The sequence below is a fragment of the Cygnus olor genome, chromosome 1, assembly GCF_009769625.2.
Source record: "Cygnus olor isolate bCygOlo1 chromosome 1, bCygOlo1.pri.v2, whole genome shotgun sequence".
Lineage (NCBI taxonomy): Eukaryota > Metazoa > Chordata > Aves > Anseriformes > Anatidae > Cygnus > Cygnus olor.
The window spans coordinates 111179788-111323966 of NC_049169.1; the positions used below are offsets into that span (position 1 = coordinate 111179788).

At 40.0% G+C, this 144179-nt stretch overlaps 4 protein-coding genes across 4 annotated transcripts; all 4 read right to left on the reverse strand.

The window, feature by feature from the left end:
- Nucleotides 1-7830: 7830 nt before the first annotated feature.
- On the reverse strand, nucleotides 7831-16809 carry CFAP298 (cilia and flagella associated protein 298). Its single transcript, XM_040577083.1, has 7 exons — nucleotides 16425-16809; nucleotides 15440-15607; nucleotides 13477-13544; nucleotides 11137-11295; nucleotides 10495-10626; nucleotides 8350-8445; nucleotides 7831-8249 (listed from the first exon to the last, which is right to left on the reverse strand). Exons 1-7 carry the CDS (start codon nucleotides 16561-16563, stop codon nucleotides 8139-8141), a joined length of 873 nt encoding a protein of 290 aa, XP_040433017.1. The 5' UTR covers nucleotides 16564-16809; the 3' UTR covers nucleotides 7831-8138.
- A 54-nt stretch (nucleotides 16810-16863) lies between these two features.
- Nucleotides 16864-80783, reverse strand: SYNJ1 (synaptojanin 1). The gene is given in 34 exon segments (XM_040577073.1): nucleotides 16864-19970; nucleotides 22082-22102; nucleotides 24449-24669; nucleotides 25488-25596; nucleotides 27136-27206; nucleotides 27301-27339; nucleotides 28979-29026; nucleotides 34541-34579; nucleotides 35201-35329; nucleotides 35779-35985; nucleotides 39186-39348; nucleotides 40357-40435; nucleotides 41202-41417; nucleotides 41533-41650; nucleotides 41986-42142; nucleotides 44155-44313; nucleotides 45685-45877; nucleotides 46304-46444; nucleotides 47658-47742; nucleotides 47882-48073; nucleotides 52309-52332; nucleotides 54023-54179; nucleotides 57364-57516; nucleotides 58139-58220; nucleotides 60758-60789; nucleotides 60791-60928; nucleotides 62216-62312; nucleotides 62909-62970; nucleotides 63734-63817; nucleotides 65059-65284; nucleotides 67505-67772; nucleotides 68173-68259; nucleotides 79078-79223; nucleotides 80281-80783. Coding segments are annotated over 33 exon segments (4773 nt in total). The 5' UTR covers nucleotides 79202-79223; nucleotides 80281-80783; the 3' UTR covers nucleotides 16864-19118.
- A 4358-nt stretch (nucleotides 80784-85141) lies between these two features.
- Nucleotides 85142-113253, reverse strand: PAXBP1 (PAX3 and PAX7 binding protein 1). Its single transcript, XM_040577089.1, is given in 20 exon segments — nucleotides 85142-86662; nucleotides 88779-88896; nucleotides 88899-88932; nucleotides 89236-89382; nucleotides 90970-91036; nucleotides 91302-91378; nucleotides 92180-92301; nucleotides 92477-92621; nucleotides 94623-94822; nucleotides 97125-97240; nucleotides 97686-97785; nucleotides 100079-100202; nucleotides 104640-104829; nucleotides 105797-106017; nucleotides 106759-106862; nucleotides 107470-107691; nucleotides 109570-109746; nucleotides 111359-111487; nucleotides 112774-112929; nucleotides 112932-113253. Coding segments are annotated over 20 exon segments (2889 nt in total). The 3' UTR covers nucleotides 85142-86544.
- Nucleotides 113254-122161: 8908 nt separating this feature from the next.
- Nucleotides 122162-123000, reverse strand: C1H21orf62 (chromosome 1 C21orf62 homolog). The gene has a single exon (XM_040577101.1). It carries the CDS (start codon nucleotides 122920-122922, stop codon nucleotides 122245-122247), a length of 678 nt encoding a protein of 225 aa, XP_040433035.1. The 5' UTR covers nucleotides 122923-123000; the 3' UTR covers nucleotides 122162-122244.
- Nucleotides 123001-144179: the final 21179 nt, after the last annotated feature.

A 144179-nucleotide genomic window follows, 5' to 3' on the forward strand; every position in this document is an offset into this window, starting at 1 on the left:
GCTTGGCTTTCCCCCTCACAGATAGAGAGGTGTTGCCGTCCACGTCCCTGCACAACGGTCCTGAATAGATTTGAGTCTGAAAAGAATTGGCTTTTGTCCTATGGGTGGAGGAACCGGGGTTTTACTTCTGGTCGGCCCCGTGAGTAGGTGTGAGACAGCTGCACCAGGAGGTGACGCCGTCCTCCCGACCCATGAGGCAGGTTGGTTGCCTGTTCAGGTTGGTTGTTAGGAAAATTTCTTCACTGGAGGAGCTGTGAGGCATTGGAGCAGGCTGCCCAGGGAAGTGGCTGAGTCATCATCCCTGGAGGTCTTCAAAAGACATGTAGATGTGGTGCTTATGGACATGGTCTGGTGGTAGACTTGGCAGCGCTAGGTTACTGGTTGGTCCCCGCTGTCCCATTCTCGTCACCCAGACACATCCTCCAAGTGATGGTGCTGCTCTGGGGGTCCCTGCAGCCCAGCTGAAAGCAGAGGCGACCCTTCCTGGTGATGAACAGTTCAGGTGGCAGCAGGTTGGTAGAAGCCAGTCTCTAGCTTAAAGCCTGGTCCCTTACTTGGGGCAAAGCTGCAAAACGCCTTGCTTTTCCAAGCTCCCAGTTCTCTGACCTCCTTTCACAACCCTGGAGGAAATAGGTTTATTATATTAAACTAAGATACGTCACTCATTTTTTCTGTTACCTTTGTGCATTTGCCTGTTAATGACAGTGAGGCATGCAGGAGCATCCCCCACCATCCTGGATGTGCCCTGACCAGAGTGAAGCTGAGCCAAGTGTCCTCACTGGCCATGTCACACCCTGTCCTTCCCTGCCCACTGCCCCAGCCTCTACCAAGCACCCTCTGGTATCTCCCCTGGCTTCCAGACCACCTCCACCAAAGGCTCCCTGCTCCTGCCACCTTCCCACCAGCCGCCTGCATCCCATGTGTGTCATGTCCCACACCTCCCACCATGGCACCTCAGGAGCCCCAAAACCCGGAGAGCATTCTCCATGCAAGGCCACGACTCAGAGGCCTAGGGTGGTTAGCTGGCTCCTCTTGAAGTGGCCATGGGGCAGCAAGGCAGGGCTGGGGCTGCACCACCCTGCTCCCCGCTGTGGAAATAAGGAAAAGAGCCAGGGAAGAGGCTGCTTCTCAGTGTAGAGCCCATCACAGCTGCTGGAGATCTGTGGGGAGGAAAAAAATGTGCTTAGCAATGTGTGCCTGCTTGGATGTATTCCTGTCGTACCGCATCTTCAAGCCTGGTGACAAAGTCCTGTCGTGGGAGAGCACCAGGAGCACCTCGGCAGGGCCAGGGAAGCAGCTTTTGCTCCAGCGCAGTAGGGTGAGATTCACTCAGGGTTCGTTCCCCTGACTAAATTGTTTATACTCTGAGCCCGGGTTGCTGTTTCATTCTTTCTGTGGAAAACTTTCCAAGTCTAATTGGGGAAAGCTATCAATTAGTGCTTCATCTCGTTCCCAAATGTTCACTGCTCACAGCGGTATGGAAGTCAGAGTGAAAACAAACATGAACAAAACTCAGGAACAGGCACTAAATTATTTCAATCTCTCTGAAATGACACCTTCTGCAGAAAAAAACATCCAGCATGGAAAACAGAGAACTAAAGGGCAACCTATTTACCTGACCTGACCACACAAATTTTATTTTATGGGAAAGCACGGGGTATGCCAATTAAAGACAAGCAGTGCGTACAGTGAGCCATGTTGTTTTCAGTGCTGGGTCTGTTTTACTGCAGTGGCATCAGTGGTAAGAAGCAATTGGATTTTGCCAGCTATTAGTGGGATGCACAAATGGGAAAAAAAAAAAAAAAAAAAAAAAAAAAGCAGCAGAAATACAATAGCCAGCATCTATTTCATTTCCAGGCTAAGGGTAGAAATATAACTGAACGAGGTGCCACAGGTCAGCAACAACACCTTGGGGAGGGCATTTCACAGCTAGCAAAAAGATGACCTCTCAGCCACAAAATCCTTGTGAGTGCCCAGAAAAGCAGCCTAGGGATATTACAGGGGAGATTTTGCAGGCTGTGTGGCTGGCTCGGCATGAAAGTAGCTATTAGACTTAGGCTACAGACATGGCTGTGGGAATGACATGCATTCGAAAATGACATGAGCCAGCATCAGCACCGAATAACCCAGGCAAGGGATCTCACATCGCTTCTGAAATCATCCACGGTGGGGTTCCTCAGGTTCACAGAGGAAACCTGTCCATCCAGACCTTGCTGAAGTAAGCAGAAGTCCTGCCAGTGAGTGCTGGAGACAGCCCTGCAGAGAGCCACTGGGGCAACAGTGGTGTTCTCCTCAGAGAGCTGAACTCCAGCTGGGAGCAGAAGAGCAACGTGAAGACCCTGCCAAGGTACGTGGCACAGTCCTGTTGTACTGCTTGGGTCTGTGCTCACAACTTCCCCTGTGGTGCACATCCCCCTGCGGTCTCTGCGGTGCTGGGGATGGGTTTGTGAGCACCCAGGAGCAATTCCTCAGCAGGATCACCCACACTCCTGTAAGGGGGAGCCCTGCCCCAGCCTTATAAAACTCCCCATCCATTTCTGCACCCGGCATTTCCCCTTGTTAAGGAGGCAGCGCTCCTAAGGAAGGGGCCCTGAAGACGTGAGGGTGATACCCGGTTGCTCTGTTCCTGGGGGAGCGAGAGGTCTGGAAGGCCTCAGTCAGAGCTCAGGCCTTCAATATGCAGACAGGTCAATCAGCCATGAGAACCTTTGTTAGGCTCAGAGACAACAGAGCTGCCTGGTTTGGGTTTGTTTTTTAATTCTTGAAACATCTGGACACAGCAACATGGTCGGGTTTTGGAGCTGGGCCTTGTTCAGAGCTGGGCCCTTCTCCAGGTAGGTGGTGGGACCAGCAGGCCTCAGGAGGTCCTCCCAGCCTACATTATTTTGTGAGCCACTGACCAGCTCTAACCCCAACATTTGGAGTAGCGATGACAGCAGTGTCAAGTCTTTTGGTTGTCTGGCTTGTCCACTACTGTTCCTGTCCACCCTAAGCAAAAATTTAAAATGGAATAGCTAAAAATATCCCTCGTCAGGAAAGAGGCGAAATGTCCTTTTCTGAACGAGCCCGCAGGGTGCTGTTGAGGGAGAGGCAGGAAGAAGCAGAGCTCCAAAACTGTGACCAGCCTCTGCACTGTGGAAAATTATGGGTTGGAGCCTAAATCTGCACAAACTGTTGCTTTGGTATGAAAAAAAGAGGTGGCGGTATGAAGCAGCACACCATGTGCACAGCCGTGCCCACAGCCCCCTGAGTGGCAATGTGAGTCGCAGCTGTGTGCTGGTTCCTGGAAAAAATATCCCTACACAAGAGTTTTTAACCACAGCATTATAAATATTTAATCTTGCTTGGCTGCATTACTCAGCCTTTATTAAGAGCTGCTCTCACAGCCATAATCTTTGGAATAAAATAATAATTGCCTTTTTTTTTTTTTCTTTTTCTTCCTTAAGGAAGTGCCAAATTTCCTATTTTTGCTATAAACTTCCTCGTTCAGAAGGCAGCCCTGCCACGGCCGCTGCACAGGACGTACTCCCTGAGGCACAATGTGGGACGGGTGCCGTCCTTGACACCGTGGGCAGGTGGCTTTGGCGTGGGGCCTGCTGTCCTGATGGCCTGACGGGGCTGTCCCCATCACCCAGCGTGCCCAGAGCATGGTGAGGGGGGGCGAGGACGGAGGACAGGTTGTACTGAGTAGGAGCTGTGGGGTGCAGGAGGGGGAATATGGAGGGAAAACAGATCAATTTTAAATGCACCATGTGTGTGAGGCTCACCCTGCTCTAAGGCTTTCCAGTGCAGCAGCCAAACCCCTGCTCCCTGGTGATTTTCATCCATGACCCTCCTGCAGTAAAACGAAGCAAGGAAGACGTGCTTGCAGGAGTCCCAGCATCCCGCTGGAGGAGTGAAAAATGGATGACTGTGAGGACCTGCCGCGTCTTCCGAGGCACAGAGGGCTCTGCAGAGCAGCACCCACCCCACGCCCAGGGGCTGACCATGCATGGGGAAGCCGTGGAAGAGCAATGCCCCTGCCCCGAGGCAGATAAATGCTTTCACAAACTTGCAAACCTAAGTGCAACTTTCACATCTCATAATTCTCAAATTCCTAAGAGCAGATATTTAAATATCTATAGTCCTGTGCTTTGTTCTAGCACGCTTTCAGCTTTTTCCAGTAACTTTATTCTATTTCAGTCATAACGAATGAGTCCAGCAGCTCTGTGGATGCTAGCACGAGTTCTCAGAAGAGCATTGATCCGATGGACTTTCTTCTCAGCTGAAGAAGGAAGCAGTGCCAACTACAACAGCGTTGTGCAAGAGCACTAACAAGGGAGAACAGTCGTCAAAGGTATTTAGAATAAAATGTAGTTTCTTCCATGTTAATTATTTCCTATGCCTAGTTTTTCCTCACCTAGGAAGGAAGTGACAACATTGTAAGCGACATGATCAAAGGTCCTGTTCAAATGTCACCCCTCAGAGATCAGATCCTCCATCTAATGGCAGCTGAAAAGGGTCTTTTTCACTGAAACAATGACTCGCAACAAGTCTTGGAAATATAACAAGAGTCCTCAGGCTCCTTTGATACGTGTGCCAGTCGCACAGAGAGCTCTGCTGGGAGGAAGGCGCTGGCAACGTCCTGTAACTTTGCCATGGACAACCACTTACTTGCAGTTGTGGATGTGCACTGTGGTTTAACAAGTGAAATCCAGGGAATATAGATACTTAACTATGTTTCTTTCATGTTGCTTCCTCTGCTATTGAACACTTTCCTGGTATCAAGGGCATTGAAATGCCCTTGGTGGCCAACAGCCAGCAGTGACTTCAGTTATTTACAGGACTGGGAGCGCGCAGAACAAGCTCCTCAGAATAATACTAATCTAAGATGAAAGCTCTGTTTGCAAGAGGGATTCGGTTGGGTATTTTCAACTGATTATAACTGATCCAAAACATCTGGGAAGCTTCCTGCCAAGGACACTAATCTCAGCACAGTTATGACAAAGTAACTAAAAAAAGCTGTTTTCTAACGAGGAGGAGCAGGAAAGTAAAGAGTGCTGGGGTGCGTAGACACCGATAAATAATTGCCACCAGGTATGGTCACGTCACAAGCCCAGATCCCAGGCAGCCACTGCAGCAATCTGTCTGTCTTACGGAAATCTACCCTTCAGGTCGGCACTGCAGCACCCTGCAGCAGGGCCTTGGCACGGCACCGCTGGCTCTGCTCAGCCTGCTTATTAAGCAGAAAAGATTAGATTTTGGGGAAGTGTTGTCACAAGCAGCGCAAGAAACAAAGTGATCCTCAGAGGAATGAAGACTGGGAGCCTCCAGACTGTAACTCTCTACTGGATGCAACGTGTGCCAGGCCACTAACCAACTTGCTTTAAAAAGTTATAAAAAGGGCTACTTTTTATATTTGCAACAACTCGGAGTCATTAGCCTATAAATAGCCATTTATTTTAAGCATATATAAAAAACTGCCCAAACAAAATAATCACTTTCAAGGCAAAACCTGCTTTCCTCGGACAACATTCACACAGCTCTGCGTGAAACCCACGAAGGAGAGCATTGCAGGAGAGAGGGGAGAAGAGGGAGAGGGTTTGTGTATGTGTAAGCTCCCTTAGAAGTCACAGTGGTCCCACCGGCCACCAGGACCTCCTGCAACCAGTAGGAGTGATCAGGAGTTGGAGCTAGGTGCCTACCAACTTTTGTAATAAATCAATCATTTTCATAATTTTATAATGACGTCACTGAGTGCTGCCAATCCTAGCTATGGATCAAGAACACTCATCATACCACTGTGGGTTGCAATGCCTATGATATTAATAAATGAAGTATTTCCAGGTTTTCTTCACTCGACAATTTGATAACAGCAAAGGAGCACATTAGGAAGAAAGCCTTGAGCTGTGTGAGTAGTTAAACGCCTCCAAAGAATTGCACAGGACTCTGATTTTCATCTGAGGAAGCGGTAGAAACAGGGATTCTTTTAAAACCTGCTCTATTTCCTTGCCACATGGAAATGAATTCCAAGTAGCTTTAATACGCAAAGATAAAATATTGACATACTGACTTTTTTCTTGAAAACATGTTACTGCAAAACTGATACTCAAGAAAAACCACCAGACAGCAACTTTCTTAAAATAATCAGATTGAAGAAAAAAAAAATCAAGTTTATTAAGTGACATTATTTATCTTTTCTATATTCAATCTTCCAGCTACAAGTTCAACTAAGCGCTTCAATTTAGCTTGATCAATCTCTCTTCAACCATACCAATACGTAAAGAAAATTACGATTGCTTTGCAGTAATGGAAAAACAGTTAGCAACACACCTTCTCTTTGTTGTTCTACAATGACTCAAACAAGCAGAGAGACAAACAAGCCAGCAGCACTGAGATTTGAAAGTCTGGAGAGCCACATGCAGGCATTTTTACTGGACAGACAGCGACCACAGAATTTATTTCCATCTTGTTGCCCTGGCAGGTTTGGCACAGCTGGAAGTTTCTAGTTAATATCTCAGACATTTGTGTTTTCCAGTGTACCTATGACTAAGCCCTTGTGACAAGAGGATTAGGGCATGAATAAGACTTAAAAAATATATATATATATAAATAAAATCTACCAGTGAAAAATGTCAAATGCAGGTGTAAGTTCAGACAGCAAATAACCAGATTGTTAGAGCTGCTGAGTCACCCTAGCACTACACTACCAAAACGTGGCACCTGCATAAAGATGTTTCACATTAAAATTTAATGTAAATTATGTGCCAATGAGCAACTGCCTGTTCTTGAGACTGGGGTAGTTTGTGAACATGATCTCGTTTGGCTGAGGTGGAGAGCAATGTGCAGGGGCAACTTGTTACCTGGAGCGTGCTGCAAACTACACTACCAACTTGCTTCCTTCATTGGCTTGCCTTTCGGCACTGCAGAATGGAAAAGGAGAACTGCTTTGGGGTGTGAATGCAGACATCGTTCTAGTTGCTGGCTGTGAGTGACCACAGCGAAGTATGAGTTCACCTCCCTTTAAAAGACCAAGTCGATCCTCATGCAGAATTTTCACAGCCCGGCTCTGCACTGCGCAACTGACAAGGAGACATACCCACCTCTGTAGAAAAGCATCTCCTCTGAGCACACAGAAGCCTACACACATAAAACTTGAGCAATGTTTTTTTAGAGACTTCTTATTCACCTGGATAATTCTAGAGATTTAATTTTCCATTAGTAGCACAGAATCCCAACTCAAAATCCTCCCTTCAAACACAAACACAACATTCAAGTCTACTGTATTTCCTTTGTTAGTCCTGAACCCAGAACTGAAACACTCTCCAATAAATTTCATTTTTCATTTTAAAATGTTGATGTTATAAACAAAATACTTCTAAAGTCATAATCTTAAAGTTATTTCTGTGGTAAAGATCTTACCCTATCAAGCTTGTTTTTATTGTATCCAATCCATTTGCAAGTGATGCTTATTTCAGTAAACAGATTTCTGTCAGTCTCTGTCTGATAGCATGACAACTAACAGCTTGTTACACTGAGTGAGCTCAGTCGAGTGCCTTCCAATGCCAAAGAAAAATAAAAGATGAAAATCTTTCTAGAATGCTTCATTTTCAATGTTATTGGTGTTTATACAAAAAAAAATAACTTCCTTAAATAATTTTTAAGAGGTCAATTCCTTTAAAAATAAGCTTAAGATCAGCTATGTCAAAATGCAAACAGGCATATAGAGATCACTGAACTTTTACTGGATTAGCCTGGGAAATTTTATTTATTTTTATAAAAAATTAACTTATACAGACTGTACGAGCTAAAAGAAGTGCAGGAATCAAGAATTATAAAGAGCACTCAAAACAAAATCCAAGTACACATTTATTAGATATATTCTCTCTGAAATAGGTTAATATTTCAATATTCAAATTACAAGTTTCTAATAGAACAATCAACACGAACAGGATTGATTCCAATCTTTGCAGAGACAAGTGCTGCTACCGTTGCATAGAAATGTAAACATTTATCGAAAACCTAAGGCTGAAAGAGGCATCTGCTATGGAAGAGACAACTTCAGCTTTTCTCAGAAGAATCTAACACGCAACACCCCTCTTAGCAAACAAGCGTATCAACCAAACAGCAGAAAGAGGCAAAAAGGTGTTTGTAGAGCTTCATCTTGGCCCCCACTTGATGTCTTTTACACCATGGAATTGCCTTTTCAAAGCATGGCTGTCTGCCCACTCAGCATTTAGAAATGAGTCGTCGTCGTCCTCTTCTAGTTTCTGTGAAGAGAACGGAGAGGTGAAGGCAGCAGCAGTGAATGCAACCCGCGCTCGGTGTCTACTGCAGCGTAGCTCACGTAGAGCTAAAAGACACCGCTACCTTAAGCTCCTCCTGCTTTTTGTAGTAATACAGCATCATCTGTTTTTGCTCTTCATGACTAATCAGAGGTTCACGCCCTGGAGCTCCTTGTCCTTTCTGAAAGGGAAACCACAAATTTAGTTCACAATGGCATTTGTGATACAAAAAAGAACAGGAGAAACTGCTATGCAAAGATAGCAGAATCTTTCTTCAGACAGTAAGATTTCTCATGTTCAACAAGGTCCTCAGGGCCGGAAAATAAACATTAAGGAACTCCTGCTGCGTTCAGGTGAGACTTATTCTTTCATCTTGGCATCTTAATCACACTGTCAATTTTATGAACATCAATGGAAGCTGCAAACAAGGTTACTGACTCTGTTTTACTTAAACTTCTGCCCTAAAAAACATGAGAAATCTCTCAGCTTTCAGGCCATTCCAAATGTCTCAGGAGGGGCCCATCCACCTTTAGTTTCCCTGCTAACACAGACTCAAGATGGCTTATGACTTGGTAAAGCAGGGAAGGAAGATACTTACAAAACACTACAAATAAAATAAATTCTACTTGTTACTACAAATATTTTTTTCCAGGCAACTGTCCTCATGGAAGAAGTGATGCACGCAGCAGAAAATAGCTGATGACAGCTATCGGCAACAATAGCAAACAGAAGAGTTTAAATGGAGATGGCGAATCCTTTCTGGAACAAAAAGGGTCTGGCATGGTTTAAATTAGCTCTCCAACCCAAGAATGCGGGCATCCACTGTCAGATAAGAAAACCACCGTACTACTTTGCATTCTCTGAAGAGGTCCAGCAACTAATTAAACAGTAAGACAACTTTCCCAGGAGCCTGTCCTTCAATGGCTGTTGAGTTGTCACACCATTTTTCAGCCACCCTGACAGAAAAGAGAAAGCAGTTCTGGGCTTCTAAATTACAAACATGTAAGTCACTTATCTTCGAAGAGTTCTATTACAGACACCTGCAGACGATAAGATCTGCCATAGCCATTTTGCTTTTCAAGGCAGAGAAGCTCTGACTGCCAGGGAAGTGAAAAGCAGCACCAGAATAATTCTGACCTATGGATTAGTACCCTCTCCGAGGCATTTGACATTCACAAATGCATCCTCTGAATGTGGTGCTATACACACACAAACAGGCTAAGCATGCTCTGACAAAGTTCTGAAAGTGCACTGAAAGCACAAACGTTCTTCCCTGAAGTATGGCCTTCTCACCTGAGGCGAACAGAACTGCACAGGTAGTTGGTCACTTTGTCCAGAAAATAACGACCAGCCCCAATAACTCGGTACTTAATTCTCACACTGTAAGAACAGTGCAACAGATGCCAGTACACACTTAACCACGGGCTTTTACTATAAACTGCGGAGCAGCAGGAGACCTTTGCCTCTTTTTTGCTCACTGCTCCAGAGCAGAGCTATGTTCACAAGCCTCATGTGCTTCGCCACACCTGACTGGAAAGTCTCATTTCTTTTAAGAAGTTCAGCCGCGAGCTTTAGGTGAGCTGCAGCTGACAGCACAGCTGGGTGGTGCAGGCACAACAGCTTGTCTTTCCTTCTAGCACTCAGCAAGTTGAAATTGAAGACTTCAGGAGAGCTCAAATTTGGGCTCTTTCACAACCTGCGTCCTCAAAAGAGACACAAGTCCACATTCCCAAGGCAACTGAGGCAGTTTGAAGACCTGCCATCAAGAAACTGAGGGCCCCCAGAGTCAGGAAGTTACCGAGTTGCAGAAACCCTCTTTCAAAGAAAGACTTCGAAGGCGATGAGGGGCATCCACACCACATATAACTGTGTGTACTGAATGAATGGGTCTGTCCAGTGCTCCACACAGAGATGGAACTGAGAGCGAGTTGGTTTTGTGTGTGTGATTTTCAGCTTTTCAGGTTACGTTTAATCTAGTTTTAAGTAGCTCTTTGGTGTATTCTTATAAAGCAGGTAATAGCAACTACAGTAATTCCTTTGCCTATCAGCTAAATACTAAGAAGTACTTAGGATAAAATAAACTAAAAGCTCAAAATAGATTGAGTAGTTTTAAGACACTTAAACTGGACCTAATCTAATCCATTTTATATGCCTAATACCATTTATCTTCGACAAAGAATTAGACTGCCAAGGATAAACAACATGTAAAAAATCTTCCCGTGACACTTACTTTCTGTATCTTTACAATGATGGTTGTTTTCTCATTTTTGCCTACATAGTCAGAAAGCAACTTGGTTTCTTTCAACTCTTTTCCTGCCCACCATAATTGTGCTTCAGATTCTTCTATAACTTCAAGTCCAGCCTGTGACAAATAAACAAACAAGGTGAAGAGCATGTGGGAGAATTTACTGGGGTGCTGTTTTTATTTTTTTTGCCTTTTTTTTTTTGTCAAAAATGAATTATTTTCTTTCCCCCGGAAAATCTTTTTGGAATTAAGTGCAATTCAGCTGATTTTACACTACACACCTGTTTCACTGCTCTCTTCACAGTAATGTGCAGCATCTTGGTCTATATTCCATTCGGTTTTGATCTAACAGCAACACTTTGGGCATTAAATTCTCAATACTGACCACAAGCTATTTAAATTGGGTCTCACACTTACCTGAACTCAGCTTTGTACGTAACATTTTAAATATACTTCATTCATTTTATTTCTAGGTAAGCTATTGGTGTGCTTTTTGTAAAGTGTCAGACAAAAATATTAAACAAAATATCTCAGGTACATGAAAACAAGCAACCTTCACTGATAAAGTGGAAACCAGCACAAATTTAGCCCAGACACTACATATAATACAAAAACATTACTGCATACGTGAGTCCCCGCCAAGTCTTCTTTATCTTCCAGCTCCATCCTCACTGGATCATGTGGAGGCAATCCCATTGGATATACAATCATCACAGCCCCTCGGAGCTGGTCCAGTGCATCTTTCACCATCTCCATATTAACACACACGTTGGCCTGAACTTGTTTCTGAAATACAGGCAGGGATCATTAATAAGTTACATTCTATAGAGAACTGTAAAATAGCTACATATATATATATATATATATATATGGAGATTTTACATATACATATGTGTGCGTGCATGAAAAATACTTTGTTTTGTAGTCACTTTAAAGGTTCATTGCTGGGATATTTGAGCAAACCTAACCATCAAAAATAAGAGGAGTGCAAGTTTTCTCATTGGAGTATTGATTTCCATGCGCATCACTAGCACCCTCTCTGCTTACCTTGCTTACAATGGCAAAAAATAAGAGATCTCAAACATCCACTGAACTGTGCAGGAGGCATTTAGTAACAAACGTCTGTGGAATATAGGCATTCAGATAATACATATCACTGCAGAAACTCGATGTGAAGGCTAAGCACTTGTGATTCACAAACAAGATTAAAACAGTAGAATTAAAGTGTGGGCTAGAGAAAGGGTCTAAAACCTGAGGCTTGAGTAAAAAACAGAGCACAGGAGCAAAGGAGTAAAGTTTGGCATGGTTCAGGCAGAGATCTGTAAGATCAAATACCTGAGATCATTCCAAACCCAACTGCAACAGACAGAGGGAAAAACAAACAGAAAACAAAATAAGATGCATCTGGAAGAGAAGAACTGAATTTTTTGCTTAAGGATTTAAATGTTCCAGGTTTATTAAAAAAATAGAGTAAGAGAATGCTGCCTCCTTGTGGATATTATTAAACTAGTTAACTGGCAAGTACAATTGGTTTCTCAGCCTCAGATTATTAACTTTTTCTCCTTTTTTGTTTTTTGAATATACAAACATATTTATTTTCATCACTATGAAGTGATGAACCTGCCAAAATACTTCACAAACTATCTTTTAACTTAATTCACCAGTGAATGACAGTAATTCCTGGAGTAAGAAAGTATTCAGTGCAGTAATTTTGCAATTTCTTATTGTAAATGATGACAAGGTAGATAGTTGGAAGTTCCACCCAGGAAGAACTGCAGAGCGGAGATGAGATCTGCAGATTTTTTTTCCCTCTCAAGACGTAAAGCCAAATATTATTGGTTTCCTAGACATTTGAAAATAGAGTTGATCAGTTGTAATCCAAGAGAAAGTGTCCACCCAGAGGAAATCTTTAAAGTAAAGCAAAGGCTTTAACTTAAACATCTCTCATTTCGTATGGATTTTGTTATGACTTGAAACAGTTTGGCTGAAACCCTCCCTAAATTCAGGACAGGTTTGCTGCAACTCAGCACACTAGAGGCACTGTCAAGCAACACAGTAGCTCCTCTGCTTGCCTCCAACAGATCCACGAGGCCGTTGGGAACACTGAGCTGCTCACTCCAGGTGACTGATATGACACCATTATCAGCAGCGGGACTGTCAAGAAGGCCAATTTAAGTGCACAGGCAACGTTAAAGAATTATTAACTTTATCTATATGTGTAACTGGTTTAAAGCTGTTTTCAAGTGCCACACCTGCTAATTCCCAGATTATGGGGGTGGGGAGAAGAAAATGGCCTGCAAACATTCACAAAAAACAATCTGATAATAAATATGATTTAATTAGTGCTTCAAAGTCATATGAAAGCTCAGACACTATACAGAATATCTCAGTATTTGGTAAAGGGAAGGTGAATAACTGAGTCTGTAGTCCCATCGGGGCATACCCTCTCGCTTATCTTTACGCACACAAACTCATTGAGACCTAGCTTGCATCCAAGTACTTGTAAAACCAGGGCCTAATCTAAGAGATTAAAACATATTTTTCAATTAATTATATGTAGAGCCAAATGACTACGTTAATGAGCAAAAGGTATTTTATTCCAGAAACATCACAGAATGAAGTTAATTTTTCACCAGAAAACATGACAAGCATCCACCTAAAGAATGCATCAATAGCAAATTAAGAGCATGTGGATAAAATTAAATGCAATTTAATCATTCATGTGGTCCAGGCTGCCAGCATTCACTTGGTGTTTAATATCTGATTCCTTAACTTGTTGAACCAGCTTGCCAAAAGCCATTAGGAAAATCATTAACAGAAATGTCCGTTTCTGTCAGATTATTCACATCACCGCAGGATATTATTCAAAAATCGTTAGCCCTTGCACTGAAAAAGGCCCATTTTTAATTAAGCCGTGCAACAACACAGCACCTATTAAGACAGTTCACCCTACTTCAGAAAACTTACCTTAGAGATTAATGCCTTGGCTTCCTCTATTGTCTTTTTTATTACTTGCTGCATTTTTTCATTTGGAGCTAAAAATAAGAGATACGTACTTAATAATTTATATTTACCATATACAACCAAACTAAACAAGAGCAAAACAAGAAACGCAACCAACCACCACCACCACCACCAACAACCCACAACAAGAAAAGGACCTGCCCTAGTTATTTTCTACTGTAAGCAAATGAGACATTGTTAAAGCACAAAGCAAGATATATATATATACACTACTAAATTGTAGTCTATTTACCACGTAGATAGGTCATTGTCACACTTCTTAGTAACTTGAAAAACAAACCAGCATCTCTCACGGGAGAGTCAAACTTACATTTCCATAACGACATTTGGCTGGTACAGGAAACTTCACTTGAGACAAAAATACTGAGTAAAAACCAACAGCCATAATCTCATACTCACCCCAACCTAAAGCATGACTCTTTCCCATGCTGTACCTATAACTGTTGTGGGCTCTACAAGCAGATGTGCTTTAATCGGGAACAACAGCTTGGAGTTTTCTGATTTTTTTTTTCTAATTAAAACTTCATCCTAATAGTAAATGCAGTTTTGCAAATACAATGTATGTTTCATACCATAATTACGTATTTTAACTGTTATAAAACCCCTCTCCTCAAAGCAAAACACAATTAAATCATACTCATTTCCAGCTGAGTATAAATGCATCATTTAGTTGTATCTAATTTGGCCCACATTTGCACACTGTTCAGTATTATAGCTTTGTTGATATAAAAAAGCTGTCTACCTGCTAACACATAAATGCCCAACTATGACTACAAGTAAGAGCGGTACTACCCTTATGCTAGATTTGCTTGTAAATTTTTAGTATAAGGCCTGACACTGCTCACAACCATGCCAAACTCTGAAGCAAAATGCCCCAAGGTGTGCAAGAGAGACTTGACCACTTGTGAGAACACAGGCAGGAGGGAAAACATTTAGGTATATTGTAAGCTCTTAATGAAGCTCAGCACGAGCTTAAGCTTGATTGGACAGTGTGTTGCATTAGAAGAATTATTTTCCCCAAAACAAAACATTTAGAATAAGCTGCTTGTGTATGCCACGTTAAGGCTAAATTATTCCAAGATTCCTCCGTAACTGAACTGCCTGTAATCAGCATCTAAAGGGCTGCCGGCCTGGCAGGGGCTGTTGTGGCGTCGGGGTAACAATAAAGCAGCCAGCTCGAAGATGGTCACAGCCAGCCCTCGTGCCCCTGGCCCTGAGGTGGCAAGAGAGCAGTGCTCGATGCTTGTACCAGGTGCGAAGGCAACAGCACAATTTGCAGAAAGAAAAAGAGATGAGTGAGTTCAGTAAGCCTGAGTCGCAGTGAATACGAGAACTGAGAGATACTAGAAGAACAACCTAACCTATTAACTCAAAGCACCTTGGAGACTCTGGAGAAAAACAATACACAAGTATGCATTTACAAACGGGGAGAATAAATTGAAACAAAATAGTTACTCTCCGTTCTGGCAACTACTTGCTTATTTTGGGAGTTTAACTTTGCAACTGTAATGCTTGGAAGTAAATAGCACCTGTGCCAAAGAGATACAACACCATTTAGGCTTTTAAATCAACGTTACACTAGGTCCTAATCCAGGATTTATGTAAGTAACTGATCGTGTAGCTGATTTATTGTGAAAAAAGGCTCTAAATAGCTACTTACATAACAAATCTACAACTGCCTTTAATATAGTCTGTTCATAGGATGATCATTGTAATTAGCAAAGAAACATTAGATGGCTAACAGGCTGCCTGATATCAAATGCATACTAAGTATTGACTTAGTTTTCTCTTCTTCCAGGACAGTGAGGTAAAAATTAAGCTCAGAATCATGGTTTTCATGTTCTTCATGATATCACAGATTATTTATGCTTACAGGGAAAGAAGCAAACATCTGGGCTCTATTTACCATGTCCATTTCTTCGTCCAATTTCATCCTTCTTGAAGACACTCCCACCACTTGGTATGCACTTTTCTGCCCACTCATCCTTTAACTTCAGTTCTTCAATTTGCTCTTCCGTCAGTCCTTGCATATTAAGCGGCAAGTAAACACCATGCTCTGCCAGCTCCTCCATCTCTTTAAAGCATTTAGAGCACAAGGTTAGAAATGTGTGTTACTGAGAACACAGCATTTAGAAACACCCTTTTGGATTATGTACATGCAGAAAACCTTACTGCTAGGCTTCAGTTTTTAAAGAACTAAGTATACGAAAATAATAATACGTATATATTTATATAAATACATTGTATATATATAAATACGTGTTAAATATAGATATATATTATAAATATGTATACACACACAGTAATTACATTAAAATTCACGTTCTTCACATATACATGAAACAGTAACAAGTGAAACAAGGCTAGGTATGCAAACCTAGATGATACCAGATGATCTTGAAGGTCTTTTCCAACCTTAATGATTCTGTGATTCTCTACTTGCTGGCTGTGAACTTTTTCTTACAGGTATTTCACGAGTCAGCCTTAGCTGACTGCATATTCCTTTTTCCAAATACTTTTGGGAAAGCAACTTCTTTCAGAAGGGGAAAACGTTTTACTGTTACACAGCAGTAAATCTCTTCACACTTGGGAAAATAAGCCGCCTCTGTCTTTGGTACTGGACCAGAACCATGGGGTCTGACTGTCTCCCGGTGTGAACCAAGAAACAAACACAAGTCTCTGCAATCGTTTCTGCCCGATCTAGAGACGCCAGCTCGCAGCAGGCCAAGGTGTTTACCCAGCGGGGTAGCCACTGGTGACCGCCGCCTCCTAGCTGCAGCTCCCTCACCCTCCGCCCTGCCCTGCCCTGCCCTGCCCTGCGGCCCCCGACCCGCAGCCGACAGCCGCCGCTCTCTCTCACAGCGGCAGGAAGGCGGGATAGCGGCCGGTACCTGAGCACAGCCGCTGCACCTTCAGCCTCCCGTTGTAGATGCGGGCGACGAGGGGCGCCAGCTCGGCCAGGCGGGCGCCGCAGGCCGCCTCCAGCAGGAACTGGCTCTCGTCGCCGCGCTTAACGTGCAGCCGCACCATGGCGGCACCCGGCGGCCCCTCACGGCCGCGGCCCCTCACGGCCGGACCGGCGGCGGCCCCTCACGGAGACGGCCCCGGCGCCGCTCTGCGCATGGCCGTCGCCGTTGGCTGTGGCCGTTATGGCGGTCGGGGCGGGGGGAGACAAAATGGCGCCGCCCCCGAGGCGCCTCCTCAGCCGCGTTTCCCCTCAGTCTGGTCCCCGCCGCCCTCCCAAGGAGGGCGAGGGCGATCCCCGCCTCAGGGCAGGGGCTGCACCTGTAAGTGGCTATGTTACAAAGAGAGAGAAGGGTAAGTTGGTAAGGGCAGGTATGTTTATTTTGTTAACGCAACACCGCCTTCCACAGGGTATATACGGCATGGTGTACGCCACTGAGTTTCAATACTGCGGTTCTGTAAAGTATACAGCCATAAATATCGTGTGTCACAAGCAAGAAAACTGTTACATTTAACAGAGCAATTTACCACAGGGAACACAGGAGTCATGAGAAGGTGTTGAGCATCTCTATGCTGAATCCTTAGTCGTCTCACATCTTCTGCTAGTAATTTGTTTCGTTAATACACGTTACGGTGGTTAGCTATATTTACACACACACTCTAGTTTTGGAGCAGTTCTTGTGATCTCTGCAGTATGTTGCTGTCAGTCTCCGTAATCCTGTATAGTGCAGAGGTGCTGTATACCAGGTACAGTTTAGTTTTTAATCACTGTAATTAAATATTCAACAAAGAACATATTTATCACGTAACTCCCACTAGGAAAAAGTTTCCCCCCAAAGTTGTTTTGCTAATGTAAGAATATACCAAAACACCAATCACACAGATGTTTATAGCAACAGTGTAAAACAAGGTAATCCACATACTGAAGCACAAAGATTAGAGTACCACGGCTGTTTAAAATGTGCAAGTACTGTTTAATGAGCTGAACAGAAAAAAGCACAATATAAAACTCACGATAGTCACTTCTCTACCCAGCTGCAGCTCATGGCCAACCAGACAGTGTGAAAGGAAGAGTGGATTATTTTATAAATAATGTTTTGATAGCGTTTGAGAATTTTAAAAAAGTATTGTCGTTCTGTATTTTACTACTATAACGCTAGTATGTTGAGTTTCAGTCAGTGGTTCTGCAGAACCAGTACAGTTTGTTTGCAAGTAAGCCAATGAGCGTAGGCAGGCAGTTGCAGTCCCCCAAGAGATGACAACATCGTGACACGTTCAGCTTTTGGTGAAAGCACACACATCTGCATATGGAAGTTATGTCCCAGGACACTGCAAATTGTAAGGAAATCAGTAATTTTAAATTTCCTCAAGATAATAAAATACTACATTTTATGTAATTTCATGTGAGCTTTAGAAAACATAAAAGCACGGAGTTGTATTTTTATAAAATAATATGTAAAACTGCCTTTTGCTAGCCTCAAAGCAGCACCACACACAGGATGGTCACCGTCTCTGGGGAACAAAGGGTCACATATTTAGTATAACTGCAAAAGCGACTGAATGATAACATTCATCTCAGAGAACTGCTGTTCTCTTTTCTTTGAAGGCGAGATTTTTGACAAATGCAGCAGTAAGTATAGTAGACAGGAAGGATGGTGGGAGGACAGCCCAAACATGTAAGGTGACTTTCTCCTCTGATGTTGCACTATGACTGCTGACTCTTTCACCCGGGGCCTTCTATAGGACAAGAAAGCCCTTCCAACATGTGAAAGAAGACGGTGGGACAAGCTAATGGTAATATGTTGTCTGTAACTGGTAAAAGACTGCTTTATATATATATCAAGATTCAAGGGGATTTTTTTCCAGAGGTTGAGGGAAAACTTATGTCAATTGTTTCCAATTTGTGGGGGGAAAAAAAAGTATATTTAAAATAGTAATGAATAAGTGGATGATATGGAACAATTACTCTGAACTAATGCTAGTCAATATATGTGACAATAATATTTAACAGCTGAAATGTACTGACACAGAAAATTGAAGTCAAGTAGTGAATATATTAATACACAAAACATTGTTTGTATTTTGAAATTAAACTATTTCTGTTGTGCCTCAAATTCAAATATAAGCCTTACAAATCTCCATAGCCTCTGTTATAAATTAAACAACTTCTAAACAATACTTGTCAACATTCAAATCTCAATAAACTTTGGCAGCTCTTTGGTAAATACTTATAAATATCAATTAACAAAACAGTAAAAAGGGAGTGGGAAGGCTACCAGCAGGGAGCCTCTTTTGAAATTCCACAAAGGGGAACAGAAATGAGAGCTCCCTAAGCAAAAACTATTTCCAAGGTTGGTATATTTTATTGAGATTAGTAGCTCATCCTTCTTTTTCTGTCTATTCAAATACTATTACATTGGGATTTTAATAAGTTTCAGACAATTTTTTGTGCTCTACCATATATACATATTCAAAATTTATACACAAATCATAGTGGCTGCTTATGAGTAAAGTTTCAGTGCATTTGACAATTAATTATTGCACACAGAATAATCTCAAATGCCCAATTATTCTACTGGATAAATCTAGCAACAAATATATCCTCTTATATTTTTGAACACCTATCTTTCTGTAAAATCTTGCGTTGGTGACACCTTAGGTGCCGAAGAAGTGAAAGGATCTGCAGGGGATCTGTTGCTGGTTATTCTTGATGGTATAGGAGGTGCAGGTGGTCTTCTTGCTGGCATTGTATAGAAGCAATCAGTAGAACTTTTATTCCAGTCAATATCAAAGTTAAAGTCTGAACCAATAAAAGTATTTTGTTCAGTGCCCAGCAAATCTGGAGATCCAGCTGACTTCCTGGAACTGATTCGCTTAAAATCTGGAACACTTTTAGATGGCTTTAGCTTTACACTGAAATTCTCCTCCTCCTCAAACGTTACCCATCCTTTTGGCTGTACATTTTTTACCATGAGAGAGTTACTTCGCAAGCAAAAACTGTTTTCAGATGCATCAACAGAAAATACAGGCTTGCTCGTATTACGACTGGGGGGATTTAGGGAAGGGAAAGGATTGCAAGCAGCACGTCCTTCCAGTAAATGTGAAGTTAATTCAGATTCTTGGGTTTCTGTTCTAAATGGGTTTCCAGCATTAACGGTTCTTTCAGTGAATGGATTTGTGCAGTTCAGTCCAGTAACAAATGGATTTGGAGAGCTGCGCATATGTTCCTGGGATGCGTTAAAGGTTGGAGTAGGAGGCATTGCTGGCATGCAATTTACAGTATTCAAAATATCATAATTTCTTTGTGTTGCAGAAGGTAACTGCATCAACTCCTTTTGGTTTGAAGTTGGAACAGCTGATGTTCGAACAGATGTCTGCATCTTTGATACAAGCAGCTTAAATGACAGATCTTCAAAAGGGTCACTATTTAACTGTGTTTCGAGTTGAGTGCCGTAGGTTCCATTTGTTTTAATCTGGAAAGAAAACAAAGTGCTTAGTAAGTCACGTGGCTGTCTGTTTTTAATATTACTAACTCCCCATTTCTCAGTTCTATGAGAACAAAAGAAGCTCTTGATATTAAATGAAAACTTCAATTTGGTTACAGTTATTTTACAACAAGTCCATCATGCAAGTTGCTTCTTTTCTGGAAGACAATAACCCTCAGCCTCTTCTCTGAAGTAAAGCTTACTGGCTGTTAAACCCAAGTCCCCTCTCGTCCCCACCCCACCCATGCCATCAGTTCATGCAACTCAGAATCCTGGCCAAAAGCACTAAAACACAAAAGGCATTGTATCAGAAAATCTTTGAGAAGCTTGGGCAATTACGCTATATTCTAAACAAGTGATAACCCAGCACAGACGTGAAATGAAAAGCTCTAGGTCTCACTGTTGGAAAGGTTCTAACACTGATGTTACAAGCAATATTTAAGCATCACAATGAAAGGGAAAATTAGTGTTATTAGTATATGCACATTAGGCATTTCTGTAGGCTTCTCTGGTGTTTCTTGATATGCGAACCTAAAATCAACAGCTTTGTAGGGAGGAGGAAGGACTTTCTTTTAAAAGACACATTATTATTTTAGAAAGGCAAGTTATCATCATTTAGAATAAGACTAAATGGAAAAGCCAGTTTTGTCCGTGCAACTTCTTAAAACCAAAATATTCCTGGTTTTATAAATTTCTTCAAACAACAATGTAACTTTTATACCTTGTTACAACTGTCCAGAAAAGGTAGAATATTATCTACAGTTTGTTCAAGTCATGACACTGACAGAACAAAGTTTGGAGTTCCACCTTACTAAGCAAAAGCAAAGCAATTAAGCTTCTGAGAATTCAAATTTCACAAACAACTTTTGTCATTTTAACACATTGTTTTAAAATACTCAAACATTTATACCTTTAGCATGAAAATTGCTAACTAATGTTTTATTGAAGTAGGATGCTAGCTAAAATTATCAACTAAAATACAATATTATAATAGCCTAACCTCAGCCTTGTTGTTTTTATTGCATTTATTGTCCATAGTCTGAAGCATGTCTCCACACATCCACTTACCAAGGAGCTATGTGAAAATAGCATACTTTAGAGACTCTCAGGACTAATAAAAATATTATAAGTTTTTTCCAATATATCCACCACAGCATTTTTATTTTGTTGTTCAAATTGCAGTTGCATCTTTAATTGGTTGACAGGAGAAACAAAGTACTCTGGCAACACTGCATTTGCTCTGGTGTTTTTATCAGAACAATGCTAGTTACATGCACCCTGATACTCCTAAAAGTCAGGGTTGCTAAAATAGATGAAGCCTATCATTACCAAACCATAAATAGAATAGTTCATCTTCTAAGTATATAGTAAGTGTTTCAGAAACACTTCGGAAATACTATTAAAACAAAGATATCAAGGAACTGAGGGGAGAAATGTAAATATTTGAACTGTAGACTAAATGTAAAACAAATGCAGCTTGGCACAAGTTGATTAAGTCCTATGCTTATTAACCAAGTAATCAAAAAGTACAAAATCCCAAAGAAACTACGAATCCCAATTGCTCTTTATCGTAAGCAAATTTTGGTCTGAATAATTCTGGAGACAAGTGCTTTTAAATTGTCCAAAATATGATGACTTTTTAATTGTAACAAACAGTATATTTTACTTTGGGTAATAGTTCTCTGCTCTTTGAGAAATGTAAAATGTGTTTTATTTTGAAAAAAAACGTCAAGACTGCAATTGCATCAGGATTCATTTGTATTAAAGAGGAATGCTAAGTCCAACACCTACTTGTTTTTTTCCAAGCAGACTGAGACCAGCAGATTCAGTGGTGACTAAACAATATACATAAGGTTTCTAATTGTTCCATAAACGATGGTAAAGCAAAATATTTGCTATGGCACTAGTAAATACAGTTAACACTATCAATTTTTATTGCATTGTGAAAGGGAAAAGCAAACTATGGTATGACAATCAATCCATTAACATGGGCAGGTGATTTTAATGTGGATGAGACTGTAGATGTATGAAAAACAAGATTCATACATCTTTTCTGCTTGAATAGATGGAGACCACATACAAGATCGGTAAATAGATACCTGTTACCCTGATGGTTGCTCCTGCTTGTGAAAGAGAAACAGACATCAAAGGAAAGAAAATTAGGAAGAAAATCCAAGTAACAAACCAACCTTATGTTAAAAATACTTTGTTTTTAACAAAAAAAAAACATTTTTGGAGATACAAACATGAAATAAAAATATTTATTACACAACACTATAGTAAGTTTTAAATTCCTGTTGTATTTTGTTGTAAAATTTATAAGCTTTATCGTTAAGAGTCAAAAAAACCAGCTCTAGCCAGTTCTAATGTTATATTCATTGTGCATCCGACTTGTGCTTGTTTGTGAAAACTGTTTGTAAGTATTTGCCTATGGGTGGTCTAACTATCCTTTAATATTCCATCTGGGAACTGTGTTGATATGATCTCACCCATCTATAATAATAGTTTAACCTGAAAAATTATGACTTTCCATTCTATCAAAAGCCAAAAACTCTTTAATTTGCAATGAATAAATTCTATTTATAATAACTACTTTGCTTTTTTCATATGTTGTGTGGTAATCTATGAAGTCCCAAATATTCACTCTGTATACAAGCAATTATTTTTATAAAGAGAAACTTATATGTTCTTAAATAGCACAGTCAAGCTTTGAATCAAAGGATGGGAATGGAATCCCACTACCTCTCGAAAGCCTTTGTGTTTAAATTCCTTTTCTCAGAAAACTTCATATTTACAAATGGTAATCAAGAAATGAAAGAAACATCATTTAACTAAACTCTTAAAAAATGTGAAAAAGAAAATTTTAAAAAATAAGCTGGAGACAATAAATTAAACACAAGGTGGGCCCTCCTTATGATCGCACCGCCAGTGTTAATCAAAGAAATGTGATTGCAGAGAAAATTACAGCTACTTGAACTAGTTTTAAACTATCTGCTTTCACTGTAACAACAGTATAGCCACAGCATTAGCCAGCTCAAAAACCCGTTTATAGTGTTTCTGAGCATACTTTTGATTGCTGTGTATACACACAGATAAATATAATTTTCATAATAATTTTGACAGAACAGCTTGCTTTCACAAAGCCATCAGTGGTAGAACTACATTTAGAAGGTGTGAGGGCTTTCAAAAGCAACAAAATGCAATCCATTTCTATTCAGAAAATTGGCACGTTCTTAAGTACCTTCTGCCTAGATATATATTTTCTATTGGCAAAACTTCATACTTTCTAACAAACTCTAAAGTCTTGATATTCCACCTGTATATTCAACAAATATCCTCCTTTTTTTTTGGTTGAAGTTTCCAAAATGAAAGGAGTTAACAGGCAGACAGAGGTTTAGCAGAAAAAAAAGAGTATTTAAAAATTTCCCATTAGAATTCAAAATCATCAACTCACTGAGGCTGCTTCACTGTTGTACAAAAGAGATATTACCTACCAGCTTTTTGAAAGTGAACTTCAGATATAGTGATAAGGTAAAATCTAAGATACTGGTGTAAATAAAGCTTACATAGTCATCAATGTCCACAGCTGAGTATGTTAAAAAACAAGCAACAACAACACACCACCAAAGAAAACAACAAGTTCACTCTTGGAATTAAGAAAGCACAAATCTATCCACTTCAAGGAATATGCACCTTTATTCATGTAGTGAATAATATGGGCTAGCACCTGGGACTGTAGAGATTAACGCCACTGGCCTCTAGTGAAGAAGTTTAGCCTTATGCGTATGTAATCAACACTGGAAAACCTACTTCTGCATTTTTTAATTTTATTTTTAAAGTGGTAAGAAACCATAACTCTTCTTAGAAAAAGGTTTTGGTTTTTGAAAGTAACGCTCTCAACGGTCCTACAGAACACAATACCAAAGTTACTGTACTGAATTTTCAAATTATTTTGGTATTTTAATTGAGAATGGGGAACGGGGAAGATAAGTGTATTCTATTATCTATCAATATCATCATCCTGCAATGAATTATCATCTACATAAAGCACCATATCATGAGATCAATAAAAGCTTACACTTTAATAAACAGGAAACAGCATTATGCATGTGTCCTTATAAACTTACATTTTAGATTGTGTATTTTTCCATATAAAACTGCTAAATGACAACATAACTGTAAGAACAAGTTGTTCATACATCTGTCATGAGAAATCTTAAGTTAAATGTTTAGTATGCAAGATATTAGTTATTCACAGACAATACAAAATCAGTTAAGAATATCCAATCAGAACTTGATGATCTTTGGATCCGATCTTTTGACCTTTATTTTTGTTTGCTTGTTTGCTTTAGGAGTTTCTCACAAATCTACAACATGCAGCACAAGCTGTGTTAATATACATAATGAAAGACATATATACAAGGTTGTTGATTTTTTTTTTTGGCTGTGTTTTGTTTTAAACTTACTTGCTGCTGTGAAGGAGCAGATTCAGAAGGCAAACTGTGAGATGATCGGCTACGAGGAGGCGGTTGCGGGGGTGGTTCCAGACTTTGTGGGGCACTTGTCTGAGATGGGTGTGATGCCACTGGTATCAGCGGCTCCTGCATCCTTAGCACAGGCGGTGGCTGAGGGACGGGCTGGGCAGGAGCAGCCTGAGGCTTGAGTGGTTCAGGAAGCAACGGTGAGCCTGCAAGTAGATTTGCAGCATTGTTCACTGTTAAGAATTATTTTAGAAATCTTAAGAATGGCATGAATGAGAATGCAGGGATGTGAAAGCACCGGAGAGAACTGCAGAAGAGCTGCAAGAGCAAGCGTTCATGGCAAGTAGACTGGAAGTCATCAAGAACCCAGCATATCTCCAGTAAAAAAAATATTACTATAGATAGAAAACAGAGCCAGAAACCACACCATTCTTAAACATACTTCAGTTGAATTTAAATATACTTTTGGATATCACCATTATAAAATTAATATTTTGATGTTAATACATAGGGAAAAAAACCTTTATATTTCAATTTAGGAAATGGCTTTTTAGAGTCAAATATAAATCCTATTCCAAATAATAAGATTATGGAGCAATCACTGCAGAGAATGATCCAGTGATCAACACATCTAATGGAAGAGACTGATAAGCCTAGACCAGAACACAGCAATCTGATAAAAGAGTTTCTCTTAATGGAATTAAATCTGTGGGCCTACATTTCCTCTGACTGCTGCCTATTATCTGTAAGGGTTTACAGTAGTGGTTGACCATCAGCACTAACAGAAGCTGTCGGATGTTATTATGCCTGAGAATCTTCATTTGTAGTGAAAAATGAAGACATATGCTGTTAATAGCAATGCATTTGAACCAGAGACAGTACCACAATAGCGACACTTGGATTTAGCTTTTTTAATATATATGTGTGTGTGTGTATAAATATATATATATATATATATATATATACATAAAAATAAAAGTACATAGTACATATATAAACGTACTACAGAAGAAATAAAACTTACCCCTTGGTGGTTCAGCTGGTTTGGTTTGAGGTTCAGGTGCTGGTCTTCCACCAGAGGGACGGACATGGCTTTGTGGTACACTAATAACTCCAGCTCGAGGTGGAACAGTCTGACATGATAATGGGTAGAAAGAAATTATTTTAAATTCTATTTCAGATTTGTAGTCATCTACTGCTAATTGACTCAGGATAATTATGACTCTGAAAAGTAACTTCTATGATAATAGTTGTAGAGCAAATTTTTTATGCATATATACAAGCAAAGAATATATTCTCAAAATACTATGAGTGCTCAAGTCAAAGCAAAGGATTTTTACAACAATATTCCTCTTTACACAACATTTACCAGTGCAACAACATTTACAATATTTACTATTTTGCCAGAATTAGTAACTCAACTTTATTTAAGTCTGTAAAATGTTTTAAGCAACAAAACAAAAGTATTTTATTTTGGGACCTAATAAGTATATACTGATAACCCACTGTCAACGCAGACCATAGATACTGTCTACTTTCTAGGCTATAATTGGCAGCCTGCCATTTGCAAACAGAAGCTACAGCCAATTTTATATACCGAAAGTATGTAAAGGTGCATAAGAGACTATGGTTAGATCTTTAATCTGAAACTGTTTGCTAATTGTAAAGAAGGTACTTCTGCTCCCCAGCAAACAGGATTACTGAAACATACATTCTGCATCAATTCAAGGCTGGAGTCTTCCCAAACTTTTTGGAATATGGGCTTATATGCTGGGAATTGAATTGCTCTCTTAAAACAAAAGGACCTTCATCAGTATTTAAAGAGAAATCAGAAACTAATGCAGATTATAATTGACACAATGAATTATGAACACTTGAAATCTGAATGTAAAGTGTTACAATAAAACCCACTAGATTTCAGAAAAAAATTATCATGAGACAAAATAACTTAAGATTTGTTTCCTCTAGAATTGTGCACATGGTATATTCCCACAAAAAGCGGATAACAATGCATGTTCTTGAAATGGTTTTCAGAGCAAATCTCATCAGACAATTCTCTATGTAAATATGATTTTAAAATATGCAAACAAACTTCACCTCTTAAAAAGAAATATCATCCTTGTTGTTACTTTTATTAGATGTACGTACAGTACTTGGAAGGCTTTGTATAATATCTGATTCCTTATGCTTGGCTGAATCCATTTAACAACTATCTCATGTTTTAAACCACATAACCTCTGAAATATCTGACTTCCCTTTCATTGCCAAGATGCATGTCACTGGGCTTTCTATGTATACTTAGAAAGTAGGCAGAAGGACTGTTGGATTAAATTCCAAAATGCAAACTAAAGATTATACATCAAAACCAAACCAACCAACAGAAACAAAGCCTAAAATACTCCCCAGGACCACTTTGGGGGAAGCAGAGCACATGGTGGTTACTGTCCCTGGTCCTGAAAGCTGAGAAAGGAAATGCTACCCAAAAAACAACCCAAGAGAAAGAAACAATGTCGCGTCAGCTTGAAAATCCAAAAGAGGGTCAAGCTAAGGCTTGAAAGCATATCTTATGAGATATTCCTCAGACCTTACATCTGTTATAACTTAAAAAAACACACCAGCATAATAAACTGTAGAAATTTAGAAGGAAAATTATTTTAAGATAGAATGCCTACCGGTCGAGTAGCAGCATATCCAGCAGCTCCTGCACTTGAAAATCCAGTTGAAGGTGGAGGCTGGCTACGAACTGAAACAGATAGTGGAGATTGCTTACTTAGAATACGTTTCAAATTCAACTTATTTCTGTATTCTAATTAGTACAAAACATGTGTCTGTATTACCTAAGTTATCTTTTCTTTGTGTTCCAGGACTTTTTTGTGCTTTGAAGCATGGAAAAAAATAGATTATCTTTGTTAGATAAGTTATAAACAGGTATTATACAGTAATGGTACATTATCACTAATGGAAATGGGAGTAAGAGACATTAGTGAATTTTTTATTTTTCAAGTTGTTACAGATTAGAGTCTATTCATCAGCTAAACTGTTACACTAGTACTCTTACCCCACAGCACATGAGAAGTAATTCAACCCTTCTAATTACAATTTAAGTCAAATCACCTCCTATTTGTTGCAAGCTAAAGATGCCCACTTGCACAGGTACCCTGTGTTCTGAACCTTGCTAGAGAAAGTTGTTTCCTTTGTCGTATATTCTGTAGATGTTTTAACAGCAGTCTTTAAAACAAAGAAAATTTATGTAACATGCTGATTCAACAAATCATGCGATCAGAAGAGTACATCCATAATTATACATGACTCAGCAATCTACAGGTTCTACACCAAGTTCCTGAACTTATTCTCTTTGTTTATGGGATAAATATATTACAGCACCAACCTCAACATTTTCATGCTGATGCTCATGACAACTTTGTATGCGACATTCAAGTTTTGAAGTGCAAGATATGAAAAAGTTACCTTTACCTCAGGCAAATGCACAATTTCTAACAGGCAAAGAGGTTTAGGATTCTGGCTTGTGTTTCTGTTGCCTATTTCCCAGGAAGGTAAAATCACCATGTCAGTTACAGTAACTGGAAGGAATACTCTGTGGTACATAAGACACTTAGTTTATCAAATCAGCTTCCAGTTGGGAGACAATGCTGCTTTCTTAGAACCAGTTAGAATGGGTTTCTGGGTCCAGTTCTCAGTAGATGCAACTCGTACCCAGAAGAACCTGGCTCTAGCTTGCCCTACCTACTTTGAGCAGGGGATTGGACTAGATGACCACTAGAGGTCCCCTCCAACCTGAACTATGCTATACACAGAGATTTTGCCGATACAGCAAAAGGAACCAGCAACATAGCCAAAATGAATTATAGCATACAGGAGTACATTCTGATTGTGACTACATTTGGACTTTCATTGCCGTACCTATTTTTGCTGCAAAGGGAAGAAAAACAAAACTCTCCTGGCAAAGCTGAAACAGGACCCATTCAGAACCATACATACATAGTCCAACTAGAATAATGCAAGAAAGATGCTTCCCATAAATGTATGTCACATGCATTTAGGCACTAGAATCAAAATACATACTTTATGCTCTTTAAAAAGAGAAAATATTAAATTATAGGGTAAATTATTTGAATATAAATTTCTCCCCTCAGAACATGAGTATGTAGCTTTTCATGAAAAATTAGGCTATCTAGATTCCTGATTTAGCTACAGGTATAGCATTTACTCTAGCAATCAGTCAGTTACATCTTCCTCTGAGAGTCAGCCTTGAAAGTATTCTTCTTGATTACTCCAGTCTATGTCTCTACATCATTTTTTGTAAATGAAGTATGCCTTCTATAATAATTCACACCATCAGAAAGCACCTTGCCTTTCTGAAAACTATGTTAAATAATAAAAAAAGATCCTATACAATAAATTCCTTAATGAAACTGCCTTCAGTGTCACAAGGACAATATCACTCAGGTATTAACATAGAAATCTATTTCTAGAATACAAGAATTGTTATGTTACCTTCTACTTCTCTCTTAGCTACCCCAGGACTGGGAGGAGCTCCAAGACCTTTTCAGAGAAAGAAGAGAAGCTGTACATTGCATAAGAAAAGCAGTAGATTGAGAAAGCAAAAACAGAAAGGACACTGCCACAAGACAGGTCTACGTAACTTAAAAATGTCCTAGCTAGATTGTAGGTACTTATAGGAGATAACTGGAGCAGCATGGGGAAAACAGACCGACAGGAATTATAGATCAACAAGATCATGATTGGAAACATTTTGCATTACAGCTGAAAGATCATTTAATTTCTTAAGTATACACTCTCCACAAACTTTTGTAAGTTCAGAATGATATTAAACGTCAGCCTTGAAACTCTTCGAAGTCAGAGCATGTACCTATACTCCAGCACTTGAAAATATATGTACATCACTTATACCCTACAACATTAGGTCTGCTTCCTGTAATTCAGGAGAATACTATATAGTATGTTTCTGACAAGAGTACATTTGAATAAGCAAGTTTATGGAATAAGTTTCTAATTTTACATAATGCATTGTATCCTACAGAATTGTATCAAGTTATCTACAAGCAGCACTCTACTTGGGAAACCTGTATCGACTGGTGCAGAGAATATCTGCAATAGATGTTACAGTTCAGACTGAGAGAAAGAAGATTTTCAATCATGCATAAGCATGCTGAATTATTTTGATTCTGTAATATGATCAAGCATATACAGGGTCCATAAACCTGTATGGTAAAAACATGGCAGGACATAGATAACACCAGATGGTATGCAAGGAGGAATCCTTAAGGCGTGCGTATAGGAGTAAGTAACAGTAACATCTGGCAACTCTGGAATGGCTTTAGTATAGGTGACGGGAAGGAGCTAGTGTTCAAGAAGCCTACCTTAAAAGCAACTTTTGCCTTAGCAATGACACAGCCCCATGCTTTCTCATCGCGTGCCAATGTGTGGTATCTGCTCAGGAGCTCTCTATGATCTGGAAAGAGTGCTGTGAGTTTTGGCAGTTATGGGTGGAGGTGTTAGAGTGGGAAGAGTAGAGGCTGGTATGTGACATGTCAAATCTCTGAACATCTGGTTTCAAGATGTTCAACAGTGGTATATGTTAGGTATTCTGGGTGAGTTCCAGGCTATGCCAATTAACCTTAGATTTCCACTGACAGTGAAGTTCTGAGAGAAACAGCACTGATGAGGGATGAACAGAGAACATAAGCAGGGGACACAGAAGGAGACCACTGTCAGAACACGTCATTTTCAGGTATTAGCTCTGCCCTCCTCCCATGCAATCCAGAGGAGCACTGGGGAAGAAGAAAAAGTAGTAACCCACAGGCTGTTAGAAGCCTACCTGCTAACTGGAGAAATAAAAAGGAGGTAGAGAGCATTCTCAGAGGATGCCCTTCTGAACCTAACTGTTCATCTCATTACATGGAAATGGACACAGTAAAACCTCTCTAGGAGCAGGGAACTAGCCTGTTCATTTCACAGACCTTCTGCACTTTCCCCTCCCAAAGCTCACCTCAGCCCGTACTTTGAATACATATTTTCAGGGTGATTTTTTTAAGCAAATCCTGTTTTCTGCAAGATGATTAATCAAGTCAACTCCTTTCAAGGAAGGGAATGGAGAGAGTATCTTTGACCATAAGCACATAGACATGTTCTCATGTTGATGCACCACACAAAAGAAGACTTCTGTGCATGAGGATTTTAAAAGGGTTAGCAAAATTTTAAAATATTCATTATATGGGTGAGAAAGGGTATATAGGTCAAATACTCCAAATTTCACTCACTAATAATGCTCTTCAATGGTGACAAAGCAAAGTTATCATGTTGTGATAATGCTATCACAATTGGCATTGTAAGAAGCTTTTCGTGTTAAGGACAGGGAAAAAATGTACACCTCAACCTGAAACAAATTTTTGGATATAATTTTTTACTGTTACCATAGTCTGTATATAGCTTAAAATTTCTAACTGCAGTTTGAAACAGTTTTGCAGGCACAGACACCACATACTTGTTTTACAATAATGTTTTAAGGAAAGGGGTTGGATTTACATGGAAACAAATCTGTAACTTAAGCCCTGACATCTTTTAGACAGAACTGCATGTTTTGCAAAGGTTACATTTACACATTAGCTTAATGGAAGGTAAACTCCAACCTCTCTTGAATTTAAGTGTCTGTGTGTGTGCACATGTATATACATACATAATATGCACACAGGCCCTGTGCCTGGATCAGGACAGTCCCAAGCACAAATACAGGCTGGGTGGAGAATGGATTCAGAGCAGCCCAGAGGAGAAAGACTTCGGGGTGCTGGTTGGTGAAAAACATTGTGAGCCAGAAACTTGTGTTTGCAGCCCAGAAAGCCAATCGTACCCTGGCCTGCATCAGAAGCAGCGTGGCCAGCAGGGTGAGGGAGGTGATTGTCCCCTCTGCTCTGCTCTTCTGAGACCCCACCTGAAGCTCTGCATTCAGTTCTGGGACCCCAGCACAAGAAGGACACCGACATATTAGAACGAGTCCAGAGGAGAACCCCAAGGATGGATCAAGGGGCTGGAGCACCTCTCCTGTGAAGATAGGCTGAGGGAGTTGGGATTGTTCAGCCTGGAGAAGAGAAGGCTCCAGGGCCTGCCACTACCCGAAGGGGGCCTACAGGAAAGCTGGGGAGGGACTCTTTGTCAGGGAGTGCACTGACAGGACAAGGAGTAATGGCTTTAAACTAAAAAGGGAAGATTTAGATTAGATATAAAGAAGTTCCTCATGGTGAGGGTGGTGAGACACTGGCCCAGGCTGCCCAGAGAAGCTGTGGATGCCCCATCCCTGGAGGTGTTCAAGGCCAGGCTGGATGGGGCTTTGGGCAGCCTGGTCTGGTGGGAGGTGTCCCTGCCCATGGCAGGGGGTTGGAACTGGATCGTCTTTAAGATCCCTTCCAACCCAAACCACTCTATGATTCTATATGTATATGTGTGCATATGTATATATGAGAGAAATCTAGGCCATTTCCTAATGTTTGAACAATGCGTTAACTGTTTTAGCATTAAGGCCTTCTGTTTCCTTCGTTACTGAATATTCATTCTTCAGCACAAGAGGAAGAATTGTTTCACCATATTTTTCTTTTTAAACAATAAAAATTAGCTTTTTCAAAATGACTGCCATGTTCTAATGTACTCAACTTTAATTCTGATCTAAATTTCAGTGTAACTATCAACGTACACTAACAAGTACTTGCTGCTTGGGTGCATTTATTTTCGTAGCTTGGCAACCTTGCATTTCTTTTAATATCAATTTTACTACTGCGTTTTCTAGGTTTAAAATATTTATCTAGAGGATAATCACAGTGAAAATTAACACTTTACCCAAATTGTTGCATATACTGAAAATACTGTGTATTCTCTCAGTCTTAACCTCATTTTCAGAATTTAAACCAATGATAAAGACAACTATCAGCCTTTTCTACATGAAACAGGAAAAGTGTGAATACTATTGTTAAAGGGAAAAAAGCAAAACAAATTAAAAAAAAAGAAAACTTTGGGTAATTGACAATAGCCTTTATCATTTCTTAATATTCTGTAAGAATTTACTCTATGATGCAGTATAACATCTTAATTTTGAACTATAATCAACTGAGTGTATAAAATCCTCAAAAGAAATCTTACATATTAGCAGGCAAAATATTTTGCACAGCACTAAAATTAGCACATAGCCTTGTTTCCATTATTCCTTGAATTCTGAATTGATTAAATGTAAAATACGACCAGTCTCTAAAAAAAACCACTTAGATGCCCAAATCTTACTCACTTATTGAAATAATATTGAGCCATGAGAAGAAATACTATGGGCACTGAAGGGAGTGAAGCTCTCAGAATAAAACGTTAGAACACATGGTTGGGGGAGAGGAAATAACATTTAAAATGTACTACGTTTCAAAGATACGATCATTGTCATTTTTCTTGTACTACAGAAGTCTAAAACAAATGTTTCATACACATGCACAGTACACAGGTTTATTTTTCATAGTACTTTCATAGTACAAGAGCTGGTATTCTAGATAAGAGAAACAATGTCATTTACCCAGACATTATGACATTTACACTGCTTCGAGTCTTGTGCTAATTTGCTCAGAGCTGAGCTCAGGTACTGCTGAAAAGCAAAGCATTATGCCTTATAAGTATACTCCATAAGTGGAAAATGAAGCACAAGCAAATGAAGTAGGATGAACTTTAGGTCAGAATTATGAAAAAATATACTACACTTTAAAAATTGCATAAAAAACAAGTTTTATGCAAGTTATATCTCTTTATTCAAAGCTATGTTGGGAAAGAGCGAAAAAGAAAGGCCAGTGTTTATACAATTGAGACTGAAACTAGGCAAACAGGATTGTGTCAACGTGCAGAAAACTATACAGGACTGAAGTAGTATAATAAATCTCACATGTCATGCATTATCTATACACTGACTATATTCTAAAGCTTAAGCATTTTAACTAATTTGAAGTATCACACCTTTGGCATAATGACCTCCTCCACTCAATTGTACCTGAGAGCTATGCACATCTCTGGCCCCACATCAGAGTAAGCTACATTTATATACTCTGTAAAATAGATTACGTATTTTTCTGGGATTGCTGAAAAGTTTAGAATTGTTTTCTCAAATAAATGTTTCTACTGAGTGCCAATGTCTGACAAGCCATTAAGAAAGTATTCGAGACTCACTCCATCTTATGTATTAATGAGCTGATATAAGTCCAAGCAGGACAGCTCAACTATGAATCGTGACAAAAAGGGACAAAATTAGTTTCAAGAAGCACTTCTGAGAATGGGTGAATTGTTATAGCATGCAAAACCAGATCAAGTTAGAAAAAAATAAAGCTAGCCCAAAGAGTTTATGGCCCTCAGCATTATCAAATAAATAATAAAAAAAGAATTAGGGGAGAATTATTTAAGGATTTTGTTATTTTGTAAAGCCTTGTAGCTCTCAAGTGCCTTTAAAGTAACCACATAAATTCCTTTACTAAATTTGTGTTGCTAAATTACATTCTAGTTCCAAGAACTATAAAGCATATTTCATATCTCTAGGACGGGCTTCGGAGCACATTTCAGAGACTTGGAAATAGAAAATAAACTATCTAGATGTCAGCGCACAGCTCAGTGATTTGCAGCTTTTTGCTAACTGGTGATCATCCAGGGGAAATTAGGCCAGACTTCAGCAGTAGTTTCAACGTGAAGAATAAATGGATAATCACTCCAAGTAGCTACAATCACAATCCATTTCACAGTGCTCCATATCATGAACAGTGAGGAAAAAAGTCTATGCTTTTCACAACTGAAAACAAGATAGCTTTCACGGAAGAGTTAGTTACAATATAGGGTATATCGTGACCAGGACAAAGTAATAAAAACCTGGAACAATCTTAATGTATAGCATATCAACTTCTGGAGAAATATTTATTCATAAATATCAACATAATTTCTGTCTCTGGGCATCATTAAATTGAGTATCATCACAAGAGACCACCACAGAATTTTTGCTACATAGTCATATCCGAAAACAATTAAAATCATTACCTCCAACTTCTTTTCTAGCAGGTGCAGGACTCCTACCGCCTTACAGTATTTAAGAAATGAATGCAGCAATAATGAAAAATATCAGTACAGTAAGAGGGAAGAAAAAGAATGAGAAAGTTAAAAATGACAAGGGTCAGTTTGTTAGCTGCTATGCTGCCCATATGCTTCTGAACATCCAGTTTCTCTTAACACTCGATTGTTTATATTTTCAGATGATCCAGATGAACTCTACATTAAAAACTCAGACATGATAACATGCGTATATACTAATGTCAAAACTAAAGGAATAGAAATCAATGAATGCACAAGATTATTTATCTTTTACATAAAAAATGAAGATGCTATACAAAAGCAAAAGTGTTGATAAACACTGCTGTGGGAAGCCCACATTTTTAAGCTGTGAAAATAAGTTTATAAACATTATAAAACTTATTCATTAGGTAAAGAAAATAATATTTGAATGGTGCTGAAAAACGATGTTATTTCAACATCATAATTTTGCTACTAAATGGTTTCAACTAAACATTTTAGTGAAAAACTGTGGTAGGTTGCCTTGAACCCCAAATCAACAATATGCAGTTTGGGTCTGGGACTTCAAAGCTTATCTCACAGAGCTGAAACAAAATGTTCCTGACCTCCTGATATGTGTCACCGCATTACCTGATGGTGGAGGTGGCCTCTGCGGCGGAGCAGGACGTGCGGGAGGAGCAACAGGGCGAGGTGGTGGAGGACGCTTAGGCTCCAAGGTCTGAGAAGACTCTTTCTGCTGGGTACCAAGCTGACTTTCACCTGGAGAACATGACAAAAAACAAAGCAAAAATTAATCACTTGCACAGTCTAATCACAGTAAAGATTTTCTAATAGCAAATTATTTTCACAGACAGGCTGGGCTGGTCAGTCCCCAACACTGGAAACACGATGGTGCAGAAGTAGAATCGAGGTTTTCAGAGAAGGAGAATGAGGAATAAACTAATGGTGAAAACAAGCTGATTTTCTAAACGAAGATTTTTTTCTCATATGCTTAGAAAGTATATACTGATGAAAGAATGAGAGTTGATTTACCCAAGGCAGCCTTGGTAAAGTTCTGTGTAAAATGCATAATGACAAAAATATTTATTCCTTCTTTTATTAATCTAAAAGCACTATTAAAAATACTCTATAAGCTAGTATTCTGCCAGTGGGCCATTCCACTGCCAGGCCGTACAGTAATAGAGGAAGTCAAGCAAGGTAATACACACTGTGTGTGGAAATGGGTGGTCCTGGAGTTTTTGTAGGTGCTCGGCTTGGTCTCACTGGAAGTGCAGGTCCATCTGACAGTGTAGGGGACTGACAGGGACTGGAACGTGGTGAAGAGCTTGGGGAGGTTCCAAGACCAGAGCTTGATGTTGGCTGCAGATGCTGAGGAAGGATTTCTTCTACTTCAGCACTATAGTCATCGATGTCACCTAGATAACAACCACCCCCGAAAAAGAAAAAGCATGTAAAATAAAGGGAGCTATAGTTATTTTAAAAAGTGGGGAAATTACAAACTGATTCTGGGTATGGGATTTTCTGCAAAAAGTCCTTAAATTCAAGGAATTTTCTCAATAACCCAAGTATGATTCTTACATCATAAATTTACATACAAGGAATGTAGATGTATTCAAATCAGCTGAAACACTCCAAATGCACAAGATTTCAGAGTCTTGTAGGATTTGAGGTCATATTTTAAAAGAATCATACTGTTTCCCACGGGATTATTAATAAAAATTTGACCAATAATACAGGCCTCTGAACCTTCAAAGTTCTACTTTCTACAGGAATTAGAAAGAGATGAAGTGTCACGTGACAATGAAAAGCAAATGTAACATTTCATATAGGTTTCCCATACCTGTACCCTTATCAAAACATACCTTCCTTTATGAAATACCCATTCAAAAAAACTTAGTCTACTCTTTCCAGTTATCCTAGAAAAAAGAAGAGTTGCCACCTCTTTTCTTGAAACTTTTGCAGTATGTTTGCTACTAGGAAGCTTGGATAGAAATCCAGAGCAAATGAGCTACTCAATCCTAAGACGACAATAGAAATCAACATGGACATAATGACTACATCTAGCAAGTACATCTGTTCAAGAAAATAATAACAGAAGAAAAACCCAGCACCCTATAAAATACAAAAGAAAATGGAATACACAGAAGAAGTGTCACCGGTTAAGGTGTGGAAGATTTGTTGTTGTTTTGGTTTATATTTGTTTTTAAGCTATTGTTAGAAAAATAGATGTTTTACTTGCTAAGGATGTAAGAAGAATACATTGTAACATAGCAAATAGAATGAATCAGACCTCCTGGAGAAATTTATTTTCTGAACACAGAGGCCAAGCCACAGGACTTGAGCAATACTCAAGAAGATTAAAAAAAACCTACCCACAAATAAACAACAAAACACAAAAAGACAACGAATATATATTCACAACTTAAGCTTTGCAGGTCTGCCTACAAATCCTCCTGCTTTCTTCCCCCAGATATTCTTGAAATGAGACACTAATGAACAAATGAAACAAAGCTGCATATAAATCCAATTCCATTACTCAAAATTCATATTCAATTGCTGTGATAAAACACATAGGCTTACTCCCACACAGTGATTTAAAAATTCTTTGGTAAACTACAGTCAGTACAATACATCAGGAGATGTCTATTGACGTTATTGATTCATGATATCTCTTCAGATCCCATGAAACGAAGGCATAACAGTACCTAGAAACCTTGCATACATTTAAAAATTTCCCTTGACCTTGTGTCTAGAACAGTATCTCAGTCTATCAGGGTTTTTGAAGACATCCACTTTAGTAGACTTTTAGCCATGGCAAAACATTTCTTGAAATACAAGTGTGGCATACAGCCACATGATGAATATCCGGAGAGGCTGTTCCATCAGAAGATGTTGCTGTATTTTTTCCTTAACTGTTCCACTCAAATGAAAAAAAAAATTATACTCCCAGGATGTTTGCAGATCCCTGTGATAACGAATAATTACATATCAAGGAAATAAATTCATTTTAGGACTACCTTGAGAGGCTTAGCATTTTCTTTATCTTCACTCAAGTTGAAAACTGTCTTTACTATACAACTTGATCCACTTTTCAAAATATCTGACAAGAAGCTTAAGGGCCTTCTAAGAATTAGAATTGTGTTTTCAATTGTGTTTACCAATTGTGTTTTCAATAGATGCTGGGAGCCTGCTTTCATTAAATAGCTCTTATTTCTATCCTCTAGAACTACCTTTGAGCAATATTGAACAAAGTCCCTCAAGATAGGGGGTTGACTTTCTGTGATCAAGGGCCTAGTTTTGACGTAGCACAGCTGTGTGTCCTTGGCATACATTTACTGCAAGAACTGTGACAAAGTACATAGATTAGAAACATGAAGAAAAGCAGAGGTGCAATTGCTGCAATGGTGACACTTAGCAGCTCAAGGAATCAATTAAAAAAGCAGTGACAAACACAAAACAGGAAAATGGAAAAAAAAAAAGCAACTGAATGCTGAAGATCACCCTGTTGCAAGGAGCTACAGAGGATGAAGCCTTCTTCATCCAACTGACATTTTCCTGCCCCTCAAAGGTTCATCAGGTGTTTTTTTGGGGATAGGACTAATAAGCTTCCATGGTATTACATGTATTGGCCAAAAAAGTAACTGTTTTGTACTCTGAAACTTGTATATAGAATCACACAATGGTTTGGATTGGAAAAGACCTTAAAGGTCACCGAGTTCCACCCCCCCCCGCCATGGGCAGGGCACCTCCCACCAGACCAGGTTGCCCAAGGCCCCATCCAGCCTGGCTGTGAACACCTCCAGGGACGGGGCATCCACAGCTTCTCTGGGCAGCCTGGGCCAGTGTCTCACCACCCTCTGAGTGAAGAATTTCCTCTTAATATCTAATCTTACTCTACCTTTTTTAGTTTAAAACCATTACTCCTTGTCCTATCCCTGCACTCCCTGACAAAGAGTCCCTCCCCAGTGTTCCTGCAGGCCCCCTTTAGGTACTGGAAGGCCGCTGTAAGGTCTCCCTGGAGCCTTCTCTTCTGAACAACCCCAACTCCCTCAGCCTGTCTTCACAGGAGAGGTGCTCCAGCCCTTTGGTCATCCCCGTGGCACTCCTATGGATTCATTCTAACAGGTCCATGTCCTTCTTGTGCTGGGGGTCCCAGAGCAGAACATGGTGCTCCAGGTGTGGTCTCATAAGAGCAGAGCAGAGGGGGGAATCACCTCCCCCGATGCTTCTTTTGACGCAGCCCAGGATACTGTTGGCTTTCTGGGCTGCAGATATCCTGCTTATAGTGTCTCCATAAATAGTAAAAGCTGCCTGAACGAAGCAACCTTTGAGACATCACAGAACGAGATGAAAATGATGAGCAAATTAGTAAAACGTGCAATTAGCAAAATGTGAGCAAATTAGTAAAGCCTAGGCATACAGTGCAAACTGACAACAAAGCTGACACAGCTCAAAAAGTTGTCAAGATATTGTTGCAAATTACCAGATTTTCAATTTACCTGTTTCAGCAAGGCACATGCTTTTTAAATTGTACTATCAGTATATATATTAACTAGATTAATTAGAACTATAAGCACTTCAAAAACATCACTTTAACATTTTTTTTCCAACAAACCTTCCATATCATAGTCTGCAGTAACCTCAGCATCTTCACAAAGCAAAGTGGAGCTTGTTGATGAAGGCAGCCCAACATTCATCTTCTCTAGATTCATTTCATCTTCCAAACTTCTGATCCAGTCTGGATTTTTCAAGCTTATGTTTATAATCCTTCCTAGTAGCTGAACAGTCAAAAAGGGATGCACAAAACAAATTGTTAAAAATAGCAAAATTGTAATTCAGCATTCTAGATTAATAAAGCAAAAAATTAAAATTACTGAAAATATCACAAGTAAGGTTATTAGAATTTATGGAACCAAACAATGACAGTGACTCGTCACAGAAAATAATATGGTCGCTTCATTTTGGTAATTAGGTATATTTATGTAGTTTAAACCATTAACTGCAACTACTTTATAACTTTCTACAGAAAAACAGACATGTCTAACAAGATTTTTCTTTCCAGTTAATAAAGTTTCTGGTTTCTTTGTTCTGACACAGATGCTACTCTTTGTAAAGGAAAACAGACTTGCCTATGAACTACATTAATAAGTCATTATTAGAGACTGATAAAACAACAGGCCTTCATTCTGCAGGCTGACACATGACACTGAGCCCCTATCATGCATGGACTGTCAGTGAAACTCTCAACAGGTACGAGGATCCACCTGCAAATATCACCTTACAGAATCTAAGTCTTAACAGGTCTATAGCTCAAGTAAAAAGTTGAGTATGAAACCTGATTTTTTTTTTTTAACAGATGAAATACTGGCCCTACAGAAATCAATGACAGAGTTGCAATCACTTAGAAACGTGAAAATTTCAATACGGGAATGATGAACTCTTAATAGTATCAGGCTATAAAAGTGATGAACTAGTTCATACTACAAACTCAAGTTAAAAACTATGCCATATAATTAAAATAATCCTTTATTTGATGAAGATCCCCCTCAACTTGGAATCTTCATTTCTCTTACCAGTCTCTCTCCTAAAAAGAAATTTATTTTGGTACTTCCTTCAGCTGGTTTTTGAAAGAGAACATAAAGGCTATGAGGCTATCAAAAGCAGAAAAAAAAGACTAAATGCAGTCTAGGATGGAACACAGAAACCTTGTAAAAATCAAAACAAAGTATTGCTTAAAAATTTGGATCTTCCCTTGCTATTCAGAAGTTCAGTAATTTTTACATTACCTCAGTACCATTCAAATTCAGGACATTCAAAGCAGAGCTTCCTTCCAAAAAGGTTACCCACATCTTGTCTGCCACAAACCTGTAAAGTCCATTGATAAGTAGTTTGCAAATGATAATTAAAATACTTTATCCTACCTCCTATCCTTTGAATCTTCTTATCTTAAAAGATTTTCAATGATTCGCTTGATGGAAAGGCTTTTTAAGTTCATTAGCATACATAAAAAAATAGCTAATAAGCTTTAGCTGAATGCATCCTTGGGAAAAAAAAAGGCAAAAGAACTAGGCAAACAGCACACAGAAATCACTGTCCTCTCAAAAATTTTGCAGCTACAGTTACACATTCAATATTAATTGAGTAGCTACAAGTTATATATCAGTATTAGGTGTTCCACATTAGATGTAACTATGTGCTTCGGACTACGCTCTTAGCTTTCTGAAAACAACAACAACAGAAAGCACACACCACTTTTTATTCCATTAACAGCTTTGTGAAAACACAACATTCACAGGGATCCTCTTGACTTCAGATCATTTAAAACTACTGAACTAACTTTAGAATACAAATCTGTACAAAAATCATACAACTATTAGATTTAAGTCTGATTTCTGACAAAGTATAATAATCTCTCAAAAATAAAGAAAACATGGGAAAAGTCTGAAAACTGAAACATGTAGGTATATAAAACGCATCTTCAACTGTAATTGTTCAACATTAAAATTAGACTTGAAAACAATGTTAAAAATAAAGCAGAGCAGAACTGAAACACCCACTAAAAAAGTAATTTCAATTAAGAAATAGATGGGAACAATAGAATAGAGATTAATAATAAGAAGTCTTTTTTAACCTTATAAGTATAACTTCACCGTAGCTTGCAAATTTTTGAAGAAGATCATCAATCAAGTTATCATCAAAATAGCTTTCTTCTCCTGAAGAACTTCTGATGGAGACCATTACTGTGCCATCAGGTGGTCCTTGCATTGCGATCACCGCCTTATAAACTTTCTGTCTCTCTTCTGCTTCAATTTCAAATATGTCAATGTCAATCAATGCCACCACAGGCCTTGAAAAACAAATTAAGAAACACCTGTAAGCAAGAATATCTGAGGAACAAAATATAAAAAGCATTAATATTAAATCCTCAATGATGAGGAAGGACTGTATAAAAAAATTGAAACCTATGATCAGACGTTTTCAGCTCCGCTCTTCCGTAGTGCAACAATGTACCAGGATTCCACGTATAAGGGACCTTACTGTCATCGTGAAAACTAGCATTCAGAAGATCCAGGTCTTCAGCTACATTCAGTATTAGAGACAACAAAATGGGAAAGACACAATGATTGTAGGAACATGTTAAAAGAAAAAATCATTTGTAAAAAGAGAAAAAAAAGAAAGTAAGCCAAAACCAAGCATTGTACAGAAAAGAAGGTTTCTTTTGAACTAGTGAAATGTCAGTAACTGCTGTCTGATTCTTGAACCTCCTGTTCAGTGTTGCTTCTATTTATCAAAGACTGTTATAAGCTTTCTGTCTGGGACAGAAGCTCAGAATCACTGGCACTGTGAATGTCACTAAATAGATCCCATAAGCCAGTTAAAAGAATCTTTAAAACAGCTTAAGGAAGCACTCAAACCTGATCGGTCAAAAGGCCATTTCCTTCTTCTCCAAAGAATACGATCTGTCCATGCTGGTGTGCGACATTTTTCACTGGTGTCATAATCATCCGAAAACAGATCATATTTGTACGTAGGAGCAAAATTAATTTTCCCCTCTAAAAATCCCCTAAAAATCTGTAAGAAATAAAGCAATTATATGTCATGCCAGAAGACAGAAACAGATGGGAAACAGCTTGAAACTAATCAGAACTCTCTTTTAACTGTGATAATTGTATACACATCTCCAAAAAAGAGTCATTTGATAGTATGAATCCTTTTCCAAATTTTATCTGCTGGAAGCATTCTACATTTGCCACTATGACTAAACAACAACCCAGACAGATCATCATTAAATAGAAATATGTCAACATTTATGTCTTTAAACCCAGACTCCTGAGCAACCTATTGTTCTTCCAACGTTATGCAGAACTTTAGGCCATCAAGAAGACAGATGCTGTCCACAACACTTTAATTAGTTGATTAGCTGCTCATTTGTCAGCAAAAGCTGGGAACTGAGGTTTATATTTTATGTACCTGTCTGAACACACATAGCATTCCCAGAAAGGCAAGGTGCCCCACAAGTAAATTAATAGGAGTTAAGAGGAAGAAAAATTTTTTTAAAAAAGTCCTTAAAATCAATACATTTGACATGATCTTCAATATTAAAGAAATACTATCACTCTTTCTTCTCAAGAGGAAAGAAAAACAGAATAAAAAACAGATGTGAAATTATCTGTCAAGAGTACATAGGGAATTTAGAGCAACAGAATCAATTGCAAGTAATCAAAAACTCTGAAGCCCTGTTCGATATTTCCCAGTGTAACAGATACAGCCGGCTGACACAACGCCCTAGAAGGCCAGGAGATTTGCTCGCTCCTGACGTGTTTAAATTAAACATAAGCTAAAATCCTTTAGCTAGCTGAATCAGCTCCAGTCTATAGCTTAATCTTGCACAGGCAGTTTTACTTGGTCAGAAATCTATAAAGTACCAATCTAACTTAGATCTTATAGCCAAGTCCATATCAAACACCAGGTTAGAGTTCTTTTCCAGTTGAAAACATAAATCAAAATCCAGTCAATTTAAACATCACTGTCAAATCGCCCACAACTTCTGAGACAATTTATGAATTCCTTTGCCTTGGGTAATTATTTCACTTCCTACAGTTATTAAGAGAGGTGCTGTGTATATGCCTTTCCTGAACAACAGATACATGGTTGGGTGTGGACGTGGGTCTGTGCGGGTGTTAAGAGTCACACGCAGCAGCAGCAGCAGCACTCCTCTTGACAGCCAGCTGCATCGCCCTGCTGCCCAGCCAGCCACCTCCCAGTAATGGGGTATCAGCCTGAGAGTGCAGTAACAACCCTCCTTTTTCTCCCCAACCAGGAGATGATTTTGAGTCTTTTTCATATCCTGTTATTTTCCACAGTTCTTTCCAGCTTTGTGTGTGTCTTAAGTGCCCCTGCAACCTCTCCCATTTGGATCAAATGAACAGGCAATCATGCTGTCTGTCTGAACCTACATATTTTTTTCTCTAGGAACTAGGCTATAAAAACAATTTTATCAATGTTTTCCCTCCTCTTCTGTTGCACAGGACATGAACATGAATCGAAGAGAATTCTACTTCAGAATAACACTGCTTGTGATCAAAGTGCTGGCAAGCAGACAAAACAAGCACGGGACTGCCTCTCATTTTACCATCTACAGCATTCCCACATAAAGCTTGAAAAATAGATTATACACTTTCGCACAAAATTTGACTCATTACAAATATTCCTTTAACTGCTACATACTGCCTCCCCAAGAAGCCCTAAAAATCTAAATCTGAAGCTTTCTTCAGACTTCATTATTCCACAGTCTTTTTCTTTGTACGTAAAAAGCTATCATTTGGACTACATGTTGTAGTCAAACTACTAGTTGTCATTCCTACAACTAGTCATTGTACTGGTATCGCTACCTCTTTCAGGGCAGTTACAAGTACGTTATGAAATGTTGCTGTGACCCACCCACCCTTCCACACTACTGCCCTGACAGAAGTGATAAAACGTTCTGAGGATCATAGATTTACAGAAGCACCACAGAAACTTGTTTCTCTAAAGCCAAAAAGAAAAACCAAGTATTCTTAAATGCAGTAGCACTTTTAAGATACCTGTCCAGAATTTTTCTGATTGATAAGCTGGTCTCCTGCTATAAGGGAATCCCAGTTTTGTTGTCGTATTAGTTCCTTAACCTCTTCATTAGGAATGTCTATTCGATAATTAAAGTCACCACACCAAAAGATATAGTCATGGGAAAAAAGCATCCTTCCCTGTAAAAGACAAGCACACACTGAAGTTAAAAACAATCAAACGACAGAAATTTACTAGTTACAGGTGCAGTTCAGTTTAGTTTTTTTTGTTTTTGTTTTTTTTGGTTTGTTTTGTATTTTAATTATAAAATATTCATCATTTCTAGCTGATGAGGACAACTGAAGTATGTGTTAGTATTTAGCATTCATATGATTAGAACCACATAGCCAAGGGTATGGTATTCACACATCCACGACATGAAAGAAGAAATAACATTTATGTTGTTTGCATTTCTAAAGAAACATGAATCATCTGAACTGGATTCCAAAAATTCCTCTTCCTTCTGCACCAGTTTTAGAAGTTTGCTCCAAGATGACGACTGCTACCTGTATCACAAATAAGTTACAAAGGAGAATAACAAAACACTATCCTGCGTTTCTCTAGCACAATACCCTGACAAACTGCAAATTAAAGGCTTTATTATTCAGATTTAATTGAAGACTACAGCTACATAAAATTTTCAGTTCATTCAGTTATATAAAATTTTCAAGGCTGGGAAGAGACAGAAGGGCTCTTTTAGTTCAAAGAAAACCTAGGGTTTAAATTGAGAACTTTTACTTTGTTTTGATTTTTCCATTGTCCTTAAGTAGATCTGCCCAGAGCAGATACACTGACAGATTAAAACAACAGCACTTAGGAAACAGTTTCTGGAAACCCTAAAAATAAAACACTTTCAAGAAAAGCTGGAACAGGACCATGGTGAAAAATTTAGAAAAAAGAAACCTTGTAAAATCAGATATCCTGTACAGCGCCACAGGGCTAAGAAAGTACATTTTGACTGTGCAATTTAAGACAGCTTCAAGTCTCAAGCAAGCATTTTGTTGCAGTGTTAAGATCACCAAATATTTATTTGGTTTTTGAAAACCCCTTATGAGAATAAACTACAGAACTGTATGATCTAATTTGATGAAAATGAATTAATGAGAACTTAAGATGAGTTAACAAAAAAAAATCATTCTTATGTACTGAAAGCAGTGCTGTTTCCTATGGTTATTTTTTCCCCCTCATATTTGATTATTATCTACAGAAGTTCTACCATTTGTCGGGAACCTAGAAAGTCTCTTTCCTATGCTAAATCCTTGATGCAAGTGAATTTATGTTTCATCTCTTCTATCAGTCACTGCAATGGAAAGGTCAGTTCTTTTTCCAGTCATCTACTTTAATAAAAATTATGGGAACTTAATTATCTCTGAGACCTCTAACCCAAGGAAATTTAATTTCTGCAGGCATCTGGAGAGGGGAGAAAAATAAATAAAACTTTTGGATGACACTGCTGGAGCTGAAAGGATTTAATCTCTCATTTTTTAAGGAATTTGAACACTGTTGCTTACCATCGGAAAACTGAGCTTGCGAGCTATTTCTGCAAAGTCTTCATTTCTCTCTTTAACTTGTGATTGTCCTGCAGCAAAATGGCTGCAGACAAAGCAAAGACTGGATGTATGAAACAACATCCGAATTGCTACTGCACCTTTATTACCAGTGGCTCCTCCCATGCCAGTCTTTACAGTATCAACAGCGACGTCCCTAAAAGAGTTAAACAACTATTAAACCTTCAAATACATCGGCACAGAAGTCAACAGCTTTAAGTCTGCCTGAGAAGTGCTGTATCACTGAGTGCTTTGTAAAGCAACCATAGGATAACAATATGGCATTATCTTGGGGATATGACATTTTCACATTGTTCATTCAGCAGGAAGGCCACTGAACCATTTTAAAAAGATGCTAACATTTATCAAGCAGGTAACGATATAACACCTCAGCTTTTCAAGCCTTCTAGGCAACTGATACAGCATTTAAAAACTATGATAAAAGAATTTAAGCAACTAGTTCCCCAGAAGACAGAACAGCTGTTTTGGACCCAACCTCCTTCTTAGTACACTTGGATATTATTTTGCAATACCCAGTAATCTGCAGGTGACCCAGCCTGGGCACAGCTGTGCATTCACTGACCTGATAAAAGGAGCGTGCTGGGGTCTGATGAACACAAACAGGCAGACGCCCACTAACTGCTCGGAAGCCAGCAGCACGTACTTGTAATCCCTTGATATAGTCTTCTGCAGTTCAGCAGCCCAGAGCTTCTGATTCGTTGTGCTAGCCGTGGGATTAAAAATGCCAGTTTTAAAATGTAAGAAATTAAGCAGGTATCGAAAAGTGTTGATCTACTTGAATAATCTTCATACAATAACCTTAACCAAACACTGGGGATGTAAGTCAAACCCGAGCTACGAATGACGTACTTCCAAGGCTAAAATAGAGGAGCAAAACTGAAGAACTTTTCTCAGGAGTTACCTCCTGGCCTAGAGCTCAGATAATTTCGGAAAACAGATGTTTGTGGTCTTAGATCAAGAAGAAACTTCCTTGAAGACATAATAGAGTATGGTTTTCAGAACTAGCATTGGATATACATGAAAAATAACAGATCTAGAAGCAGTGCTAACTAGACAGTGTGAAATTAGGGGATGACACAAACTGCCACTTTATCCTCACGACAAAAGCCTGTGCAAAGGCTAAGAGTACAAAAGGCTTTAGATGCTTTTTCCAGTGAGTTAAAGCTTGAGAAACGCCACAAAACATGCAGAACAGGCAGATAAAACAACCGACAAAGTGAATACAATCCCAGGATTACGCACAGACTTCATCATTGGTATTACCCAGCACTGGTAAGAGTGTATTTTCATACCCCACAGAGGGGAAAAAAAATAATATATTACCACTCCGTGGTAATATATACATGTAATGTATGGAATGATAGAGCTAAATACAAACTACAAATAGATCAAATTATGATCAAATTTTATTTCTGCTCTTAATGACAGTGAAAACTGATGGTATGGAAGGATATACTTGTTTTATAAAGATCAGAATCTGATGGAAGACATTACATAAAGGCACACTGACAAAACATGCTTTTGGAAGGAATTTCACAGGACTCACTGTTCTCAGCAGTAGGAAGGCACAGAGACTGCAGAACACTACCATCAGAGAGAAATTCCTTCCAAGTGTTAAGTGAGTGAAAAAGTTGAGGAGCTACTGAAGGTGCAATCCAAAACATAGCCAAGTACTGACTGTTTGGATGCTGGAGATTACATTATAAGTAATGTGAGTGGTCACAGCTTTGCTATGGAAAGCTGAGAAAATGTCTGCAGTCCTGGCAGAGAAACTGGCAGAGAGAACTGGAATACAGTCAAAAAATAATATAGAATAATCCCAACAATTACAATTAAAGAGAGAACAAATAAATAACATTTCACTCAAAAAATGTGGTTACCAGTGGAACTAATTTTGTAGCAATTTTATCACCTACCTTGCATTCACAATGTTTCCTGCATTTAACTCCACCATTTCTTCAAATCCAATGGCAAATATGTCTACAGGCTTGCTTCTTCGATCTGCATTTAAAATATTGAAAAAGCTATTTGTTGTTTACAATTAACTTCAGAACCAAGACCTCATATATATTTTATTGTTCATGACCTAATTAAGAAAATCAAAGTTTTCAAGAAAAAAATGACAGAATACAAATCCTACCTTGGAATTCATGAATACCAGCTATGTTTGGTGCGTCTAGAAGCCAGTCAGTGAGGGTCTGATTTTTAAAGGCAATACTTCGAAACTGCTTCCCCCCATTGACGTTCCATGTCCCAACGCAGACTCTAACTTTTTTCGGTTTTGCATACTTATAAAAGTTTTCACACATACTCTTTAGCACTTTTACAGATGCTGCAAAAACATTTGAAGATATGTTATTTTTTTTATAGGATTCTTTTTTTTTCCAGAAAATCTGGCAATGACATCTTCCCTTAAAAAAAAAAGGCAATAAATCCATGCATAGACATACAGAAAGTTAAACTGTGAAAGCAAGATGGATGCAGCATTTTGCCAGGGAAAGTACGGTTGCAGATGTATTATTTGCCTAAGTAGGATATTGACTGAATGAAAGATGGCAGTAATTTGTTCAAAATATATATATATTTACACACAGTAATATAAATATAGTAATATATATTTTATATATAGTAATATATATAGATATACACATATAAAATTAAAACAAACAGTTTCTGTTTTATAAATATCTACCATTCTCTCACCTATCTGTGATTCTCTATGGAGACTGTTATTTTTAATATACGCCAGCACAGATTTCTATCTCATTTTCACAGATTGCATTTATGAAATTCAATCTCCATTAAAAAAGCACAACAATTTACAGATATTTTAATTTTTAGAAATGTAAAAAAGACTGTAGTAAATACAGTAAATGTAGTAAATGTAGTAAATACATTTACTAAAATAGATAAGGTAAATTACCATATCAGAGTATGTTCTTTTTAAACCACAAATCTGAATTATTTTTTTTAACTCAGTTGAATTCCTGAAGCTCTACACTAATGAAGGAAGTAAGCTAGGATTCAAACCAATTAAACTAATTTCTGTTACACCGGCCTTTCTGTGCCTTGTTTTTATCTGCTAGATGGGAAAAAGGATAATGACCTATTTGTAAATATCTGGGCATTATGAGAAGGAGAAAAAAAAAGATTATTCAATGCTTAGACACTAGAGTTACAAAGATTTTTAAAGACCCTTCACAGATCAGCTGCATAATATTGATATTGGATATTGATATTTCCTCAAGCAAAGAGATCTGAATTTTTTTTTAATTACACTTTTTTCTTTCATCTCAGTGGGAAAAAAATCAATCAGGTGTAAACACTATCATTTGCATTGTCCTTTATCCAGGTAATAGCAATTTACCTACTTTTAAGTCTCCCATGGTTATAATTCTATTAGAATCAGGGAAACTCTATTAGATGTAATTCTTCCCTCCACTGCATGGTGCCTTGCAAATGATTGCAAAATGATTTTCATTCAAATCCCCAAAATAGGATAATTATGAATCTGGGTTTTCATCATCATCTTAGTTATTCTTTTTATATTTACCACCTTTAAACTTGCTCCAGAATCTTGGCTACCCAATTAAAACAAAAATCAGGTATTCTCTAGCCCTAATGGTTTTAAAACAAACTGGAACCAATCGAAGAAAATACAGTGTATTTGTTGTTTGTGAACAATTTCTCTGGTGAACTAATCGTACACCTGTATATCTATATGTGGCAACTGCATACAAAAGCCAATGAATTGACTGGTGTCTTCTTGGGGTACCAAGAAGAATGCTTGGATCACTCCATTAATTTTGTTATCATAATCCAGGCAAATGAAGTCAACAGAGCAGTAAGGATCCAACAGAATACCTTATGCCTGAAGAAGAGAGCCACATACTGAGTATACTACTGGATGTATCTACACACTAAGCAACAGTCAAGTCAACAAGGCTATAAAATGCCAGAAAAAAACTCCGAGAGTCAAAGACAGAAACCACCCCAGCACCTGACCACTGAAGAGAAACCAATCTAAGAAATGTAGCCAGGATGCATGCAAGTACCCAAATCATCCAAAGGATGAGCCGAACCTGAGGAATCCACAATACTATCACAGGCATATTTTAAAGACCTGCACAGATTAGTCTTTGCAGTACTCTCAGGAAATTTAAAAGCAGAGTATTGTACTTTGATTCTGTTCACTTCAGCCCCTCCTCCTTCTGGTAGTAACCTTCAGCTTAAATAGTTGCTCCTAATACTTCATATTTCCTTTCAAGAAGGAATGAATTATTGCTTACTTAACTTCTGTCACTGTAATGAGCCCCTAATGTGAAAAATCTTACCAGAATAGAATCTAACTTTATAAATGACTGGACAACATGCTAATTACAAACATTAAGTTGATACCTTGAAACTACAAAGATTTTCCGAAAACACTCATTTTCCAAAATACTGATTGAGCCAATAGTTTTTAAGAGCTCCTGAACTTCCCACATACGTTATTTTACTACACACTTCTACCAATTCACCTATTTGACAAAAAATTGTCTCACTCTACAACATTACGACCCCAATCAATTGAATTTTGTGTTATTTTGAAACAAATATATTTTAACTGCTGTTCACACTAGGCAGGCAGATATTTGAAAATCATTTCTACAAAGGGAGGTTTAATTTAAAATTCTTGGTGGGAAATTCTATAACACTGAACTTGACTGAACTCTGGCTACAAAATCCAAAATACTGTAGGTAATTTTCAGCATATACAATCTGTATCTGGATGAAGTCCAATGTGAAACGTTACCTCAGTAAGTTAAAAAAAAAAAAAAAGACGTTTGTGACTTAATGAGTTATAAACTAGGTTGATACAGTCTAGATGGTAACACCAAAAATAACAATGTCACTATGTATTTCAACGATCAGCTTTTAATACTGACAAAATGCAAATGAATCAGTTAATTTCAGGTGTTACCTGTGACTTTGATTTCATTATTTAATTACTCAATAAAAGTAGATATAAAAAAAAGAGAGAGAAAGACCAAAGCTGAGATAAATCTAAAGGGAATAAACATTTAATGTTCAAAAATACAGATTGCAGCTGAGTCGGTTCTACAAGTAAAAAAAAAGCTTCAAACACTTCAGATGTATCTGAACAAAAATCTAGTCAACAACAAATCTTAAGAGTTTCTTCCAAGGATCCTCCCCAATCAATCTGCAGTATCTGAGCATACAAGTACAGGGGATACTGTGCAGAACCCCACAATTCCCTTAAAATGGGAGAATAGTCTGAACAACTATTAATAGCTTCCTTTTTTCTTTTTCTTCTCCTCTCCCTTTACGTTCCCAGATATTAAGTATGTAGTTTTTTCCCCTCACCTAGAAACTAAGCATCTGATCCGGTTTCACTAAAACTACTTCTAAAATGCAGTAAAAATGAACCCTATTAAGACAATAGCTCAGAAACCGCTGTTTAAATTTTCTCAACACATAGTAAAATCTGAACATACAATCATCAGGTATATTTTGTTTTAACTAATAGTTTCTGGGAGCAAGGAGATGAAGTGCTGAACAGCTGACAAGTACTCACAGTCTTCCCTAAAAACGTGCAATATGTATAAATCTCCTCAAATGGAGCAACTTCATGTAAACAGCTTAAGTTGCAACAAAAAGGAGAACTTCCACTAAGAATCAGAAACTTCTGAAAACAAAGTTCAAAGGCATAGCATGAGCTAGGAGTCTTCAAACGCTTTTTAAAATGCATAGATCTTTCACGTCATTTTCCTCTATATCTAACTCATCCCTGTGCATTCTTATCATCACTTCTTCATGGTTATGGTATTGCTGAATACCAACGTCTCATTTTAAGCCCAACGTCTGTCTCATTTTGAGCCCATCAAACAGCATTCAAGACATAACCACGTCTCAAAAGATTATAGTTCCCTTCTCCAGGCCCCCTCTTCAGTGAGAATTTTACCTAAATGGATGCTCTAGTACTTCCACGTTGCATGCAGAAGTAACTGTATCTTTGTAGTTTTGACTGTACTTTTGCTCCACAAGAAAACAAGTGTCAGCATATTATTTTAGATCATTCCTGTAAAATTATTACAAAATCAGCCAGTCTCATGCAAGAACAAACGTAAAGCCTTCTAATGGCCAAGTCAATGAAGTTACAAATTGTACTAAAGAAATTTCACCTGATATCCTAAATTAAACATTTTGACGGAACAAAAATACAGAAGCTCCCAAACCAGATTAAAAAAGCAAATTCCTCTACAGCGAGAATAAAGCATTTGCAAAAATAAAAACAAAAACTACAAGAAAGAAAACACAAAGTATTGGCTGTCTCTTCATAATTCACCAAGCATAACTGCAATCTTTTTCACTTCTTGTATTTTCACTTCTCTTGTATTAAAGAACCTGTCTCAGATTAAGGAATTTTGTGGCAGATGAATGCCAGGCCCAAACAGTACCAGGAAAACGCGAGCCCGCAACCAAATATTATGCAACTAGGCACAAGAAAAAAGACAGAGAAGAAGAGCTACTCAGATATTTACAGCTTAATTTTCTATACTATACCTGATTGTAATGATTGCTCTGAAACTACGGATGCAGTAAGAAGGAAACAAGGAAAAGATTAGTCAAATAAGCAATTAAAAAAAAATCAGACAGAACATGCTACAATATACAATTTACTACACGTAACTGTTCAGATCAGTTAAAACACATCATCTATGCTGCAAAATCTAAAGAGTTTCACAACAGTGTTAACAAAGTCCCCTTTCCTGCTCAACTAGTAGTAGATTTAGGTGTGTTGAAGTATTTCTCTGGTTAGTTCCCACCTAGTAGACAACACAAAGACACTACATTCAGTGAAGAGAAACTCATGGTCCTCAGCTGACAAGTGCTGCAAATATGGAAAGGATAGCTTGCGTTCACAGAGAAAGTGAGAATAAACAAGAATGACTTTCAACTAGTTTTGAGGCAAGGTGGATTTAACAGGTTTCAGATACAGGAATAGTTACAATAACACGAAACCTTGTGGTAAAGTGAGAGGAAAACAATCTTCCTGACTCCATGTAGTAATAAATTCATTCCCGCAAGATGAATGCTACAATTGGGCAAGATCTTTTTTTCCTTATGCCACAGATTTGCACTGAAGCTCTAACACATTTTTACCACTCCAGGTTAGAAAGTGTCTAGGAAAAAGGTTAAAAAACTGGAAAAGTCAAGAATGTTATTCATCCCTAAAAACTGCAATAACCCAGCGCTTTGGACATTCTTACCTGGGATCCTGGGAAGAAGATTCAAGCTTAAGCTTCTTCCTTGCTCAAGAACTAGCTCCTTTCTCTCTTACACCCCAGGAGAGTAGTCTAAACACAGCCCTACACTTGGATTAGTTGCTGCTTTCCTGCCTGTCACAGCTCCAGAAGGATGAGACACAACTAGGCACTCCTGGGGACTGTGTAGGCTACGTCTCTGTTTGGAAACACAGGTTTCTGTGGCTCACTGCCCCATTCTGATCAGGTGCGCTAGACCGAGGTAGTCAGACCCTCCAAATCCCACAAGACTGTGCCTAAGCAGAACTCCATATTGAAACCTCTCTCCAATTTAGATGCAGAATTTCACCCACAGCCTGACAAACTTTGGTGGTGCACACATTCCTGGGAAAGGCTTCTTACACAAAAATTAATTTTGTGATGGAAACTCATTTACCAGGAATTTTCTCATAGCTCCTGTTATCTGAAATTTTCTTCCATTAGCTCCTTGGTAGAAGAAACCAGAATGATGACAAACACTAGCCCTCTTGAGCTTGTGAAAAGAATAAATGCTTTGCATCTAGTTTAACACCACAATGAGAAGTTCTTCACTGACATAACAGATCAAGTTAAGGAAAACCTTTATCAAAAAAGACATTTTTAAAATAAACCAGGATATTTTTCCCCCAAAATTCAGCAAGTAATTGTTGTGGTTAACACTTGCTATAAACAGATTTGAAGAACTGAACAAACCATAGCTCACATGCATCTAACTTAAAGTTCAGACAAATACGCTCCACAAATATTTACCTATTACACCACCAGGTATGAACAAAATACAAACAGTAAAGAAATGACTGCAGCATGTTAGTTTGGTAGTATTAGTAAAGCAGAAGTATCTTTTTATCTTTTAATAAGCCAACAGAATATAAAATAGCATTTACACTTTCCAATACTGCTTTGAAAACAGACTCCATACAGCTTTCTTATATTAAATAGTTATGAGACAGATTAAAATCCTGAAAGACACATACCGCGTAAACTGCTGGTGGTTAAGAGAGCCCGTGCTTTATCTGCTAAATCACTATTTAGGGTATTTCCCAATAACAAAACATCAATGGCCTCCTGCTTGGAGCTATCAAAAAAGTTATTTTGAATCGTTCTGGTCACAGAACGAGCACCATCCTTCAGCTTTCCAGCCTGTTAGGGAGGAATACGTATAAAATATTTTATGTTGGACATTGCTCACAGAAACATTGGCAATATTCATTAACATTTTTGTAAACTGCAATAATGATTTTAATATCTAAGGCAATTTCCTTCCTTTGGTGTTAAATAAAAGTCTCCTGAGCTTACTGTACTACATCTGCTTTTTTTCCTCAAATGCTAAACAACATGCTAATACCTTCAAGACATATCTAAGAACCAGATTGTTCCAGTTTAAATTATTTAAATTAAACAAAATACTGCAGGAAGGGGAATAACAGTTTTTCCTAAACCCTTAGTCTTCAAAAATTAAATTGATATAATGCCATGTTTAGACCATGATACAGGATTTTGGGCATTTCCCCAAATAGTGAGATGAAGAAGCACTTGAGTCCAAATGTCATGATACATGAATATGTATGCATATATGCACATACGAGCATATTAGTTCAGAATTCACGTTCTGAAATACCCATGTTACAAAAGGGACAGCTTCAATTTATTAAGACTCCTTAACTTTTTAAAATAACATGCAAGTCTCATGCAGTATCCCAGAAGGAACATATTCACTAATCTATAGCTACGTATGTACCAAGGCACTGTCATTGCACACACTGCACACCAGCGGCACAACAGAACAGTGCTCTGAAAGAGCAGTCTTACAACAGTAGCTCAGCAAGAATCTCCAAGAGATGCCCTGGTACTACAGATAGTCTTGTGGGTCAGACAGCTAGAGAATACCGTAATCAACATGCCATGCAGTCTCCTAATTGATTCAAAAACCTGCAGCGTTAACCTGTGTACAGAGCACTGACAATGACTTCCCAGGCACAAAGACATTTTATTGATTACATGGCTTAGTGTGTCTTATGCACACAAGTTTACTTTGCCTGCAAAGCATACATAAACACATGCTATGGCATGTGCATGAAATGCAGACCATAATCTATCAGGGATGCTGCATGGTATTATATTATTATTAAAAACGCTCTAAGTTTACAGCTTGCATCGTTCATGAAGGTCTCTTAAATGCACATAGGAAAGACGACAAGCTTAAAAAAACTACAAACCCAAGCCATCCATCGTTTATTTCAATTAATTGTACTATATAACAAGAAGAGAAACTACTCTTTTGTCAAGGATAAGTAGTAGCAAATTTGCAGCATGATTTTGTAAGATAATGTGAATGAAGCGTTGGGGAGCATACTATTGCAATAGAATTTTAATAGGATGCTGCTCGCTTTCCGTCAGACAATGTATAACTTAAGACATGATCCAAAAACACACTCACCATTCACATATCAGGCAATTAATTGAAAGGAACCCAGAGAAAGCAAAAGAAAGAGTAGGCAAGCAGTTAGATGTAATTAGTATAATAATTCTTAAAGGACTGTTTTTCAGTATAGAAACGTACATTAACACATTTAAGGTTAAAATATTTTTTCTCCTCTCCTAAATTTCCATATTTTTACTTCTAAGTACTCTTGGACTTTGAAGAATCAAACTGACAAGCAAGAAATGGAAGAACTTCAAACATCAAACTTTGTATTTGAGAAATGAGAATAACAACTTAAAAACCACATTTTAAAATATATTAGGAGAATGCTCTTGAAGATACGAACTAGTGACCTGGTCAAGTTGCACTGGAAGAATACAAGTAATGTATGGCTTTGCAAGTATTAAAGATCCTTTTTGGACACAAAGACTTTTATCAGGGACACTGTGTTTGCATTATGAGATTTGGTACTCATTAACAGTTGTACCAGGGCAAGGATCCCTAGCACAGCAATTGACTATTCTGCATTATTATAAAAACAGCAGAGTAAATATACTCTGCATTTTACACATTAAAAATTTAAGTGTAAATACAATAAATGCAATTTATAAAGTAACAATTTAAAATAGTCTAATGAATGTCAGGAACGTATTAATTCAGGAGAAGAAACAAGTGAGGTTGAATGAGAAAGTCAGGAGAAGAGGAAACACCCCAAAAAATACTTACTGTAGTTTTCTTGAGGGTCTGGGTGACATTTTTGTAAGAAAATAAAACTAAATACTTTTAACTAAATTCCACTCTATACTAAAATAGAAGCAATTACCAAGTGAGAAGGTCTTGTATGCACCAAGTAAGGGCAGAATCAGCAACAAGCTTATTTACTTGTTTTCTTTTTAATGTAGCTTACTGTGATGCCTTGTACTTGGGCAGAGAAGGACCCTGATATGGTTTGAATGAACAAGTGATGGGAAAAAAAATAGCCAACTATGAGTATATAGTACATATACAAATGAAACAGAGATCATGGAATGAGCATTGTATTCTTGAATACAAACAATGGTATGAAAAAAATTCTTGAAGGAACTAAGGGCAAAAACTACTATGGCTCAACATTTGTTTGTCTTGACAGGTATCACCTGATGAGAGAGAGTTATGGAAACAAGAAAAGTGACACTGTTAAAAAGGAAAGTAAGAGGCAGCATTAGGAAATCTGAACCACTCAAGCATCAACATAGACAAAACAAATTGATGAGAAACAGAGCATTACATTTGCAGTATAGTACAGAATTGTTATTGTAATATTAAAAAGGAAGGTAGAAACAGAATTTGGTTGTTTTTCTTCAGCAATTGCAGAACTAAAAAGAAATAGCTGAATGAGCATGCAAAGGAAAAACACCTAACTATAAGTTGTTAAATTTTAGCACTATTAATAAACACTAGAAGCATGATCAACAATGTCCAGGGGTATACATTTTAAAAGAAAGGAGAATTAAAAGGATCTGAATTAAACCGAAACAACAGAAGGCAGAAAAATGAAACTTTTCAAAGAAACTAAAGCTGATTTGAATATACTTTTTTTAAAAAAAAATACATATAGATATGATCTAAAGAAATAAAAGCTTTGAGCCTCATCATTTCCTGCAGAATAGTATTATCTGGGAAGCATTAGTCTGACTAATAAAGGATGTACTGAAACAAGATCTGGTTATCAACATAATCAAACTTTTCTCATTAAACGTTTGTTTGTTTTTTTCCCATTAGTTTGTTTTTTATTACAACAAAAGCACACACAAAAAAAAAGAAAATCTCATCCCTCTTAAATTCATGACAGAATTAAAAAATAACACGCACACATTGAATATTGCTCAAGTTCTAAAATAAAATGTACTCTACCTTAGCTTTTCCTTCAAGGGCTCCAGTTCCAGCATAAATTTTACTGACAGAATCACCATTGACAGACCACATTGATCGGAAAACTTCCTGAAAGCGAGTAACCAGTTGAGGCTTTTCTGCTAATCCTAATACCTCCAGCTGTTTTGTTAGCATCTGCAATAATTGAAAGCAACATTTGCAAGAAGATCTTTGAAATCTTTAAATACTTATTCAAAGATATATCTTTTCAGCGTATACACACCGCCCCAAAAATCTTTGTTTTATATATATAATTCTGAACAAACTGATACCTTGTCATGTTTATAGAGCTGAATTGTACCTGTAACCTTAGCTTCAGCATTTCATTTTCTTTTAAAGATAAGTAGCAGTATAGGAGAAGAATTATGTAGTTGACTTGTAAATATTTTCTTCTAAAAAATCACTAGTTATAAAATGATCTGGTTTTGGTTCTCAAGTCTTTTGACTTAAATAATTTAGAACTAGAACATTTCTTGTTTCCCCCCCAAAAAAAGAGTAATAGAGGTCAACGTGTTTGTTATTATCAAAACACATCAGGAATGGAGCTCAGTGATGAGTGAAATCGCAACGGCTTCTGCAAACTACTAAGAGCTGGCTGCCCACAGAATAAGAAGAGTATCATGCTATAAATTGAACGGCAACCAATGTTACGTTCTAATTCAGCTATCATACAGAACACACAGCTACTTTTACAACCTGATTCCTACAGAAGCACCGGGAGCAACTCTATCTCGAAATCCATGTTAATTTTTCCTACCTCTAAGCCAAAGAAAGCCTGCACGCTGTTTGTTCTATCCAGACAGTCCAAGCAGTTTGTTCTGACAGTACCACTTTGAGATCTGTGCCAAGGACAACGAGAGACAGAGAGAAAACAACTGAAATAACTCATTTAACACACATATCATCACCAAAAGACAGGGACATCAAGATCTGAACCAGAATAGTAAATCAGGGTATTGTCGCTGCATTGTTACTGTCATCTCAAGTACGTTTATAAATGCATCAGCAATAGAGGGTTAGCTAAAATAACAACAGGGAATTTTGCAACGGTGTTCATTACGCAAAAGTAATTTATTTTCTGCAAATAAAATAAGACTGACTTTATTTTTTCTGCCTTTCTCCTTGCTTTCTTGGTTAAGGTATTATGCAAGATGAAGTTTTATTTTCAAAGAATCTAACTAACACGTTTCACAAGAATTTCAGAGGAAAAAGATAATAAATATGAAAACAAAACTAAGAATGTATTAGGACAATTGCTTGATTTCCTTAATTAAACTGAGAGTAACAGGAATTTCAACCTCTCTTTACTTTCTCTTTCCTCCCCAAATAAACATGAAAAAATAAACCCCTTCCCTTCAGCTCAACAGATGCTTGAGGCCTTCAGGGTCCCTGAAGTGCTGTCTTTCTTTGAAAGAAGCCCATCAATCCATGTTAAAAAGCTCTCAGAAGGATCACAATAGGCAATGTCCATGTTCTTGGCTGGCTATGAGGACGAACTTCTGATGGTTCTCCCAGTGATTTACACTTTGTGTCTTTCAACATTCCCACTACATGCTTTGTCCAATTAAGTGAGTAAAGCTTCATCACACTTTACTTGGACATCTACTTTTTTTTTTTTTTAACTCTACTTGAACATCTAATCAGAAAAGTGTTGAAAATTTTGAAAAACCTTCTACAAGATTATTTCATTTCATTACTATCTGTTTGATTTGAAATAGAAACCAGCTTAAGACCAGTATTAGAAGAAAAACTTACATTCTCCAAAGGAGATAGTCCATGAACTCCAAGCAATTCTTAAAGTTATCGTAAGTCACAGCCCATTCCGCTTTCATTTTGTTATCGGATGATATCAGTTGACACTCCAGCAAGACCAAGTAGTACACTCCACAAAGGGATGGGAGTATACCATTTTTATGGTATAAAAAAAAGTTTATAACGCTTTTGGAGAAGCGTTTTGAGGTGGCTATGGGACCTAACTGCCCTCCCACTAAATCTAATCTCATACAGGTCTACTAAACCCTGCCGCTGGGGTTTTTAATCCCACAGCCAGGTCAGAACAGAGTGGCATTGTAACCCTCTTCTTCCCTCCCACAGCACTAGAAGATGGAAGCCAGGACACTGCAGCATCCCCTTGCTCAACAATTCTCCTTTCATGGAAAACCCCGCACAGCAGCTCTGCTCTGGTGTTAATTAAAAGGAGGAAGGGTGTGAAAGGGAGTAGAACAGGAATGTTGCCTATTTCTAACCCTGCCTCTCTTTTCCTGCTGAGATAAGCACAGCCTTTGCTCGAGGAAAAGGGATAGGGAAGTAAGGACAGAAGTACACGTACAGCAGGACTGGGCAGCACAGAGCAGGGGATAAAATGTACATCCCTGCTACCACAGAGGTACAGGCCCCCAGAGCTCTGCTAACAACTACAATTACAGTTACTGCCATGGTAACAGTTTACTGCCCATTGCAATCCTCAACACTTCCACAAGTACTAGAAAGAATTTCTCTATCAGAAGTTAGAGCTAAAAAGAATTTGGTAAAATTGGAAATGCGTGACTTAAAGCAAACATAAGCTGCTAAAAATGTCTCTCTAGACTACCTTTGTCTCCTCTTCCTCAACTAGCTGTATTAGAATAAGTTGTTACTTTGATGATGTATTTTTATATGAACTGCAAAAAGCACAGACTGCTGATCAAAATTAAGTAATACATCTTGTCTTCAAGGTTACTGAACAGCTGCTTGTACATTTTTAAACAAGGACATTTCAATGTATATTTTTTGCACACACCTTGATAAGATACTTTTGTAATTATAATTCTCCCAAGTGGCAAAAACTTTATTTTAAAGCCTCTATAAAGATCTCACAATAAGAAGGTATTATGACTCATTACATTTTAAACTTCTGTGGCTATTGTGAGTTACTCATTTTGTGGAAAATTGAATCTGTCAATAGGGAAAATCCAGACAAACAAATTTTGAGGAAGACTGTACTGAACATAACATTCACAACAAACATAAAGTGGTATGCTCTATTGCTGAAGAAATTATGAATAACGTTATACAGGGAAAAACATTCATTCTTTAATCCTCTATGGGTACACCCAAGAAAAGGGACAATTCCCCATTCTCACCAAAATGATGAAAATTAAGTCGTACACCATCAATGTCTCATTTTCCATCAAGACTTTCAGAGCATATTCAGAACGAGACAAAATTTGAATAAAATAAGCAATTCATACTTTAGCTGTTGAACATCATCTTGTATACAATAAAAATACAACAACATAAATAACTAGAAATATTTTTCCTCTTATCCTCTTGCTACAGGGTAACAAGTACCCTAAAAACATAATTTAATTTGAGTAAAGTTACAAAAAACACAAACCTTTTAACTTCTTTTCCATCAAAATAAAAAAAATCCACACTCTAAGAATTTCTGGACTTGAGGTTTAAGCACACTGTGTAGTTTTTCTGCTTTCCCACCTTTAACCATTTGATGATAGTCAAAGTTCACCATTTTGATATCAGCTGAATGTTCAGATGCTTTCAAGTGGCTCTGATATTTTAAACACAAGAAAAACATAAATATACCAATAAATGAACATAGAACAGCTTAGGCTAAATACGAGGTTAACTAATAGAACTGCCTTAAAAATGTTTATCTATTACATGCTTTCTGTAATGAAAAGAAGAAAACATTATTATTATTATAGTTCAATAAGTCCCTCAGAATTGATTAATATTTTGCCTGTGTTTTTTCTTGCCACAATCAAAGTCAGGTTTTTTGCTTACAATACTAGGGGTCACCAATACAGTATGCATATGAAAGCTGTTTCTTCTGCTAAAATGCTTCAGCTTGCAAAGAGCTGTTTCGGTGGAAGCCCTTTTAGACATGGCTGCCAGCAATGATGACTGACTAAATACTCCATAAACTACAGGAAAAAAAAAAAAGAAATTCAGAGGATTTTCAGGCTGTGGAGGGTGGTTTGAGCAAAACTTCCCCAATTATTCCCTGAAAAATCCTAAAAGTGCTCACAAAATCTTTGTTGGTAGAGCTATAAGCAGTTTTAGGCATTGATACACATATGGGAGCAATAATGTCTCCCGCCAGGATAGCTTGGATACATAAAAGTTGCTAGTAAATTACCTAAAATATTCACCCATTGTAATACAAAGAGAAAAGGAAAAAGGGGAAGGGAAACAACACACGGCTGCTGACATGTTCTCTGGCTTCAAACAGAGCTTCTCAAATTGTCAGCATTTGCGGACTACAGCGTGACAGTTATCTTTAACATACCTAGCAGGAATTCATAGAAGTAGCCAGTTACAGTCAATACCTTCTGAACAAATACTCCTATTTAATCAAAAAGCAGCTTTTAAGTTCAAATTGCAAAACTAATTTGTGATTTTTTTAAAAAAAATATTAAAGTAATATACCCAGAAATGCCGAGATTTTAAAAAGAAATGCCACAGTATGAAATGCCATGAAGTATCAATTGCCAGCATTACTGTGCAAAAAAGATTTCCTTTATAAATAGGCTACTTATAAGCATAAAATATGAAAATAACTGAACATTTTTCAATGTTGTCTGTTTCTGTTACATTTTTTCAGTAACAAATCTGAAGAGAATCAAAAAATAACTGTAAATCTAGCTTTTAAAAAAAATAATTTCATGTTACTTATATTAAGCGGTACTTTTATGATAAATGCAATTTTAATTCCAAGCAGTAGATGCTGCAGGTGATAGCACACCTATTTCATTTTTTCAGAGGTTATATAAAAGCTTCATAACAAGCACGCAAATTTTAAGGATATGCACAGTGCGAGAATGGTTGTACTTACCTGGAAAGCTTTGCTGAGCATGTGCTCCCCTTCTTTTGCCCCAAGTAAATTTACAATAATTTGCTTGCCATATAAATTTTTAAGAGTTCGGAAATGCCTGTTAACAGAAGAAAAATTCCACATATTTTCTGGCATGCTGAAAATTAACATGAACAGGTGGAACCCTGACTGAGACACTACACAAATGTACTGGCTACTCTAATAATTCCTGCAGGCCTTTTATTACATCATGGCCAAACAAGCCAATATCACTGAATGATAGCATCTATCAACTGACTGATGTTTAATTAGGATAACAGCACCAAAAATGTTGTTTAACAAAATACGTTTAGTTAAAACCATAAGGTTGTGAAACTGAACTATCATGACGGGAATAAAATTGAAATACAGATTTCACTTTTATAAAGCAGCTGACAAATATAGATTATTCAATGTAAGCCTATTACAATTTTTGTTCTCAATTTAATAAAGTATTCACACACTTAAATTTTCTTCAAACTTTTCAACAAAGCACTCAGAGGTGCAAACAAACCTGTAGCAGTTTGAAAAACCTACCCAGGCAGTTCACTGCTTTGCTGAATCACAGTATTGTATAAGCAAAGCCTCCTGTTTGAAATAATATATCCATCACACTGATGCATCACTTAGTAATAGCTTGTAGAACATTAACAAAAAGCCAAGACATCACTTTACCTGTCAAAAGCTGGTGCATTCGCCTCAAAACCCCTTGACATTCTGACACGATGGGATCCCACCTATGACATGAAGATTACATTAAATTATTTGTCTTTACACATTTGACCAACTCTTCAAAGACCTCTTAATCCTAAATGTGACCTAAAAATTCATTTCACTACCTAAATTAAATCCCCCAAATTTATTCTACATGCTACACTGTGCATTCTTTTTATTGATTTTTCTTAAGTTCCTCTTATTTTTCTAAGAATAACTTTTTTGATTGAATATATTTAGTCACATCATCTAATTACTTCTTGTTCTGAATAAAAGGTATGTACATATTTTAGTGGTTCTACTTACCATATGTCTAGCTGAAGGAACCTACAGTAACTATGAAGAATGAACTTTTCAGAATCTTCCCTATAAAAATATATCACAACAGTAGTTGCTGATACAATCCCTCTTTCAAGAAAACTGGGATGTAATTATATTGCAGTTACTCTTGATCCATATGACTTCTTGAAAAGGCTCGTACTCGAGAACAATTCAAAAGAAACGAGTCTCTTTGTATGCCCTTAGATAACCTATTTTGAAACAGCAATTTAAATTAAAATAGAAAAACTCAATTTCAGAAACAAAACATCTCAAAGCACTGGATGTTTGTTACATCCAACGGATGCAAAACAGCATTCAAAGACCCGAGAGTAGCAGGCTTCGTGTATTAAACAATAGCACCTACTTGCTCCCAAAGGACAACCTCATCCTGATCAGAAGAGCCTAAACACTACTCTAAGATGCCTAAAAAAACATGAATAATAATTAGAGCCATCTCCTGCTTACCTGCAGGCCTGGCTGCTCCCAAAATAATGGAACAGATCCTCGAATCTGTATGAAAGACGACACAGAATCATCTAAAAATATCACCTGTTGAGAAAAAAATCATAGTATTAATAGGCATTAGGGAGTATAAGAAAGTTTTAGTTTTCTTAGCCTTAGCTACACACACAGAAAATATATTTACACATTTGCCTATTCCACGGTGTAAGCTAAAATACCAGTTGTCTTCCCCACACTTTTTCCTCTCCCTACTCTGAACAATTCATATAGGAAGTTCTGGCAATTCTATACTTCCTGCCAAACCATGATTCAGAAAGTCTAAGCAAATACGTCAAGATTTTATTAATATCGCCTGAATGACTTTTGTACTATGACATTTAAAAAATTGGTAAGAATTTCCTGTATGTTTTCTGCTTCTTACAGCACAAAACCCATAACAGTTGGGATGTAAACCTATGCATAGAAAATAACAATGCACCCTACTCAGAACACCTGCACAGATTTTGTGCATTAGAATTCAAAATACAGCGGTGTGTTGTGTGTAAAGGAAAGAAAACTAAGTAGGATGATATGCCACAGTCATCTAGTGACATTATCTGCCAGGAAACTTGGACAGAGAAACTGTAACGACAGCGTTCTGACTAAGCTCCTAAAATCGGATGTGTATGGACAGAGCCCTATCTAGATAAAATCCTGCTGAAGTCACCCAGGCTTTGCAGGAGTCAGTCAGTCAAAGATACCTACTCACATGAATACAGTTGCAGGAACACCACCTTGATAACTAGGTTATCATAAGAAATAAGCAAAGAAAGTCCAGCAAAGAATGATTCAATAGCTTTGTATATTTCTCTATAATAAGGGCAATCAAATGCAGTGGAATTACAGTGGCTTTAAAGACTACCTTTAGCTGAGCCATATTAAGTAACCATAGGAATGCTTTTATCTTTGCCCAACCACCATATAACACGAATTTGCCCAAATCTCTTTTGCTGATGTTTACAATTAGCTCAAGCTAAAAGTAGTACATGCTCACTCACAGCTCAGGTTAAGAGCAAATATGGCCACCTACAGCAGTTCAGCTGATGTGTAGCAACTTCTTAGGCTACTAAAACTCAGACCCACGCATGCCCTGACCTCAAGCTACACTAAAAACCAAGATCATCGAATTATGTAAGCTACTTAGTTTCCTTATTCAGCAGCAAAGGAGCTATTCCGGTATCTTTGGTTATAAATGACTCACAATCTGTTGAGTTAGGGCAAAAAACTATCCACATGCTTGTTTATATTGAGCTCATCAGGCAAGTGAATGTGCACTGTAACTAACATACCTGCTCTGTTTCAACAAAATTTGCAACGTGACCATCATCATTAGTTCCCCGAACATTAAACCTGGTCCCAGCTCGTTCACAGCTTAGTCGTGAAATGAGACAAGCCTTTGCTTGCTTGTGAGCTGCATAAATTGTCCTTATCTCCACTCCTCCACACATGAGCCGTAACAACCAGTCATCACAATTCACACCATAGTGCTTCAGATGTAGATGAAGTGATTGGTTCCTATCAGGAAAAAAAAAATGGGAAGGAAATAAAACACAGCTCAATTTGTTAAGCCAGCTGCTAACTTCTTAGATCTTATGCCCACTACTACAGATAAGAGAAGAACATCATGTATGACAATTTCATGATATAATTATTATTTAAATATACTTGAAATAGCAAAGGTCCCAAGAGAATTGCTTTGATCGCGGCACTGGAAGAGTATGGGGGTGTAGCCATGAATTGTAATGATCTCAAAAAAAAAAAATAACCAACACTCACAGCCTCTGCTCTTCACCTAGCAAAAAAACCACAAAAGTTCAAGGTTTTTTTTTTTTTTTTTTATATTCCCAAGAATACATTCATAACCAATTGATTCTCAGATTTCTGAAAATACCAGTTTCAGGGTTAAGTGCTGGTACATTATGTATTACATATACCCAACTCTAATACCAATTACTGCTCAAATGAAAGAAAGATCCACAATCTGGATATACCTGCACATTAAGTAGTGACACTGAAGAAAATAAATAAGACTGAAGGTTGGGTTTTGTGAGGGTTTTTGTTTGTTTGTTTAACCTCACTGTACTGGGACTTGGCTTTTGATCTGCTTCAATTGTATAAAAAGGAAGTAAAGTTTTCTGTATAGCAAAGAAAAGCAAACTCTAGTAAGGGAATTGTTTCATCACTGCCCAGAAAATTCTATCATAATTTCAAATAATGTTTGGCTTAATAGTTGAAGCTATTTACTTTAATGTTAGCCTTTTCATTCTAAGTTTCTAATTAAAAAATATATATACTTGCAATTCATCAAACACCTTGGCTGCTTTAAAAATACTCATTAATGAAGATTCAAATCAGATGAATGCATTCATTTCACAGAACGGTACGCAAATGCATTACAATAGAAGACTGAGAAAGTAAACAACATTCTTCCCTGGAAAATGTGAGACTGGAACTTTTGAATAGAAGTCCAAGACAGCTTACTGAAATGCATAAGCAGAACACTGTCTATTATTCACTTTTAGTGTTTACATTTCTAGATCTTGGAATCTGGGACACTACATCTTCCTCCTGTTGAGGCCAATTCTTACTGAAAAAAAAGCCAGGTAACTTAAGAAGTTTTGCAACAGGGGACAAAATGCAAGGCCAATCTGATTTGGATAGGATCAGCAGGTATCGTCACTTCAAGCCTTGAAATACTGACCTATTAAGATGGAGCTCAGTCTTCTTCCAGACATAAATAACTAGGTTCCCATAATTCCTGTATATCTACATTAAGATATAAGTCTCTGAAAACTACAGCTTATTTTCTGTCCTAATACACATATTTGGTCTTACGTAGTAATCAGATCATACTCCTCTATCTGACCAAAACAGTGGCAATGGTGTGCCAGAGGTGTTTTGGTGTCCTGCATAATGAACAAAAGAGGGGGAAGAGGTAGCTTTTCACCTGTTCAACCTACTGCTGAACCTTCAGGACCTTTCCAATGGTTATGGAAACATATTCCATTTTTAACAAAGGCTGAAAATAAGGGATTAGAATTTGTTCTCCTTCCCTAAATGTCAGAATGCATCTCTGGGGTTATTTAAGATAATTATTGGCAGAAACAGGAGTATTCTTTTCCTCAAGAATTTTGTGTCAAAAACTTGGCTTTATTGAAAGATATTCTGTAAAAAGATAGTAAGTTCAGCAGCCAAGCAACGTGCACTGTAGTGTAACGTACCTACTCTGTTTCAACAAAATTAGCGACAACGCTATTATCCGTGTAATAAAATTTTTAAATCCTTTCGATTTGTGGAAACCCATTTGGAAACTACATATAAACTGCACACCATTTTAGAAGCCAGAATACTCAAAAGATGAAAAATTTCTTTAAAGTTCCATGCCCACACTCACTTAAAGAAACTGACAGATTTGATGAAGAATTAAGAGACACCGAAGCTGAAATGTAACACATCACGACCAACTGTTCAGATCAAAGTATAGTATCACAAGCAGTAAAAAGTCTGTCTCTTCCAATTAAGAAATTCCAGGTGGCCATGGAAACATTGCATCATTAAGATAAAAGTTATGTCCTTACAATTAAAATAATGCTGTTCTAGCTCATCAACATTTGTGAGACAAGGGCATACATTTAAGAGCTGATAAAGACAAGGTTAAAAAAACTTGGCACAGGTTAGTCTGAACAGGCATGTGTTATTTTACATAATGTCTGATAAAACACACTATGAACTCACCAGAAAAACCTGTTGTCAGTGGTGTGCTCTTGCATGCTGCGGTGAGCATTAAGACTAAGATCTAAACTGACACCAGTTGCAGACCATGCAAAATAAAAGTTTCCTGAATTCAAAACTTTGCGCACTTCTGAAATACGATCTTCATCTGATGAATCAATTCGTAATGATACAAATTCAGTGGAAGTAACTCGAAAGACTTCAGAATCTTGAATCTTTCCCACAGACATGCATCCTGTTACTAGAACTAAATAATGTAGCAACGTGTCTCCTGTGAAACCAGAAAAGGCAAAGGTAAGAGAATGAATCTTAGTAGACTGTGATGCTGACGTATTTATATTCTTAAATGTGCATAATCTTAACCTGATTTGGCTGAAAAAAATGAAAGCATAACCAACATCAAGAAGCCATTTTCAAGTTCAACAGAATAAAAGGAAACACAAACAGGAGAAACGATGCTGAAAATAACAGGGATTGCAAAAACGGAAGTTATTTTTGTCTACTCCCTCATTTCTGGGAATGCTCCAAACTTGCAAGTTACTCTACAAAGTCAAAAAATAAAAAAAAAAAGCACAGTTCCTGTTCTGGAGATCCTGTGCTGTGCAGTTTTACAGAAGCAGCACAATTTTCTTTCCCAAACGAAAAATTAAGGTTTTAGATAGTTTACTCACCAAGGTTTAATCTTAAAACGCCTAGAAGCCCATATGCATCCATTACTTTGGAGTAGGTATTCTTGATTGTATCTTTTTCTGCAGATGCTGAGGAGAGAAAACACAAGATGTTATGACGGTAAAGACTGTATATGATGATAGGGAGAATGAGTCCACTCTGAACTGAAAATCCAAGAGTACAGCTATAGCGCTTACATGAACTTGCCAGAAAGAAATCAGAACGTATAAGCATATGGCTTTTTATAATGGAAAATGAGTATTTGATTTTATTACAGCGTATGGTCACGCTATGTTTTTAGGCAACAAAAAAGGGAAAATCTTGCAAAATCTCCAAGTGATAATAAAGGAGAATGCTTACACTTTTAATATCACCTCCTAATATGAAAAGCATCTAAAACACGTGAATTATTTCCATGAGAGTGCTGTTCTGTAATTAGTTAAAATTAGAGTAGTGCTAAATGATCTCTAAATAAATAAATTTGTCTCCAAGGATAAAACCATGAAGTGACAGTATTATTTTCAGATAACTAAACTACAGTATCACAAGTGCAGTTTATCTAGTTATAGCTATATTCCAGGGCAATCTAAACTCTTGCTGGGCCACATAACAGTATTTAAAATTCACGTCATACATTAGGAAAACAATTTTTAATAGAAATTTGTGAAAGAAAATCAATTTGTATTATTTTAGAAGAAATTAAAGTATATCTACCACTGTTTACCAGGGAGTTAATTTTAGTGTACACTTTAGAACTCTGATTTGGTCTTGAAAAACCAGGCAAACAAGCTTGATGGCAGATCCAGGTGACAGCAATGCCACAGAGCAGAAAGAGGATCCGGCCAGTCCTGAGCTTCTGCTCTTGACTGAGATTGTACCTGAAGCACAGGGACCAACAATTCCAGCTGTGCCACTGGTCCATGAAGATAGAGATTTCTGGGTCAACAATGATTAGTGCTTTTTCCCTCCTCAGAAATAGTTAATTTTCACTTTGATGCTGGACTAACAGTTTGACATATATTGTAAATCAAAACACCTACTGCTTTGGCACTCTGCAGCGTTCTGCATCACATTAGCTATATTTCCTTCAGAATGGCTATTGTAAGTCTTTCTAGTGAGAATTCCCTAAGCTTAGCCCAGTGCTGTCCATGTACAAGTCTATCCCTTCTGTTCAAACGTCTGCCAGGTCTATTCTTAAAGTGGACCAGAATCTCCAATATAGATGAAACCATTACTTAACACCAGCCTGAAATCTAAGCTCACTCAAGATGTTATTAAATGCACTTAAAAAAAACAACAAACTTTAAAAAAATATATTTATCTGATACGCTGTATTCCTGTAATCTCGAACCTAAGAAAGAGAGAATTATAACAGCATGATTCTTTCCAAAGTCATCATTCATAACAAGTGTTAAAACTCCCAGCTAATCTAAACACATTGCTTACATATAGCGATTTTGTCAGCATCACCAAAATGTATTTTGCTTAACTAGATAACCAACAGGGTGGAAAGAACACCTTCTAAACCTCAAAGTGTGGTTCTTCCAATCTGTTTTTCCAATACACATTTAATGATATTAATACACTCATCTAAACTCAACTTTTGGTAAGCAGAAAACTGCCGTGTTGTTCTTCCACATTTCGAATTATTAATGAAAGATTAGGTTTTGTTTCCATCTAATAGCTTTTTGCAGGGTTTTTCTTGAGGGTGCCCGGCAACATTTAATGACATCTTAAAACAACGGCTTTTCTGTCTTCTGCGGATTTATTCTGCTTTTCCCATTGCACACAACGCCTTTATCCTTTCTAAGCCTTAGTAAATAAATGCCTGAAGTGAATTAAGTAATGTGGGCTTTGCAAATTCAGATCTACAAAGAAAAAAAAAAGGCCACTAATAAAGCAGAATAACATGGCAAAACCAAACAGAAAACAGAAATAGAAAAACTTACTGTAGCCAGTCAATTATTACTCTTTCAACCAAGCTCCCAAGCACCAACCAAAAGCATCTAGGTTTCATTTCATGGTTTTCAGATACAGTATGTATAACACAGTGTGAACCTTCCCACAGTCTGAGCATCCATGAAATCTGAAATAATTTTGAATTGGGGATGACTGATACTAGCCAACAGAGCAAACCAACAAACGGTTTTTAAGTAAGTCTCCTTTCCTGAAGAAATTGAGCTAAAAAGAAGGCAGCCATAAGAAGTACTGACAGCAGAAAAGGGAACAATTAACACTCCTTCAGGGTTAGCTCCACAGCACTGCATCACTTCCCCACCACAGAAGCACCAGGCCCAGGCTACCCAGGGATGTTTTGGATTAGCACTTGCATTTTGCAAAAGCCAAGATGAAATCAGGAAGAAGACACAGCTAAGCCATGCTCCCTCCTGTTTTCTTCCACTCGAGCTGCAGGACCAGCAGCATCCTGGTGGCCGGAAGCCAGCCCCAGGCTCCTGGTGGGACAGGCCATGATGTCAGGCTGCTGCAAGGAGTCAGGATCGGGCCTGGTGAGAGCAACTGTGGTCAGACACAGCTCCGGGATGTCCAGGGACATGGGGACAGGGATTTGGCAAGGTTGGGCTGGGACATCAGTCTGTCTTGGTGGGCCCAGGGCCGGGCAGGGCTGTGGGGAGCTGGAGCCTGGCCCTGCTGAGGCTGATGTGAGGGCCTGGGCCTGTGGGGAGGCCCCAGGGGTGGGCAGGGACAGGCAGGGCTGGTGGGGGCACGAACAAGCTGCAATGTTAATAGAAAAGTGTTTGTACTGGTGGTTTAGACCAGAAATCCACTCAGCCTCCAAACATTTACAGGAAATGTATTTCCCAAACCAGCCTCTCCATCAGTACTAGCCACAGGGATGCCTTTCATTCACGGATGGAAGTAGAAACTCCCAGGCCAGAGCAGATCCAGACAGGAATTATTATTGACTGCCACTGCACGTGGCATTTCCCATTTCTGATAATACCAAAGAAATTTGTGGATTTTCATATCACTCAGCACCAACAGGGTGAGGAACAACGTTAAGTGCTCTGGAACCATTCGGATTCTCCCCGTATCTATTATATTTAATGGATCCTTCCTTGCCAGAGCAGGAAGTTTCATCAAGATCTGCCACCTCTCACTTCATTCAGGATGCACACGGCGTCTTCAGATAAAGGTGAATATGCAAAAGCAGCTGAAATTACAAAAACATGTGGCTAAGACCTCATCTCTATAATACCTTATACCTAGCACACGCAAAGCCAACTTTCAGTTTCCTCCGTGAACAGCTGAAATTACCAGCTGGGTGAACTGCAGCTTAGAAGTTAAACCACAGCAAGGCTAAGGTAATCCTGACAGGAGGAGAGGGCATTTCCAAGAGCATTTCCTCATTTCCTCTGTAACATTCTTTAGGAATGTGAACATCTCTTCATGGAATGGTGGGCTGGCCTGCAGACAGGAGAGCCCTTTTGATTTATGAGCTCTATACCTTGAAAAAGCACAGCTATTATAAATATCCATTCAAAAAAGCATAAACTCATACAAATTAATGAACCTACTTCTCCTTCAAAATTTGACTTTTCTATTTATTTATTTTTAAATAATTGGAGGTAAGCAAATACAATTGAGGCTATTTGAAAAAAAAAAGCTAAACAATTGCTATGAAGTAGGAGTTAAAACACACAACTTGTAAAGACAGAAATTAGCAACTAGAATGACAACTTTCATCCATAACACTGGAGTTAACAGATTGAAATTACAATGTATGGGGCACTAAACAGGAGACTTAATGCAAGCATACACGTGTCTATGTATAAAGATGGACAGAAAATATTATGAGGCCACAATCCTCCATTACTTTGCATGAGTTCAGACAGTAAGTAGAAAAGAAATGAAAAGCACCTTCAACTTAATCCATTACGTTAATTAGATTCAAGTTGATTCATTTCTAAAACAAAGATAACAATTTGCTATTTGGCAGTCCAAATAATAAAAATAAATAAATAAAACACCAACACATTTTTAATGTGGTTTTCAGGTCAAGTTGTAATGTGTTCTGGTTGAAAGCCAGCAAGCCTCATTTGCAGTGTCCAGCAAAAAAAGAATAAAATAATTTTAAGTCAACGTTGATTAAAAATTAATAGGCCATAGTATTTTTAAATGGTAATGTTGCACTTGTTCCAAGTTAAATCACAAGCGTGTATCTGTAATATCACACCTTATCAGTCACTGACTCACTTAAGAAAGGTGACTGATTAAATTATTTTAGAGGGATTATGTCAGCCCTCTTACTGTTATACAAAGGGAACCCCATTAAAAATCCTGTCTTCGCAACAGCTTGGTTCAAAATGTAATCTGTTTAATTCCCAGCTAAAAACGAGTGTTACAATTTTTACATGAATTATAAAGCTATAATCACATTAGAAGTTATCATTTTGGCTTTCTACAGTTGTTTTCTTCTTGGTGGGTTCACAAGGTGGCATCATGACTCAGTATGAGCTGGTAGCAATTCCCAGGTAGAACACGGGACACATCCCAAAATTATGTATAGCTCCTTCAGAGACAAGACTACTCTCATCTAAGTTAGAAGAGAGAAAAAATCATGCTACTGCCACTTCCAAATGTTTAAAATCTGAAAAGTTTTTTGTTTTGTTGTGTTTTACAATTTCTTGAGCTTTTAAGATTGAGGTTTTGAACCTTTTTCTCAAATTAGAACAGTTAAAATTTCGGTATTTAAATGAAAGCTAACACTTGAATATCGCCACATAGGAGAGACAGTAAAGTCAGAGCAAACACTTTCATTTATAAGTTAACCAACTGAAGAACCATTTTGTTACTTTCGATACTTCGTTGACATAAAATAGATGCAAACAAAACTGGAAGAACTCTGATATTTAAAGCTGCCATACTTCATACAATTATTGTTTGGAATTAGTAGTTTTGTTTTTTTTTTCATTTTATTGGCTAGTTCAAATTATTAAGTATATTTATTCACCTCAAATACATGTTTAAATATTACTGTAATCTACAGATATCTTAAGACTGAGGGGAGGAACCACCAAATAACAATTCACCTCTACTCAGCAATAAGAAAAAAAAAAAAAGACATTTCTAGATGTTAGCAACTGTACTTTAAATATAACACACCAAATTAAACACTGTTTGGAACAAAACAAAAAAGTAAAAGATGAGCAGGTAAAATGAATGGTTGCTTTAAAAATCTGTCTCATCACTATGCAAACATACTATTGGTTACTTCAGAAAACGTATCTTTTTAACTAACAATACTGATGAGGGGAAAAAACAAAAACAAATTAAAGCTGCCCTACATAACAGCCTACAAGCACATTTTTATTGCTTTCTGACCCAAGTACATGTTTTTCACTGAAAAAAAAATCTATAGTATTAATAATATACAAAGCTTTTTTCCTAATACCGTTTTAAGTTATTTTACCATATGAATTATGAGTACCAACTTTTTGCCTGTACAAGTTCTATGCAGATTAATTTGTAATATAATTTACAATCACAAAAATTTCAATTTAAATACATGCTAGCATACAGAAAGGCTACCAAATTATCTCAAATATAGAGATGTTAATTGGTTTTTCTAAACAATGTCTGAGTAATTCCAGTATGCAAACTAACCTTCTTAACAGACATTTAATTAGCAAGAGCTATGATTCAATGGGTGCCTAGTAGGGAAAACGCCAAGCCTTTTACTATCACTCCTGTGCTAACATAAAAATGAAAATCTACTGAACTGAGAAGGGAATATTCAGACATAGTTATTTGTTCACAGTAAAATCCCTTCGTAAAATCATGCACAGGGCTGTGGTACAGTTACGGAATGGTCTTCACAATTGCTGTAAAGCTAGCCTACCTGAAAAGCAAAGAGCTTTCAGACTCTATTGCAAGCAACCTTCTTCCTAATATTTCCAGAGCTGTGGACCAAATTTTCATAGCTCCATTATGCCATTCAAACAGGTCATAGTCCTCTCAGGCAAAAGTTACTGCCTCCAAAAATCTCCCAGGAAAATTCTTACGGTAAGGGCTTCTTGAACTTTTCACAGGGTGCTAGGCTAACACATGTTGTCTTTGTTAAATGACGTGATTTTGCTGGAAATGCCTGGAAAGCAACGAGCTGAGCACCTTCCCAGCAGATTTGAAAGGACAGTAAATTCAGAAGGAATTCCGTAAATGGCAGCTGATGACAGGAGGACAGATGACAACCTCCTCCACCAGCATAGTTACACTCAGCATCCACCGTAGCTGGTGCTTCCCTGAGGCTTCCAAAATGTTTTAAGATACTGTTTAATGGGTAGGTGTAGCCCAGAAGATGACACCTAGTCAAAATAGTAATGACCATGGTAGGGTGAATTCACTATGTGCTCTATCCATCCTAGTCCCTTTACATTGGTATATAAGACTGGCTTCATACGAACACAATATTGTATCACAGCACGTTCAAAAACTGTTCCTACCACAGCCCATATTTAACCTTTTTCTGTAATACAGACACTCCTTTCAGAGGATAAATTACTGCTTGAAGAATTTTAATTCTTATTATTACTATATATATATATACACACACATACATTTATGTGTACACTAATATAAAATAGGGAAATATCAATATTTTGCTTATTTTGTAGGATCCCGTTATGAAAAACGGCATGTAGAAATTTCTTTTGAAATATTCTCCTTCCCTAATTTAAGGGATGCGAGTCCACTCAAAATGCTGCATACACATCATTTTGGGAAAAAAAATAAAAGAGGAGAAAAATAGCACAGTAGCAGGTTGTGAGTATACAGAATGTTACCCTCCTTCAAGATTATGCACATATATGTGGTGCTCATATGCTTGTTTTCTGGGTGTCTAAGTTTGCTAAAGCACCGTATCAGCTCCAAGCCTCTTGCAAAATGATTATATGCTATATCTGTCCACACTAGCAGATGGGGTATCTGTTATTTCCTCCGCCCCAGCGATGCAGTATCAAGATTTTCTTTTTAAGAGAATGTATTTACTTAGAAATGGAGCGTGAATGGGTGATGGCGTTGCTAAACAAGACTATGAATACTGGGATGTCTGCTGCACACGTAGGTTATTACGGCTCTTAATTTATCCAGCTCTACAGAAAGCTCAGGGTGGGCACAGTGCCTCTTCCTGTTCACACCTGCTCTCTTGTCAGCTTTGCATACGGCTGAAGTCCAAGGATGCGCACGAAGCTCCAGCTCTGTCTCCACTCGGGGCACAGTATTTTCCCAAATGACAGAACATTCTCCTTTACTCATCACAGGCGACAGGAGTAAAAACAGCTTCCCACTCGTTTCGTTATGACTCACCAGAGAGGCACAGGGAGAGAGAACATCTTCCCGCTCGGTCAATGAAATCTTTGAAGGTAAGATAGCTCAGTAAAGGCCCCTATTTCAGAGAATAAATATACCGCCTATTTCATATGTCAAATAATAATAATAAAAAAAATCCATGACATCCTCCAACTAAATTCTAAACAAAGAAGCAGTCAGGCTGCTGACATTTAAAACCAAATGTCTTACGAGGCCTTGAGAAGCAAGTTGGCAGGATCCCTTCAGACTTCAATACCCTGTGCTAACCCAATACTCGGAACGAGCTGATAAAAGAGGTATTTCATATTTTTATGTAAGGCAAGTGAAGCATTTCTCAGATGTTTTGGTCACAGTAACACTAACTAATCCATGTCACAAGCAGTGCACAGAACACTTCCAGCAGAAGCACGGCTTGGACAGCTTCCACGTTAAGACCGAATGATTACGCAACAACCCTCTGCGAACCGCCCTGTCCACACTCTTCTTTCTTCCGTCCTACTCTGTTGACTTGAATAACACATTCAGCACAAATAAAACACGCACTGAAAAAACACAAAACATACGAATTGTACAGCATTTCATACAGGAGCCTAACGAAACCCTCTGAATTATCTTGCAATGCTTCACTGAATGTAGAGAGGACGAAGGTTAATACCATTATCCTTCCCTCAGCAAAATGACAGATGGACTTCCTTTAAGATGACATTTAAAGGATCAGCAAGCTTTTGTTCCTTTCTCTCAGTCCAGTTCAAACACAGACCCTCTCTGTGAGTGCATACTGCACAAGATGTGGTTCACCAAGCCTCTCAGAAGCGAGCCGCATGATCCACCTCCAGTTCTAATGTATTTCACTAGGTTGTACGTACGTCACATGTTCCACATACAGACAGGAACTATGATCAGGCATAAGGCTAAACAACATATCTTTAATATTTATTAAAATCTTTTGAAAAATGTCTAACAGCTTAAGATTGGTCTCATTAGTTTTTAGACCCTAAGAACTTAGCACCACCAACAAAAAGTTTTTAACAGTTTGCAGTGATGCTGCTCTGCATTTACACATACTTGATCTGACCATTTTTCTACCTATGTATGCAGAATGCAAAAAACGTCTTGGGGAACTTCCCAAAGGACCAGTCTTTCATTAACTTTGGCTTTGAAATTAGGTTTCACAGAATCATTAGAAACATTAAGGGTGGAAAAGACCTCCAAGATCATCTGGCCAACCATCCCCCTACCACCATGTTTGTACCAACACCCAGAAGTTTGTGGGGCTACAGATTAGGTTCTTCTGACTAGATTCGGTGGCATGACTAAAGCAATGGAGTAGTACTTTACAAACCATAACCAAGCACCAATAATTGTATTCCTTGAAATATGTACTAAAAAGAATACGTACCAAAAAGAATACGTACCATAAGCAAACAGCAAGCAAAATAAAAGGGGAAAAAAATCTGAAAAATGAAATTCTAGCCCCTTTCTGCTATCTAGCACACAATTGTGACCTTTCAACCATTAGAAAAAATCATTATTCAGTAAAGAGTTTAAGTGAAAAAAAAAAGAAAAAGGAACTAAAACTACCACAGTATTGGAAAAATAAGCCCATTTACCAGATAGAAAGAGTAAGCAGTTTACACGCTGAGGTTACTGAAAACAGTATTCAGAGCAACTACTTATAGTTAGGCATAAATAATTACCATGTTGCAACCTACCAATCAGAATACCAAGGACAAACCAGAACCCAAGAGGAGAGAGGCTTTTGAAATTCCTTTGGGTTTTAATTTCTCCATCCGATAACAATGCAAGGCACAGGAGAGGGCAGGAACTTCAGTACGGTTATAGATTTTGAAATTTTAGAGAGGAAAGTCTACCCACCTACCTGCAGTGTCTCACAGCACAAGAAATGATTAACTCTCTATACTTTTTGAGCATAACTTTCATGAATAAATTTTTAATACATTCCTCCTTAGGTAGCTTAAACATGTGCAGTGATTACTAAATATGTGCTAAAATAAACGTTTTCCACAAATCTTCAAAAACATTTTTCCCTTGTTTTACTGACTTCACTAAACCTGTTCACTAGCTTTGTGATTGGACACTTATTTCCAACCCAATCCACACCACGAAGTGCCATTCAAATACTGCTGCCAAAGCCAAATTCAATACTAAGAAGGAACCGTATCAGATAAAAACAGTTCTCACAAGATGGGAGAAAAGCACGTACTGTTTTTCACCTGGATAATACAAGTTAATTTCAGCTGTAATGTCCACCACCCTAGCACGTCCCGTTGCTAGGGCTCTAACAGTTAGTTACAGTTAGCTTGTTCAAATCACACAGTAACTAAGATGCTGATGAAGACACATGCCTGAGAGCACTTGCTCGTTCGGCCTGTCCAGCACAGATGACTATGGCCCGACTTCTAAGCACCTAACAGGACACAGGGACAGTCAGGTGCCTCAGAGAGAGACAATGCCACAGACAAGGAGCACACACAGTTACAGGAGAACCAATTGCAGAAACCAAAGAAAAGAAACACATCTCAAACCCCACTCATCTTTGGGGCTCTCACTTCTAACCTTGAGTCTTGTTGCAGTAGGGAACGTGCCCCTCTCAGCCCACTCCATCCTCTCGGAGACAGAGCACCCTCCTGAGCAGCACCGCTCTTTGAGCCCTCTCATGCTGCAGGCAACAAATCAAGGCTCCCATTTTCTGCCAAGCGGCTGCTCAGAATAGCTAGATTACAAAACCATAAGCAGGCATCAGGGTTAACTCATCAAAAACTTACTGATTCAAAAGAAGTACATCCACAGTATGCAAGCTTTCTGTAAAAATCCAAAACAAGCCTAGAAACCCTCTGCAACCAGGTGCTCAGATTTATGTACTGAAGAATACAAACTGAACTACATTTTTAAGCCGTATCTATAGACTTCAAGGATCTCTCCTGCACTTCTCGTTTTAGTGTCCTTGCTAAACTATGACTTTAAAACAAAAAGGATTTAATAGAAACATTCTATATATCACTGAAAATATGTAAAAATGACTTTGCAAGACACCTTGCTCCCACTATTTACTTATTTTATTACAAGATCAACTAACACACGCAGTATGGCGATAGGTTGAAAATACAAGGACAAAATAAAGCTAAAAGTCAAAAAGCCATCAAAAAGTCATGACACAAACTGAGATAAACAAATTAAGATGATGTATCACTTAAGAATATAGAACTTTTTATTATGAAATAAAACATATAGATTTAGCTTCCTAATGAGTCATCGTGTATTCAAAAGCAGAAGATTGCTCAGAACCAAAGGTAAGCAGATGTTGTTGAACGTTATTAGAAGAAAATTTAGAATACATGAGAATACATATTCACAATGAAACCTTTTTAAACTTGTAAAATTCCCTCTCAGCAGTTAAAGATATGAAGCGTTTTTTTCATTTACATCAGAAGATTCTCCATCAGCAAATAAAAACAGAATAACTGTTTCTTCTGTATATTTCATAAATAAAAGCAAAGAGCTTACACAACGTCAAGTCTGCCAACTTTTTACATTGTAGTTATCAAAACATATCGACTTACAGAGGACAGCCACAGCTCCAGATTCAAACATGAGACATTCTTCTCTGTTTCTGGCTTCCACTATCACACTGAATGGAAGGGGATCCAGCTTGTGATAGACACGATATCCTTTACTGAAAGCCATTTTGCCTTTATCGGTGGCGGTCCTGTCCAACACAAGATGATGTTAGTGAAAGCTTCTTGTGCTTCCAGATACCTTCTGCAAAGCAGGTCTGACTTCCATGCTTTCCTAAGACTTCTACAGGTTTAACAAAAGGGGGGGGGGGGGGGGGGGGGGGGAAAGAGAGAGAAAAAAAAAAGACATGCTCACTCTTTCTATGTCATGAGACTTATTTATCTCATGTTTCAAAACAATATAGGGACTATCTAAAGATAACATACAGATGCTTCAAAAATGTAATTACCAAGAGCAGCACAAAGGATTTATTTAAGATCTATTCCATGACAACCAGAATTTGTTTCACAGTACTTAAACAAATGAGATTTCTTCTTAGGAAAACTGAAAATAAGGTTCACCTTTAGTCACCACAAACATGTAAGAGCAGCAGCTACCTTAATCAGAAACCAATGCCAAATGCAGAGGACGAGAAGCCTGGGCCAGCTTCAATTTATGGATGTATTTTAGTAATTTTGACATTATATGAAAAGATAGGACGTTTTAAACAGTAGAAGTGTTAAGAGGTTTTAGTATGTCATAGAAAAACGTTAACCTACTAGGGGAGAGGGCTGTTTTTATAAACGAAAGCAGGGTTTTGTCTGGACCGAAACCCTCCCCTGCAGCAGCTGACGACTGAAACCTTGCAGCCCTGTCCTAGCGAAACCACCGACAGGCCACAAAGGTAAGGTCCTCCTTTAGAGCAACGCGAAATCAAGCACCGAGAGACCAGCGAGGGCTTCAGCTAAGGAAACACACGGCGGCGTGAGAAGCTGCTGGGAAGCCTGCCCCATCCCTTCCCTCCAGCTCCCCGCCGGTAACCTCCCGGGCTGAGGGCGACACGGACCCCCCCTGCCTTCCATCCCATCCCACCCCCTCCGGGGCAGGGGCAGGAGCCGCAGCCCGGCACCCGCGGCGCCCACAGCGCCTCCATCTTGTGTGCCGCCCGCCGCCCTCAGCAGCCCCGCGCCGCCGGGCGCGGGCTCCCGCTGCCGCCGCCCGCCCAGCCCGGCCCGGCCCCGAGCCGCCGCCGCCGGCGCCCCCCTCACCGGCCCTGCCGCCGCCTCCGGCCGCCCTTCCCGGCTCGGCTCGGCTCCCCGGCAGCCGCCGGGACCTCCCTTCCGCCACGGCCCCGCCGTCCCTTCCGCACTGCGCCTCCCGCCGCCGGAAACCGGCGTGTGTGTGTGCGTGTGTGTGTGTGTGAGTGTGTGTGTGTGTGTGTGTGTGAATAGCGAGGCGCCCAGGCAGAGCTCACGGCACGGCGTGGGGCACTGGTGCGTGGCTGCAGCCTGCCTCGTCCTCACGGGCCGCCAAAGTTTTAGCCGCAGACCCCAGGCTTCTCCGTGGAAATTTCCACGCAGCCTGTGCGGGCTGCGAGCGGAGGAGGAGCAGCGCTGCTCGGCAGGGGCTTTGCTGTGCCGTGCTGCTGGTGCATGGCAAGCTGCAGGGACTACGGACGGCTCGAGAACTGCGTGATAAAATCAAGAGAGACGTGGCATTCACCAAGTCCTTAATTTCCTTTTATGACAAGGTCACCCGTCTAGCTGACCAAGGAAGCCAGTATATGTGATCTCTTCAGATTTCTGCAGAGCTTTCCATACTGCTTCTCACAGTATCCTCCTGGACAAAATGTCCAGCCTGCAGCTAGATAAATACATAATACAGTGGGTGAGCAGTTGGCAGACTGAGCTCAAAGTGTTACATTAGGGTTCAGGCTGGTGGCCAGTCACTAGTGAGGTTCCCCAGGGCTCCATTTTAGGGCCAGTTCTTTCAATGTTTTCATAAACGACCTGGATGTGCACAGGTCACCTTGAAGGTGTACTGAGTACGTTTGCAGATGACACTAAATTGGGAGGAGCTGTTGACTCCCTCGAGGGCAGAGTCCTTGCAGAGAGATCTTGACAAATCGGGGGTTCTGGTCGATGGCAATTTGAGCATGAGTCAGCAGTGTGCCCTGGCAGCCAGGAGGGCCGCCTGTATCCTGGGGGGCATCAGGCACGGCACTGCCAGCTGGGCGAGGGGAGGGATTGTCCTGCTCTGTGCTGCTGTGGCCTCACCTGGAACACTGTGTGCAGTTTGGGGCACCACAGTATATGAAGGACATAAAACTATCAGTGTGTCCAAAGGAGGGCTACAAAGATGGTGAAGGGTCTGGAGGGCAAGATGTGTGAAGAGCAGCTGAGGTCCCTCGGTTGCTCAGCCCAGAGCAGAGCAGGCTGAGGGGGGGCCTCGTGGCAGCCTGCAGCTCCCTCACGAGGGGAGCGGAGGGGCAGGCGCTGAGCTCTGCTCTCTGGGGACAGCGACAGGACCCGAGGGCACGGCATGGAGCTGGGACAGGGGAGGGTCAGGCTGGGTGTTAGGGAAAGGTTCTGCACCCAGAGGGTGGTCGGGCACTGGGACAGGTTCCCCAGGGCAGTGGGCACAGCACCGAGTTCAAGAAGCATTTGGGCAATGCTCTCAGACACAGTCTGATTTTGAGGTGGTCCTGCAGGCAGCCAGGAGTTGGACCTGACAATCCTTGTGGGTCCCTTACAAGTTAGGATATTGCATGATTACATCTTTTACAAGAGATAAAAGAAATTCAAATGAAGTGTTTTTGTTTTCTTTTTCTTCCTTCCTTCCTTCCTTCCTTCCTTCCTTCCTTCCTTCCTTCCTTCCTTCCTTCCTTCCTTTCCTTCCTTCTTTCTCTTACGGACACATGTTTTGCTTCAGGGTAATATATATATATATATTTTTTTTTCTGATAGCTGAACAGTAAGGCACAGTTGAAAATGTAATACTCCACTATTTGCTGAAAGACTTCAAAACATCAACGAGCATCAGTTGAAAATGCAATCTAGCTGAGAATGTAAAAAAAAAAAAAAAAAAAAAAAAAAGTATTATTATCCACTAGTGGGAATTTTGATAGAGCTATCAATTTCCAAAACTACCACTTACAATTTATGGAAAATGAGAATGAATATTTGATTCTAATTGCCAATATATTTTGTAACATAGCAAAGCATCTTACAAACAAAGTTTAATTTATTCCTAACTTTTGAATAATAAAAGGTTTTGGTAGTTTTTCTTCACCTGCCAACTGAATTTCAGAATCTCACAAACCTTAAATACATGGAAATAGTGAGGCATGCCTCTGTGATTTGGTATTAAATGTGCTCTAAAAATTTCCTCATCTCACATCCTTCTTTCTCCCAATTGCGATGTCTTCGTGCCACATCTCCTCAACAATTAAGCTGAACAGGTGTAATAGAAAAGTTTTCAAAGAGACCACGGGACCAGGGTGTAAAGAGAATTTCACAGATATGGAATGTATTGAATGTGCTCCTTGTTACTTTAGCATGCTGTGCTTTATAGCTTTCTAGCAACTTTTAGCTGTTTCATGCTGTAGGCAAGAGAGAATATGTCTTTCCTTTGCGTCATTTACAGTTAACCTGGTAGACTAATTTCTTTTACTGTAAGGGCTAGTAAATGTTATAAATTATATGTAACTGGATTATTATCTATACTTTAAGCAAAGAAGGAAACAAATCAAACTGAGATAAGGAATTAGAGAGCCATGAAAATGCCCTTGTGCTGGTCTTTCACTTTATGCACACAGAACAGCAAGGAGACTGTATAAGAATACCACAACAAATCTTGGAGATACATCAGTGCTTTACTCCAGGTCTCTGTGCTACGAAAACATTCAAATATGCACATAAAGCACAAAAGTAATGTAAGTGGAGTCAATGGGACCATTCACATATACGAACAAAAGTATATGCTTAAGTCATTGTCTGGAGAAGAGCCATGAATTGTAGGCCCTTGTATTACTAAGTAAGTTTGTCTCCATTTAATATTTTTTTTATCCCTCTTCATGTATTTTCTGAATATTTAGGTCAAGAGCTTTAGTTACATACAAAAATTAAGTATTCTTGGGCAAAAAAACTGTACATTATTTCATGGTTCAGACAGACTAACCCAACTAATAATTGCATTGCAAGCCTATCAAAAATTTTGTCTGGAGCACCACATGCAGGGTAAAATCACTCGACTCTGCTCCATTCTGATGGCTGAGTACGAGTTTCTCAGAAAACCACATCCATCCTCCTTTCAGCAATCATTTCTGAAGCCTCTCTCTCTCAGAGCTCTGTTTTCTGTACGTACCACACGAACTCCTGCAGGAATGGTTTCCTTGTGACTTTACAGGGAAAGCCTAATGGTCAGATCACAGGCTATTTAATTTTTACTGTGGCAACTTACAAACATAAGTTACAAACGTACACCACATAAAAATTGCAGGTGCATATCCCTTCCCCCAGCATATATACTATATATACATATAAATATATATTTAGAATTCATTCTAAAAAGCGTGGGGTTTGTACACTAACCTAGGGAGAACTGAAAGCAGAACCACGGACAACAAACTTTTGCAGAAAATGAGATGTAGCTGAAAGGAGGAGAAAGAGGAATCACATGGCTCCACATATCTGCACAAATCTTCCTCAAACTTCTCCATTTCAAATTTTAGCTTTCATTTGTTTCTTCCGTTATAGCAAAGGACAAGGTTTTTCCTTTGCTACTGATGAGCTTTAGGGTAATTTTGTAATACCTGCGATTGTAGAAAAAACACACCTGTATAACAAAGTAGTTATTAATAAAGTAACTATAACCATTCTGTAACATATTATGCCGTTCATTAAAATTTCCAGTGACCAACAATTTTACATGCAGTGTTTTCATGTAGTGTTATATATCTTTCCTGTTTCTAGACAATGCCAGAAATTACTAGCTGCTAAAGAAGTTACTAGACCTTCTCAACAGTCCCTGTAGAGTTCTGAGCAGAAAAGATTGCCATGTCACATAACTAATTAGTTACTAATATATTAGTAACTTCTCCTGTGGGATTTCATCATCATCTAGGACATCAGCCTCTTACTATATTTGTTAATTTTGATACTGAACAATAAGATACACATGGTCAACCATGGGAGAAATCATTTTAAAGCACCTGTTCTTGCGTCATACTCTAACCAAGCAGCAGTTGTGTAACACTGTTTAAAGATTATTGCATAAAGTGGAACTGCTTTGCTACTCACATTTAATTTGGGTCAATAAATGAGATTATGAGTGAAGTGTAGAAGTGGTTGTTTGTAAATAAAATTGGGTAAAAGTATTTGCATAAAGCCTTGAAGTACCAATACAATTCTAACCATTTATACATAGGAAAGGTTGCTCGAAATGAGAAGCTACTTTGCTTATCACTCATAAGTAAACTTTGCAAGATTCTGTGTGTTGTTCTCCAAATGTGACATATTGTGTAAGGATAAGAAGGAGAAATTCCTCTAACATGCAACACCAGTCACAGGGCATGATTCTATGAGAGGGAGGATGGGCTAAGTATAATATAACTGGTCTTCCAGGCAGTTAATTAAGAAATGACTATAAACTACCTTGAAAAATATTTCTCTGCAGCTATAATTTATAATGAGGTTAGAAGGAAGATATTCTCTTTACCCCTTCCTTAGTGTTCTAGTCATAACCCAAATGAGAGCAAAATGCCTGTTTTTAATAACAGTAGTTAACAAAGTTGTCTCGAACATTGGAGCTCCATTAGTAGTTAGTTTAATACTTCCTTCCTTATTAGTTTAATACTAATTTAGTTAAATAGTTTTAATTATTAGTTTAATACATTTGGTCACTGAAAATCCAAATACTGACAGCTCCTGGTTAAATACTTTCCTAATCTTCAAGATCTGAATTCCAGCGTGTAATCTTTGTCACATTGCTTTTTCAAAGTGAAGATGCTTTGGCTCACTCCAAACATCTGCTGTCCATGGACTGTTCTCTCCAGATATATTGGAACAGTCAGCCAGCTTGCATATTCTTTTCTTTACAAGTTTCCCAAAGGAATAAAGCTACAACAGCTCCTTGACAGACAAGTTTATTGAAACATTTTTTAAAAGCAGATACTCTGAATGTACTCCATCAATCCCAACAGTTCAGAAAAACAATTGTTCAGTGTCCAAATGAAGTGTGCATGTTACAAATTGTACGTTTTTAATATACTCATTTATACCACATGACATAAGCTTAAAATACAGTGATTCTTATGTTGTTCAGGACGCCAATTTATTGCTACAATTCCCCCAAAAGGTAGGGCACACTGGGAAATAGCTCTTAATCCAAGGCTAGTACAGCTCTTAGCATGCCTTGGACCCCAACATCAAATCACTGGTGTTCCAACGTAGATCATCATATATTTAAGGGGTTTTATTTTTAATTTACAGCTCAATTAAATGCTTTGTTTTCCAGGACTGTATTCTTAGAGGGTATTTAGCAGGAAATGAAACATTTGACCATTTATTACAATACAAACACTTCAAATCCTCAGATATAAATTTTTCTTCACTTTCATTTAGCTTTACATCTTTAGCCATACCAATCAGAAGAAAGAGGTTCCCAGTATGAAGTCATTAAAAAAAAAAAAAGAATGCAAACAGTGAACTTAACCACCTTGCACAAGGAATGAGGGTCCAGAGTTCACAGGTGAACTAGTTTTCTTAGAAAATATAAGGTGTTTGGGGATTAGGAAACACTGTCACATAAACTTGCACCATAATCTCGAGTTTACATTGTTTGTTTGAATTAAGGAAACAGTTAAGCATTGATTTGGGTTTTCATTTCTACTTTGTTTCTAAGAACAGTCTTTAGAGTTCCATATTTGAATGCAAATACTTTTTTGTTATTCCAATCTGAGTGAACCACAGTGGCTTTTTAAGGGTCAGGTTCCATCTGAAAGTCTTTCTACTATTTAGGCTGAACGACTTTCACATATTTTAATATTTTGCCAGCCCTTTTGACCAATAATACGATTGTTTTATTTTCAAAACAAGTGATTTTTAGCAAATGAAAAACTTTTTTCAACAGTAAAAGATCTCCATATCCAGTGTGAAGGTAAGATGGTGGTATAAATATATGTATAATATTGCATTACACTTAATATATTATACACATTCCAGTTAGCCACGGAACAATTAACGGAGGAGTAGATGACTACTAATCATGGGTATAAAGTGTTTTTTGTAAACAAGATTTTGAGAAACTTTAAGCAAAGTCTGATTTCTGGAAGAATCACAATCTTGGGATTTCATTTTTGCTTCTAAAGAAGTCAACTTTAGAATTACTTTTTTTTTTAAGGATGCTGTATATAAGAATGCACTTTGTATTAAAACAAAGATCAATACTTTACAGTTTAAGAAACTTTACATATGTACATAAATTACACATCAGGAATGGTTTTAAAGCTCATAACGAGATGTCGGAAAAGTCTATTTTCCTTCTATTAAAATTTTTAACTCTTTTACATTGTGATCATTTGCAACTGTCATAGCATGATCCAGCGCTCGTATACTTGCCAGAAGCTTTATGATCTGCTTTATTTGCTCCCTAAAAAAAAAAGCAGAAGAGGAAGGGGAAGTCAATGCAGGAATGGAATGATCATGTTAGAAGCGTTAATATTTCAACAGACAACCATGTTATAACTCTGTACAGCAAATCAGTTTCAGATGGCTTCACATCATCTCCACTTGCTTAGTCTGATAAAAAATAGGTTGGTTATCAACCTTGTAGTAAAATTGAAAATCTTGTGTTGGATTAGAGAGGAAGAGAGAGTAGGAATTAGTCATATATATGGTTTAATACTAGATGCAGTATTTCTCAAGAAAAACTCTTGGATTACTTATGGTACTGTGCAGTGAGTCACAGCTCTCTTGACGAAAAATGTTTGAGCAGAAAAAAACAGCATGTTTTAACGCATGCCTTAAAAAATATGAAGCTTGCCACCAACAAATTGCACAATAGATTGATCCTAGTCCTGAGAAAACTGTACTTCTTCAGCTGTCAAAAGCAATCCTAGCATCACACAAGGAACACGGACATGAAGTTTAAGCAAGTCCCACAAAAAAACACTAGATGTCCAAAATTCATTTTAAAAATTAAAGCATCTGGTTGGCAAAAAAGCACCCAACATCTGGCAAACTACCACTGACAGACATAGATAAAAGATACACTTTGCTCCCAGGAGAAATTAATGATTTTTTCTTTCAAACAGTTGTACTAGGTTTTACATGAACAGACATCACATCCTTAGGTTACAGAAAGTAACCTATCTGCAACAGACTTATTTTATGTGCTTAACAGAGAAAATGTGAACAGTTTTAGAAGTTGAAAAAAAAGCAGAATTCCAGACAATAAAAATTAAATTAGAATTTACTATGGGGAAAAAAAAAAAGGATTAGTTAGGTGTTTCTCTTCCAGTGTTCCAATACAAATTTTTACCAAATTATTTCAGCTGGTAAAAAAAAAAAAAAGTTGTTTCAAATTTAAACTCTCTTTCGCTAGCCTGTTTCTAATCTCTGCTGGATTCTCTATCAACTCTTTTGTTTCATTTACAATATCATGCTAGGCTAGACATTTTCATTTTAGTAAATTTCATTGAGTAAAGAGTTTGTTTTGAATTTGAATCACGAGGAAATTTAAATTGGTACGTGTCATTGCTATCATACTTCAGACACAAAGCTCTAAGGCATAATTTGGGAGAGGATAAGGAGTAGATTAAGTACAACCCAGTGCGGCACAAAGCTCAGTGTTCTCTGAAAATGAGATGATTCATGTGTCATAGACAGAAGTGAATCTGAAGACAGAAAAGTGCCAATAACCAATATGGCAATTGGAAAAAAAAAAAAAAGCCAACACACGAAAAAGCTCCTAACCAGAATTCGTGTGCTACACTTAAAGGGAAATTCCTACATTTCAGTGCCATGCGTAAATTATATATAAAAAAAAGTAACTTGAGCAATGGCTCAGGCAATTCCAGGTATCAAGAATGACTAATGAAGGTAGCAGCAAGGATTCCAAGTTTCAGTTTAAGCAGGTTTCCTGGAACAACTGAACTATTGACCCTGCAACCTCTCCCCATGCAACAGCACACGAATAAATACTCTTCCAGTCTCGTTATGTTCCTGTTTATCAGTGCAACAACTTGATTTTTAAATTTATCATTAAAACAACCCACCCAATACGTGGGTTACTTGGCTAGCAGTAGCATTCATGCATCTAATCCAAGCTTTTAATTATGCTGGTTATCAGATACAAGTAAAATGACTCTGATCAAGGGGAAAACAGGTTCATCCAGTTGGTTGTGTAAACATAGCCAGAACTTTTGCAACATATAGAAAAGCAGGATTTGTAATTTAGAAGCCATTATGTAGGAATCTGCAACAGGTTTACGAGGTGGAGCCCTCCAAATCTAGTAACTACAAAATCTGCCAGAGTGAAGGACACGAAGGAGCAGTGCGAAACATTTTGAGTGTTTAACTGAAACAGCAGCTGCTGTTTTCAACCACCTTTAAAATCTCCTCATCTACTATCCCACTACAAAAAAAAAAGTTTGAATTCAAAGAAGTTTCGGGAGACTTTCAGGAGAATCCAGATATTTACCTATATTTGCAAGCAAATAACACAAAGCACACGAATTGCAACTGATTAACTCAAAATAAGTTACCTTGCATTTCTTTTCTCTACATCAGAGCAACCAATGCTGTTTCTATAAATTGTATCAGCCAGATGAACAAGGTATCTACAGAAGTTTTCTAGCTGAGAAATAGTCTTGTCTCCTTTAGATTAGCAAACCACTGTTTAGGAAAGCAAGCAATTACCTAAACGAAAAAGGAAAAAGAAAGTTAAAAAACAAAGCAACAAAAATGTAAAGTTATCCAACATGAGTTACTAAGTCTGCCAGGTAAGACTGCAGTTACAAGACTCAACTGAGTCAAACAGCAGGAAACCTACAAAAAAAAAATCCAAAAGCACGGAAACCTACACTATACCTGAACTATCTACAGGTATGAGCCAGAGAATGTTCTTTCTTTGGTTCGCTGACATTATGATATGAAGATATCAAAGTCAAGATTTCATAGGTAACCTCAAGTTCATTTATTTATTTTTTGGATATTACTCACACTTTGAGCCTTCTTTATGCTGTCATCTCCATACTCAGAGTTTTGAAAAGCCATAAGAATATATCTATTTAGCAGACCATCTATTGACAGCTCCTGGAGAGTTTTGTTTGAAAGAATTCCATACCACTGGAGAAAGTTTCCTAATAACTGAAAACACAATATAGGCAAGGTAGTTATTTAAAGTGACACGAAACTGAAAAGTTAGTCAAATACTCTAAAGACTCTTCAAATGCAGCAATACAGCTGAGGTAAAGCAAGGGAAATATGCCTTCTGATTGCTCCAAAAGTATCCAGAATCCATTAAAACATTAGCTTAGGTGTTGCAAATTCCCATACAACAACAATCATCATCTCTGTTTGCTTTTGTTTTCCCAGAGGGATCAGTGAAAAAAATAAGTTTCAAGACACCTTGTTCTCAAAATTTGATGTTGATGTCAAGTGAGGTCTAGCATACGCCATATAGGGGCAAATTCACAGCCTCTTCTCAATGAAATCTGCAGGCATGCTATCAGCATACCCTTATTTCCAAGGCATGCTGAAACAAAAGACGCAGAAAATGCTTGATGGGAAGTGCTGGCTAAGCCAACTGTACAGCTGTTATTCTCCGTGGCACATGGCCTGTGGAGAACTGCTGCCAGCCTTGTACAAATGAATGCAGCCAGCAGTTTACTGTTGAGGCAGATCATCAAGAAATAGTAAATGAGCACTTGCCTCCCAGCATCTATTTCTGCTCTTCTGTGACGCTATAACTGCCTTGCTAGTGCAAGAGAGCTGTATTTTTATTGCTTCTCTAAAACAGAGCAGTGATAAGAGCATGCATAGTTCTAAACTGCCCAGGCTCCAACAAATATTGCCAGAAGCAAGCAACTTCAGTCGTATGAGACACAAGCCGTAAGTGAATTTTCAGTGTCGCTCTTAAGAACTGCATTTTAATAAATGAGCTTTATGTACTTTTTGCTCTAGACAGCATTTAAGAAGTTGACTTTACTTCAAAGTGAAAGAATTCAGTGTCAAATACTTTAAGTAAACGATGCAATTGCAAACCCATTCAGAATAAGGCCTCCCTCACTGCTACAATTTATACCAAAAACTCCAGACAAAAGATCTGTTTGCACGACCACAGAGAACAACAGTTCAATCACCATGTCTCATACTTTCCTCTTTAGCTGGGAGTTAATATTTCTAACAAAAGGATGCGAAGAAAAAACCTACAACAGCTACAGCTTCTTGCAGACCTCTGAAAACACTGTATTGCACATTCCACATAGACATTCCTTTCACATTCTTTATCATTGCAAGTAAACTAAGTTTACAATAGTTCTCACATTTTACAAATAGCAACAGGTTTTCCAAAAGGGGTTAGAAAACTGTTTGTTTATCCAAGTTATTTTCATGAAAATTCTGACGATACAAAAAAGAGAGACAAACCAAAAGCTCTAATTACCACATAAGTAAAATAAAATAATCATATGGTTTGACAAACAAAAAGGCATTAAAAAAACACACAGTTGTTGAGCATGCCAAGTAAACCCACAATGCATAAGTAAAAACGCTTTCACACTTGGCAATCTTTTGAAGAGGGCAGTGTACTATCAAAGGCTAAGATTACTACTCTAGAGTTCTTTCAACTAAAGAAAAGGCAATTTTATATCTACCATTTTCCACAAAAATGAAGGGGATTTCATTGCTACACTGACTACAGCAAAGATTTATCAGATGTATTTACTGACTTACCTTAACAGAGGACCAAAACTGACGTTGGAAAAACAAATATGGACCAGAGTTCTTGTTTTCTAAGATGCTGGAAAGTAAGAGATTTCTTTAATGAGTAACCAAGATCACCTCTATTTGGAGTTTGCTGACTTCCTCCTTCCCACACACAGTTCATTTCTATAAATATTCTTTTATTCCAATTCTGCTTTGTTTTTGACAATTCCTCACAGCATAGTAATTAGTTTGCTCTTGTATCTAGCCAGTGAACCATACAGAGGTATAAACCCTATCAACCACAGACAGAAGACACTGACTTGCCAACAGAGAGGTCTAATAGTTGAAAGCAAACTTACTTTTTTGGATATAAGGGCATGAATACATCGTCATCTAGTGTTCTCCTCATTCTTAGCAACAATGCCTTTAAAAGCATCTGAAACAGATTAATTTTTCTTAGCAAGTTGTCAAAGCACTGCTTATTCATTAACCACTCAGAAATTGATTTTAAGAACAACAAAGACCACATGTGACCCTAACAGTAAAAGGCACGCACGCTTAAGCACTCATGCAGAGTCTTAAAGAGTCTATAATAAAGGTTAGAGGTAAAACTTGACGTTTTCAAAAAAAAAAAACAAAACTGAAAGCAATGGAATTCCTTTATTGTTAAGCTTCACTATACAATGAGCTACAGTGAAGCCTGGGCTTTTGTCAATTTTAACCTTCTGCTGTCTTCCCTATACATGCGCACTTTGGCTGATCTCCCGCCATTCTAAAGGCGGCATGGACACTGCATTACACGTGGAATCTGTACTCCTGACATTAGTTCTCACATCATAGAGGGCAAGCAAAACAATGAAACTATGAAGCAATACATTTGGAAAGGTTACAAAGTCTAAATAAAGAAAAGTAACTATTTTTAGCTGATCCTTAAATCAAAAACTGCAGACCAAGAAGTCACAGTACATTTGGTATCTCTTTTTGTCTCTACCATTAATTTTGAGGAGACTTCATCGAATTCCTTCTCCTCATTTATTATCATGCTTGACTCTCCCTAACTAGCTAGCGGAGCATCAAAGAAGTGAAAAAAATCTTCTTGTTTCTCATTAAACATGCTGTGGTTTCCAATATAGTGTATTAAAAATATAACCTTATATAATAACCTTATAAACCTTATATAACCTTATAAAATATAATTCCTTAACCTATCCCAGATACTTATGAATAAACAACTTACTTGTGTATTTTTGTTTTCTGCATTCACCACTGAAGGATATCCATCTACTAGTTTTTGTACAATCGCTACCATTCTAGATGTTTGTGTTGTAGAAAAAGGATCCCATATATTTTCAGAAATCACTGTAAGAGATAAAAGAATTACTCCACTTTGCAAATACTCAAATACAGGTACTAAGACACTCAGACACATAGGACACATTTACAAAACAGTAACATCTAAAAGCACGAACAACCACCAGCTAGCTGCTCCACCCCCATCCGTGCTCCCCCTCCTTCATTTTTTCTAAGACTATACCTGTTAATTTCGGAAGAACAACTCTCTCTACAATGGTAGGTAATAGTGAAATATCAGCATCATCTTTTTCTTGCTCCTGTTCTTCACAGCCATAAAACAGCAATGATTCAAACCACAACATAGTCTCAAAATCACGACACTTGCCCTAATAAAATGAAAAGAGAAGAGGTCAGATTCCTAAACAGAGATCTGCAGTCAACACTTTATAAAAAAAATACATCTGCAAGTATAACACACATGAAAACTATAACAAAATTGCTTTAAAATAGGTTACTAAGTTTTCTAAGCAAGCAGGGTAAGCAGCATTTGAGCATAGTAAAAACATGAAAATGTAGTCCTTTTTTCCTCTACATGTCGGGTACCCCTCTCTACTGGAAGAAAAAAAAATATATATGGTGCCTCATGACCAAGTAGTAACTTGATTTGGCGTAAGGACAGGCAAATTATTTCACCTCCTGCTTTGGCTAACCTACTCCTGAAGCAGTGATACTAGTTCCTTCAGAAACAAAGGCAAACCTGATTCCCGAGAAGTGAAGAAAACTTTCTTCCTCTTTGCCTGGACACCACTAATCATGGCATTACGAGACAAATTAGTGTATATGGATAACCCAACCCAACCAAAACCTGAAAGAGGACGGAGAGCATGGTCAGTTTACCATAAATCAGCCAAATGAACTAATCCATTGTACAACCACACAATCACTAGATCAAATGAAAGTGAAAATGGTGGAAGAAAGACTGCTTTTTTTGGGCAGCAGCTGCCCTACAGATTAAAAATTTCTAATTACACCTGAGGAGTGAAAAAAAAAAACCAGCAAATGTGAGAAGTATAGTTCATTTGTGCTGCTTTACAAAATGATGTTTTCTGGATTAAGAAAATCTCTTTTCATGAATGCCTTGTAATTTTTCAAACTTAGCAAGATGCCTAATATAACAGGAACAGTAAGGCATAATAGTAAAAATGAAGAGATTTGAGAATTCTACACCTTGTCTCCAACTAACTTAAGCTTCATTTTGCCAGCCTGGGAACTCACACAAAACTAGCATAGAGGAAGGGAGAATTCACAAAAACAATTTTAAATTTAATGAAGGCAGCTTTCATAGATTCTCCCACTTATTCAAAGTAAATACTCTGAATGCTCTCAGAAGAAGAATCTCTCTGCAATCAGAGCAGAGGAGACAGAAGATCACCTTCTGCAAATATCCTCTTAGTAGTTAAAAAAAAAAAAAAAAACATTTCTGAAGAAAGGAGAGATGCAGTCATTTGAGGGAGAGGCTGACACATCTGCAGAAGGTGCTGTAGATGAACTACATTTTGAAAGATGAGAGGACGATTTTCTTTCTTAGCCTAGTTTCCTAACAAAACAAGCTTATGCAATTGCATTGTGTGCCTTGACTCGCCTCCCATTCCCCAGTAAAAGCCAACATGGCAGAAAAGAGCAAGCTCCTACCAGTACTGTGAAAACAAGCACTTGACTGCTGCAGAAATACCTTACAAGAGCTTTCACTGCCAGGAAGAACAATGGGAGTCGAAAGTTACCTGAACTGTTTGTCCTGATGGCTACTTATGTCAGCACACACACACACAGCCTGGACAATGAATGTGTGCCAGTGCCACTATGCTGCAATTGTGCTGTCCTGCTTTTCCCATGCTCCCTACCTAATTACTGTGCAATGAGTACTACATGGAAGACAATTGCCAGCCAGAGTTCTATGGGGTATGAAGGGACAGGTGAGAGAAAGAAAGATATATAATGTAGGGACTTAGATCACAAGTCCACTGAAAAACACACTTCTTGGTTCCACTTCTCTTGAAGAATCACCTTCTCTAGAATCACAATTTTCTCTGAAATATTTTAAAACCCACATGCATTATTTAACACACTGCTTGACTTTCTGGTCCCTGAGAAGGTATCGGCATGTGCTGAATTCATCTCTGACCTGCTGGGAACACAGAAGACAGTAGTCCTGGAACTTCCTAGGAAAGCACTCCACCCCAAGAGAGGTGCCCATTTTAAACTGCATGCCTAGAACACGCTTTTATGAGAAGCACACATCAAAGGTTCAATTTACTTTGTTCTACAGATGTGTGAAAGAACCACACTATACAGAAGCTTACGCGGAAATTGCCTGCACAGGACCTTACCTCCAAAGGAGTCCAGATAAGCAGCTGAAGTCTGATTAAAGGGTTGAACAGCTTTGGTAAACAGAGGCCAATATAGGCATCCTTGTAAGAAGCAAAGTACTTTGAACGCCAAGCTTCAAACTGTGACTTAATACAATCAATTGAGTAAAAGCTTTCCAAAACATCTTCAAAAACTTTGCTGGATTCTTTCAGTATACGATCTGGTGGGGAGGAAAAATACAGCAGTACATTAATCACTATTCCCTGTAATACCTCTTTCAAGAGGAACTTCAGTGTTGACTGTCATAAGCCAACTCCTACCAACATAACCAAAAAAACTTAGCCTTAAAAGTTATACTACTTTTGCCTCAAATATACAAAGTTTAAAAACAAAACAAACAAACAAAAAAAACACCGTAAGCACTCTGGCATACCATCTAATCCTTACTTCAAGAATATCATACAATGATTTTCAGTCTACCAGCTACTGGACTAGCAATAATTTGAGCTGTTTTCACAAAGGTAAGAGAAGAGTGTGGACCTAACTTCAAAGCTGGCCTTGTTTTGCACCAAAGTTTGGAACAGCAGATCTCCAGGTACCTTCCAACTCAAATTATTCTACAACTTTCTTCATCCAAGTGTAAGTACAGGGCATCTCTGAAATAAGCCAACTGAATTAGCACTTCAGACAGAGTGGGACCTGGCTGACAACACAACTGCTGGATATAACATGGCTGTTGGCACTGAGCAACCACTACAATCTCTCAGAACGTTCCTTGTATTTTTTGTATTTACAGCACTAGTATTCTGAACAGCCCAAACCTTTTTCTCAATATATTATTTTCTTCTAATTTCTTCTAAAATGTAACTAAACCCTGGAAATAATCAGCTATTTCTGCTACAGACGCACTTTTAAATGTTTTGTTACAGTAGTTATCTGCACACAACTAATAACAAGTACATGCAGCAGGTAGAGGGAGGGCCAACAGAAAGTTAGATTATGTCATACAAATACTTTTCACACAGGGATACTGAAAAAAATGCTACAAATAAAGCTAGCAGGTCCAAAGTGCATCCTCTGTTCCATATGGCCCACTGATCATTCTGGACTATCATGAGAGTGATATGGATGAAGAAAAAGCTTTAGAAATCCTACGCATGTTCAGAAACGGATGCAACTTCTACAAAAGACTTTTGTACACTTAGGAGTGCTGAGTTACAAAAGACAATTCAACAACACTGAATTATTAATCTTGATCATTTAACTTAGTAAAGTGAATTACAGCACATAACAACCTTTGTTCAATCAGAGCTCTCTGCCTGTATCCTCAATTTTGGTGAACTGGCCAGCAACTGAAGGTGTGGAGATTGTTTGCACTTCTGATGGACCCAACTGCTAGACAGTTTAATTGTTTTTTAACTGTTTATACTTTGGGTCTCCCCAACCACCTACGGTAACGACTTCAGCATTTTTATTACACGTTCTGTGAAATGTGGGTTGTTTACTTTAAACCTATTCAATCACTTCATGTCCCTCTAACGACATAAAAAGTCAACGTCATTCTCCTGGCTGCTTCGTCCCTTCTCATATGCACATAAACTATTCTATGTATGTGGTCCCTACTGCTTTGTTTCTCCACATTTCTTCTATTTTGATTAAATTCTCTTTCATAAGAGTGATAATTGTACTCAGTTTCAAGGTGAGAAGGTAACAGGATTATTACAGTAATGTTCTACTTTGCTACTGGTTTCATAGTAACCTCTAGTATTCTGTTTGCCTTTTAACTGCTGCTGTAAAAGCTGACTGTTCCACCAAACTCTCTCTTATTTCAAGCTTCTTACAGTTCTCCTAGTGCTTAATAGGCATCAGCTTAACTTACAACGCCATTCATTGTATGATTAGGGTTATGCATAACTGCATAATAAGATTTACTTGGAGCAAACCAATTATAAAATTACAGAGGAATTTCAAATCAGTCAATACCATAGAAACTTTCTGTAATGTTTGCAGTCAACATTGTTCTTTGTCACCTGCAAAGTTTGCCAGGCAGTAATAAAAGCCTACAAAAGCTTTGTCCTTGCGTTTCTAGACACTTATGCAAAACTTGGGAAAATACTTCTTATCAGCAAAAGTAGTTTTGAAAGCACTGAGGTCTTCAGAATTCTACACACAAAACAAAATAATGCATTAACATAAAATCAGTTCTCAACAGATTTTGGAGAACGATAAATCACGTTCCAGACTGGAAGGAAGGCTTAGTACTGCTCACTAACAAGACAATACCTGAATTAAATAAAAAGCATCTCTCTAAGGATGTGGCTATTTATTTAGCTGCAAACTGCAAAACAGATGGGCATAAGAGACCTTGTTGGTCATATTCATAATCTAGTAAGGAACAGTTCTCAAACTTTCTCCAAAATATGCTGAAATATATGTACAGGGCTGCATTGGTGTCAAGCTTTTTTTTTTTTTGGTCAAATTTTCTATATTTGGTTGCACAAGGCTTCAGTAGCTTTTCTAACCTCGCTCCATATTGAAGTTTGTAATATCCGTTGAAGTTTCCTCATCATCACTGGAAAGGCCTTCAAGGTGATCTGCCATCTTCCCAGTTTGCTCTCTTGCTTGTCTACGACGAGCTCTGGAAAGGATCATCAGCATAATAAAGCAATTATACTTCTCCCCCTACACAATGAGCATAGTGGCCTAAGCCTGTCACAATTTTTAATGCGAGGAAATTCAGGTTGAAAAGAACTTCCACAATGTCATTACCTCAAACATCCCACTGGGTTGCTTCCTCAAGCAGTGGAAGAGAAACCAGCAGAACACACATATATATTGAACAGGCTTATACTCTCTTAGCACTTTTAAATCAACATCATCTAATGGTCACTTGTTTTGTATGCTTGCATGCTAAGCTGGGATATTTAGGAACATCTCTCCACAGCGTACTAGCTTACGTGTTTTCTTCCCTTAACAGGAAAGGAAGAAACACTGCTATTTATGTTAGTGAGTATGTCACACTGGGTAACAGTATTCTGTGAGTAGGAAATACTCCTAATGGCCAAGAAATCTCAGTACTCTACCTTCTAGCTTCTCTTTCCGCAGTCCGACGCTTTACTTGTTCTTGATAGAGCACTCTGTCTCGTCCAAAAGAATCAAGATTTGGTGCCATCAGTGCTTTATCTGTAAAATTACATTGATGAAAATTAAAACGTTTAACTATGATTATATAATGTGTTATAGGTTGTCTCACAAGAGCCCTGTGCCTACTTTAAACTACGTGTAATTTGAAGTAGAAAGTGTAAGATACACCCAGAGGTCTTGAATCCGCAAGTGTAGAGGTTAAAAGAGGAAGTAATGGAGTTCGGAAAAATCTCCACTTAAATGTCAAACAGAAGACTGTTTTCACCATACTTCACTCTTGTCCCTCTCACACAGAGCACAGCTATATAAAAGTCAATGGTTTTAACAGGTATTTCTTAAACTGAATATTCCAAGGCATACAGTTCTCCTTATATAAACATGTGACCGTGTATCTTTTGAAAATAAAATGAACAAAACAGAAGGCAGAGAAGAGTGACCTGAGTCAGAATATATGTTACGCCAGAGTTCTAGTTAGAGTCTCTATGCATATATTCTTGACATCACCTCAAGTTTCAAATGCATCAAAATCAGCAGGAAAATAAATCCTCCCCCCCAGCTCCTTGTAAGCCACAATTCATTAAAGACGTTCCCAATGATGGAAAATAGCACAGCTAAGCAGTGAAATTGATCAGCAACCAGCAGACAGATCCAAGAATGCTTCCAGATCATTCTTTTCAGATAAATCTTTAGAAATGAATTGAGTGTTAGCCAGTGCTCACCTACCCACTAAAATACAAACATTGAAATCTAAACAAAAGCCTACCCAAATTTCAGAAGTAAATTTACATATTCTAACTAAATCCATTTACTTATCCATCGTTTAAAATACCAATGATGATCTATGTCCATATTACAATTCCATACCAGAACTAAGAGCCTTAAAATACAGATGAAATCATCATTTATTCATTTTTTTGGATGTTTTTCAAATCTGAGCTATTTGTCTTTACAATGAAGTAAAACAAAACTGGGCAGACAAATTTAAGGTCACTTATATCCCGTTAGTGTTCTGACACTGTATGAACGAATGCAAATTGTCCACGTCCGCAACACACATCAAATCAAAGGCTGGCATCAGTTCACTGTGTCTTGAAATAGTTCAGTTCCGTCCCTCACATTATCACAGAACCCAGGGAAGACGATTCTCAAAACTCCCCGATACTAAATAAGATCTCCCTTTAAAACCCAACCTTGACAATGACCACTATTACCTGCTCACCATCTAAAACCAGTCCAAAATAGTCCATTCTAGGTTTATTTTAGGAAATTCATTTACAGTACACTAGTTTTGTAGTTCTCACCACAGCACTTTTATGGTAAAACTGCAAGGCCTACATGTGATACCTGCGGCTCCAAATAAAGTCCTAAAAGGAATACAAACACTGACTGCTCTGTAAAGACATGACCAACTCTGATGCCCTAATGCTTTATCATACTCAGTGAGTTCTAATGGTACCAACATTTCTTCTCTGGGCACGCTGTGACAGAATTGGAAGTGGCTTGTACTATAGGATTTTAGGCCAGCAATAGGACAGACAAGAAAGACATTTTAAAAAATGGGGCACTCTTCAAAGTGGAAAGATGACTACTATTAATGTATTTTAATAATCATTTAACATGCAGATTAAAACCTCCTCCAAGGAATGTGTGTTTTCATGCAGGTTAACATTTGGACCTTTGTAGAGTTTTACATACTGAAGTGATCACCACAAGAAAACTGCTCAGTGAGGACCCCCATCTCAACACGCACACTAAACTGGTATTGTAACTGGCTAATTTTAAGCTGTAATCCACATAGAGTCATTTTGTATTAGTCTGATTTTTAACAATGGCAATAATCTCTTCCAGTTTCTTAGCTTTAGCAGTTAAGTGTCTGAATAGAAATACTTATGCCACCTACAAAATAGAGCATGAGAGAAAAGTCAGCTCTAGCCCAACGCTTCATGGCTTTGTACAGAGTTAACTGTAGATGCTGCAGGAAATTTCCAGATTCAAGGATGTTTAAAAAAAAAAATATGTCCTGACAAAAGAGGAAAATCTGGAGTCACATGCTACCACTACTGTCACTGCCACCATGCATACATTTAAAGTGCTAGGAAAGAGAAAATACAGTTAAGAGCAACAGAAAGGAGAAATGAAGTCAGTTAGAGTGGCTTTGAGTTTAAACCAAAACAGATTAGAGAACTTTTAATCTAAATTTGCTTCTACCTATCTGAAAAGTAAGGATAAACTTCAAGACAGTTTCATACTTTTAAACATTTACATTTAAACTAGCCATAATAAGTAAACAAGGTTGTTTAATGAATAATAAAAACCTTCAAGATGGACTGACTTGAATGGCTTGAAAACTCCGAAGATTCATCTTTAATATCATCTTGTCGTCTTTGGACAAGGCGGGAAGCTCGCTGTTTGTACAGCTGGTGCATTGCAGATTCAAGTTCGTTAATCAGAGGCACCTGTAAAAATACAACACACTACGTAATATCAAATTCTTCAGGTGCTTAGTTTTCTGGGGTGCCATACTATTCCGAAGTATAATGCTGTCACTGCACTTCTAGCAGCACAAGCCACTTTCTTTTAACCATTCGTATCATTTAGACCAGTAAACATTTCAACTTGAAGAAAACGCATGCATTCAACAATGTTGTCAGCTTTCAACCATAGCAAGTGTTCTGAAAGTCATTTCTGTTGACTGAATGAGACTACACAGTAAGACAGTAATTCCAGTGTGTGAAATGTTATTTAAAGTACTCTTATTTTCTCTACTAAGTGCACTTGAATATTGCTACAATGCTTACAATTCACCGATCTCCCTGTTTCCACTTTATCTTTAAACAACAATGTAGTAGTATTCTATAGTTAGATGAGAACCTGACTCTACACAATGAAAGAAAAAACAAAAAAAATAACAAAGCATCAATCTACCTAAATCTCCTAAAGCCAGCAGCTACTGTTTAGCTATAACTTTCACTAGCATATATGGAAGTATCACTGAAATGCAGTAAAACTATGCTTAAACATATTATGCCAACAGGTAACTCAAATCATTAAAAATTTTATTCTAGTCTATCATTAGAATCAAAACCACACAAAGCGTGTGAGTTCTGCATTAAGTATAATCTTTGAAAGACACAGACTTAGTTGGATCAGACCTGCCACAAAAAAAAAAAAAGTGGACTGAATTTCAGTAGCAACAAAAATAGATAACAGCTAGGAATTTCCTGACATTAAATAGCAGATCACTGCCTACTTCTGCGGAACTTCATTTCCTGGGACTAGTTAAAATTAGACCATCATAAATATTCAAATATAAAACAGAATTTTTAACCATCTCCTAATTTGGAAAGGCAACTCCCATGAATCAGTTGCTTTTGGTATGAACACTTATGCTGTATCCTCCTTACCTCCAAGACATATGTTTAGTCCATAGTCTTCCAGCCTTTTAGCTCAGATATTTCATAGCTGCCTACCATCCAGGATTACTTTTTTTTTTTTTTCAAAACAGATAAAATCAGAAATTGTTTCCTGATGTAATTTAGAATGTGACTCAGCAGCTATTAAAAAAAAACAACCTTCTCCTGTAAAATTTAAAACTATGAGATTATAGCTGCAGGGCCATTTCAGCTGAGAATGACACACACATCAGAGGACACATTACAATGAAAGAAATTTTAGCTCTTTACAACAAACTGGTCTACAGGGATCAAAATCAAAGGAACTCAACATACATATAACTCTCTTTTAGGGAAAACAAAGCAGAGGGAATGAGAAGGGGAAGGAATAACCCAGTGTTGGAAGTCTAAATTCTGAATTCAAGACAGTTTTGAAAACCCACGTAATAATTTAAAAATAAAACAACAACAAAAAACTAGTTTTATTGCAGTTTGCCATTGAAAACAGAGCTTCTTGCCTTAAGTGTGTCAAGGGAATTCTAAAACTGAAAAGTTAAATGAAAGGTTTTGGAAGCATCCCTACAGGTTCTTTCTATAATTGCCTCGGGATAAAAAAAAAAAAACAACAAACAGTTACGTATGTGTATATGTGAATCCACTCAAATTATTTCCCATTTAAAATGCAAGAAACTTAAAAGCCATTATTCCTCTATAATCAATGCTGTGGTTGATGAGTAACTGACAGGTTCGCTGACTGCTACAAAGTTAGAGCTCTCATTCATTCACTGCTTCGTTTAGTCATTACCTTAAATTCAATTATTTATTTTACCGTTTTCCCCCCACATTTTCACTGTGAACAGCGTGAGAAGAAAACTGGAAAGCTCTCTGAACATTTAGAAGACAAGGATAATTTTAATCTACATTCCCCCTTTTCCTGATACACACAGTGTGTTTTGATAAATTGCTTTTGCATGTAAAATAACAGCTTATCTAATCATGCTGTCACAGGTAGGCTGGTAAGAATTTGATTTTTCTGTGCCCCTTGTATTTTCTCAGGTTCAAAAAGTAAAGACACCTTCCCACTTTCTAGCCTTCTCAGTAAGCATGATTTTGACAATCAGTACTTGTGAAGGAACTACTAGTCATGCAAGCATCTTCCATTTCACTGATTTTTATCATTTAAGGGAAAAAACATATAGGATTTGACACTTCTGTTGCTTGTTTCTAAGTTTCTCATAGAAGTTGCCTCATTGTACTCTCCATTGCACCTTACCAATCAGCAAAGCATTTCTAACATTCAGTATCTCTTCAAAACCAGAATACAGGCAAAATGGTCTTGTTTGCATGGGGGTCACGAGGGATTGAGCATGGTGTATAGGTGCAGAAATAAGGTGGTAGGAGGACGAAGGTCTACCTTATGACATTATTTTTTGTTCTCCAAAACTAAGTCAATGGACATACATAGGAATTCTAGGGCACTGGACAAGAACACTGTGCACTCATTTGTGATTGTTCAGCAACCAACTTTTTCATTCAGACAAATAACAATGTGAATTAGACTAATAACCCTGACTAGTCCTGACAGAATAAAGAGAAAGCATCAGCGCATCAGATTTGGAAGGATAGGGAGCCCTGGTTTTATACAAATTTGGGATATGTCCTTATATATATGTATATACACACACACACGTGTGTATATATTTGTATGCATATATACAGACACACATCCACAGTATTACATATAGACACACTTTCTTTGCTTTTATATGTTATAATCATAATAACTATATTCATTATATATTATAAACACACATACATGTACTTGTTTTAAATATGAAGTAGCCAGGGCCACAGCTCCTACAAAAAAGTTGAAGGCAATTTATCTCTATGCTCAAAAAATTGGAATCTATCTTCCTGCTGCATTTCATTATTTCACTGAAATGAAAACTGACAATCATTTTACTACTTTATTTTGTTCCCTCCTCCCACCCCTTTAAAAAAAAACAATTGCAATTTGATAGTAATTTTGTCATGCTGAAAGCACTGAATTCTGAAACAGACTATTTGGCCAAAGAACAGAGAAATACATAGGACATCATAATTAACGTCATATGCCTCTGTTAAACCGACCATGTCACATCCTAATTTTGCAACTCACTGTACATACAGAAACCTCTAACTGAAAACAGAAACTGACTTAAGAAGCATGAGATGGAAAGTAACACCTTAAAAGTTCAAGGGACTGGTATGTGGGGTATTTTGGGAAAGTCGGGTGTCCAGGTGTAGAATCTTTAGAAGACCAGGAAAACAAAGATATATCATAAGAAAGCAACTTTAACAAGCCTGTTTGATAAACTATCAGCAGCTAGTTTGCTTTATCACAGCTGGAATTAATTTATTTCCTAGTATAGCTAGATAGGTCAATTCCCTTCAGACAAACTCAACTGAAATTGTTACACTATTAGTTAACAGTACACTTTCCTGGTTTTTCCTCTTCTTCAGTGAACAACACTTTACAAAACTGATCAGTTAGCTGGGTGAATTAACTGGTCCGCACTTCCTTGGGCTTGTTCATAACTGATAGTTATTCTCCAGCTTACAGGACTGAAGATGGGAATCTCTGAAGACAACTAAATGCCGAACAATTACTGTCTAACTGATTAGCAACCAGAATGCTTCTATATTCCTCTCTCACGCCTAACAAGATAGCTAAGCAGCAGCTTTAACCACTCGGGTAATAAGAAGATACCATGCTATTGTATTAAAGTCAGAAGGCAACAAAGAAATAGCCTATGCACCGCTAAGTGAATTTTACAGCTCCTGTATGTGTGCATACGCATGTATAAACACACACGTACGTATTGAGGAGCTTCTCTTAGTTTACAAAAAAACCTAAGTAAATATAGCATGAATAAAACAGGGTAAAAGAATTAAATTCTCAAGTTAGAAATATACGAGAGTATCATACTATATAAGTTTTTTTTTGGTAGTTTTTTTTTTTTTTTTAATAAAGATTGGGTGTTTTCAGACTGCTACACTAATTTTAACTCCTTCAGACACTAGAACACTACCAAACATGTGACACTGCCTGACAGGAGGAAGTTTGTAATAGCACAAAATACAATTTTCATATTGTGTTGATAAAGCATTTAAAGAGCTAGCAATGTTGTAATTCCGTCATTATTTCTGCATGTGTTGACTATCAGGTTAACAAAAAATGGCATCTGAGTAACCTTGAAAAGCCATAAATCTAAAAAGACAGAACCTAAAAATGTTTTTAGCTTATCTAAAGTCACTAATCTGTTATACTGTGAAATAACGGTCTTTGATAACAACCTTCGCTTTTCATCATGCTCTCTCTTCAACATTTGAATAACCAAACCTTTAGGAGAGTATGTTCTCAGGGGATTTTTTGAAAAAACAGAGATGTGTTTGGCATGTACTAAGAGTCCTTTTTTTTTTTTTTTTTTTGAAAAAAGATGAATGTTTTTGCATCCTTACCTTTTCACTGAAACACTCAAGCAAGTCTTGGACATACCCTCGCATTTCTTGCAAAAACTTATACTGTTCACCAATACCCCCAGAAGACCCTTCTAATCTTTCAATTGCCTTGGTAGAGTCCTCTCGGCTTTGCTGATGTTTCTCATATTGCTGCCGATTAGCTTTGTGCAATTCTTTCATAGAGTCCAACCTGAGGGGCAACGGATAAATAACAAATTTACATCCAAAAGTCTATATATTTCAGACTGTTGTGATATTAGACAGTGCAAGTACCAAGTATATATATGGAAATATTGTAAAGAGACAACCTCTAACTTTCACTTGTCCCTTTCTCCCCTCTACATAAACAGCAAGACTAATGATCTAAATTAATTTTCTAGTCTATGCTGAGCGCATTGTACTACCAGCTCAATTGTAATTCTTACAAGGAGATGTAGCACTCAGAATACTGCAAGGCCGGCCCTACAGGAAAACTGGAAGGAAAAGGTATTTACGGAACAACAAAGAAAAAAAAAAAGTATACGTAGGAACTATAGTTCCTACAAGGCAGTTGCCTTTGTCTACTAACTTAATTTACTATCAGAGTTTGTAACGCTGCACTGGGCATACAAACTAATACTGTAGACGTGTAGAGTGCCAAGTTGTTCATAACTAATGATTTCTGACTGCAATTGGGTTGTTCATTCAGTAGGACATTTTGTGTACCTGACAAGCAGATCACAATGTTTAAACCAGAAAAAAATATCTATGTTTACATTAAAAATTTAAATTCTTTATCTACTGAAGGGTAAAAATTTGATTTACTGTTTAAAAGACTGCAACTCGACAAGCTAAACACCTCACTAGCCTGTCAATTCTTGACTATAAGACTGTGTAGTGTCCAGAAGATGAAACTCAGACCTGTCTTCAACAAGATCAATGGTCACATATTTAAAGCTTCACTTCCAGAGAAGCAATCCAAGGAGTTTTTCGAACAAAGTGTCAATGTCATCTTCACTTTGAGCTTTTTTTTGTTTGCCTTTTTTTTTTTAATGGATGTGCCAGTCAGTACTTTTCCAGCGATGAAACTCTGTGTTTGCTCACCAAGACTAAAAGGCGCCTGAGGAACAGAAAGCTAGGGGACAGGTCTTTAAGTCTAAAAAGATGGTCTGTCCTACCTGTCTTTAAGCTGTTTCTTTACCAAATCAATAGTAATAGGAGTCATCTCATTACTGGGTGTTTTGAAAGGAACTGTATTATCTGTTTTTTGAGACTTGGTTTCTGATGATCCATACGTAGCGTAAGTGTATGGAATGCCGTATGACGAACCATAAGACAATGTCTGGTAAGTGTTCTGGTAGTACAGATTATTCACTTCAGCAGGCTGACTTGGTTGAACCTAGAGGAAGAGGACATGATTGTACTGTGTTAAAGAAGGGAGAAACTTTGTTTCACATCTCAAAGCTTACAAAGTGCAAGATGTAGACAGAAACATACGAATGTAATTCTCAGAAACACCTTTTTAAATGGACAGTCTTAGTATCATTATTCTTCTAAATATTTATACTTACAGCAAGTTACTAAATGACACTTTTAACCAGCCTACAACAACCAAGTATTTGGGACTGCACTCATTTTGCTAAGAGCATCTATTAGAATCAGTGTTTGATTTTGATTTTGCTGAAATGTTTTTATAAGAAACACTATTATCTTCAACTGAGTGACAATTCACTATGACTGTACAGACAACATATGGCACAACCTGCTACCAATTCCAACTCCGTTTATGTCACAACAGAAGACACGTAAACAGCAATGAAGCACATACTGTTTACACAGACTAAAAAAAAACACTGGTAAGTAAGAACAGAGGTCTCTTCAAAGCATCATTATTCTCGCTCTTTTTGAGGCCGCAAATAAATGCTGTTTACATGATCAGTATCTACCAAGAACAAAGAGACTAAAGAAATGGATACCACCAGATATTTGAAATCTGACCTTTCACTTCTTTTTAAAGAGTATCAGAAGTTACATACTAGTATTCTCAGACAAAACAGCCTTCCGTAAACTCCCCAAGTTTGTAATGAATTTATCCAGCATAGCAGAAACAAACCAAAAAGAGCTCAAATGAAATACATGCCTGAGGTATGTTGATTCCTTTCCGTATCTGTTCTTGCTCCCATCTACTGAGTTCTTCATCTTGTTCCCCTGCCACCAGTGCTTCATCATCACTTCCCTCAATACCTGAAGAAGAATAAAACAGACAGGTAACAAAAAGATCATGTATTCATAGTAAGGGCCATGAGTTCCAAAACCTGAAAGACCACACTTTGGTGGGAATATCTCAGTGCATTCTCCCTTTTTCTTCACAAGGAATTAAGAATGCTAATCTGTAAATCATTATGACAGAGGTTCCATTTCAAAAATCCAATGGCTAAGTTTGCAATTAACTGCTGATAAAGCCCTCTAATAATATGAACCTATTACCTTACTATTTCTCCTCCTCCTCCAGAAGATTATTTCACCTGTTTGCCAGGAAGCAGAATCCTATATTGAAGGACTAATGTTTTTCTTTTGACAACTATATACTTCCTAAGAAGTACAGAAACAACATTAATTGCTCCTTAGTTTCTACCAGATTAAATAGAGTTGTGTGCTTCCAACCAAAAGAAGATAGCCTATGCACAAAATTGTATACGCAGATTCCATTATGCAGTACTTTTTCTTAAAAGAGAAATGTAACTCCAGATTTATGCCTGTTTAAAAACACGTTGTTTAAAATTGTTAAAAGGGAGCACTTGCAGTAAAAACAGTGCAAATAATACCAGCTGTCTCTCTAAAAAGGTTTTACCTATTTCCTCAGCAATCTTTTGCCTTTGGGATTTTTCCTTCACTGTAAAAACTATCCTCCTCTTCTCGTCATCATCTTCATCATCACTGGCATCATTTTCATCTTCTCGAACAAGGCGGCCTTTACCTGGTTCACTGTCAACGGGGGTAAAGTCTCCAAGTTCACGAGCCATTTGACGTTTTTTTCTAGCGGCATGAATAAAAGCAGCATCTGGAATTTCTCCTAGAGATAGACGTTTACACTGTTAAAACAACTGCTGCAATAAAACAGGTATTGCGACTCCTTATTACTTATCTCTGCCACCCTATCAAAATGTCTTTGCAAACCGCAAAAAAAAGTGAGAGGAAAAAAAATCCATACTCACAGAAATATTTGCAAGAAACTTAAAAGGTCCATACGCAAACTTTATTACTCAGACCAGTAACTCTTAAAGATGGGATCTTTCCCAAAAGATCTGGCTCTGCTTCCATTAGCTAACATGCCATAAGGGCAGACGCCTCATGTCCCTCTGGGATATATTCCTAGAATCACAGAATGGTTTGGGTTGGAAAGGACCTTAAAGGCCATGTAATTCCTTCCCCACTGCCATTGGCAGGGACACCTCCCACCAGACGAGGTTGCTCAAAATCCCATCCAATCTGGCCTTAAACACTTGCTTCTCTGGGCAACCTGTTCCAGTGCCTCACCACCCTCATAGAAAAGAATTTCTTCCTTATATTTAATCTAAATCTGCCCTCTTTTAGTTTAAAGCCATTACCTCTTGTCCTATCACTGCACTCCCTGACACAGAGTCCTTCCCCAGCTTTCCTGTAGGACCCTTTAGGTACTGGCAGGCCGCTGTAAGGTCTCCCTGGAGCCTTCTCTTCTCCAGGCTGAACAACCCCAGCTCCCTCAGCCTGTCTTCACAGGAGGGGTGCTCCAGCCCCTCGATCATCCTCGTGGCCCCCCTCTGGACTCATTCTAATAGGCCCATGTCCTTCTTGTGCTGGGTCCCCAGAGCTGAACGCAGTGCTCCAGATGGGATCTCAGAAGAGCAGAACAGAGGGGGAGAATCACCTCCCTCGCCCTGCTGGCCATGCTTCTTTAGAGAAGAGGAAGCCTTTTACAAAACCTGACTGCTGCACCAGGAGGAAAATGAGGCTCCTGATTATGTCATATCTTGTCCTGATATTGCCCCTAACTCTTCGTACTTCTGGAGAACAAAAATCCTCAACCATTTCAACAGATGATGGTAGCTCTGAGATCAAAGGACATCAAATAGGAGTAACAAAGCTAGTAAGAAAAGATTGTACAACTGAAAGAAAAAAAAACACATGTAAGAAGAAAAAAACTAACTTCACTAGCACTAAATGAATGCAACTTACTTATACATTATAAAGAATGGCCCCCACAAATCAATCTTTGTAACATCAGTAACTTTTTAACATTACTTTGCCTAGTCATGCACAAAATGTTGAAGTTCAGATTCTCTTTACACTTGAAATAAGATATTTTTTTCAAGCTAGCAGTACCTTTACAGATGCAATAATGAACATATCGTACCCTTTTGCAATTGCCCCTAAAGGAAAAGTCATTTGAGAATCAACTAGGACCCCAAGCGTGCATATGGAGCTTCTATTTGGGGAGATGGCCACCACATTAATCAGCTACCGATTAGCAAACTGCTTTCAAAAACACTTTCTCAAACGGATTTCTTTGGCCTCAAGGCCTGATAAGACTTCATTAGACAGAAAAAGATAGGAAACCATTTGAGACACCTTGCAGACCTGTAACCAAGACATTCAGATTAAACACAGTATTTTAATGGAAATCAGTTAAAATTCATGTTAAGTCACCTATTCCAATCTAGATTTTTCTCATAGTTCATCAACACTTTGAGAAATTCCTGGTTTTGACATCAAGATTAAGCATTCTGTAGTAAAACATCTTCTCCAATAGGGCTTGTAAAATTGAACATCCTTGGAAAACCGCATTCTCTTGAATCCTCAGATGCTGGATATACTGCTGAAAAAACATTCCCTAATCTCTCAAATATTTTAGTCTGCTGCAAACGCTGGCTAAAGCATCTGTTAATATATCAGATGTATTACAATAACCAACCTGGGCGGAGAACATTCAGTGAAGATAGAGCACTTGAAAAAGCCCCACCGGCTTTTGGTTTTTCTTCTTCCTTCTCACTTTCAACTTCCATTTCTTCTTCACCTTGTTCACTGTTTGCAGTCCCATCTTCTTGACCTATATCCTTAATCTGTCCTGTCTTTTCTAGTGGTGGTTCGACTGTTAAGACAACAAAGCCCACATTTTACTCTTTTGTAAAGGTCACTTGGAGGCATTTTTTTAAGGTCTAACAATCTAAAATAAAAAACAAATGAAGATGCTAAATGATAATTTTACTACTTGGAATCTAGCAAAATATGCCTTTTTATTTGTGATTTAGTCACTGACATCCTCTAAAAATGAAATGTTACAAAGCAGAAACCACAACCACGTTCCACATATTGCCAAGTATTAAAAAAGTGAGGGAACTCGATAATTAAATTCATACGTACAACCTTCACACAGTCTCTTGTGTGACTAATTAGAAAGCATTGCCCTTGTTGTGCCAAATCTTTCTACAAGAATAGATTATTTCGAAAGAACTGTTTCACTCTCCTCCTGTGCTGAGGTGCAACATTAACCTGCGTTAGGTGGGCAATACACAGATACAGGCAGCATAAAAACACAAATTAAATCCAGCTATCCAGTCTACACTGTATACATCTGAATTTTTAGACTTCAGCATTTGTTTAGAGAATCCAGACAGCTGATTCAGTATCAGCCCCTGCACTATAATGAAGCCAACTACAGATACAAAACAAACAGAAAATAAGCACACACTAGCCATGTGCAAAATACAAATCTTTACAGAGCCTTAGTGACAGAAGCGAGAATGAAGATCTGGCTTTCCACAGGTGACCTGAACATTAGCCACAGAAATCATAATTTCTGTTTCTGCTCACACCCCATACCATTACACAGGCAACTTGAAGATTTCAATAACAAAGAATTTGTGGGTTTTTAAAATGCAGAAAAAGTCTTTTTAAGATTTTTAAAGGACTCACTAAAAGTTAAAGAGCTTTGTGATTGGAAGAAGGGAAATTTCTCCATCGTACCACGTTCAACTCTCATAAGTTTCAGCTCTATCAATGACATTTTTTGATCATAAGCCTATCACTTCTAGACATGGGGCTGCAGGTTATTAGTCTACACAAACCAACCAGCAGAGGAAAAAGAATCAATACACTTTACCAATGAGCTTCCCAATAACCAACAGCAGACGTACAATGAAACTGAAATCCCAGGCTCTATTCCGAGCTCTGGAGGACTGTGCATTGTTAAAAGATCCTTCTGCTCCAACACTTTCATCCTATCATCCTGATCACCAACTCTGCTCTAAGGTCCAAACTGCGTGAAACACGCAGCTGTTGGATAATTTACTTAATAACAAAAAACACCACTCTGCTCACCCCATGATTTTCCTTCTTGAGAAGCTGCATTACAAGGTCATCTTGTCAGATAAGCACCAGATGCAGGAAGAAAATAAACTAATCTGACATAAATAGAGCTGAAATACAGAAACTACTGAGGTCTACTGACAACTGCATAAGTAGCTATCTGAGAAGCTTCATCCTTTGGCGTTCATTTCCACATGACAGAGATTCAGAGAACTCTACCAGCTTCAGACCAGCATTTGCGAGGTTCAAATGGACACAATTTAATGCATGCTCTACTTCAGTTCTAAATGCTAAATTCTCTGAAAAGACAGAGGATTCATCATGAAAACAAGCCATTTATATTTACAATTCTTAAACCTTTGCCATTACAGAGTTACTGTTAGTTTTGCAATTACCATCTGTCGGAGAATTGACCTCTGTTCTAACTTTTGATTTTTCAAGATCTTCCTTGTATTCTTTCTTCAATTGTTTTACAATCTTTTTGCTGTAACTTGATTTCTTCACTTTGAAAACTTCTTCAGTTTCTTTAAAAGAGAAGTTGGAAAACACTACGTTAGATCTGCCAAGAAGTTTACTTACTGTTAGATTTCTTAATTTTGTACCTAGAACTTAAGTGCCACTAGAACATAATTTCACTCAACTATACAGTTGCACTGTCGTAACACAGAGTTGCACATCCTTTCACAGGTACTTTCTTCCTTGTTTTTTGGGAGGTCATTTTCAGGTACATCCTGCTCACAGAACAATCAGAGACATGCAAGGCAGAAGTTACACAAAAGTGTACAAGCATGACCTGCATTTATCTGACCGTATTAATCTTTGGTTTTGTTTTTTATTTGTTTTTAAACAACTGATCCTTCACTGTGACCACAACTTTGGAAGAAAACAAGAAATCCCAACGTTTTAGGTTATCACTCTTTTCATAGCCTCACACATACGCGTGCCAATATGACTAATGGGTAAGGGAACAACCGTGTTTTGTTGTTCTACCAGTTTAAAGGCCTGCAGAACTACAACCTACCACAAGGCATGCAGCAAGCTGAAGAACTAAATTGCATCAAAAAAACCCACGCCACAGATTAACGTAGGAAATCCACAGTTTTCAGAATTTCTATCAGGATTTCTGTCACAGTCTTACAACCCAAGTTCCAGTGATCACTGGAAATTCCTTCAAAGAGGACTCAAAACGCATACTAACTGTCCTGCTGACAAAAGGTATCACAAGAACGCTCCTATTCATCCAGAACTTCTGGGATGCAATAAACTCGGGAGTTTGAGGAGTACTTTCGATTATTTTTAACATACAATAACTACTACCCATAATCAGATCATCTGAGTGTGAACAGACCAATTCACGAGTACGATACCTGGTGGAATCTAGCAGAATTATTAGCCAAAACACTGCACAAACACAGCTAAGCTATTTTGCTAAGAGCTGAAGCCCAGAAACCATTCAGCCACTTTTCTGACTATTCACGAGGGTTAATCTAACAATCCTCGTGGACTCCTAGATGAAGCAACTCTGCCACAAAACCCTCACAGGGGGTTTGTCGGATCCAGCCTTTAACACCGGCCACACCGGGGGAAGATAAACCCGACAGAGAAGCTAGGCAAAGACACCCCTCCCTCAGCACCACAGGCGCGGGGCGGCAGGGGCTGATGAGGCCGGGCCTAGCTCCCGGTGCCTCGCATCCCCTGCCTCACACGGGGTGCCGCAGCCCCCCGCCAGCCCCCACACCGGGCGGCACGGCCATGAAACAAAACGTGTCGGAGCCGCGGGGCCGGGGCGGGCAGCCCCCCGCCGCCTCACCCTCCTCCTCGTCCTGGAAGCTGAGCAGGCTGGCCCGCGGCACCTCCTTGCTCTCCCGCGGCCGCTTCTTCTCCTTGTGGCGCCCGGCGGCCGGCAGCCCGTTGCCCTGCTGAGGAGCCGCCGCCGGCGGCGGGGGCAGCGGGGAGGGCGGCGGGGGCACCCCAGGCCCGCCCGGTCGGCCGCCATCAAGCCCAGCCCCAAGCCGAGGGCCGCGCCGTAGCCCGCGGCGCAGGCGAAGGCGGCGGGGCTGCCGGGCAGGGCGAGGGGCACGCAGCCGGGCGGCAGCGGCAGCAGACCGGGGCCGCCGGGACCGCCGCCGCCTCCTCCCCCGGCCGCCGCCGCCACGGTGGAGGCCTCGGCCGGCCCTTCCGCGGCGGGTCCCGGCGGCGGCTCGTGGGGCGGCTCCTCGTCGCGCTCCTCGTCCTCCTCCTCCGAGTCGTTGCGCTTCCTCACGTTCACTCGCCGCGCCTTGCGGAACATGCCGCCGGGCGCCGAGCCCCCCGCGCCGCGCCGCCCCGCCACCGCGCCGCGGCCCAGGCCCGGCTCGCCGAGCATGATGGCGGCCGCCGCAGCGCCACGCCGCCGCAGCGCCCCCTGCCGGCCGCCCGCCGCCACCGCCGGGGCGCCCGGGCACGGAGAGTCCGCCCGCCCGCCCCGGGGACGGCCGCCATCTTGTGCCGGGGAGCGGCGCTGGCTGTTTGAAACTGCGGGGCGGCGCGGGGAGTCCTGTCAGGCCCCGTTGACGCCTCCGCCGGTCCCAGCGCTTCTCCAGGCTCGCCCCGGGGCTCTACACGGCCCTGAGGGTGTCTACTCCCTCCAGGCTGGGGAGGGAAGGTGCTCTGGTGGCCCTCCAAGTGCTAAATGGCGGCGTGTTTTGGGGCAGGGGTCTGTCAGGGCTGTGGGCACCCTAAGGAGAAGGCAGTGCAGCTGGCAGTTGACTAAAAGAAAAAGCATAGAATCGTTAGGGTTGGAAAAGGCCTTCAAGATCATCTGGTCCAACCATCACCCTACTACCAATGTCACCCACTAAATCATGTCCCTAAGCACCACGACCAGCCTTTCCTGATGAATGATGAATTTCGTGGCAAATGCTAACAGACCATTTGACCTTTTTAAAAACAGGTCTTTCAAGTACAGGTGTTGGAAACTGGAGGGGTTTCATCCTTCCCACACTATCAAGAGCATACCCAGCAACCACTCTTTGCCAAGCACTGCTGGAGTCCACGCAGGATGAGATGTGACAGGCCTGGCTGCCATCCTGCAGCCTCTCCCTGCTGTGGAAAGCGCTGTACTGCTTTTGTGCTGCTATCAGTCCGCGTTGGTTTCCTAAAGTTACACTGGAATTACTAGTTGGAAGGAAAACTACAGCCTCTATGTCAATTTTTTTTCCTGTTATGAAAAAATTGCCTCAGTTTCCATTTATTGGGATATCCAATAATTATACATCAAGACTAAAGACTGGCACATATATACAGGTTGAACCTGATACATGGAGGACAAAAGCATTGTGTATATAAATAGGAGGACAAAAGCATTGTGTATATAAATATTAGTCACTGTAGATATATGATGAAACACCACAGGTTGTTGGTTCTTGACCTAATGCTAAGTTTTAGAGGGTGGCTGAATGCAAGTATCTTATGCTGACATTTAAAAACAGATTGACTAAATCACATAATTGTTTCTGATGCGTGATACTTAATGTACTGCTGCAGGTAGTTCATGTTCAGACAAAAGAAACCACCAACTGAACTAATAAAGCTCGCCGTGTATGCATTATATACTTTGTTTTGTATTTTGTGCTTTCCATTGCTCTGAGAAAATTCTGTAAGCCTCTGATGGCAAAACCATATAAAATTTAGATTGGGAGAATCAGGTTTTTAGTATCTGTTGGAGAAGAATGGGTGAACTGCAAAGATCAGTGCAATATTGGTGCTGCAAATTTCTGCTGGTCATGTAACTGAGAGGATGTTTTTTTCCTGATTCCAGCAAAATCTCTGCAGTGGTTACTTGTGCACAAGAGTAAGATGTCTTTTACATGATCCTTACTCAGAACACTGCTGTGGCAAAATTAAATGAAACTTTAATTTGCACCTTTAGAAAGCATATGAATTTATTAATGTAGTGATTTCTTCCCAACAAGGCCAGAATACACATATCCTCAGTTACAGCTGCATGTGTGGATTTCAAAAAGTAACCTCAGCAAAGCATTGCTGTCATGGCAAAGTACTGTGTTACTGTGCTATTCAGTACATTATTTACTAGAGGGCAGCAAAGCATCAGTTAGTGAATTCACGGAAGGTGATTTAGGCTTGATTTTAACAAATTTTTAACAGAGGGTTGAGAACATTTAGAAAACAATATAATTATATGTGCCACACTTTTTTTTTTTTTTTTATAACAATATCCTGTGCAGGATTACTGATTAGCCTTTGTGAGGGCAATGTTAGTACTCTTGCTCAGACTGTTAAAGGATGAGATTCCTGGACAGCCAGTAAGACTTACTTGTCTCTGTTTGTAATACACACCAAACATGTACATGCTCAGAATGACACCCCTGTTCCCAACATCTGTCAGTTCAGCGTCAGCTCCTAACCATGTTTTAACTTCTGACAAAATTGTGAGAGGGATCACTAGAAACATTTTTGATTTGGGGAGAAGGCTTACAGTTTATTTCTAAGGTGCTGACAAATGAAAACCATCTTTACAATAGCTGATTTAATAGCTCTCTGAGTTAAATCGAGTTCAGTCCCCAGCCTTCAAACATCCACGTGCTTAAATCTGTTAATTTGCAATTGCAAAAGACCAGATTACTTCACTAGTTAATACATGGTTGATTTCGATGAGAAAGCTCGCAGTAATGAAGTTATACGTGTATTTAAGTAGTCTGAAAGATTAAGGTGTGTTACCTATCAAAACCACTCCATCATTGATTACAGTTATAGGAAAGACTTAGTTTAAAGTTGCTGAAGCAAACTCATAGGTTCCTCAGAATCTTACTAACTGTTCCCCTCAGCACATGTATTTTATCCTAGGTCAAGAGAAAAAAATATTATTTAAATCCTTTGCTGGCAATGCAAGACTTAGGAGTTGCTATTCCAAATCCTTTATTATATTATATGCATTGATCCCAGCCTTAATCGTATCTCATAGAACATGAATCCTGCAGACATGGGCAAGGAGTGGTCTTCTGACTATCTATGCTGCCCTGACATTTGTTTTTCAGGGGATGGCAATCTTTCTCCCACAATGCCACTGCAAATTGTTTGCTACTTGTCTGCCTGAAGCCATGTCTCTCTTATCAGATGAGAGTTGCAGAAGGGGTGGTTCTCCTTTTTTTTCAGAGGGGAGAGTTTACCATTACCATAAAAGATGAGGTCAAGTTCCCCGCATTTGGGGAAATTGCAGGAGCCAGCACACCCAAAGATACAGGCTTTTTTTTTCTTTTCTTTATTATTATTATTTTTTTCTGGAAAAATCATCTTTGTGGTCATGGTGTCCCCCCTGTCTCTTGCCCAGCTCTTTCCTATGATGTGCAGAGGGTGAGAATACTCTGCTACGTGTACCCTCCATCACCTACTGAAAATCCAGCCCACCGTACCCCCAGCAAACACAGGTTGCTGTCCATCTCACACATGCAGCACCGGTTGTGCTCTGAGGTGGGATGCAGACTGTGTACTCCATCCCTGCTGTCGTAAGAGGCTTTGGTTAGGCACGAGTAGGTCTTGGGTGATGCGCTGGAAGCCCGGGCGGTGCCCACTTGTGGTGATGTTGGTGACATCCTTGCCAGGTGTGGTGGTTTTACCCAGCTGGGCAGCTGAGCTCTGCCACAACTGCTCTCTCACTTCCCCTCCTCAAAGGGAAAGGGGGAGAAAATTCAATGAAAAGTGCTCAAGGGTTGAGATAAACACAGAGGGATCACTCAACAATGATAGTCATGGGCAAAACAGTCTCAGCATAGGGAGATTAATAAAATGTATTACCTATTACTAACAAGCTAGAGCAGTGAGAAAGAAACAAAGCACAAACTAAAGACACCTACCCACATCCACCCTATTCCACCTCCTCCCCCTGAGTGGCATAGAGGAATGGCAATGGGGGCTGCGGTCAGTCCCTGACGCTTGTCTCCACCTCTCCCTCACGGTCACTCTGCCCCTGCTCCACGTGGGGTCCCTCCCACGGGATGCCGTCCTTCCCAAACTGAGCCTGCGGGGGCTGCCCACAGGCAGCAGCTCTTCAAGAACTGCTCCCACACGGCTCCGTACCACGGGGTCCATCCATCCCCCAGGAGCAAACTGCCCCAGCACAGGTCCCCCACAGGCGGCAGCTCCCCCCAGACCCCCTGCTCCTGCGTGGGCTTCTCTCCATGGGCTGCAGCTCCAGCGCGGGGCCTGCTCCTGCAGGGGCTCTCCATGGGCCGCAGCCTCTTCTCCCCTACATTTGTACAGGGTCAAATGGGAATCATCATAGAATCATAGAGTGGCTTACCTTGGAAGGGACTTTAAGGATCATCTAACCCCAACCCCCTGCCATAAGCAGGGATGTCACCCACCAGATCACGTTGGCCAAGGCCCCATCCAGCCTGGCCTTGAACACCTCCAGGGATGGGGTAATCACAACTTCTCTTGGCAACCTGTTCCAGTGCCTCACCACCCCCACAGCAAAGAATTTCCTCCTAATGTCTAGTCTAAATCTATCCTCTTTTAGTTGAAGACCATTCCCCCTTGTCTTCTCATTATCTACCTGAGTAAAGAGTCCTTCTCCGTCGTTTTTAGAAGACCCCTTTAAGTATTGAAAGGTCTCAAGGAAGTCCCCCAGAGCCTTCTCTTCTCCAGGTTGAACATCCCCAGCTCTCTGAGGCTTTCTTCACAGGAGAGGTGCTCTAGCCTCTGATCATCTTTGGAGCTTTCCACTGGACTCGCTCTAACAGGTACACATCATCTTGTGCTGGGGGCCCTAAACCTGGAGGCAGTACTCCAGGTGGGGCCTCATGAAGGCAGAGTAGCGGGGGACGATCACCTCCCTCAACCTGCTGGTCACCCCTCCGTTGGTGCAGCACAGGATGCAGTTGGCCTTCTGGGCTGCAGGCGTGCACTGCTGGGTCCTGTTGAGCCTTTGGTCCACCAGAACCCCCAAGTCCTTCTCTGCAGAGCTGCTCTCAATGAGTTCTTCTCCCAGTCTGTACTCCTGTCTGGGATTGCCCCGACCCAGGTGCAGCACCTTACACTTGGACTTGTTGAACCTCATGCAGTGCACGTGGGCCTGCTTCTCCAGCCCATCCAGGTCCCTTTGAATGAAGAGCATTGGGTGAAGAAAGGAGGAGTGTCAGGCTGGCATGCATTAGAACTTTATTGAGGAAGACTCATGAAAAGGAAGGAGCACAAACAGAAGGGCCCTGGTCAGAGGTGCAAGCATAGTGACCATCAGCAGCTATGCATTTTGTGCAGAAGATATTCCCAGAGCACGGAGATCAGAGCATCCTCAGTCCATGAAGTGGCTTGCAGGGCATTGTTAGCTGCTGTCAAAGGTGTTGGCGTGAGTCCTTAGCAGGGGTAGCAGGCTCTTCTGCCGGAGAAGCTGCCCAGTACTCCGAAGACAGAAGTTAAAATTAAAAACACCAAAGAGGATGAGGTTACCAGCTCAACTGATTGCTCTACCAGCAAGGAAGAAGTACCCAGTCCATCAGCTGATGAGGTGACAGCGTATGTGCAGTCAGCTGCTAGCAGTGAAGAACCAGATTCCACCACAGACCCTGTTCACATGTTGCAGACTTTATCACTAGCTGATGACAAACCTGTAGACTTGTCAACTAAAAACGAAGGTGATTCAGAGTGTTCAGAGTCAACACAAGAAAACAAAATCATCTCATTTTGTTTTGGCAATACTTCAGACTTGTCATTTGCAGATCTGGCTTCCAAAAACTCTGGAGACTTTGCTTTTGGCTCAAAAGATAAAGACTTCAAATGGGTAAATACTGGAGCAACTGTGTTTGGAGCACAGAAAACCAGTAAAGCAGATTAAGACGAAGGTAGTAGCAATGATGAAGTGGTACATAGTGATGATATCCATTTTGAGCCAACTGTGTCCTTACCAGAGGTGGAGGTAAAATCTGGAGAAGATGAAGAAATTCTTTTCAAAGAGAGGGCAAAACTTTACAGATGGGACAGAGATCACAGAATCACAGAATCACAGAATCATCCAGGTTGGAAGAGACCTCCAAGATCACCCAGTCCAACCTCTGACCTAACACTAACAAGTCCTCCACTAAACCATATCACTAAGCTCAACATCTAAACGTCTCTTAAAGACCTCCAGGGATGGTGACTCAACCACTTCCCTGGGCAGCCTATTCCAATGCTTAACAACCCTTTCAGTAAAGAAGTTCTTCCTAATATCCAACCTAAACCTCCCCTGGCGCAACTTTAGCCCATTCCCTCCCGTCCTGTCACCAGGCACGTGGGAGAATAGACCAACCCCCACCTCGCTACAGCCTCCTTTAAGGTACCTGTAGAGAGCGATAAGGTCACCCCTGAGCCTCCTCTTTTCCAGGCTGAACAATCCCAGCTCCCTCAGCTGCTCCTCGTAAGACTTGTTCTCCAGACCCCTCACCAGCTTCGTTGTCCTTCTCTGGACTCTCTCGAGCACCTCCATGTCCTTCTTGTAGTGAGGGGCCCAAAACCCAGTACTTGAGGTGCGGCCTCACCAGAGCCAAGTAAATGGGGACAATCACTTCCCTAGACCTGCTGGTCACATGGCTTCTTATACAAGCCAGGACGCTGTTGGCCTTCTTGGCCACCTGAGCACACTTCTGGCTCAGTGGAAGGAGCGTGGTGTTGGAGAATAAAGATCCTCTTCCATACACAGAAGAAATATGATAGAGTCCTAATGAGAAGGGACCAAGTTCTTAAAGTGTGTGCAAGCCACGTTATCACCAAAGAAATTAGCTTAGTACCATCTGATACATCAAACAATGCTTTAATTTGGACGGCCACAGATTATGCTGATGGTGAAGTAAAAGTAGAATATATTGCTGTCAGATTTAAAAGTCAAGAAACAGCTAATTCTTTCAAGAAGAGGTTTGAAGAATGCCAGCAAAGCTTGTCAGAACTGCAGAAGGGACAACAGTCTCTGCCAGCAGGACTGTCAAAGGACACCAACCCCGTTGTGTATTTTGAAGTTTCTGCTGATGACAAACCTTCAGGACATGTAACCATGGAGCTGTTTTCAAACATTGTCCCTCGAACAGCTGAAAATTTCAGGGCCCTGTGCACAGGATAGAAAGGATTTGGATTCAAGAACACCAAATTTCACAGAATAGTTACTGACTTTGTGTGTCAGGGAGGTGACATAACTGACCATAATGGAACAGGTGGACGGTCAATTTATGGAGATGCATTTGAAGATGAGAACTTTGAGGTGTTGGAGGCTTCTGTCAGGAGTGTTGGCGTGGGTCCTTAGCAGTGGTAGCAGGCTCTTCCGCCATTGAAGCAGTCCAGGCCTCTGAAGCCAAAGCCTCCAGAGGAGATGGGCACTGTCTGGGAGCTGAGGTTGCTGCCCACGGCAGCTGACGCTGAGGATCCAACGGCGGTGTTCTGGGGGAAGGAGTTGAGGATGGGTCCTGGCAGGGTGACCACCACGTTGGGGGCTGGTTGGTGACGTGGGAGTCCTTGCACTGCCTGACACAGGGCTCGTTGCAGCTGTTAGCCAGCAGGGTGGGTCTGCAGGGGCGGACATGTCGTAGCAGGACAAGTCTGTAGTGCAGAGGGTCCCTGGAAGAGAGGGTGTTGGGAAGGTGGAGGGTGTTGGGGGCGTGAGGAGCGGTGCTCGGGGAGGCCAAGGGAGTGGGGAGGCCTAGGGTGGGTCTGTGGGGAGCATGGCGATGGGGAGGCGGAAGGGCTGCTGAGGCTGGGGGCAGAGGGCGTGTGGAGAGATAGGCCTGGTGGGGCAGTTGAAGGAGGGGAGCAGCGTTCAGGCTCACCTTGTTGGGTGCAGGGGAGAAAGCGTCGGGAGGAGTGTGTAAGGGTGCGAGGCACAGGGCCGGCTTTTACACTGGTCCCCAAGTGCCCGTAGGGCAGGAGAGCCTTTGCGCATGACAGCATTTGGTGTGAGCTGCTCTTACATGCCAAAGCTGATCAAGTAATGAGGTGGGGTGTGTTGTCCCCACAATGCTCCATCTTCATTTCCTCCTGTTGAGGATGTTGGAAGTGGCAGAACATTTCAAGTGAGAGTATTAAAGACCAAGGTATAGTTCCTGAAGGTTCGTTAAATGGCTGGTAGAAGATGCATCCAAAGCATGGGAGAGGTGCGTTGTCATCAGTGAGGTCATGGTTTGGCACTCATGAGGTGTAGTCAGTGGCTTTGTTGCGAGGAGGGGGCCCCCTTGTTGGCATCCCCAGCAGGTTGGCCAGGGCTTCTCAGGTATGCTGGGCGTGATGCGCTACCACTTGCATCACGAGCACGAGCAGGGGGTTCCCAGTTCTGACCATGTAGCAGAGGGCAAGGACAACTCAGCTCTCTCAGTTTGTCTCTGAGTAGCTTGTAACCCCTTCAGATGCCTCAAACTTCACAGCATTGGGATATGTCAACAGGACAAGGCCAGTAAACGTAGGGAAGGGATTATTCCCCTTACTATACTGCATACAGAGTACTACATGCAGTTTTGTCCACCCCCTGTGCAAGAAAACTGTTGGTCAACTGGAGTGAGCCCAGTGGAGAGCCACCAAGATAGTCAGGGGCTGGAGCATGTGGCTGTGAGAAAAGTGTGAGGGAACGGGGCTTGCTCGGCCTGGAGAGGGGAAGGCTGAGGGGGCCATAGTAGCAGCCTCTCTATGTGGAGGAAGAGCTCTCTGAGAAGATGGAGCCAGCCTCTTTGTTGAGGTACAAGCTGGGAGAACAACCAGTGGTTACAAACTGAAACAGTGGAGGTACTGACTTAAAATGTGAAAAAAAAATCCCCATGAGGACAGGCAGACAGAGAAGCCTTTGCCCAGCGAGGCTACACAGGCTCCCTCCTCAGGGTTTTTCAGGACCTGCCCGGAAAAAGCCCCAAGAACCTGGTCTGGTTGCAGAGCTGGCCCTGATTTGGGCAGGGGGGCTGGCTGGAGACCTCCTGAGCTGCTGTCCAACCTGAGTGATTCTCTGGGAAGCTCAGGCTGATCTACAGCTGGAGGTATGTGGCTATGTTTTCTTCCGAGACACTACCCTAAAGTAAAATTTATCAGGAGATTTCAGTTCTTAGCTTACAACATATAAGAAGAATTAGTAGTGATGTTTTCCCATTGTTTCATGTTTTCTTCTTTAAGGAAGCATTTACTGAATTAGTCTGATGAGTCTGTATTACTTTAAATGTCTCCTTGTACAGAACACAGTCAAAACTCTCCATCCCGTAATGGCTTCTTCTGACCAAACCAAAGAAAAGTCCCATCTCCTAGTGTTTTGCCATACCTGTGGCTACTGACTCTGTTAAAGAACTCAGTAAATGAACGTTACAACATAGCTCTTGTTGTCTGAGGTTGAGAAAACATCAGAGTACAGAAGGCTGGGAAAATACTCCGTGATACTAGAGACATTTTCCACACTGTACGACTTCAGCAAAGAGTATCCATTGAAAAGAGAGGTATCCAGAAAAGAAATGTATACTAACATTTGCCTGTCTTTGTTGTGCATCGCAAGGTAGTCCTCTTTTTCATTGTTGCTGCTACTGGAGATGGTTACGCTCTGCTCTGGAAATTGTCCCTTGACCTTGTTTTTCACACGGAGCTTTCGCAGTCCCCAGATGGTCAAGTATTCTGTCGGGAGAGGAGCGGTGCCACAGAAGGAGAGCTTCAAATCACACACCCTTGTGAAATTGAGGAGCATCTCCAGCACGGAGGTGTCTGTGAACCAAATGGTCAGGTCACTGTTGTAGTTAGTTTTTTCCATGGTAGAAGGCAGCACCGTTCTGCAGTTGCACATCAAGTTTGCCAGGTTGTAATCACAGTCACGGATATCCGCCAAGCAGCTGCAGTTCCGAATTATGCTTTCCTTGGTGAAAATTAGCGTATGGTTCTTCTGACTTCTCACGAAACTGTCAGCAATGTGTAAGCCAAGGAAACCAGCCAAAAAGAGAGATGGCCAAAAAGAGAAAGTGGAGAAGGTTATCGGCTTCATTAGTCCTGGTGCCAAGCTGCCAAGCGTCTTCTCCCTTTACACAGTGAATTATATCACTTGTCTTTACCTACTGAGGAAAAACAATTTCTTTATTATTCTGAAGACCACTCAACAGTTAACATTACTTTTGCTTTACTTTTGTGCTTTCTTTCTCTGCTTCCCAACAGATAGGGGTGACAAACGACCCAGTTCTGCACTCACTGCGTGAGGCAGTCTGAGAAAGGCTTAAGACAGAAGCTGGAAGCAGTTTGTTTTACACCTGAATTGCTAAGCAAGGCTTGTGATAACCTCTTTAAACTGAGTGTGGGATATACTGGGCAAGGGGAAAGAAAGACAGAAAGGGTGGCTATGGGCAGAAGCACTGCTGGATGCAGCACATATCCTTCTGAGCTATGTGGTATGGTAATAACTTGTTGCCATAAAACCTGCTTTTCACTCATATGAAGCTACTTCTGCTCCAGCCTTAGCCTGTACATTCGGGGGTGCAAGGATCATCTCTCACTGTGTCTCTCCACAGTAATCTCTCACTGTGTCTCTCCACAGTAACCAACATAGGATAGATCCTGGCTTTGCCGGATCCCCCTTCATTTAACCCAGCAAAGCAAAGTAGCACCTACAGGAATGGTCATGGACAATGGAGCAAGTTTCCATCCCAGAAACGCTCCACCTCAAATGGCTGGAGCAGGTTTGGTGGGGACTCCTGGATTCTCAGCTACCAGCTTTTCAGAGCAGGGTCAGATCTTGGGTTCTCCTGGCATGTTATTAAGTGATGGTGCAAGCAATGATGAAGAACATCATTTCTCAACAAAAATCATTAGATGTTGGAAAGTTTGTCTGATTTGACTGCAATTATTTTGAAGCACAAAGGGACATTAGAGGCACATTTTGACCACAGGCAGCAGGTCCTAGTGAAGGCAACAGTAGGGCATGTACTGGGCAGAATTTCATCCTTGGAATGTGAGAAGAAGGTTGATGGTTGATCCATGTCCAGAATGTGTGTCCAGCACCTCAGAAAACATGCCAATGCAACTACAGTTTGGCGAAACATAATGGATAAACAGGAAAACAATACTATTTATAATGAAAATGTGAATTGGTTTGGTATATTATATAATCTACCATCATTAGACAATGAAATCTTCTGCTATAAACTTAATCATAATTTAATAGAAAATTAAGGGAAAATGTATGATTTAGATTAAATGTTTTAAGCTCAGTCCTTCCTGAAAATTCAAGTGAGAATGTTCTTTGACTAATATAAATTAAATATTAATGTATTTTGATCAAATAGTGTGTGTCCTACTTTCCCACATTTCTCACTTATAGAGGACATAGTCCTTTAGTTGACCTTTTTCCTTCAGTTTCAGCCTCCTGACAGTGAATCTACAGAAACTGTGATGGTTTGCAAATGGCTAGAAGTTTGACATCTGTGGGAAAAGGTAGAAAAGGGAAAGTTATGTGCACATGGTGGGGGAAATAGTCACATAAGAAGTGGTGGGCTCTGGGCTGGATTCATTTCCAAGAATGAGACCTTTAGTTTGTGATATACAGGTCTGTGAAGACATCAGCTCAGTGTTTAACAGCAGTGGAAAAGTAATTGAATTGTTAAGAAGTTGGATGAAATGAATGGAGAAAAGGAGGCACTGTTGCTGAGCTACTGCATAAATCCTTTGCTCATACTTGCCTGCTGTGTGCAGTTTGGATCCCACTGTCTCAGAAAGGGTATCACAGACCTAGAGTTTGGAGAAGAGCAAGAGCAGTGAGATATTTAAGGGCTTCCCTTTGAGTAAAGTGGAACTAATGAGGTAGGACTCTAGACAGGAAAAGGGATGGTTGAGGGAGGATATGGTGGTGATCTGTAACAGCACAAATAGCATGGAGACAGTGTGTAAAGATCAGTTGTTCAGTGATTTTTTGAAGTAGAAGAGCGAGACATCTCAAATAAACCCAGTAAGGTCACACCTGGTGTGTTAATCCTTGGCAAAGGATGCTGGTTGTACTAAAAGTTTACACAAACTCGAGGCAGGACTGGATAAGTTCAGAGAAGAGAAGACCACGGAGGTTGTCATGTACACAGACAACACACCTATCATAGATTGTGAAAGGCCCTGCATGTAAAACAGTTGGAGGCTAAGAAGTTATAGCAATAGGTATCACGTGTTTTCTTCCCGTTTGAAATCTCACCTGCAGGAATTGTTACAGCTGCACTTGGAGATGGCTACTTGACTAGACGGATCTTTGGTCTGACAGATTATGCCCATTCTTATACAAGGCTTCTATATTGTAAAAGTAAGCAAACTAACTCAAACATGATTTAATTTTGTATGTACTCTCTGAATTTGGCATGTTGTTTTTTTAAACAGAGGATACAGACATTTTAATGTTTAAATCAAATATTTAACCCATGTTCCACAGACTTATTGTGGAACATACCAGAAATACCAATCCAACTGTTGGATAATGTTTAACTTCAAAGGTCAGGCACACACAAGCTGTGACTGTTCTGGTATCTAATTAATGCTAGATGAATTTGGTCTTTGGTATCTAAGCATTTAATCATGCATCACATTGAAAATCCTGTCTACTAGAACTTCAACAACAACATTGTGTTTATTTTCTCAGCTCTCCAGCTTTGGTTAACAGTTGTGATAAAATAAATAACAAATCTGTAATATCACCACTGTTTCACAAGTGAATGAAATTACTTGGATTTGCCTGTTTTGGAGACAGTATTTGCAAGAATTCCTAACCAATGTTAGTAGTATGAGTATGAACTAAGTAAAAGGGATTTTAACTGAAGATTCATCAGTTTTACATTTCAAATTCCCACCTATGTCAAAAGGGGTGACGTTTCTTCCACTAAAATATGAGAATTTAACAGTGATAAAATATTAGAAATAAAATAATTTGCTGCGTCCTCATTAGTTCTAGCTCTCGATTCCTTTTAATTGTTGTTGTTGTTGTTGTTGCTTGTCTCCACTAACTGAAGAGTAGAGAAAGTTCTCTACTGTCTTGCAGCCAACAAAAGAAAATTCTCTTAAAAGTTTAGCTGAGCTGATAGCATTTGGTCTCTGTCCCTCAAAATCCAAACAAAATTCTAAATCTTGGCATTGCGGGAAATGCTATCTCCAGAAACACTTGCTATCTTCTTCTGGTCCCTCCAACACAGAAACACTCCTATCAATTCATTTTTCTGTATTTGGTTTCTGTGCGACTTTGGTGAGTGATACACAAGCAATGAAATATATGGTGCAGGTTGTCTGTCTGTGAAATTTCAAAAGCACCTGGAATGCACCTTTACCAAAGCTACAAATTATCTACAGGAAAAAAAAAAGGGTGCCAAAAAAAGAGCTCTTACCCAAATTACTTTATTTTCTGAACTGGTTAAGGCTTGGGAAAGGCTTGGCTTTAATTTTTGGTGGGAGGTGGCAGCCCTTCAAGGAACTAGTATCTTAAAATATAGATGAAATTTAAATGCACTGACATGATGGTTCTAACTCTGAGTGGTTCTTATTCCAAGTAGTATCTTGTTGAACTTTCACCATTGTCACAGTGCTGCTAGGAAGGAGGGGCCACAGCTTACCAAGAGGTTCTTTTCACTGAAGGCCTGGGGGACAAGTCTATAACTTGTCTTTGTAGAGAGAGGCTCAGAAGAGCCTGAGTTTCGGTGAGGAGAATGCGAAGCAAAAACCACAGACTTTTAGGAGAGGTGTGGGAGCTGAGGGACAGGAACTTGTCATGACATGATGTGGGGAAAAGAAAGAGGATCAAAGAAGAACAGGGGTAATTTTGGCAAGGCATCTCCTTCCTCCAGGTAGTCAACAGCACCTCCCAGTTCAGTATCATCAACAGACTTGCTGAGGATGCACTCCACTTCTGCAGATCACTGATAAAAATGTTAAACAGGACTGGTCCTAGAGCTGAGTCTTGGGGGACACCACTGGTGACTGTCCACCAGCCAGATGCAGCCCCATTTACTACAACCCTTTGAGCTCTACCAGTAAACCAGTTCATCATCCAGCATAGCATGAACCTGTTCAACTCACAGCTGGACAATTTGTCCAGAAGGATGATGTGAGGAACGGTATCAAAGGTCCTACTAAAATTCAGAAAGATCACATCTGCCGCCTTCCCTTTATCCAGCAAGTGGGTGACCTTATCGTAGAAGAAGATCAAATCACTAAGGCAGGAAACTTTCCCGTGATGAACCCATGTTGACTATGTCTGATAATAGCTTTGTTCTTCAAGTACTTTTTAATATCCTCCAGGACAAGCTTCTCTATAACATTTCCGAGGACTGAGTCTAGACCTATTAGTCAAGGACTAATAGGTCTGGAGTTTCCTGGGTCTTCTCCTATGCCCTTCTAGTCAGCCAGGACCTCCTCGGACTCCCGGTAATTTGGTAAATTGTTGAGAGGTGTTGAGCTGTAACATCCACTAATTCCTTCAGCACTCTGGGGTGAATTGTTCCCCATCAACTTGTGAACATTAAGCTGATACAGCTGTTCCCTTACAATTTTGGTGACCACAGACAGAAAATTGTTGCTCCCCCAGTCACGCATGGTCCTCCAACTCTGAGGTCTGGGCAGCCCAACATCTGTTGCTACTGTTAAATACTGAGGAAAAAAGGCATTAAATGCCTCTGCCTTTTCCTCCTCCTTACTTGTTAGGTGACCATCCTCTGCAAGTATCAGTCCAATATTTTCCTTTGACCTCCTCTTGCTGTTGGCATACTTGAAAAAGCCTTTATTGTTTTCTGACTGCACTGGCCATTGTCAACTCAAATTGGGCTTTGTCTTTTCTTGTTTTCTCCCTGCAGATGTGAACTGCAGCTCTGTACTTTCCCTGTAAAACCAGACCTTTCTTCCAGAGTTCATATAATTTATTTTTCTGCCGTAGTTCCAGATGTAGTTCTCCATTCAGCCAGGGCAAATCTTGCCAGGTTACTAGCCAAGAAACATTTCCCCCTTCAAGACAGGTGGGTCCCATCAGGCCCCAGCAGATCTGTCATCTCAAAGACTCTTCCATGATTATAAAACCCAAAATTCTGGTGGAGGCAGCAGTCTTGGAGCCAGGCACTGATGACCCAGGCTCACCTGTTTTGTTCCCTGTCTCTCCCGATTACTGGGAGGATTGGGGAAAACACTGTCTGTGCTCCTGAGTCCTTCCGTTGTCTCCCCCAGGGCCCTGAAACCCCTTTTTACAGACCTCGGGCTACCTGTAGCCATGTTGCCGGTACCCACTTGAAAGAGGAGGAGTGGGCACTAGTCCGAGGGCTGCATTATGCCCCTGATCCGAGCCCTGGGGAGGCAGCAAACTTCTCTGTGGAGAGGGCCTGGAGTGCAGATGGAGCTCTGTTCCCTGAGGAGGGAGCCACCTCTGACTTCAGCTTGCTGCCATTTCTCCACGGTGTGGGTCCTGGTGCTGTGTGTGCTACAAGGCCGTGGTTCTGACCTTGGAGGCAGAACTTGCTTCCACTCCTTGGTGCCCCTCACGCTGCTGCCTTTATCCTGATGCCGATCAGGTGCCAGGCCTGCTTCAGTACTGGCCATGCCAGGTTGGCACGTGCATGCCTGAGAGGGCAGAGCATGGCCCCACTCATCCATCACCTCCATATACACAGGGTGCACAGCCTTGGGGTGCTGGGGCTCAGGGACCCCCTCAGACACCTCGTGAGCCTCATGCTCTGCTCAGCACTCGGCATCTGCTGTTGCCGATGCTGCTGCTGCCATTAAGAGTGAAGTAAAATCATGTAAGCGTTTTTTAGCTTTTCATTTTATACTAGCAGACTGCTGAACTCAAGAAAACAGAATGATATTTCAAATCTAAACTCAGCAAATGATCTGAATGCTCTTCCCTCACAAGTCAGCAAAAAAAATCTACCTGCTTTTACATGCCTGTTCTGGTGTCAAGCCTAACTCCTTTGTCTACAGAAGCTTGAGTTAAGAAGGAGCTGGGCTGCATTTTATTTACAAGTAACTGTTCAATTCAGCTGTTTTAGACAGCTGTTCTTGTCCAACCTCATACCTGATTTTCATCAGTCTTTGAAAGTGGCTGGAACAATTAAAATGGTGACACATTTTCAAATAAGAAATGGTTGAACTTGTTCATTAAGCAGTTGCAGTGAGCTGACTGATAAATTCATTCTGATTAAGACAGACTGGCTCTGTAGCCTAAACATGGCATATGCTGTAGGACTTCTGTGCTACTGCTGGAGGTTTGGTTTTGACTTTCAAGTAACAGAGTCTAGAGCTCCACCGGGCTTCAAGATGACCTCCAGCAACAGCAGTACCACCATGGGTTCATCTGTTTGTCCAATGCAGCAAAAAGACAGTCTGTCCAGACTGCTGGTGTTTTATTGAACACCATCCATTTGAACAACATGGTTTATGCATGGCAGCATTAATTGTAACATCCCAAACGACCATGTTTCAAATGAGAGATAGGTGGGATGTATAACAACAAGGCCTTCACCCAACTTCACAGATACATCTTCTAAGTTAGTCTCACACAGTCAGCTGACCAATAGTGTTTTGAAATGATGTGCTGTAATTGCAATGTTTCTTTTTTATCAATGACCGATCATCTTCTGTTTCAGCTGCCACCTCCAACAAATCCACCTCCTACTGAGGTGAATTGGATGAAATAAAGCCTGCTTTCCTTCCCTTCACAACTTCGCACAGTCTTGTTTTAGAAATGTATTTAGAAATAGAAAAAACACTAGCAGGTAAATAGCTGCTGACTTATACCACCCACACTGCCTTGCCGTCCGGAGTGACACAGTGGTAAGCCTTTAGCATTTAAGAATGAATTGAAAAATTAAATCAGCATAGAAGAATAAGCCAGTGCCTCAACTAGCAATTAGAGTGCATTGCCCCAGAGGTCTTTATACCTGTTTTTTCTCTTACAGAGTCACCCAACTTCACTAAGCACTGGCAGAGTACCACTACGCCATGGGAATTACTGGTGGTTGGTCCAGTTCTCCTCTAAACAGCTGGCTGTTTCCCTGTGGTTATCTGCCAATCCCAGCATTAAAATATCTCAAAAAGGTTTTGAAGTGCAGATTTTGGTTTCAATGTATTGAAGAGATGCCTCAAGTTAGGTATCAGAAGAGAAAGACTCAGCAATTACAAAAAAAGTACTGGTCAAAACTTTGCCACCTCAGGTGCTTCCTGGGAAATGGAGAGGTGGAAGTAGGGTATATTCAAGATCAAGATATTCTTAATCAATCTGAAGAAGCTAATCATCAAGAAGGCTTGGTGATTGGAATCATCTTCTTGAGTTTCATCTGGTATTTGAGTTTCCTGAAGCCCACAGTCAGCTACCATACTCTGCTTTAGATAAGTCCTCCTTGACATTGAGGGGAAACTCCTTCACCAGCCCAGATTTTAGGGCTTTTTGTGATAACCAAATCTGTAGAGTTGACTACTTGGAGAACAGGGAAGAAAGCTCAGCGCTAAGTGCCAACAACTAAATAAATCCATAGAAAAACATGCCCAGGAGTACCTGGACACAGTACCTAACTCACAGAGCACAGCCAGGGAAATAACGCATGGTGCCCCGACCCCAGAGCATGGACTCAGCTGACACAGGTGGATAGCACAGCAGCCGATATGTTCAGTAATGAGTTCTTCTTTCCATGCAAAAACTGGAGGACAACTAGAGCCTGGCTTGATCCCGGCCACAGTGGGGAAGGCAGGGCTGCCCTCAAGCTGGGGTCTGTGCTCTGGGGAGGGGGTCAGAGGGGCTGCATGCTCTGCTCACAGTGTCCTGCTTAGTGGCAGCCACAGGCTGTGATGGTTTTAGGGAAGTTTCACGTGCTGAAGATAGCACTAACCTGCTTCTAGAAAGAAAAAGAAAAAAAAAAAAAGAAAAAAAAAAGCCCAATTTTTGAACAATCTAAATCCAGCTACTCATTTGTTCATTTTTACCCTGAGTGGGGGGCCTTTTAAGTGAAAATCGGATTAGACATAGATACCAGCAGAAAATGGTTCTGGTGTGACTGCTTGAGCCGTGAATATTTTACTTGTGCATCCTCTTTCCAGCATTGAAACCCCTATTTTATAGCATGTTATTCCAAAAGTTTTCTGGCAAAAGTTTCCAACCTCCCTCCTTTTTCCTCACAGGTTTTGATAGCTCTTTGAGCTATCTATTTTTGATAGCATTGGAGATTTCCAATGGTTATTTAGTAATAGTGTCATTACAGGTTTCTGAATTTGCTTTGATCATTCCAGTAATTTTTTATTTTTATTTTTTTGCTAATTGCAGATCTGTGTATGAAGAAAACTGCAAAAAAGCAATAAAAAGCCTTTGACTGTTATGTGAGAATGCTACTGTCTCAAGAAAAGTTAATCCTATTCAATGGAAGTCCCGAGCCTATACAATTAATTTCTTCACAGGGTGCTTTCTTCCATTCTCTATTCAGAAAAAAAACTAATTAAAACCCCTCATTGATCACTTGTGTTAACATGTGCCTATGTGAAAGTGCTGTATTAAGCAACTTATTTAAGAGCTTAAATCCATATAATCTTGTGCAGCTTGGGTAACGTACACAGGATGAATACCAAAACCACCCAATTTAAACCAAAATAACATGAAAGGCTGGACAAAGCCAAAAGCATTTAGAAGGAGAGCAACGAGGGCTGCCTCTTTCTTTTCCTGTGCACATGCAGGTATGGGAGAGACATGGAAAAATACATTGCACTTCACAGCAGAGGTGGTAGCAAGGAGGTGGGCAGAGCGGCGCAGATGGGATGACAGCTTCTCCAGGGAGGATGCTGCATTCACCTGCCACACAGGAGCTTTGGAGAAGACCACGGACATGATCCCATTACACTAAGGAGCAAAGTGTGCTCTGGGCTTTCGTCCATCTTTTTCTGTGCTATTTAACACTGACCTAACCTGCAAAATGTTTTTGGAAAAAAAAGGTGGCTCTAAAGAATGCCCAGGGCTGCCATTTGATGACTGTGTTCTCCTCCTGTTGTGATGAAACACTGGGATTTTTTGAAGTGCAATTTTCACTTTGAAATAATAAATTGAACACTTCTATTATTATTATTATTATTATTATTATTATTATTATTATTATTATTGTTAAAAGATAGTACTAGCAATTTGCTTGGCAGTCTATCAGATGTTCTGGAAATAACTTTTATTGTTAAATTGTAACTGAACAAAATCGGAGCTCTGGTTTGCAGAGAGGAAGGGTGAGGTCAGCTCCTAAAATCTACTGAACCAAGCAGGTGTTACGATAGGAGTGACATTACTGGAAAATGGAAATGACTATGCAAAATGTAAGGAGTCAGACTCCTAGTAAGTCTAGTCGGAGTCTTCACTTCTGAGAAGCCACATTATCTGACCAGAAGGCCCTAGGGAGGCTCAGGCCTTGAGGGAAACAAAATGCCTTTTGACTCAGTGGGAGTTTCAGGAGTTCCCCAAGCGTGCTGCTGGCACAGGGAGGTATTTTTTTGTTTAAACAATTACTGTATTTAGTTACGCCGCAGATAAATGTAGGAAAATAAGTTGGTGATAAAAGCTGACATTCTACACACTTCCAGACTGCAGCATGAGCTGTGCTTGTTGCTGATAACTTGAAAATTGTTTCCTCATTTGCCCATACAGCAAAAGCCTGAGCCATTGTCCTTAGGCTGAGCAGCCAGTGCTGCTGCAATGGTGCTGTCGTGTAGTGGAACAAATTCCTAACCAGCAATGATAAAAATGCAAGATAAGACTAGCCATTCTACTGTACGGAATGTGAACAACACACCGACCCTTGGAAATCCTGGGCAACCAGCTCTAGGTGGCCCTGCTTGGACCAGAGGACCTCCAGAGAATTATAGAAATTTCTTTCTGTTGCTATCTAACCATGCAGCTAACTGCTTCAGTCTGTTGGCTGCCTGATACTTCTCAGCAGTGACTCCTACAGCTTTCCACTAGTCGGACTGCCAGCAGCTTGAATGCTTGTCCTGATGCTTGTGAGAGACCCCCCTAAGAAAGAGGGGCAAGGAAACAAGACCAAGCTCTGGCTTTGCACTAAAGAGGAAGCATAGAGTAAGTGGATATATGTTACACTGTGAAAAGAGTTCACTTCTACTTTAAATCAAATATTAACATTTCCCAGCATCTTCCTGGCTCACTTCTTGGATAACCTAGTCATTTTCCTTCCAATAGGCTCATTTTAATGATTTTTATTAAAGAGAAGCCTTAACAAAAACAATTTCCTTCAGTACTGGTGCTGACTCTGAATGCACTAAATACACATAAGCTACAATGTCAGGGCTTTTGTGCTTATTGTGATCGAAAGACTGATTTTTCAAAAAGAAGTGTATACACATACTTAAAGAATAAATTTGCATGCTCATGAATGTAACTTTCATCAAACTGGTAATTTTGTAATTATAAGATATGAACCATCAAATTCCCCTTTATTCATCTGTCCACAGGAGGGGACACCTCCAGGGAAATCAGGTGTCCCAGGGGTGGGCGATCAACACTGTCTGAACACCAGAGTCGTCATCGGTGAATCAAGCTGAGTACTTCAACACTGAAGTATACGAACATTAATTTCAAAACCACTTTTTAAAATTCTCTGGGTTTTGTGTCAAGTCGACTACTTTCTGGAGCAAAGGTGTGTGAACATTAGGAAAGAGATCTTGAGTGCAGCTTTTTGGCTGTACTATGTTCAAGTGCTTTCTCTAACCTAACCCACACAAAAGTTCAAGTTAAGCATTACACTAAATTAAAGATTTACCAAGCCCAAAAAGTTTAGCTTAATTCATTAATGGAAATGGTGAACAAAGTGTATATTAATACTTCATTTTCTTTTGTTCAAATCTCAAACTAGAGGAAAAAAAAGATGTGAGAAAAGAAAAGCAGCATGTTAGAAAGCTTTTAAGAAATGCTAATTGTCATTAAGCAGATGGAGACTGAAATCCTAGAGCAGGATTACCTGGTGCCAGGTGTCTTGGTTCCCCTTCACGCTTTTGGATAGCGCACGGTGTCACTGCCAGGAGACTCCAGAGCCATGTAGTGACAACGTGATTATTTTGCTTTGTGCTTACTGCGCTGCTGGCCTGATTTATAAATTAAATGGTAGAATAAAGCACAGATCCTAGATACTTCTTCCCTGATCCTCCTCTCTTGCTGTTTTTCTCAAGGCAGTTTTAACAGAAGGCAATGAGACAACTCTTCTCCACTGGAATAATTCACAGCAATACCTCTGCTGCCTTTAGCTGAACGACTTGCCTAAAGAAGTGTTTGCAAGACGGAGTAAAACCTTTCCACAGATCTTTCAGGTTATTATTCATAGAGCTATTAATTATTACCTTGAGCATACGGGTACAGCGTATAAACAATTGCAAGATGTCCAAGACAAACTTTGCCTAATCTGTTATTTCCCTATGATTACAAAACAACAAATCTGAAACAAAATACCTGCCAGGAGGAAAGAGTCAGTGGCGAAGAAATAATTGTGTTACAAGAGAAATGGCCTCAGTCATTAATACACAAGCTATGAAGTGTGCCCCTGTTGTTTACCACCCCCTTTTTAAGACAAAAGAGAGGCAGCGACTTACCCTTTCTCTGTGTGCCAGCGGAGTGTCCGTCAGCGTGCTGCAGCCCTCCTGGAGGCAGCGATGCTTGGAGCTGGGGTTAATCTGCAGGGCAGGCGGGGACACCACTGGCTCTCCCACTCGCTGCTTTTTCAGGTTCCCCGTGGGGCCGGCAGCCCCCACGCCATTCCCCTGACAGCCCAGAGAGCAGTTCAAGGCCAGCTGGTTTCGTGCCACCACGACGGGGCCCTACCTGTCTTTGTTACCTCTGCTCCCACGCTGCTCCCACGCCACCATGACTGGCCCTGAGGGATGTGCCCTCCGTTGCCCGCTTTCCACTGTACTGAGGCTTTGGGTGCAGGTTTAAAACAGGAAAATGCCTGTCCTCCACAGCCTCATGTCATGCTTGAAAGGCTGTCTGCCCAACTTGAAGGACATTTTCCATCGCAACTCTGCTGTCAGCCACTGCTCAAACTCCGTGGATGCTCCTCCATCACCCAGCATGAAGAAAATCAAATTTGTCACCTAAAGCTAAAATCTTTACAGTTAGCAGGTAATACCCAGCCTGAACAATCAGCAGCACTGTTTGTAAGGATGGTGCAGTTGTAAGCAGCTTCACGAGGAAATGCAGTAGGAGGATCCTAAAAAATCATGAGGCAACATGCTGCAGGGCGAAAGTGCTCTGGAAGGGCACTAGTAGGGAGCAAAGAGTGAGAATCTTTAGGAGGTATTTGTTGGTTTGGTTTGGTTTGGTTTTGGTTGTGGTTTTTTGTTGTTTTGTTTTGTTTTGTTTTGTTTTTCTGTAAACACAGCCAGACCTTTGCATGCCCGAGATCCTTCTGGGAAGTGCTGATGTTGTTACCTGAGTCAGGTAGCTTGGTCAGAATTATTAAGAATTTTGGAAGCAGTGTTTCAGTTTCTGCCCTTCAGATTTTCATGCAGGCACCTGGATTCAAAAAATAGCCTTGCTCCGAACCATCCTAACTTAGCTTCATGTTTTTCTGTAGGGCTAACACAAAGCGCCTTCAGGCCTCCCTCAGTCCACTGGATGGAGTCAAGCAATTTAACACTGGGTCTGGCTGGCAGCCACTTCAACATCCTAGCCACAGAAACTGAGCAGACCTGGGGGATGACGGCTGTATGTGCTTCCACTCCAAGGGCCTGTTACCAACATGTTTGGAGCAGCTCTGAGTGACCTTCCTCAAAAGAAAGCATTAGTCACTTTACGGCACTGAATGTGAGAAAAGGTTAAAACCAATAAAGAGTCATCTACTAACCTGACTGTTTTTTTTTTTTCTTTCAAGGTATCATCTGGAACAATCAATATGTCACAAGTGAATGATTCTTTTAGAAGAATCAGAATCACAGAATGGTTTGGGTTGGAAGGGACCTTGAAGACCATCCAGTTCCAACCCCCTGCCATGGGCAGGGACACCTCCCACCAGAGCAGGTTGCCCAAAGCCCCATCCAGCCTGGCCTTGGACACCTCCAGGGATGGGGCATCCACAGCTTCTCTGGGCAGCCTGGGCCAGTGCCTCACCGCCCTCATGGTAAAGAATTTCTTCCTTATATCTAATCTAAACCTACCCTCTTTCAGTTTAAAGCCATTAATCATTGTTCTATCACTACACTCCCTGACAAAGAGTCTCTCCAAGAAAATGATAGGTTGTTAAGGCTGGCTTATCCTTTCTTTTAGCAGGGATAAATGCATCCCATGCTCTGCCACCATTACTGCTCAGGAGGGTACCACCAAGCAGGTAGATTCACAGAATCCCAAAGTTGCTCAGCTGGGAAGGGACCTCAGGAGGTCTCTGGTCCAATCTCCTGCCCAAAGCAGTGCCAGCTCTCCTCAGGGCTTTCTCTAGTTAGCTTTTGAAAACCTCTAAAGATGGAGCCTGCACAACCCCTCTGGAGAGTCTGTTCCAGTGTTTGATCACTCTCATAGAGAGTTTTTTTCCCCTTATATAAAGTCATATCCTTTCCTATTTCCCACTGTCTCTTGTTCTCCCATTGTGCACCTCCATAACAAGCCTAACCTTTTTCTGATGACTTCCCCATAGATCTTCCATCACCCTGTCCTAAGCCAAGTTTCTAGACTTTACTTAGTCAATATGCTGGCTGAAATCCCCCCCAGCTTTTAGCCTTTGTTAAGCCATTGACCTCTATCTCCCTGCATCCAGTAGGGTCTCTGCAGCAGAAACATGCCATCTTTTCCACCCACAAGTAGCTCTCAGCTCAGCCATGGTGCTACCACAAGCAAACAACAATCTCCATAGTACCATAGTCCTTTAGACAGCAAGTTCTTCTTTTAGTTGGTAAGACTGCAGTATGCTTGGCACTCCCACCATGACATTTTGTCCCTCACAGCACTGCAGGATTGGACTCTAAACCTGTAATTGGTTCAGAGCCAGGCTGAGGGATGGATTTCAGCCTCGCCTGGGTTCAGCACTCTTTCACGGACTCACAAGTGAGCCAAATGGCTTTTGTCCAAAAATGTTCCTACTCCTGTCCAGCAACTCTCAGTACGTCATCACGGGTGATGGTAACATGTTCCCAGCTGTGTGCAAAGCGGGCTGCCACAGAAGCACTTGCATAAGATAACTGATAATTTTTGCTGTTTGTCTTTGAAGGAAAGTAAATATGCCTTTTATCTATTCTGTGTATGTGTATACACATACATAACTTTTTGAATCAGGAAACTATTCTGAGTTTCACGATTCCTCAGGGAGAATGTGAAGGCCTGATGTTGGGGTGCTCTCTCCCCTAATCCTGTCCATTCTTCTTCAGTGAATGTAAAGAGAAATCCTATAATGCATCATAAATGCTGTAGCCTCAGATCATTAAAAATAAGCAGCAATTCTGTAAGAGGTTAAGTAGCACAGCAGGTTTATGGAAGAGTGCATACATTCCTCAGTATGGTCTAGCATCATATTGCATATTATGACATAGAGTAATAATAACCAGGTACATTATGTGTATGTGTTACAACAGTATTAAAATTATAAGAAAACATGAACTAAATAATGATTCAGAGTGATAAATTAATGTTTGCGTTAACCATTAAGGTTGGTACTCACTGTTCAGTGCCAACCATAGAGTGAACAGGATATTTTGTCCTGTTGTCAATGGATAAACACTTCTAAACAAACAAACACCCAAACCCCACTTCCACGCTTGGCGGCTACCAGTGCTCTTCTGAACCTGCTGGCAAGGACTGTGTACACAGAAGCGAGGTCATCTTCCCATCTAAGGCTCGAGAAACCTGATGATAAACAGGAAAAGAAGCTAGCTACTTGGTCACTTCCAACAGTCCACAGAGGAGTGTGTTGTCAAGTATGGCTGTAGTTTTTGTTGTGGAGACGGTTGTGCACTGACTGCTGGACTAAAACCTCTGGCTGATGGCACCATTCAGGCACTTGGTGGTTATGCCTAAACTACAGTTGACGTGCAGCTCTACTATCATCGCTTTGTGAACGTCATTGCACCTGAGCAGTGGGGTACAGCCTCCCCATAAAGCTCAGTTCTCTGCAGTTCCCCCTGAATGCAGCCCCTTAAAGATCATTAAGAAAATTAGGCTGGTGATGTTCAGTATTGTGCCAGGCCAACTCTGCCATTTGTCCATGTCCTTTGACAGCGGGAAGCTTGTACCTACCACCTGCAGTCACAGCTCCCTGACGGGAGGAGAAGGCCTGGACCCCATAGGCTCTGAATCAGTTCTACAACTACCTATACTGCTAATAACAAGCCCTGCCTAGGAATAATGCCCTCAATAGCATGCTTTAACTTTTGGTTAGCCCTGAGGTGGTCGGGTGGCTGGGCTTGAAGGTCTTTGAAGGTCCCTTCCAACTGAGCTCTCCTCTCCCCTCCCCTCCCCTCCCCTCCCCTCCCCTCCCCTCCTCTCCTCTCCTCTCCTCTCCTCTCCTCTCCTCTCCTCTCCTCTCCTCTCCTCTCCTCTCCTCTCCTCTCCTCTCCTCTCCTCTCCTCTCCTCTCCTCTTCTCATGTTCATCTTGTCTTTTCTAATCATCCTGTACTGTCCTGTCCTGTCCTGTCCACCTGTCTGATCCTTCAGGAAGCAGTAGTGGGTTTACATGGCAAGGTTTTGGTAGCAGGGGGCCATAGGGGTGGCTTCTGTGAGAAGAATCTAGAAGCTGCCCCATGTTAGGTAAGGGCCCTGCCGCTGACCAGAGTCAAGCCAATAAGTGATGTTGTTTACACCTCTGTGAGAGCATATTTTAAGACAGGGAAAAAAAATGTTGTGCCACACAGTGGCTGGGAGTGTAAGAGGAGTGAGAAACAGCCTTGCAGGTGTCAAGGTCAGTGAAGAAGAAGGGGGGGAGGTGCTCCAGGCGCCGGAGCAGAAGTCCTCTGCGGCCTGTGGAGAGGCCCCTGGTGGAGCAGACTGTCCCCCTGCAGCCCATGGGTCCCACATGGAGCAGATCTCCACGCTGCAGCCCATGGAGGAGCCCCCGCTGGAGCAGGTGGATGTGGCCTGGAGGAGGCAGAGGCCCATGGAGAGCCCCCGCAGAAGCAGGCTCTGGGCCGGAGCTGCAGCCCGTGGAGAGGAGCCCACGCAGGAGCAGGGGGTCTGGGGGGAACTGCCGCCTGTGGGGGATCCAGGTTGGAGCAGTTTGCTCCTGGGGGATGGATCCCGTGGTACGGACCCATATCTGGAGTTCTTGAAGAGCTGCTGCCTGTGGGCAGCCCCCGCCGGATCAGTTCAGCAAGGACTGCATCCCATGGGAGGGACCCCACAGCACAGGGGACGAGAGTGACCAAGAAGGAGCGGCGGAGAAGAAGCGCTATAGACTGACCATAACCCCCATTCCCCTGTTCCCCTGTGCCGCTCGGGGGGAGGAGGTGGAAGAGGGTGGAAGAGGGGAAAGGTGCTTTTGGTTTCTTTCCTTTGTTTCTCGCTTCTCTAGCTTCTTAGTAATAGGCAATAAATCTTACTGTCTCCCTATGCTGAGTCTGTTTTGCCCGTCACGATAATTACTGTGCGATCGCCCGGTCCTTATCTCAACCCTTGAGCACTTTTCATTGTATTTTCTCCCCGTTCTTCTTTGAGGAGGGGGAGTGAGAGAGTGGTTGTGGTGGAGCTTGGCCGCTCATCCGAGTAAAACCACCACAGAAGACTGCCAGCTTTCCTTACTGTGCAAAAGCAACAGAGAGGCAGGAGAAGCTCCTATGCTGCAGACACGTCCCTGTGGTCTTCCTCAGGCACAGAGAGGTGGCCCTGCCACCGTGCCAAGCTGCACTGGGGGTGCAGCAGAAAGGAAAGGGACAGAGGACAGAAAACATGCCAAATTTCATTTTGTAGTGGGCTTTTGCTTAGCTGGTGCAGGGTGAGGGCAGTGTGAGCTTGGCTTCGCCTGCAAAACGCCATGCAGACATAGACTTGGTTTGAAAAACCTGCTAAATCAACAGGACAGACGTCGTAAAGATCTAAGCAGCAAATTAAGGAATTAGTGTAAATAGAGGGATTTCCAGTACTGTGGGATGAATTTATCTTTTAAGTAAATAACACACAGATGGGAGTGCAAATTTGAGGGGGAAAGCAATCAAAACTTCCAGTCAGCAGAAAGCTCCTAGCTAGGCTACTGGTTCCAAAGTTGATTTCTGCTCCCATCTGTGTGCCTTCAAGGATAACGAGTTACAGCAGCTAAAAACACCCTGTCCTGAGTACACCTGTCCTTTCAACATTGGAGGCCGGTAGTTGGAGGCCGGTCACTAGTGGAGTCCCCCAGGACTCAGTACTGGGGCCAGTCCTCTTCAATATCTTTATCGATGATCTGGATGAGGGGATTGAGTGCACCCTCAGTAAGTTTGCAGACGACACCAAGTTAGGTGCGTTTGTCGATCTGCTCGAGGGTAGGAAGGCTCTGCAGGAGGATCTGGATAGGCTGGACCGATGGGCTGGGGTCAACTGTATGAAGTTCAACAAGGCCAAGTGCTGGGTCCTGCACCTGGGGCGTAACAACCCCAAGCAGAGTTACAGGCTGGGAGATGAGTGGTTGGAAAGCTGCCTGGCCAAGAAGGACCTGGGAGTACTGGTTGATAGTTGGCTGAATATGAGCCAGCAGTGTGCTCAGGTGGCCAAGAAGGCCAACAGCATCCTGGCTTGTATAAGAAGCAGTGTGGCCAGCAGGTCTAGGGAAGTGATTGTCCCCCTGTACTCGGCTCTGGTGAGGCCGCACCTCAAGTACTGGGTTTTGGGCCCCTTGCTACAAGAAGGACGTTGAGGTGCTCGAGAGAGTCCAGAGAAGGGCGACGAGGCTGGTGAGGGGTCTGGAGAACAAGTCTTACAAGGAGCGGCTGAGGGAGCTGGGATTGTTCAGCCTGGAAAAGAGGAGGCTCAGGGGTGACCTTATCGCTCTCTACAGGTACCTTAAAGGAGGCTGTAGCGAGGTGGGGGTTGGTCTGTTCTCCCACATGCCTGGTGACAGGACGGGAGGGAATGGGCTAAAGTTGCGCCAGGGGAGGTTTAGGTTGGATATTAGGAAGAACTTCTTTACTGAAAGGGTTGATAGGCATTGGAATGGGCTGCCCAGGGAAGTGGTTGAGTCACCATCCCTGGAGGTCTTTAAGAGACATTTAGATGTTGAGCTTAGTGATATGGTTTAGTGGAGGACTTGTTAGTGTTAGGTCAGAGGTTGGACTTGGTGATCTTGGAGGTCTCTTCCAACCTAGATGATTCTGTGATTCTGCGATTCTGTGAACATTGCGGTGCAGGGCAGGCAGCGAAATAAGTGTGTGTGCATTGAGGTATGTGTGCACCTGTAACACATCCGAAGAGCCAGCATGCCACACTTTTCCCTTAAAACTCGTTTCCGAAGCCTTTAAGCAGGGATGTGCGTGTAGCCAGAAGGGGAATGCGGCAGAGGGCACTCGTGGCCTGGCTGCTGGCTCCGCGCCGTGGCCATGCGTGCTCTGGCAGGGCTGGAAATGCATGGCATGGTGGGCACGGCCTGTGCCCTCCAAAATAAATGCAGGCCTGGAGAGAGGGCCTGCTGGGAGTGACGGCTTCTTTTCCGACAAAGGAAAGGTCAGATCCCTGGCTGGTATCAGTCAGGGTGTGTTACAGTTTTCATCTGTGCTATTTAATGAGCAATTGGATGCAGCAAACCTTGCGCAGCAGTGATGCCAGATCATTTGCGGTGCAGTAACTTCCCTCTTGCACGTGAATCGCTGGCACCAGTGCACAGCAGCTCCCCAGCACCCAGGTGAGATGTTTCTGGTGGTTGAAGCCGCCCAGCAGCACAGGGCAGGCCAAACAGCTCCCCTCAGCCTGGTCCCCCAACCAGGACAGGACACAGATGGCTGGGGAGGAACTGGAGATGTCTTGAGTTTTCCTCATTCTGGCCACCCTTCACTCAGTCATCACGGACCTGGAGGCTCTGGAGGGGCACACGTCAAGCAGCCACTGCTGAGAAGAGATGCTCGGGGAGTTTCCCCCGGGGCAGGCCCTCCCTGGAGCATCTCGCTGGTGGAGTGGGACAGGGGGTAATCTCTGCTGCTGCATTTCTGGGAGCTTTGGATCAGGGCTGCCAAGCTGCTGGTGCCCGTAGCTGCCCCAGCTCTGTTAGGGCTGCCTCGTCTGGCACTGTATGTGCCTGGCTGGAGCTACGCGCTGCCTGGGGCTCCTGAGCACTGCCCCTCTCCAGGGTGTTACTGCAGCCAAGGCCAGAGCAGGTGGTGGGACCTCGGTACCCCGAGCTGATCCTCCCAGGCTCGGTTTTGCACAGCCTGAGTTGTGAGGCACATTGACCATTAGGCTGCACTGCTGATCACGTATCTTTTCCTTCCCTTCCCTGTCCCTGTTTTGTGTGTTTGGTTTTTTTATTAATTATTTTATTTTATTATTATTATTATTATTATTATTTATTAAGGAACAGGGAGGTGTGGGCTTGGGTATTTTTCCAGGGGGAACACTGAGGGAATGCTGTTACCTGTGCCCCTCTGTCTATCCCTGAATCTTTGGAATTGCCCTCCTAAATTCCTGGTTCAGGGGAGATGCTGTGTCGATCTGCATGCTTGAAAGTGACAAGAAATTAAAATAAAAGCAAGACTTATAGCAAAGGGGCAGCGGAAGGGCCTTGTGGCTTGGTCAGGAAGACAAAGCAGCAGGTGCTTAAGACTCAGTGGTTTCAGTGGGAGTTAAGAAGTTGGCTGAAGCAAGAGGCATTCCTGACAGCATTTTGACCATATGCTCATGGGAAAATTCGTGGCCTTTCAGAGGCAGTGATACTAGTAGGAAGCAAATAATTTTCATTGCCATTAAAATCTCCTGAAAAAAAAAAAAAGAATAAAAAGAGAAAAAGAAATCAAAACCAAACCAAAAGTGTGTCACTCATACAAGCATTATGTTCCAGTTTTGGGGACTATGCTCATTGTTTCTTTCTGTGTTTTACTAAAGCTCTAAAAGTTCACCTCTGGGTTAATAAATCTCATTACTGGTGCACTGAGTATCGTTTTAATACATTTCTATGTTTGAAGTGGAATGCTGGAAATGATCACATTTTTCCTGATGAGCAGTCTCTAATAATTTTTACATGTTGATGCAGTACACTTGAACCAAATATCATGCAGGATTTCTATAATATGTCGTTTCCTTTGTGTCACACCTTCATCTCTTTATTCAAGGCAAGAATGGCATTTAAATAGTGCACATTTATTTTTCACTGAGGAGAAATGCTTCTTGCTTCCTATTTAAATCATTCCTAGTTAGGACTCTTCAGATTAATTAATTTTAGACACAGATCTATTTTTATTTATAGGATCCCAAACACACGTCCAGTACTGACACCCAACTAGATAACAAATCCTATCAGCAGGCTGACTTTCCACTCAGCACTCCTAGTAACTTTCGTTCCTACCAGGCTGCTGTTACAAATCCATCCAGGACAGAAAATTAGGAGCAGGTGGATCATCAGAAAGTAGGAAGTTATTCTAGCTAAAAGGACCTCACTAATACACTTTATTCCCAGAAGACAGAGGGCATCAGCTAGCTGACTATTGAGAACAGTTCATTTTCTGGAAGTCAGAAACCCCAGTGAATACAAACATTTTACAAAGTTGGAGGTTTTATTAACTCCCAACTGCAATCAGTGGAAAGTGAAATCACAAAAAAATCCCTTTAAAAATCTCAAAATTGAACATCATGCTAACTTTGCTACAGATACAGGAGTCAAGTACGGAGGCACACCTGACTTACAGGATTGTTGCTACTCCAGTATGTTGCCAGTTCTTTGAAATACCCCTTCATATAGTCTTCATCAGCTCAGTTATTAATACCAAAACATCTTTTTCATTTCATTCCTTCAGATTAATTTAATGTTTTTGAGGACCTTCCTTCCTTTTTAGGATGAAATCCCATCTTTTTCGTTTGTACTTGGCAGGGACAGATCTCAACACAATAAGAGGTATTGTCTCAAAAACAGTGAGTTGTGAGCATTTGGGAAGAAATTTGAGAAATTTTAGGTAGGATGGTATTCAAATTTGTTAATTCTTTCAAATTTATTTCCTAGGAAATAATTAAGTTAATTCTTTCCAATTATTTCATAGGAAGTATATGCATTACTTTATAGATATAAATCTTTTTAGGTTGGCTTGTATTATCTTGGATTGCCATCTTTCAGGAGGCAACAGCCCCTTACACTTCTACTTGGCAAGCTGTCTATTTATAGACAAGATGACTCCATTAGTTTAAG

Bases quoted from the DNA above. Each gene is read 5' to 3' on its own strand.
- CFAP298 (XM_040577083.1), bottom strand. From the start codon at position 16,563: ATGGTGCGGCTGCACGTTAAGCGCGGCGACGAGAGCCAGTTCCTGCTG. The intron at 15,608-16,424 runs GTACCGGCCGCT...AATGCTTTAAAG, and splicing joins GGTGCAGCGGCTGTGCTCAG to AGATGGAGGAGCTGGCAGAG. The intron at 8,446-10,494 runs GTAAGTGTCACG...TTTCCCTTTCAG, and splicing joins TCATTGTAAAGATACAGAAA to AAAGGACAAGGAGCTCCAGG.
- C1H21orf62 (XM_040577101.1), bottom strand. From the start codon at position 122,922: ATGAAGCCGATAACCTTCTCCACTTTCTCTTTTTGGCCATCTCTCTTT.